Source organism: Papio anubis, chromosome 7, assembly GCF_008728515.1.
Source record: "Papio anubis isolate 15944 chromosome 7, Panubis1.0, whole genome shotgun sequence".
In the NCBI taxonomy this organism is placed as follows: Eukaryota; Metazoa; Chordata; class Mammalia; order Primates; family Cercopithecidae; genus Papio; species Papio anubis.
The window spans coordinates 147,983,466-148,127,644 of record NC_044982.1 but is presented as its reverse complement, the minus strand read 5'-3'; the positions used below and the strand labels follow the sequence as shown (position 1 = coordinate 148,127,644).

Genomic DNA, 144,179 nt, shown 5'->3' with positions numbered 1-144,179 from the left:
GCTCCATCACAGCAATCTGGATGTCTTTATCAGTTCATGGATTATTACTTGGAAATCTAAAAGAACTGGGCTTAGATGCATTAAAGATAGGCAGGTAAACCATTCCGGATGGATTCAGCAGTTGCAGTCCTAGAGGAGATGCCAGTGTAGGAGCACTGGGCCAGGAGGGGAACCCTGGGTGGTCACAATTCCTTCCTGCTCATCCTCTTTGTTCCTTTTTATGTAGGATTAGCCTTTGAGACTCCGACAGCTTCAAGGCTTTGAAGAACATGACACTGCCCCCAGCACATAGAGCTTCTTCCATTTACTCCCTCTTGGGCTTTGGGCAAGTCACTTAAGCTTTTTGAGCCTGTTTTTCCATCTTTAAAATGGAATTAAAATATTTACTTCTTATTTGATATTAAAAGCCTCTCAATGTTTTTTGAGATTGAAATAATAGATGATGGCTCAGCCTCTTTAAAGAGATGTGTGTTAAGTTTGCTTCACCACTGCCAATTGCTGCACAGAAGCTCAGGAATGTGTGGCATTATAGAAATGCTTCAGAAGCAATCCTTCTGGTTCTCAAGGATTCACAAATAAGACTCAACAGAGTAACTCTGCTTTATTTGCAACAGCCTCATTTCAAGTGATCCACTGACTTGAAGTATTTATACTTCTCCAAACAAGAGATGCGATTTGGTTTTTGCCTACTTGATGTGAAACATGCTGGGATGGCAGCATATTTGAGCCAATTTTGAGTTGGGGGCCTCTCTAATACATTTATAGCATATATAGGCCTAGATAGGATTACTTTGGTTTATGCCATGATTCCTGTTTCAATCAGCAATAGCAGGAATGGTTCCACCCAAATTCTAAGTTTGAGCCACTTTTTCTTGGGACTGTTACCATAATAGGTATTGAGAGGCTAAAAGATGTGTTAATGGATACAGTAGGGGCATCATACAGCATAGCTACATATATATGTAGACAAGCTCCACAAAACTGAAGCTTTTAATGGCCTAAAGACTAAACTGGGGTACTAAGGAATATCAGCCACTCTAGAGCAATGTGGTAGGCAGCCAGAATCTCAAAAGGCCCCAGTGTGGCCACATCAGTTCAGGATACTCACGTATGCCTAGAGAAGAGAGCACTGCTTTGAAGCATCCAGTCACAGTTACATGCGGACAACACCATTTGGCTCTGAAGGATCGTTGTCATTTATATACAATGCATGTGTATGATTACACATACTAATGAGAAGAGAGGGACAGCAGTTGAGTGTCCCAAGTATTTATCATGGTTAAAGTGTTTATTTGATGTCGCTTAAAATAACTGGCTTCTAGACATAAATAGCTCGGATGAAGATATAAGACTTGATAGCTGTTTTGGCTCTTTCCCCAAGTGATAAAGTTCATAGTGAAATGGCTCCAGCTGACTTTTTAGAGAAATACATAGCTGCATTTGTGCAAAACAGGAAGTTAACTAAGTTAACTGTAGAGCCTCTTAATTTATTTCTCTCACATCTTTAGAAAAAAGAACCTCACAAGCTGTAAAACTGTGGGAAACAAATATCCTTTTTGGAGTGATGTGGGATGAGATAAGATCCGGATCCTATGTCCCAGTAGTAAGGAAGCCAAGTTTTAGGGCAACTTTAATTGTGTTGTGAGTGTTGTGTTTGGTTTTTTTTCTCATGGCTATGGCTGTGTCCTTTGCAAAGAACACCCATGAGGGCTGGCCAGTGATCCAAAGAATCACATGTGTTGCCAGCTTCTTTTGTAGCAGCCTCCCAGCCCTTGCTATTTTCCAAGTGGCTAATCCCACAGATTTTAATGACCTCTTCCTTCCCCAAAATCAGTTTAACTTGAAAGAGCTCTTCAATAATGCTTGACAAATCAGAGATTTGGTGAAAAATCTGTGATTGTCAGAAATTGACTTTATCATGGAAAATTCTTATTGACAATCTTCTGGGGGTACATGATCCAAGAGGCAGTGCAGTTTTCTATCACCTCTGATATGAAGCAGCAAGAAGAGATTTGCTATTCCTGGCTCCTAGGTTCATAAGCTATTCCAAGGATTTTCTGCTTATCCTTCTTCTGAAATGATATGAATACTGTCCTTGGCTCATGAATCCATCGCATTGCTATGTGGTATAGCTTTCTTGGTGACTTAGAAAAATATGAGTCATGAGAACACTTCTAGAATAAATCATCTTGGTTTTGTCTTTCACTGAAGACAGTCAGCACTGGTCTAACAGGCTAGTAGTATGGTGGTAAAAATCTTGGTACCTATATTAGTCCATTTTTACACTCCTATGAAGAAACACCTGAGACTGGGTAATTTATAAAGGAAAGAGGTTTAATTGACTCAGTTCTGCATGGCTGGGGAGGCCTCAGGAAACTTACAATCACAGCAGAAGGCACCTCTTCACAGTGCAGCAGGAGAGAGAATGAGGGCCAAGGGAAGGAAGACCGTTATAAAACCATCAGATCTTGTGAGAGCTCACTATCTTGAGAACATCAAGGGGGAAACTGGCCCCATGATTCAATTATCTCTACATGGTCCCACCCTTGACATATGGGGATTATTACAATTCAAGGTGAGATTTGGGTGGGGACACAGAGCCAAACTCTATCAGTATCTGAAATTAGATAGCCCTGCATTTGAATTCAAGATCCTTACGTATTAACTGTGTAAATGTGGGCAAGTTTCTTCAACATCTTAAGCCTCATTTTTTGACATTTGAAAAATAGTACCTCCTTCATAGGGTTGTTGTAGCATTCACAAGCATTTAATTAATGGGAATTAATTACAACATGAGAATATATTTAAAAGAGAACACTCCAAGCAAATCATGCTTTGAAAATTAAGAAAGATGAGTTATTTTATTTAAGGTGTAATCCTGGGTCCTCTGAATCAAAAGATTAAAACATGATCTTGGATTGGGAGTAAAAATAAAGAAGTGATTGAATTTTTTTCTTTTGGACAAAAATGAATATTTTGCAGTTGAAAAAATATTTCATGAAGTAGATTGAAACTTCTCACAGTCGATGTGAGCCAGCTCAGCTGAATATCTGTTATTTGGGGCTGGACAGTGAGGGATGCCATACAAAGCTCTTCTGTGTCCAGACTGAGTAACAGCCATATGATACTCCCAGACATACCTTTTCAAGCCACATGACACATTACCATGCCAAGCACAGAGAGTCTGTATATTTCTCTTTCCTGTTATTACACATTCCATGCTGATTTCAATGTAGAATGAGCATTTGAATAACCTGTGTGCTGAAAATTGAACCTAGTGAGACAAACTCTTAGGGACTCACTTTTAATAACAGAATGAGATGAGAGAGAGAATCCAGGCCTATGCATTTCCCTCTACTCTAACTAGCAGTCCCAGAAACAAACACCAAGCACCCATTGTCAATGAAAATGTGCCTTGTAAAGAAGGCACAGCTATCCGAAGAACAACTAACTGTGTCTATAGGTAATAAGCAAATGGACTCGAATATATATTCGGAGTACAAATCTGGAACAGGCATGAAGAGCTGGAGAAGACAATTTGGTTGTGTTGAGGTTAGTAGTGTGAAAGAATCTACTGTTTTACAGCTTTTGATTCTGTAATGCAGGCTTTGCAAGTGAAGTAGAATGTTATTTGGATTTATTTTTTTATTTTTTTATTATTTTATTTATTTATTTTTTACACGGAGTCTTGCCCTGTCACCTATGCTGGAGGGCAATGGTGAGATCTCAGCTCACTGCAACCTCCACCTCCTGGGTTCAAACAATTCTCCTGCCTCAGCCTCCTGAGTAGCTGGGATTACAGGCGCCTGCCAGCACACCTAGCTAATTTTATTTATTTATTTATTTATTTTTTTGTATTTTTAGTAGAGACAGGGTTTTATCATGTTGACCAGGCTGGTCTCAGACTCCTGACCTCATGATCTGCCCACCTCAGCCTCCCAAAGTGTTGGGATTACAGGCGTGAGCCACTGTGCCTGGCCTATTTGGACCTTTAAGAGTGGGATCATCATGACTTGGTGGTGCAAGGAGGCAAATGATATCCTTGGGAGGTGCTGGCAGAATAAAATACCTTACAAGGCAACACCTTGAAGCTGGCAGAGAAGTGAAAAGAATCCATGCAGATGATGACACAGGCAGTCGTGGGAGTGAAAGGTGGAGGTAGCATGGAGGGGTAGAAGCGGGTGGAGGATGGAGAGGCAGGGCTTCATCACATGAATCAAGAGCCACAGAGGTGACAGCAGAAAACAATGATGTGCATATGGCATATGAAGTGTGCAGCATGTGGAATCTGAGGGAGAAAGGACAGAGCATGAGGGGAGTTTCAATGAAGGTGAGGAAGGATCTCTACAGTACTTCCCTGGTATCGAATTTCTTGTTTCATTGTATATATTGAAGGTGTCCAACATCATGTTGTGATATACACAGTTGAAGTGTTTACTACAGTCAAGCAAATTATCCTATCCATCATCTTCCATTGTTACTTTTTGAGGTGGGGTCACCTAAAAGCTATTATCTTAGCTGATTTCCGACATACTACACAATACAGTCAGCCTCCTGTATTTGCATGTTTCACATCTCTGGATTTAAGCAACTGCAGCTTGAAAATATTTGAAAAAACAAAAATAGCACAATAAACATAATACAACTAAACCAACACAGGGTGACAACTATTTACATAGCATTTATATTGTATTAGGTATTATACATAATCTAGAAATGATTTAATGTGTGCAGAAAGATATGCCTAGGTTATATGCAAATAGTATACCATTTTAAACCAGAGACTTGAGTATCCATTGATTTTGGTATTGGAGGCAGGGGCAAAGGTGGGAGGTTGCCTGGAACAATCGCCTGCAGATGCAGAGGGATGACTGTATATAAGCTGGCTTGGAAATTCACAACTTTGTAGGTCGTACACATGCTGATATTGTCTTTTCCTTGCCCTTTTTTATCCTAACAACATTCTTACCCCCTCCTCAGTTGTTTAATTCATCTGGTTTATTATGAACTACAGTCCTCATGCTGTACATGAGCTCCCTAGACTTAATCTCCCTCCCTGTTCTAGTTCTCTGTTGCTGTTTTTTCCCCAAGAGATGGGGTATTGCTGTGTTGCCCAGGCTGAAGTGCAATGGCACGATCATCATAGCTCCCTGCAGCCTTGAATGCCTAAGCTCCCAAGCAGTGGGGACTACAGGTGTATGCGCCACCCAGCCCCATTGATTTCTTTTTTTTTTTTTTTTCCATTTTTTTAAAGATACAGGGTTTTCTATGTTGCCCAGGCTGGTCTCCAGTGCCTGACCTCAAATAGTCCTCCTGCCTCATTCTCCTGAGTAGCTGGAATTACACGTGTGAGCCACTGCTTTTGGCTGTTTCTACATATTTGATGTTTGTTTTAGATTCCACAGTGAAATCATACACTATTTTTGTTTCTGTGCCTGACTTGTTTCACTTAGGCATAATGACTTCTAGATTCATCCATGTCACAAATCGCAGATTTCCTTCTTTTTAAAGACTGAATAATATTCCATTATATATATGTACCACAATTTCTTTATCCATTCATCCCTCAATGGACACTTAGATTGTTTCTATATCTTGGCTACTGTGAATAATGATGCAGTGAATGTGGGAGTGTAGATATCTCTACAGGGTACTGATTTCATTTCCTCTGGGTTGTAGTTTTTCAATTTTTAATGTTATATAAGATGGAATCTGTCAGGATATTGTCAAGAAACAGCACCCTAAAAATGAATAACATAAAAAGAGTTACATTAAGAAATTATGATCAAAGTTGTGGGCAGAGTGCAGGGAAGCCATAGGGAGCCTTCAGGGTGGGGAGCATTTTCACTGCCACCTGAAGGGAAAAGGGACGGAGGAGTTACTGGAGCCCTGGTGGAGAGCACCAGGTGGAGGGGCTGCTGGACAGGAGCTGCAGCAGGGTCCGCAGTCTCTCTCCTAGGACATGGGTAGGGGGACAAGTGTGCAGGGTTTATCTTTCCATTTTTCATAGACACAGAAACTCTCTGCATGTGGTACTATGTTGATTTCTACTACAAGGATTTCTTCCTTGATTTCAGTCTCCTCTTGGAGTTGAAGCAACAGAGAAGAAGAAAGACTTTTGTGGGATATTTTTTTCAACCTCTCTCTGCAGTCATCAAAGGAGAAATTGAACTACCACAGGTGCACGGTGATGTGTTTGGTGGTCAGGAGGGTGGTGAGACACGGAGATTCATTGAGCATTAGCAGATGACCCTGAAGCTTCTTACCACAGGACCATCTGCAGGTCTGCTTGATTTACAATCTCTTCCTTTGCTTGCTTTAAGAGTGTTGATTGAAACTACACATCCTGAAATACACCTGCCTGTTTTTGCTTTAAATAATCCACTATAAGAAACACCAACAACATAAGCATGACTCAAAAGAAGAAGAAACTCACACTGTCTCTTCCTTAGCCACAGGAGCTTGCCTTGGCTCTTTTTACTGAATCCTCTTCTTGGTGAATTCCAGAAGGAAGAGAGATAAGGAGGCAGCTCTCGCTATATCTCAGAAACCAAAAATAAAATTGAGACAAACAAAACCTTTCCATTTCATTTAGCCTGTGTTAGGGAAGGGGCGGGGGGGGGGGGGGGGGCGTTAATAAGTGTGATATTGAAATCAGGCAGATGTGGGCTTAATTGTTGGCTCTGTGTCTAGTTACATGATGTGGGCAAATTACTTGATCCTACTGAGAATCAGAACTTTCATCAATAAAACAGTTGTTTTGAGAAGTAAATATGACATTTAAAGTGCTTAGCATGCTATCTGGTACATACCAAGCAATTAATAAATATTATCTATTATTATTATTATAAATCATCTCCCGTATCAATGTCTGCTTAAGAAATATTTGTCTTTTTTAGGTTCAAAAGTTGTAAAACTTCTCTGTCCCTAATCCCAATACGAGTACTGGTGTTCTTTCCTGGTTCATTATGACCCCCGCCACCTCCCTTCCAGCCTCCCCTGCTCTATTCCCTCCTCCCAGGCATTCCTCACAGTGTTTGGACTTCTCTGAAAAATGGTTTCATGGCACCAATTACCTGCAAGCCAAACAGTAAGTCACTGCTATTTGGCTTGGCTATTTGCTTTACACCAACCTACTGCTGGTGGGCGCCTGTGCTTTTGAAAGAAAGATCTTTCCAAATGATAACAAACTTCCAATTACACATTTGGTGCCTTAAATTTATTAGGTCTACTGCAATGAACAAACTGTCCTTGTTACTTGTTTCCAAGAGCAACTCTGGTTTTAAACAAATCAAATTTCTGTCCATTTTTAATATTGGTTTTTCATTTTGGATTTAAGAGAAAAATGCATGAGCTCTTCTTTCCTAAGGAAGCTGTTTCTCCAATTATTATTCTGAGGGTTTTTTTTTTTTTGCTTTACCTTCAGTTTAGCTTAAGTGATATCAAAGGGGTTGACCTTTGACTCATTTGCTCTGTCTTCAGAAAAATTAATAATATATCCAATCAGACAATGGTCTGTTATGTCATCTTGGTGCAGGTACATATTTATTTGTAAAACAATTTTTTCCTTCATAAATATCATTTGTAAAATGTTAAAATTTGTTTTCAGTTCTGGATCTATATTCTTTCTTTAGTTCTGTAACTAATATTTAAAAAAAAAAGTTTTCAAATTTTTTGGCTCCATCTTTTTCTCCTTCAGAAAGCTTGATCCTTCCCTAACTTCCTAAAAAAAAGTCCTCGTCCTTCCTCTTCATCTGTAATGGGTGAGACAATGACAACAACAAAAAACAAAACCAAAACATCCAGATATCTGGGTCGACAAGAGAAGCATTCCCTTGCTTGTCCTTGATCTTATGGCATTTACTACCAGTCACTCAGACACAGTCCTTGGAGTGGCATGGGGCTTGGCACTCCATTCAGAACTGCTCAGCAATGCCTGGTATTCCTGTTAAGGAATGCTCTTGGCAAGGGGGAAGTGATTCTCTTCTCTTCCACTAAAGACTCATGAAAGGACTTTCAGATGTCTTTACCCTGACATGGGTCTTCAAAGAACAGACTTTCTTATCTTCCATACTTTTCTAAGTAATGGGCAACTGGGTCATTTCCTGCCATTACTTAGACACTTTTCGTTATTAGTTCATGTCTTCATAGAATCTGGCCAAGGTTGTTGAGAAATCCAGCTCTTCCTATTGAGGTGCCAGGAGACAAGAGCAAATGTTGCTCTTTCCCCTCTCTAAACATATACTTTTATTGCCCCAGCACCACCTAATTATCCAACTCCCTGATTTCCATCCCCAAGCACTCCCCTGTTATTCTTAATTTGGAAAATATATATATCTTGGTTGTAGGTTTTGACGGTGGGAGGAGGATAAAAAGTCTATATTGGGGACTTTTAGGGTTAGGGTGAAAGATGATGGGGCACTTTTCCATTTGAATTCCTACTTAGAAGTATGAAAGCAGAAATTAAATATTATTAACCACAGCAGCATGTTTATGTGCTCACTTCTTTCCTCCTTGAGACCTTCTTCATCATCCACAAGATGGGTAATTCAGGTCTGTGCCATTCAGGTTCTCTTTCATCAGCTCTGGTCTCTCCTGCTCCCTTTCTCAGACACTGTCTTAGTCTGTTTGTGCTGCTATCACAAAATACCAGAAACTGGGTAATTTATAAAGAACAAATTTATTTCTTATGGTTCTGGAGGCTGGGAAGTCCAAAATAAAGGTGCTGGCAGGTTGAGTCTGGGGAGGGCCTGGGCTTTGCTTCCAAAATGGCATCGTGTTGCTGCATCCTTCAGCAGGGACTAATGCTATGTCCTCACATGGCAGAAGGGACAGAAAGGGAGATGGGCCTAGCTAGTTTCCTTGAATCCTTTTATAGGGGCATTAATCCATTCACAAGGGTTCCACCCTCATAACCTAATCAGCTCCCAAAGGCCCTACATCTTAATATCATCACATTGGCAAATAACTTTTAACATGAATTTTGTGAGGATGCATTCAGACCATAGAAGATGCTCTTTGTTTCCCTTGAACATTACTGTTTCTTAAGGATTCGGCCTCAAATTCCTTCTCTGGATAGATCTCCTTGTGGAATTACCTATTCTGAAAATGCTCATGTTTCACTAATTTTCCTATGACTTTTACATCTGTATCTCTCATCTTGAATTCCAGTTCTACATTTTCAAATGACTCATACAGGGACAATGCACTGTCAGCAGAAACTCAACATTTGCAAGGCAGAACTCTTCAATTTTTCCTCATTTTAATCTCCTCCCATATCTTTTATTTGTCAAGGACACACTTTTAGGTGTCCAGATTCAAAATGTTAGAAACATCCTAAATAGCCTCTTTCCCTTAATCCCCACTTCCCCACTTAATCTTGTATATCATTATGATCGCTTGCATATATGTCCTTTTATTTTTAAAATGACTTTTGAAGTTTTTTTCCTATAAAAGCCATTTTTTCTGTACATTGCAGGAAACAAAGCTGAAAAATATAAGAAAGCATAAAGAATATATCATCTGTAATTGCACTGCACAAAGATAACTATCCATTTTCAGTCCTCATTTCCTGTGTGTTTATATAGTAAAAAGATGGAATCATAATGTTTGCAATTACTCTATTTCTTAATAAGAAATTGTAAACATTTCAAATGCTGCTAAATTTTTGTTTGCTGTATGTTCATAGATGTGTCACAATTTATGCAAATATCTAATGCTATGAATTTATTACCGTTATTTTCACTATTAAAATATTGGATATGTACCAACAAGACACACAGGAAAGAATTGACAGATTTTTCTCCATACACATTAAAACTTTTATATGGCCACTGATATGAATAAAATTAAAACAAAATGATAAACTGGGAGAAAATATAAATATGTATAACAGAAAAAGGCAATAAACACAATATATAAAGATATCAAGCCTAATATATAGAGTGCTTTAGATAAGTTTGAAAAAGAACAATCCAGTAGAAAAAGAGAAAAACACTATGACAACTCAAAAAGGGTAAACCAATGAACAAAAACATAGGTGGAAAATGGTTTCTCCTTAAAAAAAATTAATACTTTATGACATATTTTAAAATATAAAAAGTAATACACATTTATTTTAAAGTATTTAGTTAATACAGAGGGGTATAAAATCCATATGAAATTCAAACACCCAGAGATGATCACGGCAAATGTTTGGTTTAATGTCTTCTATATTTATCTAATTATCAAAGCAAGGGCTTTTATTTCCCCTCAAAACCATTCCTTTGCTTATTCAAAACATTTTCTGCAGTTACAACTATAGCAACAAAAGAGACTACGAAAGAAAGACTTGAAGAGAAGATTTAAAAATTGTAAGTTGATGATAATTGGGAGAAAATAAAGTAGCATTAATAAAATTATTTCGGGACAAAGTAGAATTTAGGGCAAGAAGTAAAGGCATTAAACAGAATCTAAAATTCTTTTGAAAACACAATCTGCATGATTTTATCTCTGATTTAAAAAATTACTTTCACGTATTCATCTCTCTTTGCTTACCCAACTTTATTCTTCACTATAATTGCTCCTATTTTTGAATTAAATCTTAATTCATCACATTGCATAGTAATTTTTGGAGCCTGTTTTTCAGAATAAGTACTTTCTGATGATTCTTCTCTTAGCATCTAAGACAAATAATGTCTTTGTTCCCTATCTTGCTAACTATTCTTTTTCCTCTGCCTCAGTTTTATCCTTCTCACCCAGCCTTTAAGTGCTGGTTTCTTGGAAGGTTAATCCCAGGTTTTATTCTCTTTCTATTCTAAACTTCTACCTAGGTGATTTGAACCCCAACTAGTTTTGTTTTTTTTTTTAAATATTGTTTCATTTTTCAAAACAAATTTACTTAAGTTTCGGGATATATGTGCAGAATGTGCACATGTTTGTTGCATAGGTATATCCGTGCTATGGTGGTTTGCTGCACCTATCAATCCGTCATCTAGGTTTTAAGCCCCTCATGAAAACTGACCACGTAATTGGAAGTAAAACACTCCCCGACTAGTTTTTAAGTAGGTGCAGATGTCTTTAAGTCAAGTTTTCTGAGTGACATATCTGATTTCTCTTAGAGTCTCAAAGGTACCTTGGGCTGCCTGTATCTGAAACTAAACATATGACCTTTGTTTCCAATCTGTTTTTGTTGTTGTTTGTAGAATTTTCTTCCTCAATGAACTGCACCATCTTCCACCCATTTACAAAAGTCAGGAACAATGGTGATCCTTAACACCTCTCTTTTCTCCCATGAATAATCCATTGCTGATCCCATTGATTTGACTTCTTAAACATTTCTGGAATCAATCAACTCCACCTCCATCATCACTCCAGGCCAACTGATCATTATCACCTGCTGGAATACTGAACTTTCCTAAATGGCCTTTTACTGAGTATGCCATCACCTGCCCTGATTCACAGTTAACCAGAGTGGTTTGTTTGTTTTGTTTTGCTTTGTTTTTTAAATCCCAATTGGATCATGTCACTGCAATTGTTTTTTCCTAGAATACAAAAGTACTTTTGATTTTATATTTGACCTTTTACTTATTCTGTGGTGTTGTCATATTCAAGGTCAAATGCCTTTTGTAGTTCTTTGGGGACTTGCCAGGTGGACAATCAAGTCTGTGAATAAAGAAAATTTAATTTTTTCCTTTGCAATTTGTATGCCTTTTATTTATTTTTTAATTTATGTTGTTGCAGTGGCTAGTACTGCACTAGCACAATGTCAAATACATGTCATAAGTACAGACATTCTTGCTTTTTTATTGATGTTGGGGGGAAATAATTTAGTGTTTCACCATTATGTCTGATATTAGCTACAGATTTTTGAAGCTGTCCTTAATCAGATGGAGCAATTTTCTTTCATCTAGTTTGGTAAGAGAATTTTTCATTTGTTTCTGTTTTTCTTAAATTATAGATGGGTGTTGAACTTTGCTTTTTCTGCATCTAAGGAGATCATATCATTTTTTTCAGGCTGTTGATATAAAAATTACATTACTTTTTTAGTTTCAGTACTTTTCATTTTGTTGATCATCTATGTTGTTTAGTTTCAAATTTATTTACTTTTGCTCATATTTTTATTTCCTTCAACTAATTTTGGGTTTGATTCATTCTTTTTTTAATTCCTTGAGATGTATCACTAAATTGTTTATTTGAAGCCTTTCTACTTTTTTGACATATATATTTATTGTCACAAACATCTCTTTTAGTACTGTGTTTGTTGTATCCCATAGATTCTGGTATGTTGTATTTCCATTTTAATCTGTTTTTAAAAATTCTAAAGTTTTGTTCTGAATTTATTCAGTGACCTAATGGTCATTCAAGAACATGTTGTTTAATTTCTACGTGCTTGTGTGTTTTCTGAGGTTTTCCTTATTATTAATTTCCAGTTTTATTCTATTGTGTTCAGAAAAGATATCTAATATGATTTCTATTTTTTTGAATTTGCTGAGACTTGTGTGGCTCAATATATTGTCTGTTCTGGAGAATTTTATATGTGCTGATGAAAAGAATGCATATTTTGCAGCAGGTGGATTAAATGTTCTATAAATGTCAGATCTATTTGGTCTAGTGTGCTGTTTAACGCTGATGTTTCTTTGTTGATTTCCTGTCTGGATGGTCTATCCATACTGCGAATAGGGTGTTGTAATCTCCTTCTATTATTGTATTGAAGTTTATCTCTCTTGTTAGATCTATTAATATTTGCTTTATATACCTGGGATCTCTAGTGTTGGGTGCACAGATATTTATTAATTATTACATATTCTTGCTAAATTGAACCCTTTATCATTATGTAGTGATCTTGTCTTTTTAGTCTTTAATTTGTAGTCCATTTCCTGATATAAGTATAGTTGTTCCTGTTCTTTTTTGGTTTCCAGCTCCATGGAAACTCCTTCATTTTCAGTCTGTGTCTCTTGAGGTAAAGTGGCTTTCTGATAGATAGCATATAGTTGGGTCTCATTTCTTTATCCATTCAGCAACTTTATGCCTTTTAATTGGATAACTGAGTTCATTTACATTCATTGTTATTGATAAGTAAGGACTTATTACTACCATTGTGTTGCTTGCTTTCTGGTTGTTTACTGAACTCCTCTGTTCCTTTCCTACTGTCTTCCTTTGTGGCTAGGTGATTTTTCTCTAGTAATATGTTTTAATCTGTTCCCTTTTATTTTTAGTGAATCCTTTATAGGCCTCCATTTCATTGTAGTCTCACCGTGAGGCTTACAAAAAACATCTTATAGATGCAACAAGTTGTTTTAAAGGGATGAAAACTTAACTTTGATCACAAAGGAAAGAACAGAAATAAACAAAACCTTTTTAAGATTTCTACTCTTTAATTCCATCTCCTTGCCCCCTCATTTTGGTTTCGTTTTCACAATTTATGTATTTTTATATTACCTTCTCTTAACAGGTTTCTGTAAGTATTGTCTTTGATAGACTTGTCTTTTGGACTTCATACTAGAGTTATGAGTGGATTGAACATCACAATTACAGTATTAGAGTAGTCTCAGTTTGTCCACATGCTTAATTTTCCCAGTGGATTTTTTGCATTTAAATGTCTTCTTTTTGCACATTGGTTGTTCTTCCTCTCAGATTAAAGAATTATTAGCATTTCCAGTGTGATGGGTCTGGTGGTAGTGAATTATCTCAGCTTTGGTTTGTCTGGAAGGACTTTATCATGCCTTCATATTTGAAGGATAACTTTGCTAGATACAATATTCTTGGATATTTAAAAAATGTTATCCCATTTCTTTCTGGCCTGTATAATTTCCATTGAGAAGTCTGTTGCCAGATGAATTCGAGCTCTTTAAAATGTTGTTCCGTTTTTATTGCTGCTTTTAGAATCCTCTTGTTGTCCTTGATGGTTGAGAGGTTGACGATTGTATGCTTCCGGGTAGTCTTATTTGGGTTGAATCTCTTTGGTATTCTCTGACCTTCCTGTACCTGGATATTTATCTCTTTTCAAGTTTTGGAAAATTTTCCGTTATTATTTCTCTTATTTTTTATTATTTCTGTTATTATTTCTTTCTACTCTTTGCTCTTCCTAAACTCCCTCTCAAATACCAAGAATTCTTGGATTTGGTCTTTTGAGATAATTATCTATATTTTCTAGGTGATCTTCATTTATTTTTATTCTCTTTTTCTTCTTTTTCCTCCAACGGTGTATTTTTAAATAGCTTATCTTGAAGCTCACTGATTCTTTCCTCTGCTTGATCCATTCTGCTGAGGGCCTCTAATGAATTCTTCAGTTCGGTAAATGTGTTTTTCAGTTCCAAGATTCTATTTGATTTTTAAAAATTTATTTCAGTATCTTTGTTAAATTTCTCTGATAAATTTCTGAATTGCTTTTTTCTGTTATCTTAAAGATTGCTGAGTTTCCTTAAAACTGCTGTTTTAAATTTTTGGTCGAGAGTTCACATATTGTCATCTCATTAGGGTTAGTCACTGGTTCCTTGCTTTATCCATTTGAGGGGGTCAGGTTTCCCTGTTTGCTACTGTTTCCTGTGGATATAGTACTATATACTTGCATTGAAGGATTATTTATTTCAGACTATTCTGTCTGGCTTACTTTGCCTTTTATTGGATATGTTTGCATAGAGATTCTTTGTAATTTGCCTGCTGATTTTCTGTCTTTTTAATTTTTCAACTAGATTGCTTCCTCCTTTTAGGCAGTAGCTGACACCCTAAGCCCAGATTTTCTTTGGTTCTAGTGAATTATCAGAGTATGGTCCATCCTGAATATGGAAGGTCTCAAAGGGAATATCCTGGTAGTATGAAAGGGCTTGGTGTAGGGTTTTGTGCCCAGAGACCTATGGAACGAATCTCCTACAACATACTGCTGCTGAATAGTCACTGTGATTTGGCATCTCCTTTGGCTGAGTTATGGAGAAGAATTCCCTGAACTGGGGATGGTAGTCCTCCCTGCTTTGTCTCTGGCTGTCCTCAGGGATATTTCTCCCTTCAGACACTTCTGCTGCTTCCCATGGGTTGATACAGGGACAGGTCTCCTTCTAGTAAACTCAGATGGTGAGGACTCTGGAAATTTTCCATGCACTTGGTGCTGGGCTGATTACCCGGAGGGGCATCATGGATATGGAAGTCTGATTCTCTTACTATCTATTTGGAGTTGTTTCACTTCTCTGTGACTTTAGGAACTATCTCATTCTCATATTTGAGTTTGGGATATTGCTGGTTATAATATCAGTGCTGTATATTTCTTTTTGTTCCTCTGTGGGGGAAGAGTAACACCAACTTGCTTTTATACTGTCATTTTGGAAATGGAAGGCTGTCTTTTCATTTTAAATCAGAAATTAGAAATTATTTACTATTTTTTCTTATGGTTTTTTATTTGACCTATGGGTTATTTCAAAACATGTTGTATAATTTCCAAATGTTAGGAATTTTCCAAATATCTATTAAATTATTCCAATATCTATTAAGCATCCATCATGCCAGAAAAATATTTTGTATTCTTTGTATCCTTTGAAACTAGTTTATGATTGGTTAAATTAGTCTCTATGGCCTATTTTGTTTAAATTATATTGTTTGGACTAGACCATATGGTCTATTTTGGTGAATGATCCCAGCACTCCTGAAAAGAATGTATATTCTGCCTCTTTGAGTGGTCTGCAGAGGTCAGTTAGGTCAAATTGGTTGCAACATTGTTCAGGTCTTCTATAATCCTTACTTTTTTTTTTTTTTTTTTTTGAGACAGAGTCTCGCTCTGTCACCCAGGCAGGAGTGCAGTGGTGCAATCTCGGCTCACTGCAAGCTCCACCTCCTGGGTTCACGCCATTCTCCTGCCTCAGCCTCCCAAGTAGTTGGGACTACAGGCGCCTGCCACTGCGTCCAGCTAATTTTTATTTTTTATTTTTAGTAGAGACGGGGTTTCACTGTGTTAGCCAGGAACTGATTTTTTTTTTCTACTGTTGTATCAAGAACAAAGAAAGGAATGATGAAATCTTGGTCCAACACCCACATGACTTTTTTTCTTAGGGATTTACGTAGATTATGTCTTGTTTTCCTTGAAAGAGAAGTTCTGAAGTGTTTTTTGGCCACCAAGCCTGGCTTTCAGGTATTCTGCCCCATTCCTAGTTTTTCTTATGAGCTCACAATGGAGATCCATGGGAAAAAAAGGTGGTGAATGCAGACATTCCTTTCATTAGTCCTCTCATTAATTCTAAACTGCCATGATAGAGTACATTTGCCTTTTAAGGTTTTATTACATTTGTCCTCTAAGGTTTTATTAAAATTTCTGTTTCTTTATTCTTACTTGTATGGCATTCATCTCCATAGGTATAAGAGTCCATATATTCCATTTCTCCTTACAGGAGATACTCATGACTCAGAATTTAGGTCACTAGTTGCCTTGCAAAGTGAGCCCTATAATAGGTTGAAGATAGTTTTAGATTTTATAGATTCCTCTTTTTCTTGTTGTTAGAACGAGATGAAACTCACCTACAGTTTTCTGGATCTTAAGTGAAAGTGGCATTCCAAGTTTAATGCTTCTTATATATAACTTTAGGCAGTCATTTGAATTCACTTACAAAGGTAACTGATTCCATCAGTTTCTGAGCTTTTTCTAGGTTTTGCTCTGTGAATTGGCTTGCTCTTCTGGTTTATGATTTAGCCTTAAGGTCTTCCATTTACCTTGTGTTTTCCATCTTCTAAAACTTAATTTTATCTCTTTTCTCTAATTCTTTCATCCTGGTAGATTTAAGGCTTCTTAAAACAGAAAAAGATAAAAGGCCATTATTTAAATTCGGTTCTGAAAAGTTTATATATATCACATTGATTGATTCAGCATCATATACTCTGTACCATTTCGAGCTGTCAGAATAAATCTCTAAGCTAGGATCTCTAGATCTTCCTCTTCTATTCACTTTGATTTTTAAATAATATTTTCATGCTCTAGAGCAATTATCTGTTTTATATTCTGCTTATAATTCTTCAATACAGATTCCATTTTTAAATTGCCCTCAACATTTTTTTTATTTTTTATTTTTTCTTGCGGGTGTGGGGGAACGGAGTCTCTTTCTGCTTGGTCACCCAGGTTGGAGTACAGTGGTGCGATCTGGCTCACTGCAACCTCCGCCTCTTGGGTTCAGGCGATTATCCCACCTCAGCCTCCTGAGTAGTAGGTGGGATTACAGGTGCGCACTACCATGCCTGGCTAATTTTCGTATTTTTAGTAGAGATGGGGTTTCACTATGTGACCAGGCTGGTCTCAAACGCCTCCCGTCAGGTGATCCTCCTGCCTCGGCCTGCTAAAGTGCTGGGATTACAGGCGTGAGCTACTGTGCCCAGCCAACAATGTTCTTAACAGAGAGTAATACAAAAAAATTGCAATACATAATGTTTATATTCTTCTTCGATGATTGAATAGCATCTTTAAGGTCTGAGTGGGATTCTGCATTTTCCAAATTTCACTTTTGATTCCTATAGATTTATTATTTCAATATTATTGAAATTTTCTCAAATAATACTGATTCCTTCTTTATCTTTGAAATAACTCAAGTTTCCTTTTACAATTTTTTAAAGTTTTCTTTATAATTTTTTTAGTATATACTATTCAATGTTTGAAACAAACACAAAAACAATGATATTTCAATAAAGCTATTATTAAAAATATGTTAAACAACCAAGATAATGTTTAGATAGGACACATAGATTATTTTACTGATATTTACATTGTATTAGAATGGAGTATTTGCTATTATCTGCCATCTTACCAGAAGTTTCCCAAAACAACAACTTTTAACAATTAAAATATTAAATTTGACTTTAAAAAATTTGTGTAAGGACACATTTGTAGGTTGTCAAAGGGAGTTTGAATTTACCTATCTAATGCAAAGATTTCTCCATTGGCTATGTATTTAAATTATACTATACAATAAAGATTTTAAATAAAAACATTATATTGTTTAAATAATATAAAATCAGAATTATACTCCTTTTTGCTTTTCAAAAAGCTTTTTGAACATCCATGAATTATTTTAGGAACATAATTTCTTTCATAAGAGGCTTAGTTTTAACATCTATAGCGTAGCTTGATGGCATCAGGAGAGGCCCATTTCTGATTCCTGTATCATCAGAGTCAAGTCATCACATAGCAGTGGAGGACTGGCTTAGATAATGAGTCTTGTGAATTTTGACAAGACAATGTCATACATCATTTCTTTTAGTAATGCCTGTATATTCCATCATTGATACTTTTATCCTTTTGAAGTTTTATTTCAAATCTTTCTAAATTTGGACAGTGTTGACAACAAATAAACAATATAATGACTTCGTTTAGAACCATCAGAATTAAATTTGGGATTTTAAAAATTGCAGGCAGAATTTATCTTCATAGCGTAGAGCACTGGCTTGGGGGAGAAGAGAGTCACTCTTGGTAAGAAACTGAGCACAGGCTGTGATTCGTATATCAGGTTGACACTGGCAATTATGGAACTGGACTCCGGCAATGACTTCAGCTGGAGAGGAGCAATTTTGTCTATATCACGTTTGTGACTCCAGCTTCCTCTCCGCTTAATTACCAGTGATGTACACCACTGAGCAGAGACGTCGTTGTGGAGCATGTGGCTCCCAGCTGGTGAATATAGTCTGAGATGATGCCTTTTATAAAAATGTCTGCTCTAGAAGGCAACACTTCTTGTGGTGTGGATGGGCTACAGGGGCGCTTTCAGGTTTTCTGGATGAGCTTTAAAGATGCTATGTTTGTAGTCTTTCAGAACAATGCAACAGTTCTCAACCTCAGCTGCACATTAGAATCTCCTAGGGAATTGTTCCCAAATCCTGACATGCAGGCTTCCAAGACCAATTAAATCAGAATCTCTTGAGGGTAGGATCCAGGCATCATAATCTTTTAATAATTCCTTAAATAATTACAATGTGTAGCCAAAATTGAGAACACTAATATGAAAATTAAGAAGCCTGGAAAAAGCTGAAAAATTTGGTTTCAGGTGGAGAATGGACAATAAAGTCACAATACATAAAGTGCTACAGTTAGACTGAAGATATCCAAGTGAGATATTTGCTTTCATTTAATACAATGTTTCTTAAATGTAATACCCTTTACTCTTAAATAAAATGAATTCTGCTAGACCTGAATATTCCCTTGACACAAATTATTTTTATTACATTATTACTTAAGCATATTCAAAATAAATATTGCAATAGATCCCTAATATTAAAAATAATTTATGTAACTATACAAAGAAATTTGGATTTAATACAAACAAAATAAAAAATCAATAAGAGTAAAATTAGCAACATTAATTAAAAATGACCATATAGCATTTTGCTGCAACACAACCACAGTGGTTTAACTTAAAAAGATGCAGTTTTAGTCATGGTCCTATCTGCAATGTATTTCTTAATTTTGATTTAAATAATGTTAATGTTGAGAATTCTTATTTGTATAAATATGTGATATTGAAATATACCCAATAGTTCCATAGATAGTTTTTTGGGTAAACAGAAATTGACCTTCTGATGGAAACTTACATTTGTTTTATCTGAGTTCCTTCTTCAGGAAACACATTCAGGCCTCTCAAAAAAAGTATCAAGAACTAAAACTCACCAGATCGTGCCTCCAGACAATCAGATGCCAGATCACTCATTCATCATGATTGCTTTCTTACCTCTCCCTTGTTTCTACTTTCTTACGCATTGCTACATTTCTTTCTTGCTATATAGACCCCTAATTTTACTTGGCCAGGGAGATGGATTTGAGACTGATCATCCATCTCCTCAGCTGCAGCACCCGATTAAAGCCTTTTGCCTTGGCAATAATCAAGTCTCAGAGACTGACTTTCAGTGCAGTGAGCAGCAGGTCCTAGACTGAACCCCTGGTGTTTTGGTAACAGTATAAATAGAAACTCATGATCCTAGCACCTTGATGACTCGAGAAAATCAGATGTCCTCATAATCTAAGTCTTTGTAAGGTAGCAATACCAGAATGACAATTTTAATGCTATATCACTTGAATACTTGGTGAAGCTGTCATTTGCCTGATGTTCAGATTAGCTTTAAGATGTAATTGAAATCTTCAGCAATGGAAATCTAGAGTAATTGTTGCTGGAATCTGGATTTTAAAATGTCTGCATTTTTTATTTTCCAGTACTATTAATGAACTGGGGCAGGGTGTAAACTACAAGGAAGGCATCCAAGTAATAAATCGAACAGGATATTGAATATGGTACTCAAGTGGCTCAGGTTATTTTGAGTTCAGCAAACCTATGATGGGTTTGTGTGTTTTGCTGTCGGTTGAAAGAAGGTCATCAATATATTCCTAAACATGTTTACCTTGTGATCTGAATGTTATTAAGAGGAAAACAGAAAATATTCTCATAGAAAACCTGTGAATTTTCCTTATCATTATATATAAGGATCACTGGGCATGTGTAAATCTTCGAGGGAAATGTTTTACGTAAGAGAGACTAATAAAGATATCTTAGCAGACTTGAGAGTGTTGCTGCTCATTTTCATCCCTGGTCACATAAGAGCCTGGCAGTCTGGCCGTGGTGGGCTCACATCATGCTTCTGGATATTCAGCATGAGCTCAGCAGTAGTCAGAATTCCTTTATGCATGTGGTGAAGGTAGAGCTCTTCCAAAGGTACTTTTTTGGGGAGAGGGGGCAGCTACTGCATCTACCCTAGTAATGGATGTGCGTCATCCCTTTCAGAGTCTAAGTTCAGGCCTATCTGATGTGGAAGCAGTGGAAGCAGAAATTTCTGGATTAAAAATGTCTAGGAAAAAACACAGAGTATGTGCTTGGGCATGCCATCATAATTTTAATTGAAACGCTGGTTGCAGGGTAAGAAGGCCAATTATTTGGTCACGCTTACACAGATATTTACAAGATTTTTAAAAAAAATTCTTGCATTGCTGTACAAATATGTGACATGATGGTATTACGTGGCTATATATATCTTGTAATTTCCAAGATGACCCCAGTTTTAATAATCTGCATCATTAAAATTCATAATATTCTGGAAATTTCATTATCTCATGCATAGTAACTGCATTAGTTGAATCTGTGTTTATTACAATAAAATTATACAGGTCACAAAATATCAGTAGCCCCCAAAGACGGGGAAACATAGGCATAACATAGGCAACATAACATGATGTTATGATGAGTCAGGAGCCTGCAGCTCAAGGGCCACTTTCTATTCAATGCAGCATACCATGATTTTCTGTGCATAAAGGTGTGCCATTCCTGACTGTTACAGCCACAAAACTAAGTTGATTACCAGTGAAAAAGACAGTGAGATTTCCAGGTGCTGTTGTACACAGTTGCTTTGCCCTACCTCCCAAGTTTCTAGCATTTTATAATTGAACTGCACATGACATTTATTTGACTGTTATAATGACTTTTAAGGATAGAAAAATTACCGATCCTTTGAGAGATTGAAACAAAACAAAAAACCTCCTCTACTGAAGAAATATGGCAAATCTAGGTACATATTTTGCATACAAATGACTTAATTACAATAGGAAAGTTTACATCCTTTCCATATAGGTCAAAAATAGTGGCAATGCAATTGCCACCATCTCTGTGGTTTCCTGTGTTTTACTAAAGACAGTCTGTTATCATGGATCTGGGGTAATAGGAGAGTAATTCAATATCATGATGTTAAACCCAATTCCATTTTAGGTTTTGGGCCCTACTTCTCAAGTAGTTTCATATATTTATGAATTGAGTTTTGATCATCTTAAAAATTGGAGCAAATATGAAATGTGCTAATTATAGACATGTTAAGAAATAAGGCATATAATATTACATGACTGGCAGAGATAAAAATACTATCATCCTCAATTTCTGTGAGGGTAGAGTAAAATTGATAGAGTGGGGTACATAGTCAAGAAGAATATAAATTGCTACAACCTCTTTGCAAGCAATTTCAAAATACGGGGAAGAGCCTCCACATTTTTATATCTTCCAAATCAATTCTTTTTCTGGAAATTATTCTGAAGAAATGACTAAATATGTGAACTAATACAGATATGTTCATGAACGTTCCTAGGTAACTTTTTTTTTAAACATTTTGACAAAGCTAGACATGATGTTCAATAAGTGGGGAACACAATTTAAATTTTACTAGGTTGAACCACATCAAACTGACATTTTTTGTTGATTACAAGATTAAATACTGGCAATTTCATATGGTTCAATCTAATATGATAAACATACAACAGATTATTATGTGGCCTCTAAGCAACATTTATACAGACCACTTTTAGTATTAGTAGATGTTTATAATTTAGTACAATATGGAGTACAAAATCATATTTTCAGCCTGCCTTCACACACACACACACGCACGCACACATGCACACACACCTTAGATGGCCTGAAGTTATCTTTGAGTTGTGGGATTTTTTTCCTTTAAATGTTCAACAACAGGATAGTATCACTTTTACAATCAGGAAAAGAGTTATACTTAAACAGAGACATAGTTATAAACTACCATTTTCCCAAACAAGGAATGAGTATCTGGCTCATCATCTTCAATCTCAAAGAACTTCCAAAGTTAACTAATTGTTGACTTTTTAGATCAAGTGCAAGAATAAAGACCTGAAACAAGTGTGATGTATGGAGAAATTTATTAGCATGTCTGAAAAAGAAGAAAATCACAGGTTTCCAGTGTTTTGAGGTCACAAAACTTAAAGTAGCATTTCTACTTCAATCTACCAAGGTGATAACCGAGACTGAGGCAGAGAATGTCATCATGTACACTACAGATAGTCTTAAAACACACAAAGCTTAGGTTAGAGAATGAGCTTCCTGCAATACTTATTCTAGAACCGCTTCTCAAGTTGATGAAATATATCTGGAGAGACGACCAGCCAAAGTTGTTTATTTTCTTTGATACTCAAAATGAATACAGTGGAAACTTAGTACCCAACCTTAATTGATAAGAAAAATAAATGGTAGTGAGGAAAGAAGGCTCACTAAATAAAGAGAAAAGACACCCATGTGTGGGAAATATTTAGTTGCCAGCCTTCATTTGATTTCTCCACTTTTCTCCTCCCAGGTACTTTAAAAAGTCAAGCATCACATCATTGTTAGGCGACTTATGTCTTTTGTTTCACATATTTCCTTTTTGTACATCACCTTTGCTCACCCAGGAAAGGCAAAGCCTAGTTTTTTGTTTGTTTGTTTGTTTTTGTTTGTTTGTTTGATGGAGTCTCACACTGTCACCCAGGCTGGACTGCCGTGGCATGATCTTGGCTCACTGCAACCTACACCTCCCGGGTTCAAGTGAGTCTCCAGCCTCCGCCTCCCAAGTAGCCGGAACTACAGGTGCCCGCCACCATGACCAGCTAATTCTCTCTCTCTCTTTTTTTTTTTTCTTTTGTATTTTTTGTAGAGACAGGGTTTCCGTACATTGGCCAGGCTGGTCTCGAACTCCTGACCTTGTGATCCGCCCACCTCAGCCTCTCAAAGTGTTGGGATTACAGGCGTGAGCCACCGCACCCAGCCAAGCCCAGCTGTTTATAACATTTTGACATTGTGTATTTCTGGATCCGATGGCCATACTCACTATTCTGATCATTTTTAAATGCCATTTAGGCATTTAGGTGTGTTTCTAGGAAACGTCATAAAAGATTTTAATTATCCAATTAAGATTTCTAAAACTTTTATGTAGGCAGACAAAGCTGCCAAAAAGATTTTCAAAATAAATCCTCTCTATTTTTGAGTTGGAAACGTAAATATTTTTGAACCTAGAATGCTGGAAGTTTAGAAGAGATTCTAAATAATGCTGAGTTTATAATCTGAGAAAAAGCATCAACCTAATTTCTTTAGGAGCTACCATCACTGACTTTTTGGCACATTGAGAGCTAACAGCAAAGGTTGTTTCTTGAAAGAAGATTTTTCACATTAGTGCAGCCTTAGAGAAAAATAATATTTATTTTCAATTTACTTGGCTTAAGGTTTCCTTCCTTTACTTTCAGCCTGTAAACATACCAGCACAATTTTCTCCTCCTGCAATGGGGGCTGGGGCATGTGAGGACAAGGTGTTTGTGTTGGACTTAAATATGGCCTTTTTGCTTAGTAGGTTAGAAAGCTGTGATAACAAGTCCAAAGTCAGAGGTCTAATTCCTACATGAAGCTTCAATCTTCTTGACTTTGAGGAAGACCCCAAAGGAAGTAAAAATTGCACAAATAACATTTCATTAGAGAAGGAAACTTTGCAAGTCCAAATTAAGGATGTTGCTTTGAGTGTGACATGGTGACAGGTAACAGAAAGACCCAAGTGGGCCAAAGGACAGTACAACGATGCCTGGCGGAGCATCGGGAAAGGAGGGTGGACCGCAGAGGCAAGGGGGAAGCGTTGTACAGACTGCATGATTTTTGTCTAAGGTCATTGCTATGGGCAGATCACAATAAACCCATTCCAGTTACTAAGGAAACAACTCAGAGGGTGGCAGGGCAGGGGTACCAGCTTGGGATCTTGTATTTATCTGTCATGGATTGTTGGGTAGCAAAACCAGAAATCAAACTCTCAAATATGTACCCCAGATTACAGCTATAATTTGGGGGAGAAAATAGTGTAGAATAAGGCCTCTGGGGTTAGAATCACAGTACAGTATCTGCTCTGTCTACCTCTGTGCATCCCTTTTTTCAGGAATGTCGTATACAACACAAAGCAGCTGTGGCGGCACTGCATCTACACACTTTATCCATCCCTGGTCTATGAGGACCAGTTACGCATGTCTTAAATCTTGTCAAGAGAGCACATTTTCTGCAATACTTACTAAAATTAAAAAGAAAAACCTCCTCCTATGATCATTTCACGGTCCTTTTCAACAGCCTTTAATAACTCTTATCTGATGAAGGTGGGAGTAGGGGAATCAAGAGAGGCAAGAGGGAAGTACCTTCTGGGGGACCTGTTCCCCACTTCCCTGGTGTCTGACTCTAGGAGTTGACTACATACCTGGAAGCGTGTGGGTTCGCCACTGTCTGAATCACTTCCCAGTCTTCAAGCACCAGTTTCTGGCTCAGTGATTCCCCAAGTCTGATTTTGACTCCCAGGATGTTAGAGCTCCCGCTTGAACCCAGCCCTGGACTGTACTTCCCTGAGTGGTTCAGCTGGACACTAGGCTCATCCCTAACATGTCACAGAACTCTCTACTGCAGAGGAATGCTTAGGCCTGCAAGGGGCGAGACTACGGCCTAAACTAAATTAGTTCCTGATGTTACCAGTACCCATACCTCCTACCCTTGGTCACCATGGCCCTTTGGCTATTTACAGGGATGTGCAGGGAAAATAAGGGTAGTAAGAAAATCATGCCTGCTAGGCTATGCATATCCCATCTTTAAGAGAGTACATTTTGTTAATACATAAATAAAAATTAATACTTTTTCCAATGGCTATTCATAATCCCTAACCACCCTAACTGCTCACACCTCATGATGGGGTGCAGGGGTGGGGCAAGGGAGACAGAAGTGTGCCTGTCTGAGGAAACCTGCCTCCTATATGGAGATGCTTCTTGGACATCTTTAATAAGATTATTTTGGTCTGGGGGGGCTCTTGGTATCCTGTGACACAAAGCAGGAATTCATGAACCCAGTGGTGGATATGTGCTTCCTTGACAGTTTGATGTCAAGGAAACTGCCTTTGCAGCCCGTCTGTCAAAAGATAGATAAACACCAACAATTTTATACATCTAACACATTACCTAGATGAAAACAAAGCATTTTACATCAAGAGGGTGTATAAGTTATCACCGGAAATACCTAATTCATATATTCAGAGAGTAGAATAGTGGTTACCAGGGGTTATAGTCTATCCTTAGCTGGGAGGATGGTTTGAACCCAGGAGATCAAGACTGCAGTGAGCTGTGATTGTGCCACTGTCCTCAGCCTGGATGACAGAATGAGACCCTTTCTCAAAAAAAAAAAAAAAAAAAAATAGTGTTCCTTTAAGTTAACCTCTTTTTATATGGCAGTGATTGTACAATACTATAAAATATATTTGAATTTGCTTTATTTGATGCATTTCTGAATATGATAAGCAAAGGGAATTTACATATGACATTTTGAACTAATTATGATTTAACTTGGGAAATATAGTCTTTGTCTTACAGAAATTATATGTATCTCCTCATGTCATGATAGAGATCACACTTAACATGGACTCTGAAGAGCTATCTGAATTTGTTCATTTTTGCTATAGTTGTGTAGGAGAATACAATTAATTGCACAAGGAAAGTACCCCAGAGTAGACTAAAGTCAAAAGTATATTAAAGTGCACCATATATGTAGTGTATTTCTCTAGAGTTCTCATAAATTTGGTGAGGCTTAATTGTGAGTTGCTCATAGTGTGAGTTCATTCTCTTAAGAATGGTGCAAGACTTGCTCAGTGCACTAGCTGAAAGAAACAACTTTTTTCTCCTCTCATTCTCTCAAAATGTGTGTGTTTGTGTGTGCATGGGTATGCTTGGTCTCTAGCTATTGGTATTAGAAAGTGTTGCTCACCTACTTGCAGACAAATGTTATTTTAAAATAGCAGCTAGAGATATAAATTAATTCAATAGGATTTCCTCTGGAAAGCCAATTAGAAATGATTTGAAGAAATTCACCTGGATGTAAAGTAATGCTTTATTTTTGTTTCTTTGTTTTCCACCCCTAGAGAGTAACACAGTAGATTCTTTGGAGTGTCCTGGTAGAGATGCAATACAGGCTGGAGCCCAAAAACTAGAGAAAGCAGTCCTGACACCCATAGATTTACATCAAGCCATTATTATGAATCAGAAAACAGAGATAAACAAAATTGTTCTAGAAGGGTATTTACCCAAAGTAATATAGACTTGTACATATATCTTCTGTGAATGTCTCCAAGTATGTGTTAGCTGAAAAATATAAATTTTACCAGGAATTTGTACAATTATTTCCATAATTGCCACCAAGGAATTTAAGCATCAGTTCGATAACTTAGCTATATATACTTCCATCTCTGCAAGTCCATGTTCTGTGAAACTTTCTTACAAAACAAAAAGGTATTTTTTTTAAGCTTTTGTTTTGTAATTTTGAAAACACTATTTTAGGACAAAAGACTGCTTGATTCAATCTAGATAAGCAAATACTCTAATTGATATAATTACCTACTAAACATAATATTTCTTATCCTATTTGTCCTCATTTTGAAAGAATGGAAGCCAGCATTTAAAAGCCAATGAAAACAGCAGAAATCAATGGAGTCATTCAGAAAGAACTTCTGGTAACTTCTAAAGGTGCAGCATTTTTAAAAAATTTAGTCTGCCTGTTATAAGCAATTTAAAATTTTCTTATTCTTCCTTATTTATGTAGACTCACAGCTTCTGACTAACCAATATTTTTTTAAAAAGCAAGAGTATATTTAATTAATGGACAGTTTAAATAAAAATATAGCTTCACGGTATATATTTATGAACCGCTGGATAGAAATGATATGGCTAGTTTAAGAAGAAAACATTTGTTTAGCAACTAAAGGTTTTCTTTTCTACTGTATAAACAGTTTATATCTTTTTCATTAAAACAATATTTAATATTTCTATTTTTGTGCATATTTATATGTGATACATATACACATTTAATCCATTAAAATAAATTTGCTAAATTACCTAATGCCATTAATACCAAGGTGTAGATCTTAGATCTCCTCTCCAAGGTCTAACAGATATGAGCTTCCTGATAAAAAGAAAAACAAAAAGCTCAAATAAAAAGGTCAACTGTCTTTACTCATGATATCTATTTTAATAAAACCCAATCATAAATATCTTTTCCAAATCTTGCAAAAGTTACGGATTAGATAGTGATTAGTTGTACTTGCACTGTGGGCTTGTCGATTAAGGTAGTGGATTCAAGCTTCCTGATGGAAACATCTTACCCTAATCCTCCCCAAACCAAACCTGAAGACACAATTCAAAACAAAGCGTCCAAAAAAAATTTTTTTTTCAGTTTTCATGGAATCTACTTCCATAACTGAAGCACTGCTGGCTAGCAACAACAGCAAAAACAAAAAGCAACAAGAAGCAAAAAGAAAATTATTATGGGGAGCAGAGTGCTACTAGCAGAGTGAAGCCCTTATGGCTAGAAGCAGAAACAAATAAAAACAACAACCTTAGAATTCTAAGACCCCAAATATGAGGGAAAAATTCAATGAATAAGTTTATCTTTTCCTTCTTCTAACTGGACCCAGTGAAAATAGCTACTGGGTGAAAATATGTGAAATGGAGTAAGTGGATGAAAAGATGATGCTCTCTGATGGACAAGAAGAATCCAGAGAGAAATACTGACCCAGACTAGATACTTCTATTTGGCATTATCTATCCAGCCAGCCAGCCAGCCATCTACCTACTGACCCATAGCTATCTAAATTAATATATATTTATATATTTTTACATATTAGTCTTTCCTATATATTTAATATAATTTATAATACAGGTATAATACTATATTACTACCTGATATATTACATTATATATAATACCTTATATAGTATAAGGTATGACTGTCTGTTTATGTATATGTATATGCAAGGAATCTAGGGAGCCTAATACCATATTCAGAAATCTATTCTATGCCATAGTTACCTCCATTGTCAGCCTATTTCTTACTGTGCATCAATCCCATGGGTCGATTTTATTTTCCATTTATTTATCTAAACATTTGGTGGTCTTTGAATCCTCTGTATACCACCACCCCACCCACACACATACAAGGAATAATATATAAGGAATTATATACAATAAAAATGAGGCATGCCTTGGAGATATTGTGGGTTTGGTTTCAGACCACTGCAATAAAGCAAATATTGCAATAAAGAAATCACATGAAGTTTTTGTTTCCCATTGCATATAAAGGTTATGTTTACTCTATACAGTAGCCTTTGAAGTGTACAATAGCATTAGGTCTAAGAAAGCCATGTACATATCTTAATTAAAATATTTTATTGCTAAAAATTGCTAACAATCATTTGAGTCTTCAGCAAGCTGTAATCTTTTTGCTGGTCAAGTGCCTTGCTTTGATGTTGAGGCCTGCTGACTGATCAGAGCGGTGATTGTTGAAGGTTGGGATGTCTGTGGCAATTTCTTAAAGTAAGACAATAATGTTTGCCACATCGATTGACTCTTTCTTTCATGAAACATTTCTCTGTAGCATACAATGCTATTTGATAGCATATCATCCATAGTAGAACTTCTTTCAAAATCAGAGCCAATATCCTCAATCCCTGCCACTGCTTTATCAATTTTCTAAATCCTTTGTTACCATTTCAGTAATGTTCACAGCATCTTCACCAGGAGTATATTCTATCTCAAGAAACCACTTTCTTTGCTCATCCATAAGAAGCAACTCAGATGTTTAAGTTTTATCATGAGATTGCAGCAATTCAGTCATATCTTCAGGCTTCACTTGTAATTATAGTTTTCTTGCTATTTCCATGACATCTGCCGTTACTTCCTCCACTGAAGTTGTGAGTCTCTCAAAGTCATCTGAGTGTTGGAATCAACTTCTTCCAAACTCCTGCTAATGTTGATATTTTGACCTCCTCCCATGAATCTCAAGTGTTCTTAATAACATCGAGAATGATGAAGGCCTTCCAGAAGGTTTTGAATTTATTTTGCCCAGATAATCAGATGAATCACTATCTGTGACGGTATGAAATGTATTTCTTAAATAATAAAACTTGAAAGTCCAAACTACTCCTTGATTCATGGGCTGCAGAATGGATGTTGTATTAGCAGTCATGAAAACAATGTTACTCGTCTTGTATGTTTCCATCAGAGCTCTTTGGTGATAGGTGCATTTTTAATGGGCAATAATATTTTGAAAGGAACAGTCTCAACAGTGAGCTTAAAATATTCAGTAAATCATGCTATAAGCAGATGTTCTATCCATAGGGCACAGAGTAGATCTGACATAAATCTTAAGGGTCCTAGGATTTTCAGAATGGCAAATGAGCACTGACTTCAACTGATAGTCACCTAACAGGAGAGTCAGTCTGTCCTTTGAAGCTTTGAAGCTTGGTATTGATTTCTCTCTCGCTATGAAATACTAGATGGCATCTTCTTCCAAAATAAGGCTGTTTTATCTACATTAAAATTTTGTTACTTAGTGTAGCCACCTTTATTAATTTTCTAGCTAGATCTGGATAACTTGCTGTATCTTCTACATCAGTACTTGCTACTTCACCTTGCGCATTTCCCGAATTTTAGGTTCAGGGGGTACATGTGCAGGTTAGTTATATGGTGAATTGCATGTTGTGGGAGTTTGGTGTACAGATTATTTTGTCACGCAAGTAATGCACCTGCCCAATAGGTAGTTTATTGATCCTCACTCTCCTGCCATTCTCCACCCTCAAGTAGGCCCCGGTGTCTATTATTCCCTTCTTTGTGTCCATGCGTACTCAATGTTTAGCTCCCATTTATAAGAGATAATATGTAGTATTTGGTTTTCTGTTCCTGCATTAATTTGCTTAGGACAATGGCCTCCAGTTCCATCCATGTTGCTGCAAAGCACATGATCTCATTCTTTTTTATGGCTGTGTTGTCCACAGTGGCTGAACTAATTTACATTCCCAGCAGTGGTGTGTAAGCGTTTCTTTTTCTCTGAAACCTTGCCAGTTTGTTATTTTTTGAATTTTTAACAGTAGCCATTCTTAGTGGTGTGGTGTTTCATTGTGGTTTCGATTTGCATTCCTCTAATGATTAGTGATGTTGAATATTGTTTCATATGTTTGTTGGCTATGTGTATGTCTTCTTGTGAGAAATGTCTACTTATGTCCTTTGCTTTTTTTTTTTTTTTTTTTTTTTTTTTCTTTGAGACGGAGTTTCGCTCTTGTTGCCCAGGCTGGAGGAGTGCAACGGTGCAATCTCAGCTCACCGCAACCTCCACCTCCTGGGTTCAAGCGATTCTCCTGCCTCAGCCTCCTGAGTAGCTGGGACTACAGGCATGCACCACCACACCTGGCTAATTTTTGTATTTTTAGTAGAGATGGGGTTTCTCCATGTTGGTCAGGCTGGTCTCAAACTCCCGACCTCAGGTGATCTGCCTGCCTTGGCCTACCAAAGTGCTAGGATTACAGGCATGAGCCACCACGCTCAGCCCCTTTGCCTATTTTTAATGGAATTGTTTGCTTTTTTCTTGCCAATATATGTCCCTTACAGATTCTGGGTGTTAGAGCTTTGTTGAATGCATAGTTTGCAAATATTTTCTACCATTCTTTAGGTTGCCTGTTTATTCTGCTGCTTTGAAGAAGCCCTTTAGTTTAGTTAGATCCCATTTGTCAATATTATTTTTGTTGCAATTGCTTTTGGAGTCTTTATCGTGAAATTTTTGTCAGGGTTTATGTCCAGAATGGTATTTCCTAGGTTTTTTTCGAGGGTTTTATAGTTTTAGTTTTTACATAGAAGTCTTGAATTCATCTTGAGTTGATTTTTGTGCATGATGGAATGAAGTGTCCAGTTTTCAATCTTCAAACATATGTCTAGCCAGTTATTCCAGCACCTTTTATGAATAGGGTGTCCTTTCCCCATTGCTTGTTTTTGTTGACTTTGTCAAAGATCAAATACCTGTAGGTGTGCACTTTATTTATGTGTTCTCCAACCTGTTCCGTTGGTCTGTGTTTGTTTTTGTATCAGTACCATGCTGTTTTGGTTACTGTAGCCTTGTAGCATGGTTTGAAGTGGGGTAATGATGCTTCCAGCTCTGCTCTTTTTGCTTAGAATTGTTTTGGTTATTCAGGCTCTATTTTGGTTCCATACACATTTTAAAATAGTTTTTTTTTTTTAATTCTGTTAAAAAAAATGTCATTGGTAGTGTGATAGGAATAGCATTGAATCTGTAAATTGCTTTGGGAAGTATGGCTTTTTAACAATATTGATCCTTCCTGTCCATGACTGTGGAATGTTTTCCATTTGTTTGTGTCACCTCTGATTTCTTTGAGCAGTATTTTGTAATTCTCATTGTAGAGATCTTTCACCTTTCTCGTTAGCCGTATTCCTAGGTATTTTATTCTTTCGTGGTTATTGGGAATGGAACTGTGTTCTTGATCTGGCTCTCAGCTTGGATGTTGTTGGTGTCTAGAAATGCTACTGATTTTTGTACGTTGACTTTGTATCCTGAAATGTTGGTGATGTTGTGTATCAGACCTAGGGGCCTTTGGGCAGAGACTAGGGATTTTCTCAGTGTAGAATCATATCATTTGTGAAATGAGAGAGTTTGATTTTTTTCTCCTCTTATTTGGATGCCTTTTATTTCTTTATTTTGCCTCATTGCTCTGGCTAGGACTTCTAGTGTTATGTTGGATAGGAATGGTGAGGGTGGGCATATTTGTCTTATTCTGGTTCTCAAGGGGAATGCTTTCAGTTTTTGCCCATTTAGTATGATGTTTGCTGTGGGTTTTTGATAGATGACTCTTATTATTTTGAGATATGTTCCTTTGATGCCTAGCTTACTGAGGGTTTTTAACATGAAGAATGTTGAATCTTATTAAAATAATTTTCTGCAGCTGTTGAGATGATCACGTGATTTTTACTTTTAGTTCTGTTTATATAATGAATCGCATTTATTGGCTTGTATATGTTGAATCAAACTTGCATTCCTGTAATAAAGCCTACTTGATCATGGTAGATTAGTGTTTTGATATGCTGCTGAGTTTGGCTTGTAAGTGTTTTGTCGAGGATTTTTGTATCCATTTTCATCAGCAATATGGGCCTGAAGTTTTTTGGTTGTGTCTGTGCCATGTTTTGGCATCAGAATTATGCTGGCATCATAGAATGAGTTAAGGAGGAGTCTTCCCTCCTCAATTATTTAGGATACTTTCAGTAGCATCAGTACCAGCTCTTCTTAATATATCTGGTAGAATTCATCTGGTCCAGGGCCTTTTCTGGTTGGTAGATTTTTTCATTTATTTATTACTGATTCAATTTCAGAACTCATTATTGGTCTGGTCATGGTTTCAATTTCTTCCTGGTTCAATCTTAGGAGGCTGTATGCTTCCAGGAATACACTCATTTTTTGTCTGCGTTTTCTAGTTTGTGTTCATAGAGGTGTTCATAATAGTTTCTGAGGGGTTCTTGCATTTCTATGGGGTTGGTGGTCATGTTCTCTTTGTCACTTCTGATTTTGTTGATTTGGATCTTCTCTCTTCTTTGTCAGCTACCAGTATATAAATCTTACTTATTCTTTAAAGAAGAAACTTTTGGTTTCATTTATCTTTTATATTATCTGTCTCCATTTCATTCAGTTCTGCTCTAATTTTGGTTATTTCTTTTCTTCAGATAGCTTTGGGGTTGGTTTGCTCTTGCTTTTCTAGTTCCTCCAGGTGTGATGTTAGATTGTTAATCCAAGATCTTTCTAACTTTTTGATTTGGCCTTTTAGTGCCGTAAACCTTCTTAACACTGCTTTAGCTGTGTTCCATAGATTCTGGTATGCTATATCTTTGTTTTCAGTAATTTGAAATAAATTCTTGATTTCCGTCTCAGTGTCATTATTTACCCCAAAGTCATTCAGGAGCAGATTGCTAAATTTCCATGGACTTTTATGGGTTTGAGAGATCTTCTTGATACTTATTTCTATTTTTATTGTGCTGTGGTCTGAGAGTGTGGTTGGTATGATTTTGTTTTGTTTTTAATTTGTTGAGAATTGCTTTATGGCCAAGCATGTGTCTGATTTTTAGAGTATGTGCCATGTACACATGAGAAGAATGTATATCCTGTTATTTTGGGGTGAAGTGTTCTGTAGATGTCTGTTAGAGCCATTTGATCAAGGGCCAACTTTTGGTCCTGAATATGTTTGTCAGTTTTCTGTCTCAATGATCTAATACTGGCAGTGGGGTGTTGAAGTCTCCCACTTTTATTGTATTGTTATCTAAGTATCTTTCTTTGTGGATCTCCAAGAACTTATTTTATGAATCTGGGTGCTCCAGTATTGGCTGCATATATATTCAAGATAGTTAGGACTTATTCTTGAAGTGAACCTTTTATCATTATGCAATTCCCTTCTTTGTACTTTTCTTTCATTGTTGGTTTAAAGTCTGGTTTGTCTGAAATAAGAATAGCAACCACCTGTCTTTTTTTTGTTTGTTTGTTTCTGTTTGCTTGATAGATTTTTGTCCATCTCTTTACTTTGATCCTATGGGTGTCATTGCATGTGAGAAGGGTCTCTTAAAGACAGCATACATTTGGATCTTGCTTCTTTATCCCACTTGCCATTCTGTGCCTTTTAAGTGATGGTGTTTAGCTCGTTTACATTCATGGTTAATATTGATACATGCCAATTTGATTCCATCATCGTATTGTTAGTTCTTATGTAGACTTGATTGTGTAGCTGCTTCTTAGGGTCAATGGTCTATGTACTCAAGTGTGTTTCTGTGGTAGCTGGTAACAGTGTTCCATTTCCTTGTTTAGCACTCCCTTAGGACCTCTTAAAGGTAGATCTGGTGGTAACCAATTCCCTTAGCATTTGCTTATCTGAAAAGGATTTAATTTCTCTGCTTATGAAGTTTAGTTTGGCTGGATATGAAACTCTTGGTATAATTTCTTTTGTTTAAGAATGTTGAATATAGGACTGCATTTCTTCTGGTTTGTAGGGTTTCTGCTGAAAGGTCCACTGTTATACTGATGGGGTTCTCTTTGTATGTGACCTGCTTCTGCTCTCTAGCTGCCTTTAATTTTTTTCTTTCACATTAACCTTGGAGAATCTGATGACTGTGTGTCTTGAGGATGGCCATCTTGTGTAGTATCTCGCAAGGGTTCTCTGAATTTTTTGAGTTTGAATGTTGATTTCTCTAGCAAGGTTGGGGAAATTTTTGTGGACAATGTTATCAAATATGTTTTCCAGTTGCTTGTTCTCTTTCCTTCTCTTGCAGAGATGTCAATGAGTCGTAGGTTTGGTATCTTTATACAATCTCATATTTCTTGAAGGTTTTTTTCATTTTTATTCATTTTTGTCTGATTGAGTTGATTTGAAGAACTGGTCTTTGAGCTCTGAGATTCTTTCCTCAGCTTTGTCTACTCTGCTGTCAGTACGTTGGATTGTAGTATGAAATTTTGTAGTTTTTCAGGTCTTATAGATCAATTTGGTTCTTTCTTTCTTTCTTTCCTTCTCCCTCCCTCCGTCCCTCCCTCCTTTCCTTCCTTCCTTCCTTCCTTCCTTCCTTCCTTCCTTCCTTCCTTCCTTCCTTCCCTCCCTCCCCCTTTCCTTCCTCCCCCTTTCCTTCCTCTGACAGAGTCTCACTCTGTCACCAGGCTGGATTACAGGCATGCGCCACCACACCCAGCTGTTTTTTGTATTTTTGGTAGAGACGATGAGACAAGGTTTCACCATGTTGGCCAGGATGGTCTCGATCTCCTGACCTGAAGATCCACCTGCCCCAGCCTCCCAAAGTGCCGAGATTACAGGTGTGAGCCACGGAGCCGCACCTGGTTCTTCCTTAAAATGGCTATTTGGTCTTTCAGCTCTTGTATCACTTCACTGGATTCCTTATATTCCTTGGATTAGGTTTCAACTTTCTCCTGAATCTTGATGATTTTCCTTGCCATCCATTTTCTCAATTCTATGTCTGTCATTTCAGCCATCTCATTCTAGCTAAAACCATTGCCAGGAAGCTAGTACAGTCATTTGGAGGTAAGAAGACACTCTGACTTTTTGAGTTGCTGGAGCTCTTGCACAGGTGATTCTTTCTCATCTCTATGGGCTAATGTTTTTTTACTCTTTGAAGTTGCTATCCTTTGGACAGGGCTTTTTTCTTTTATATTCTTTGATCCCTCGAGGGTTTGACTGTGGTATAAGTTGAGTTCAGTTGACTGGCTTCCTTTCTGGATGATTTCAGGGAGCCAAGACTCAGCTCAGCACTCCCAGGCTGCATGCTCTCACCCTAGGGGACTGGGACCAGACCCACTGCTTTGTTCTCTGGCCCCTCGTGGTTAAGCTCCTGCTGTGCTGGAGGAGCTGAGATATTTCCAGTCTGCTAGGAACAGCACTCCAGTCTCCAGTAAAGGGTGCCAGCAAAAGTGCTCCACTGGGGCAATGGGAGCAGGGTCCATGCTCACATATGTGTGCATGCACCAGGGGTAGTTGGGCAGTGAAGTCCATGAGCATATGCATGCTGGCAAAGTGGTGGAAAGAGGCTGTGGGCACCAGAAAAGCAGTGACAGGAGGCTGAGGATGGGTGCACACTGGTGGTAGCCCATCTGTAGAAGCTCTCTGATGTTAGGTGGGGTCTTCCAGTGAAGGAGCTATGGCAGCAGCTGCCACTAAGTGCCCTGATAGGGCATCTGTGACTGGGCTGCAGGTAGGTGCAGCCAGGAAGGGACACTGGGAGAAACCAGCAGACAGGGGGTTTATTCAGATCAGACAGGCCCCAACCCATGGGCAAGATCACCATGTTTTGTCCAGTTTCAACAGTCAGCAATGGCCAAGATCTATCTAGAGGAGCATGGCAAGCCTTGGAGGATGGGTTTCCCTGGCCATGCTCCACTACTGTCATACCCATGCCAAACCCTCTGGGTTCTACACGAGCTGGAGTCTTGTTCCTGTAACTCTCCAACCAGCTCTTCCTGCCAGTTCAAATGTCTATGGGGGTCCTTGGGTCTCCTGCAGCTAGGATTCCGGAGCTTGTGGTAAAACTGGGATACTCTATATCTATGTAACTCATCCATTCCCTGGGAACTATTCAATGCCAGAAACAAGTCCTGGTGCTCAGAAATGCTGTGCAGTTTTCCCAGGTTCCTCCGCACCTCAGCCTTGGGTCTACACCTTCCCTCCATCCTGTCTCAATGCCTTCCTTCTGAAGATCTGCTTGTAGTGTGCCAGTCTTCTTGATCATCTCACTGGGAGAAATTCTTCCTGACTGCATTTAGTTGGCTATTGTGGTTTTCTTCCTGCCTTCACTTTGCACTTTGCATTTTTATGTTACAAAGAGAGCTTCCTTCCTTAAACCTCATGAGTCAACCTCTGTTAGCTTCAGATGTTTCTTCCCCATCTTCCTCACCTCTCTCGGCCTTCATAGAATTGAATAAAGTTACAGCCTTACTCTGAACTAGCCTTTGGCTCAAGAGAATCTTGTCGCTGGTTTAATTTTCTATACAGACCACTCAGACCACTCAGTCTTTCTCTGTATCAGCAATAAGTCTGTTTCACTTTCTTATAATTCATGTGTTCACTGGAGTAGTGAACTTCCTTCAAGACTCCTCTTTGGCCTTCAAAACTCGGCTGTTTGGTACATGAAACCTAGCTTTCAGCCTATCTTGGCTTTCATCATGCCTTGCTCTCTAAGCTTAATCATTTTTTACTTTTGATTTACAGTGAGAGACTTACGATCTTCTTTATACTTGAACATTTAGAGGCCGTTGTAGGGGTATTATTTGGCCTAATTTCAATATTAATCCTTCTCTGGGAATAGGCAATCCTAAGAAGAGGAAGAAACATGGGGGAATGGCTGGTCGACGGAGTAGTTAGAACACAATACAACATTTATCAATTACATTTTTCGTTTTATATAGACACAATTTCTGGTGCTCCCAAACAATGACAATAATAATACCAGATAGCACTGATCACAGATTACCTTAAGAGACATAATGGCATTGGAAAACCTGGAAATATTGCAAGAATTTCCAAAATGTAACACAGAAACATGAAGTGAGCACACACTGTTGGAAAAATGGTGCCAATAGACTTCCTTCATACAGGGTTGCCACAAACTTTCAATTTGCAAAGCATGAAATCTGGGACCACAGTAATGCAAAGCACAGTAAAAGGAGGTACACTGTATATTATCTAATATTGCATTATATAGTATTATATAACCAAATATAGTAGAAAGTTATGATTATATTGTATAATATATGCTATTATATATCATATATATTATACCTTGTATATGTGTATGTGTAACTATTCATTGAATAAGAGCTACTGAAAATGAATAATTGGTAAAAGAAGTGAATGATACAACAGAAGATTTGAAGATAAAGTTAAATAAAAACTATAATCCAAAACCAAAAATTAGAAAATAATAGGAAAATCATTTTTAAATTGATACATAATGATTACACATATTTATGGGGGTACATGTGATATTTTGACACATGTATATAATGTGTAATGATAAAATCAGGGTAATAAAGACACGTATCACCTCAAACATTTATCATTTCCTTGTGTTGAGAATGATCTGTCATCTAACAGGAGTTTCACAAAGAGAATAGATGGAAGTCTCAATTAAATAATACAATTACTAGGACCAAAGGATAAAAGTCCCCAGATTGAAAGGCCCTGCTTAATGTTAAGAGGAAATTTTAAAAAGAGAAAATATGCACAGGACTGATGACACAGTAAGGAATATGCTAACACATGTGTGTTCATTGCCACACTGCTCACAAAAGCAAAGACATGGGATCAACATAAATGCCCATCAGTGATAGATTGGATAAGGGAAATGTGGTACATATACACCATAGAATATTGTGTAGCCATAAAAAAGCACAAGATCGTGTTTTTTGCAGGGACATGTATGGAGCTGGAGGCCATTATCCTTGGCAACCTAATGCAGGAACAGAAAACCAAATAACACATGTTCTCACTTATAAGCAGGAGCTAAATGATGAGAACACATGGACACATGGAGAACAACACACACTGGGGCCTGTTGGATGGCGGAGGGTGGGAGGATGGAGAGGATCAGGAAGAATGAGTACTAGGCTTAATACCTGGGTGATGAAATAATCTGTACAACAAACCCCCATGACACAAGTTTACCTATGGAACAAACCTGCACTTATATCCCTGAACTTAAAAGTAAAAAGAAAAGAAATATGCTAACAATAGATATAACTGTGGTAAAGAATAGATTTCTGAATACAGGAATAGGGGCCTCCCTGGATCTAATGTGCCTACTGCCACTTAGCCTGAATTGTACAGAAGGCAGTGAACCTGTGCTCCGGAGTTCATGAGCCTTGCCCTCGTCTGTGCAGTTTGTTGAGAACATTACATTCTAGGTTAGCTTTCACAACGGATTCAGGAAGCATCAGGGAACCTTGCTAACATGAGATTCTTTGTTTTGTAATTCTTTTTGTTTTTTGGAATTCATAGTGAAACAAGTGACAAATCTGACTTGTTATTTTTCCTAATCTTCAAAACTGCACAAAACCTTATAATTTGGACAAAACTTTATGAATCACAAACTTTAGAACATTAGCATAAAGATAATATTTTCTCTTTATATATGTGCATCGAGAGAAATAAAGAACATCATAGACAAAGGGTAAGAATCAGAATGGCATACAATTCTCTAAGCAGCACCAGAAACTAAGAGATAGTGAAGTAATGCTTTCAAAATATTGAGAGAAATTTGTTTCCATCCTTAGCCCCACTACTAATCAAATATTAGAAAAATTAATACATTTCCAATATGAACAATCTAAAAACATATTACCCTGTATCTTTTCTTAGGAAGAAGATATTCTTTACCAATATATGGTGTGAAAGCAAAAAAGATAGACATTTGATCTAAGAGTAGAAGCAAAGGAAGCTACTAGTGAAGTCAACTTCCAGGATCACAGTTGCTTGGTAAACCTAAAGAGTCACCATTCTAGAGAAAGAGGAGTTTCAGAGTTGTGATGGAGGTTGGGGATAAATTAATAGTAAGTCAATTTAAAAAACTATTAAAATAGAGACAGTGATTAACCTTAGAAGGGGAAAAAATGAGCAAAATGGGAAATGTAATTATAGTATACTATTTGACTCAGGTCGTGTGAAAAATATTTACGTGATCCTGTGAATGAAAGCTTTCAATATTGGTCTTGTCTCTTGAGTGCTTTAACCAAGTCATAATAGCAGTATTTAGCTCTGGTCAGTGACATGTTAATCAACATTGAGTAGGTTCCATTTGCTTCTCTGCACTCAGTGTGAGGCTCACCTAAAAAGATACATGCACTGTCATGCTGAGGTGTAGATAACATTTATTTAAATCCTCTTGCCTTGTCCATTGCCATCTCTTGGCCTCCTGACTACCCTTGCTTACTAGTCATATTCCTTAATTGCAAGGTGACTAATCAAAGCTGAAAGTGAGTGAGCTTCTGCATTGTCACAGTGGACATGGATGACTTGGGGAAACCAACTTCGACTTTGGCTCTACTACACTTCCTGGAGTTTTTCGTTCTTATTTCTCTTCCACCCATTTCCAAGCCTTGGTCTCAGTACATGCTCTCTGCTTCTGTTTTCTCTCCACTTTCATGAACAAAGGTTACATAATGATGCCCAGAGACACACATTTTGTTTGGCCTGAACAGAGTTTTAAGTTTTTCGTAAGCATTAAAAAAAAAGAGGGAATTTACATAAAATCTTAACTTTTGTTTTTACTTGAAAAACTGTCAGCTCAAACCCCATTGGTCTATGCATTTGGACATGGCCCCAGTGGACTGAAGCTGAGTAGTAATATAGCATCTGCTTTTGTATTTGCCACAGTCTCAATGCTCTGCACTTTTATCCCCAGCCTATTCCATTCATTTATGCAATTTCTCACCCTTGCAGGCATTTGGTTTAAAACCCCTGTTCCAGAGTCTGATTTCTGTATTACCACTGTACTGGTGCAGCTTTCTTAGAAGTTAATAATGGCTTCTTCTTGCTGTTATGAGTGATCTTTTTGCAGAAGTTAAGTCTTCTTATATTTCTGTGCTGGTTGAATTTACGGTTATTTAAATGAGAGTCCTGTTCTCTGAGAGGTAATATGACCCTGGGACAATCAACCCATGAATTTCTATGTTGAAGCAGTTCTGCTTGTACACCATTTTGCTTGCCTTTGAACTTGATCCAAGAATGTTAATTTTGCCATTTGTAAATGTTTGATTTTGTGGCTCTGTTTAAATAGTGGTTTGTGGCTATTCCTTGATTTCACTTTTCATTCTATCAAGGACCTGCACTTTTTACCAGTCCTTACAAGGATGTGGAGTGTGTGACAGAGGCACTGAGGTAGAGACTGGGAAGCATGAGTGTTGGTTTTCTCCTTTACTACTTAGTAGATGTGTGACTTGGGAAATACCACAACCCCTCTGAGATGTAGACTTTCTTCATGAGTTTAAGGTTTTATAATTTTCAGTGAAATTTTATGTACATTATCTAATTCGATGTTTATGTTTTACAAATGAGGAATGTTCTGAAAGAAAAGCAGGAATGACATAACAAAAAAAGAAAACTACAGATGAATATCTCTGATGAACATAGGTGCAAAAATCCTCAACAAAATACTAGCTAACTGAATCCAACAGCATATCAAAAAGATAATCCACCATGATCAAGTGAGTTTTATACCAGGGATGTAGGAATGGTTTAACATATGCAAGTCAATAAATGTGATACACCACATAAACAGAATTACAAACAAAAATCATGTGATCATCTCAGTAGATGCAGAAAAAAGCATTTGACAAAAATCTAGCATCCCATATGGCTAAAACCCTCAGCAAAATCAGAACTGAAGGGATATACTTTAAGGTAATAAAAGTCATCTATGACAAACCCATGGCCAACATTTTAATGAACAGGGAAAATTTGAAAGCATTTCCTCTGAGAACTAGAATAAGACAAGGATGCCTGCTTTCACCACTTCTATTCACCATGATACTGGAAGTTCTAGCCAGAGCAATCAGAAAAGACAAAGAAATAAAGGACAGCCAAATCAGTAAAGAGGAAGTCAAACTGTTGCTGTTTGCTGATGACATGATCGTATATCTCATATACCTAGAAAACCCTAAAGGCTCCTCGCTTTTACAAGTGATAAATGAATTCAGCAAAGTTTCAGGACACAAAATTCATGTACATGAATCAGTAGCTCTGCTATACACCAACAGTGACCAAGCTGAGAATCAAATCAATAGCTCAACCCCTTTTATAATAGTTGCAAAAAAAAAAAAGAAAAAAAAAAGTAGGAATATGCCTGACCAAAGAGGTGAAAGACCTCTACAAGGAAAACTACAAAACACTGCTGAAAGAAATCATGGATGACACCAACAAGTGAAAACACATCCCATATTCATGCTTGGGTTGAATCAATATTGTGAAAGTGACCATACTGTCAAAAGAAATCTACAAATTCAATGCCATTTCCATCAAAATGCCACCATCATTCTTCACGGAACTAGAAAAAACAAGTCTAAAATTCATATGGAACCAAAAAAGAGCCTGCATAGCCAAATCAAGACTAAGCAAAAAGAACAAATCTGGATTCATCAGGTCGCCTGACTTCAAACTATACTTGAAGGCCATAGTCACCAAAACAGCATGGTACTGGTATAAAAATAGGCATGTAGACCAATGGAGCAGAATAGAGAACCCAGAAAGAAAACCAAACACTTACAGGCAACTGATCTTTGACAAAGCAGACAAAAACATAAAGTGGGGGAAGGATACCCTATTCAACAAATGGTTTTGGGATAATTGGCAAGCCACATGTAGAGGAATGAAACTGGATCCTCATCTCTCACCTTATATAAAAATCAACTCAGGATGGATCAAAGACTTAAATCTAAGACCTGAAACCATAAAAATTCTAGATGATAACATTGGAAAAATCCTTGTAGATACTGGCTTAGGCAAAGCCTTTGTGACCAAGAACCCAAAAGCAAATGCCACAAAAACAAAGATAAATAGATGGAACTTAACTAAAAAGCTTCTGCACAGCAAAAGAAATAATCAGCAAACAGACAAGCCACAGAGTGGGAGAAAATCCTCACAATCTATACATCTGACAAAGAACTAATATCCAGAATCTACAAGGGACTCAAATCGGCAAGAAAAAAATAATCAAACAATCCCATCCAAAAGTGGGCTAAGGACATAAATAGACAATTCTCAAAAGAAGATATATAAATGGACAACAAACATATGAAAAAATGCTCAACATCACTAGTTACCAGGGAAATGCAAATCAAACCCAGGATGTGATACCCTCTCACTCCCAAAAGAATAGCCATAATCAAAAAATCAAAAAATAATAAGTGTTGGCATGGAAACGGGGAAAAGGGAACACTTTTACACTGTTGGTGGGAATGTTGTTATTGTTATTTTTATTAATATTTTTGAGACAGAGTCTCACTCTATCACCCAGGCTGGAGTGCAGTGGTGCAATGTTGGTTCACTGCAACCTCCGCCTCCTGGGTTCAAGTGATTCTCATGCCTTAGCCTCCCGAGTAGCTGGGATTACAGGCGTGCACCACCATGCCCATTTAATTTTTTTGTTTCTTTTTTTGTATTTTTAGTAGAGACAGGGTTTCACCATTTTGGCCAGGCTAGTCTTGAACTCCTGGCCTCAAATGATCCACCTGTCTTGGACTCCCAAAGTGTAGGGATTACAGACATGAGCCACCACACCTGGACTATTGGTGGGAATGTAAACTAGTACAACCACTATGGAAAACAGCATGGAGATTCCTTAAAGAACTAAAAGTAGGTCTACCATTTGATCCAGCAATCCTGCTCCTGGGTATCTACCCAGAGGAGGAGAAGTCATTATACGAAAAATATACTTGCATACACATTTACAGCAGTACAATTTGCAATTGCAAAAATATGGAACTAGCCCAAGTGCCCATCAATCAACAAGTGGATAAAGAATATATGGTATATATATATGTATGTGTGTGTACACACAAACACACACACACACAATAGAATACAACTCACCCATAAAAAGTAAAGAATGATGGCATTCACAACAACCTGGATGGAATTGGAGGCCATTATTTTAAGTGAAGTAACTCAGGAATGGAAAACCGAACATTGTATGTGCTAATTCATAAGCGGGAGCTAAGCTATGAGGAGGAAAGGCGTAAGAATGATCCAATGGACATTGGGGACTTGGGGAAAAAGTGGGAGGGGTTTAAGGAATAAAATACTACATATTGGGTACAGTGTACAGTGTTCGGGTGATGGGTGCACTAAAATCTCAGAAATCACCACTAAAGACTTATTAATGTAACCAAACACCACCTGTTCCCCAAAGACCTATTGAAATAAAAAAGATATACATAAAAAAGTAAATAAAAATTAATAAAACATAAATAGGCATACACTGATTTCTAAATCTCACATAATTCCCTTTCCTCTCCACTTCATTCCAAAATACCCCATAGATAACCCTTTTCTTTTGGTTCCTTGTTAAATTTCCAGTGTTTCCTTGTGCAAAAAATCAACAGAACAACATACGCACCTTGAAAGACAAATGAAATGATTTCCCTTGGATCATGGGACTGGTCCATGATGGGGTGAGGGCTGATAACTCGGTCATCTATTTTCTGTGAGTCCTTATTCCATCGTGCAAGGTATCACTCCCCAGCAAACTGCCTTCCTTGAGGTAAACCTTCTGCAATTCTCAGTTTAAAAAGCCAGTGATCTCTTTTGTGCCAGCCTTAACCTAACTCTCAAACGGCATTCACATTCTGAATAAGAAACATTGTGAGAAGTGGGCTTTTATTTATCAGACTTTGCTGCTTCTATTTTTCATGTTCAGTTTTATAGTCAGAACCTTTATTATTGTTCACTATGTCACCACTGGTTGAGCACCTAGTTAATAATAACACATGCATACATCTAATCTGTGAATTATATATATGCTGAGCATAAGCATTTATAATACAAACCTAGATGTTTTTGAGAAAGTAAGTAGCTTTACTAATAACTACTCTTGAACAACACACATAAATTTGGATAATGATTCCCCTCATTACAGAAAGCATTAGCACAGTGCCTGGCACATAGTAAGTGTTCAATAAATGGTAACTTAAAAGAAGCTTTATCAAAAGAGGTGAAAAGAGTTGACAGTTTACTGAAGAGTATACTTAAGAGCTATTCCTTTCAAAATTAACATGAAGCAATGGGCTTCTGGTGGGAAACATGTTGTCCTTCTTGTACTGTATGTGATGTGGAATGTGAAGTCTATTAGACTTGTCACCTAAGCAGCAAACTGGGAATGTGAGGAATTTTTGTAGAAAATCTTCCAGGTGAAGATATTTTCTAAGGAGATGAACTTGGGGGAGACCAAGGTCCAGGGCCACAGAAAAATCATCAATGGACAATTGGGAATATTGGAACTCATATCTGAAACAAAATACTAGAATTCAGAATTGACTTGTTTTTCAGGTTACCTGAAATATTTTTTTATTGTTTGGTCTTATTTCATGGAAGAAGTTGGGAATGTTTTAAAAGCACTTTGTTCCCGGTGACTTACCCAGGAATAGAAGATGTGCTCCCAATTTCTAATGCCATATCTCAAGGAACATATAACTTGCTTTCTTACTGGTGTTCTCTAGGATTATCTGTAATGCAAGACTACCTTTATAAGCTATCATTTTCCTGGGGAGCAGGCATGCTGAGAGATGATTCCTCTTACTCCCTTCCTTCCAGTGTGAGACTTTCCCCCATCTCTGAGGTCTGACTGCTAATGTTTCAGCACCAGCTGCAACCTAATCCTTCAGTGAGCACAGCTGAGCTCAGTTAATCTACTTTTTATAGCCTTTGCACCCTAGATATCAATCTCGTGGGTAGTTAACGCTCCCTGAGCCAGGCATGGATTCCAGAGCTCCTTATCACTGTCCCCATTGTACTCCTGTCCCCAAGCTGCAAGCAGCCCTGTGGGCACCACAGAGCTCCAAAAACATTTGTCCCCACAGCCGGCTGGCTTCCTCAGGCCAGTGCGCCTAATGAGCTGGCCGTTGCCCGTAAATCAAGTCAAGCATACACAGTTCAGCCTTTCATCAGGTGAGCCCTGTTCAGCAATGCCTTTGAAGGAGGGGCCCCTGTGGGCTGCAGAGGCCGTGTGCTGCCCAGATAAACACCCCATCTCAAAGATGTTGTTCTGTTTTGCAGACAGGCTTGTCGTTAGTGGGAGGAAGCATGCTGGGTTGCCAAGTACCAGGAGTGGACTGATGTGATTTGGGAGCCAAGGAAAAGAAACACACATGCTCACATGCATTCTCCCACAGAGCCTGACTGCAGACATGAGGAAAACAGAAGGCACAAAAGACTTACGTCCCATGCTCTCACCTGGGGATGTGTAGCACCAGGCAGTGAGCAGAGATGTGGCACATGCGGCTCTGATGGGATCTGTCATGAGGACCTTGAACAGTGTCTTAGATACACTGACTGCCAGCTTGGGGCCCAGCCTCCGGTGCCTTTCCACTGCCCTCTTGCTGAAGCCTTCCCAGGCTTCTCTATCTGCTTAATGTCTTCTGTGCCCTCCCCTGTAATTATAATCTACAATGATCTAATAACTTCCCATCAGAAAACAAGGAAGAAAAATAGCAAATGGCAAATTTTTATGCTTATATGACCCACCTACGGCAAACTATTTTTTTACATGGTTTGAAACTCTCTCCACTTAGTACTTAGCAAGTACTCAGTCAATTCCACATTGGTTTTTCAAAATTTCTTTATAATTATTTTGTTTTATTCATTTATTAATAATAATGATATTTAGTATTTACCAAGTACCCCACAGGCATCGGATGCTGTTCCAGGTGTTGGGGATAGAGTGCTGAGCTAGAGAGACAAAATCCTTCCATTCTATGGGAGAACAGACAATCAATGAGAAAGCACATGCAAGGCAATTTCTGATAGCGCTCTTGATACAACTCCAGATGGTAATTGGGAAATGATAAATAAAATTTAAATGGGAGGAGATAAAGAGGGTTGTTGGTGATGGCAGTGGTTTTTGATAAGGTATCTGGCAAATCACCCCTAGAGAGATTACGTTTAAGCTGACGATTATTTGATGTGAGGAAGCAAGACACCTGAAATAAGAGAAGTCCAGGCAGAAGAGAACCACATACCAAGGTCCCAAGGTGGGATGAAAAGGGGACCTTGAGGGACAGGGAGAAGAGCAGGGAGGAAAGATCACAGTGAGATCACAGTAAGGGAGCAGCCTGGCAGAGGAGACGGGGCTGGAGAGCAAGCAGGAGCCACGCCTCGCACGAGTGCTGGGAGGCAGAACCAGATACGGTCCCTGTCAACTGCTAAGGGAGGCTACTCCATGGAGCCAGCATTATGATCCTCCTTAGGGCTCAAAGTGGCCAGAGGATTTGCTGGAGTTCACACAGATGCTAAGTGACAGAACCCGGATTTGAAGCCAGGGCTCAATTCTGAACCTATGCTTTATCCACAAGAGTTTCCAGCTATCTTAGCCTTAGGGAGACGGTGATTTTGTTAGGGTGACACAATTTAATCATATGAATCATGAAAGCAAAAAATACAATTCATGCTTATTTGAATTATACAGTGCTAGTGGTGGCTACTCTACCATTTCAGGTTTTTTGTTTTGCTATTTTGTTTTTCTTTTAAGCAATTGGTAACAGACCCTCCTATACCTGGACAGCCTCATGTTAGATATGAAGATGTGGGCAAATGATGTCAGGTGGGTCATTGCACAAGTCAGTGCAGGAAAGCACAATATAATTTTAGGGCATAGCAAAGTCAGTCCTGTTCATCTAAATCAGTGTTGTTCAAACTTTAGCCATTTGTTAAGCAACTTGATGTTTTTGCCATATTCTTTATTAAAAATTTCTCTTTAAATGGACTCAACTTTTTACTTAAAATTGTCTACAAAGGAAACATTTTACACAATTGCTCAAGACAAGCTGGATCTCAGTGATAAGCATTTTTATTAACATCTTATGCATTTTCTATTGAAATTAGCTTCCTCCATGTCTCTCTTTTCATATCTATTTTTAACGACCCATCAACATCTCCCTTGGTTTCTCTATCTTTAAACTACAGTTATGTTTAGATATAGACGGGTGAAGGAAGACATAGATTAGAGGAGAAAATTATTCTACAACCACTCACACCCATGTCCCTACCTTTTTATTACCATTGTGGCCATCTTAATGTAAGTCCTAATCATATCTCACTCAGATTATTTCCAAAATCCTCAAATTGGATGTCTGACTATTGCTTTTCCTCCCTGAATCCAAACCATGGCTGCCAACACGGTAAAACTCCAAAAAGGCATTTTATTTTTAAAACTTGTCGTAATTTCCTTTTGCCCACTGAGTAGAGAATTGACTCACCCTTAGACATGCAAGCTCATCTACAGTATGCTCCAATCTACTTGTATTTCATGCTTTTACACTCTACTCCGTATACATTGGATGCTCTGGATCAAATGATCCTCATACTTTTCCATCTTAGATATTCGTTTAAAGATTGTTGTTGTTTTCATTTCTATAGTTCCCTCCTCATCATCACTAACTCACAATTTCACTTAAACATTCCAACTACTCTGTTTCATAATTCATTCACATGAATTCACACATAATCTCTGTGTTCTTTACCTCATATCAAATTTCACTAAGGTAAGTGTTACAAAGCAGATTTTTAAAATAAATGAGAGAAGGTCTGTTTGTAGACTCACTAGTTCTGCTGTCATGACTCTGGGGGGTATGTATTATCCAGCTCCGATTCCCTTGAAAGACCTGATGGAATATTTGTAACAAGAATTTGAATAGCTGTATTCTATTTTGTTTTTATTAGGAGAGAAGTCAAAGATTGACAGAGTAAAATTTCAGTTTGAGAAGCTGGAGAAAGTCACTGGCCTCATTACTAACTCTCCAGAGGAAAGGGAAGAAATGAATTTCACTGGCCTCTGTTCCACAGCTCCATTAATCACCTTTATTGTCAAATATCATTTCCTTTTGTCAAATTCACAGGGACTCTCATTAGAAACTTTTCTAATCAGAACTCCTTCCTTGAAATACTTCTTAAGACCCTGAAGTCTTCAATAGCAATAAGGAAATACATGTTTTACTACCTTGATCTTCATTCCTATGGAGAGACTCACACAAGTGATACACATTTCCTCATAAGGGAGAGAATTGCCTGTGTTTCTCTGAAGTGTGCCTTAGCCTGGATGCATGTGACTTTTAGTTGTCCTTGCCATGTGCCAGTGACACGGAGATGAGAAAACATTGGTGGCCATGGAGGCTGATATGAGAATGATATGGTGAAATGGATGCTTTTTGAATCACATTGTCAGAGGCTGCAATAAATTTGGCTTCTCTTAACAATCCTCTAGGGCTAAAACAGGGTGTTCAAGAAACATCAGGGTCACTTGCTGTATTAAAAAAGAATCATGCTAAACCTGCTGTCTAATAATTGTGGCGTGTGCGCATATATGTGTGTGTGTGTGTGTGTGTGTGTGTATATATATATATATATATTTTTTTTTTGAGACAAAGTCTCACTCTGTTGCCCAGGCTGGAGTGCAGTGGTGCAAACTCGGCTCACTGCAACCTCCGCCTCCTGGGTTCTAAGGGATTCTTGTGCCTCAACCTCCTGAATAGCTAGGATTACAGGTGCCTGATTGTGGCATATATTTACAGTTTATATTTAATAGCTTAATTCTTAACTATCAAAATGCCACAATGAATTGTGCTAGTCATTATGTGTAGAAATGCAAGGGTGCAGAATTATCATCATTGGAATCACCGATAAGGAAGATGTGCTGCATATGCCAAGTGTGGCACTAATACAGGGATGACTCCTTACCACTGTACCACTAGACACAGGCTCTTTTGGAATCGTAGAGAAAATGCGTGGAAAAAGGCTTGGGGAAAATGTTCTCTCGTTACAAAATCCACCACCTGGCTGACTGGAAAGTTATGGAAACCGTTGTAGCCCTTGGCCAGAGTTGGCATGAGACTTCTGTGACCTGTCCTTGTATTCTCTTAAGCCTGGTCCTTCTTTCTGTCAGAACTTCCCTTCCATTCAGTCATGGATGTTTGCTTTTCCCCTGACAAATGGCTTTTCTTTGCTGGAGCCAGGGACAATCACTGGTGCCTTCAGAGAGAGCCCCTTCTACCTCCTGCGTCATGGGCATGTGGTACCTCTGGTCCCTACCAGCTCCAGCAGTACTTGCTCAGGCCTTCTGGGCATCTCTGTCAAAGACCATTTGTGACAGGACTTGAGAAAAATAACAAAGCAGCTCTCCCCTCAAGCCCTCTAAGGGATATGAAAACCCGAGTGGGGACACATAGGCTCTTTGTGCCCTCAGGTACACAGTGTCAGCTCCCTTCTCTGGCTGGCAGGGCCAAGTGACAGAATACAATGAAATGCTCAATTGGGCTGTGCTGGGTGAGTCAGGACAGGGGATGCATTTTATTTAAAGAAAGTAACATTGTGCCTCCTGCCAAGGTGAGGTAATTTCCTTCCCTTTTCTATACTTCCTAGTGTTCCAGATTTATACATTTTTACAGTGTTTGCCAGAGCTCACCTGAAGAAAGCAATTTTCAAATAAAAAACTTAAAGAAATATTTTTGTTCAGGGCCCAGACCCATAAAGAATAACTACCATAGGCTTAAAAAATTCCAACTACATTTTACAACTAATTACTTAAATAAATCTAATAAACAGACCAGGTTTGTCTCACTGAAAAAAGACCGTAAGCATAAAACCCACCCTCAGGTTCGACAGATTGCATTAGAAAATGCCTCAGTCCACCCCATCATCCCATTGGCTTTATATTTAGTCAGTTATTTTGCCTCTGAAACAAAGAAGTTTGTGTAAATTTGAGTATATAGGTTTATTTATGAAACAATATAGTAATTTTCAAATACTAGAGAAACAATGGGTCTGTTTACAGAAAGTCAGAGATTTCTTTTTAATCATATATGAGCCAATAACTTTGATATGATTCTGAACATTCTCCTAAAAACCAACAAGGAAACAACCACCTTTCAGGTAAATTGCCTGTTCTGGCATACCAAACAGAACCAAATAACTCATGTCTGGGTTGGAAGAGTTAGTATTTCTCCCTAGAGTATTTCTCCCTAAAGTCATTAGTTAGTGACTTTGATTGCAAAGATGCAGCCCATATAGACAACAAAGAGGCAGACTGAAGTTACCGTATCTGTTGTGCACTGGGCCCCCTCATGGGCCATTCACATCACTCCCTTAGTCTTCTCTACAGCTCCATGGAAGAGCTCAGTTTACAGTTTAGGAAGCCAAAGCTGAATGAGATTAGGTAGCTCACCCAAGATTCCTAAAGCTAAAAAGTGATCCAAGATACATCCAGTGATATATTGTCTCCTTAACTGATCAATTTTTTAAAAGATTCAGTCCATTCAATTGCACATTCATTTTTGTATTCTCTGTGACCTAATACACAAATGATAGTCTTTTATAAAGGAATCACAGGGTTTTGAAAGTCATTCCTTTATCCACACATCCTTCAATGCTAGAATTAACGGCAAATTTGAACACCAATGTGCAGTAGTTAGTAAGCTGGTACAGAAGACAGAATGATTCTTTCTACACTGGGTGAATGATGTTGCTGTTCATTTTAAGGCAGTGGCCTCAATCTTTTAAATGTAAAGACCTCTTTACATTTCCCTTAAGATAACACTTGTTTAATATCTCTTGAGAACATACATATCCACCCAAACATGAGAACCATTTGAAATAAGCATTTTACTTCACTAACCCCATCTACAAATATTGGCAAAACTCTAACTCATATACTGGAGATGGAAGAGTGCCTAGAAGGATTCTAAAGACGCATGGCTGCCACAGCATTCTATCCCTAGGCATCCATGACCTCAGGCTGAGAAACACTTTCCAAGATCAGGAAAGAAGGAAAGAAGTGTATGGAAAAAGGAGGTGCTGATTTGCAACCCGCCCTGTAGAGCAGGAGCTCTGAGGAGATCGTAGCTCTACAAAGGAAAGGATGTAGTGGGCTTACTTGATGCTGACTTAGAGAAGTTATTTCATAGGCGGTTAATTTCCCCATGGCCTGTGTGAGTTTTCTGAGGCTGCTGCAAAAAATTATGACAAATTGGGTGGCTTGAAACAACAGAATGATTTCTGTTACCATTCAGTCCTAGAGGCCCATAATGTATGGGCAAAATTGCTCTTCCTCCAAAGACACCAGGAGAAAATCCTTCCTTGCCTCTTCCAGCTTCTGGTGGCTCTTGGAATTCCTTGGATTGCGCCTAATCATTCTGACCTCTGTTCCTCCTTCACATGACTTTCTCTTCCACCCCTGTGGCTTCTCTTCTGTGGCTTATAAGGACAATAAGGATACTCGCTATTGAATTTAGGTGGGCCAGGGAATCCAGGATGATCTCTTCTTGAGATCTTTAACTTAATCACATCTGCAAAGATCCCTCTTCCAATTAAGGTCATATTCATGGGTTCCAGTAGGTGAGATGTGGGCATTTTGCAGGGAGGGGAGGAAGGAGGAGGAGTGCAATTCCACTCACTATGCAGCCCAACAACTCACTGAATGCCCCTGGTTTCCTTCCTTACAAGGAAAATTACGGTGCAGAGAAAATTAGAAAGTGATGGTTTGGGATCAGGGTTGGTGAAAGGGGCTGAGTTCATGTGTCTGGTGACTGCTAAAGTATATTCGGTTCATCTGGCAGCTACCTTCTGAGGCCTATAGAAACATATCTGATGCAGAAACTAAAACATGAGATAATTTTAATTTTTTTCTGATTGTCATAGCAATGCATAGTCATAAATATATTATTGAGAATATCAAATACAACAAAAGGAAATGTGAAAAATGCAAGAAGCTATCTCCTCCATAATCCAGAAAGATATAACTTTTGGAATGTTTGCTAGCTCTTCTCTCCTTACCTTGTCTCTCCCTATTAATATTAGATTCCATCAGACTCCACTAATTTAACCAAGTTAAATTATTTAAATTCAGCTCCATTTTTAAATTTTAAATATGATATTGACACTTTTGATATACAATGCCACGTTATTAATGAAGGGTCAAGATTTATAAAGTTCAATTTTGAAATCAATACTTGTATTTTCGCTAAGATGAAATAATATTTTCCCATAAAACATTTTATACCATGATTATGTCTTTATTATAATCCTGTTCTCTGGTCAATTTTTGCTGTTTAAGACAAATTGATAATTAAATGGTGTGCCATAGATGAGAAATAAAGGAGGGGAGAAGTCATTTTACATGTCTGAAGATAAATCATTCACCTTAATGATCACAGCCACCACCACCATTTGTACCATCATCATCAACACCCTTCCCCCTTTCCTCTAATTGTTCTGATTTGCTGGGAAAGTAAATGCTTTATACAGTATATATAATCTCATTGAATACTACCACAGCCTCTAGAGCTAAGCAGAATCCTACAAAATAAAAATAAGCTTAAAAAGCATAAAGCAGGCCAGGCACGGTGGCTCACGCCTGTAATCCCAGCACTTTGGGAGGTTGAGGCGGGCAGATCACGAGGTCAGGGGATTGAGACCATCCTGGCTAACATGGTGAAACCCCATCTCTACTAATAATATGAAACGTTGGTGGCATGCGCCTGTAGTCCCAGCTACTTGGGAGGCTGGGGCAGGAGAATCACTTGAACCCAGGAGGTATAGTTTGCAGTAAGCCGAGGTTGCGCCACTGCGCTCCAGACTGGGAGAAAGAGCGAGACTCCATCTCGAAAAAAAAAAAAAAAAGCAGTTTGTTCCACACAACATAGTTGGTAAGTCACAGAGCTGGGAATAGAGCCCAGATCATATAACCTCAAAGGCATTAAGTTGTCTGACCTCTGGGAATAGTAGTTATTTTGATGCTCATTTTTTTCCAAGCAATGGATGCATACATTTTCTCATTTCTCACCTTATTCTCTTTCCATATTTAGATGCATATGTTCTGACCTTATACTTTATTATCTCATTTAAGTTTTTTTTGCTCAGTTTACAAAGTAAGTTTTCACATTGTTATCTTGACAAAAAGGAAGCAATTATTCCCCAGGCTCCTAATCATGGAGAGATTAGGGAGCAGTGAAACAATGAGATTGCCATTGGGCAGAGCAGTGTCAGACTAATAAAACTAACACTCCAGTATTGTTTCTCCTCCTTTTTCTTTCTATCCCCTGGTATTTCAAAAGAGTGGGAACTATGTACAACTAATCTCACATTAGGCCCTAGAAAAAAAGTGTCAAGTAATTGAGTATTGACTTTATGAAAATATTTGGTGAAAACATGTTATAAGGATTCACAAAATGCATTATATAAACATGCCATACTTTCAATTAAAATTAAATTTTATCCATGTGCTATTTCACTGTACACATAACTGACAACCTTTAAAAGTGAAAAATAATAATGCTTATGCTAGTATATTTTCCCAAAGAGTGTGTAGGCTATGTGTGTTTATGTTTAGTCTTTCTACTACATACACACATACATTTTTTTTTTATTAAATACTAGATTATGAACATTTCCTTAATCTGTTTTTTTAAATGTGTACATGGCTGAGTAACATTTCTTTTTATTATTACCATTCATTTTCCTTTAGGCTATTTCTTTTTTTCTATAACAATTCAGAAAAGGATTTTTTTTGTATAAATATTTGTCATTATCTCTGATTACTTCCCCAGCATAGATACTCCTAAATAGAATTATTGCATCAAAAGTTATAAACATTTTAATGCTCTTGATAAAAATCACATAGTTCGTTTTTGGAAATAGTTTACTAATTCACATTTGTACTAGCAATTCTTGTTTCTCATATCATTGCAAGAAAGGATTATTTTTTAAAATTATTTACTACTGTTATAGGAAGAAAATTATAATTCACTTTATTAGGTATTTTTTATTGCTATGGAAGGATAGTTTTTCAAGAAACTATGTCTTAGCCTTTACATATTCTCTTTTGTGATTTGTTCATACTCTGTTTTTCAATGGTTTTTCTCTGAAATTCCAGATGATTCTTTCACTTTCTGGATATGATGATAAAGAATGTCACCTCTATATTAGTAGCATATTTGGAATATACAGCAAACCTTTCTCAACAGTGATGCTGGTTATGGTAATTCTGCACCCTGGGCCCCTTTCAAGTAGAAGGTTCAAACTGCCATACACATACAACGGGAAGGCCCTGCCTGGGGGATGGGCTTGCTGGGTTAGTCTAGGTTACCCAGCGCTCCCCAGCTCCTTCTCATGTTTATGAGTCTGTCTTTTGCCACAGAGCCACAGGAAGGCCCTCTTTCGTTAAAGCCTGGAAGTGGCAGTAGTAGTGTATGATATTTCTTCCTAGTATAATAACCTCCATTTCTCAGGGATCAGCAAAGAAATGAACAAAGACTTGCTGTGGGCTTTAGGTACCCAACAAAGGGAGAACCTAAGACTGCATCTGGAAAAGAATAAGACCGGGAAAATAACAAAACCTTCCCAACAGATGATTTCATCCTGGAGTCCCAGAACATAAAGGCATAGAAACAGATCAGAGTATAAGGGAGTCGTAACTGGGGACCACCAAAGACGGGCTTCTCCTTGAGGGTGGATTAGGGAAAACCCAGGCGGAGAAATTCCCTTCATAGAGTCTGCTCCTTTTTTACAGGGGCTTGGTCTCTACTGAGCTAATAAAGGGCTCTTAGCAGGTCTGAACTGATCAGTAAATATGAGGACAATTGCTTGCAATGGTGACTTTGAGGCACTGTAAAATACGTGTTTTTTGAATCATTACAAATATATTTTATCACTATATGTTATGACACGTAAAGTTAAAACTGTTTTTATTTCTAATTCTATAAACATACATGGACCCTTGACAGCAGTATTTGATTGTCTACAGCTTACCAACCATGAGGGATAATAGATCTTATTGCGTAGCTTCTGTCTCTTAGATTTTTAATCACTTTAAGAGCAAAGGACTGATTTTTCCACTTCCTTTGACCTCCCAGCAGATGGTATTTGGAAATGGATTCTGACAGCTTGGAAAAGGTAATCTACCTCTGAAAGGTACAGCAGACCAGCTCACTAAGCAGGGTCTGACCTTTTGTTTCAATCCTGTGATGAGAGACTCAATCTTAAGTTGGTGTACCTTGAACTAAGCATACCTTTGGCACTAATCTTAGTAACAGCACTCGTCGTCAATCAAATTATTGTGTAGTTTAGTCGCTGATTTGGCATGTTAAATGAATAATCATGAACTGGCTTACCCTGGAGTCCATTGCAGGAGCTAAATCTTAACTTACTAATAACCTTAGGATCAAGCTCTTATTGCACAGAGATGCATGTCTACAGACAATACGTGATTCCAATATTCTTTGGTCTGGTGTGATATTTTTGATTGATCTTAACCCTTTGGCAAGAATGTTTTACACCTTCCCGTTTGTTTTCAATCTGTTGTAGGTACATAAGCTGTAGAACTCCCCAGCTACAGTCTAACTTCTTTGGTTAATTATGTTTCCTTTAAAACAAATCCAGGTACAATTTTTGGGGATTCACTTATCAAACTCTGTTATCAAAACCCTTTAGAACAATCTCTAGTGTGAATAACAAAGTTCTATGTTAAAAATACCAACTTTTGGCCAGGTACGGTGGTTCATGCCTGTAATCCCAGCACTTTGGGAGGCTGAGCAGGTGGATCACCTGAGCTCAGGAGTTTGAGACCAGCCTGGCCTACAAGTTGAAACCCCATCTCTATTTAAAAAAATATATATATATATATATATATGTGTGTGTGTGTGTATATATATTATATATATATATATATAAAATATATAAATACACACAATATATATAAAATATACACAAATATATATAAAACACAAATATATACAAAAATTAGCTGGGCATGGTGGCACAAGCCTGTAATCTGAGCTACTCAGGAAGCTGAGGCATGAGAAACGCTTGAACCTGGGAGGCGAAGGTTGCAGTGAGCCAAGATGGCACCACTGCACTCCAGCCTGGGTGACAGAGTGAGATTCCATATCAAAAAAAGAAAAAAATTAATTAAAAAAATAAACTTTTTGGCTGGACACGGTGACTCATGCCTGTAATCCCTGCACTTTGGGAAGCTGAGGTAGGAGATTGCTTGAGCCTAGGAGTTCAAGACCAGCCTGAGCAATGTAGTATGCCCAAAGTATTTATTTTGCCTACTCAATATATTTAATTTGCATTTTCCAATATTTTGTTTCTTTTTATTTCTGAGTAGCATTCTATCATATGGATATACCACTGTTCATTTATTCATCACCCACTGAAGGACATTTGATTTGCCATTAAATATAATACTAAGCTTTCTCTCTATACTATAATTCTCCAGAAATGCCTTTTTCTGAAAGGGAACTATTACGAGACAAAAAAAGATTTTTAGGAAAGCGTTAGTAAATGCCATGTCTGTCTCTCCAATAAATAAATAAATAAATAAAATAGCCAGACATGGTGGTACATGAGAGCTACTTGGGACGCTGAGCTGGGAGGATTATAGCCCAGGAATCCAAGGTTACAGTGAGCTATGATCACACCAGTGCACTTCAGCCTGGGTGACAGAGCAAGACACTGTCTCCAAAAAGAAAAAAAAAAAAAAAGGTAACTTTTAAAAAGCAATAATAATTTTGCAAGAAATTATTTGCTTTAAGGATTATTAAAATGTGTTTTTCTCAACTCTTAAAAGTCAAAGTACTTTTGACAGTGAGTTTGTACCTAAAACACAGAAAAATAGCCTTATATCATAGTAAGTTGGGTTTGAGTTGGAAAAAGGGAAGTACTTTCTGGAGCATCCTTAGCATTCTCAGACCTTTTAAGCACTTCCCCAAAAATATGCTTAAGAATTGGCTCATGATATTTCCTTCAGTACCCATGAAAATATTTTGATGGAAATTTTACTACATGGCATTTACTACACTTGCCTAAAAATTTTATTTTGTCTCACAATATTTCCCTTTCAGAAATAGGCATTTCTGGGACATTTCACAAAACTATACCTAGTTCAGTATAGAGAAGAAACTCAGTATTATATTTAATGATAAATCAAATGTCCTTCAACAGGTGATGAATAAATGAACAGTGGTATATCCATATGATAGAATGCTACTCAGCAATAAAAAGAAATATTGGAAAACGCAAATAAAATATAATCAGTAGACAAAATAAATACTTTGGGTTTAATTTGAAACTAAGCAGAAAAACTCCACTCACCTTATTATAACTGAACAATTATGCACATGATGGTATTTATAAACGGGATTCTAGTTCAGGTTCAATTACAGTAGGTAATTTTGTTAATTTGGTTTACAAATTCCAAAGAAAATTTTTACATTTTATTATTCATACATTTATGTCCTTATAATGCATATCTATGTGGCATTAAAATTGGCTGGAAGTCAGGAATCCTGTCAAAATCAATCACTTTTTTAAAAACTTCATGCTGAACAGTTAGGATGATAGAGAAAAGTCTATCGCTCTAGCCTGGAGGACATTATGTTTAGTGCAATAAGTCAGGCATAGAAAGATAAATACCATATGTTCTTACTCATATGTAGAAACTTTAAAAAAATGGAGCTCATAGAAGTAGACAGTAGGACTGTGGTTATGGGAGGCTGGGAAGGATAGGAGGGAGGACCAGATAGGGACAGGTTGGTAAATGGATACAAATTACAGCTAGATGGGAGAAATAAATTCTAGTGTTTTATGGCACTGCAGGGTAAATATGGTTAACCATTGTTTATTATATATTTTCAAAAAGCTAGAATAGAGGATTTTGAATATTCACAATAAAAAAGAATACATGTTGGAGATGATGAATATACTACTTTGATTTAATCATTACACATTGTATACATGTACCAAAATATCACTCTCTGTCCCTTAAATATACAAAATGATTATACATTAACCAAAAATAAAAGAAAAATGTCATTGAATTGAATAAATTAATTTAAAAGTTTTAAATATATCTAGAATGTGAAATTAAACCATCCAAAATTAAGAGCATAAAATAGTCTGCCGTTTTGAAATAGTCTGTTGTTTTGGAATAATTAAGGAAAATAATTTTTTTTAAAGAATGTACCCCAAGAGCCGAGCAATGCCTACCATAGACTAGCCATTCAATAACTATTTGTTTAATCCATTTGCCATTGTTTATGGCAGTGTAGCTAAGATTCTTATTTTTAAAATACTTTCAAACTAATAAAGTTACATAAATACATACATATGTTTTGTAGAAAACTATCAACTCTTTTTATAAACTCTCCGAGATTACATAGTAAAAGCTTCCTTACTCTTCCACATTGGAAAAGAGAAAATTCTGTTTTATTACTTGTAAAATATTATAACTTAAATTTTAACCTGATATCAGCTAGTGACCCTTTTTATCATTTACTTTTTAGAGTTCTTCTCACATTTTCTCAAAACCATACCTAGTTCAGGAGAGAGAAACTTGATACCAATAGTTTTATGGTAGGGCTGTCTAACTTAGGTAGACTTCAAAGTGCTATCAGGGAAAGTAATGTGAAACATAATCAAAATTTGTATTACAAATTAAACTCAAACAAACATAATTTAAGGGTGAAATTTGGCAAGGCATGATGGCTTATGCCTGTAATCCCAGCACGTTGGGTAGCCAAGGAGAGAAGATCCCTTGAGGCCAGGAGTTTGAGACCAGCCCAAGCAAGATAGCAAGACCCTGTCTCTACTAAAAATAATTTTTTAAAAAGAGTGAAATTGTACTGACATAGCCATTGAACAACACTGTGGGAAATCCTATGGCACAGAAATTAACCTGGTGCACCCTTATGCACCGTATGAAACATATAGTGTTGTAGGTTCTTATATTATGCATGAAATTGTGTAATGTAGGCTCTGGTAAGTTAAAGATGTGTACCATAACCTCTAAGGCAATGGCCAAAATAAAAGTTGTAGCCAAAGCCAACAATGGAAGGAAATAGAGTTATAAAACTATTCAATTAATCCAAAAGAAGATAGAAAACAAACAGCAAGATGGTAAATTAAATCCAACTTTCTCAATAATCACATTAAATGCAAATGGTTTAAACACTCCTATGGAAAGACAGCAACTGTCATGATGGAGTGGAAAAAAAAAAAGACACAACTATATGTTGCCTATAAGAAACCGACTATAAATGTAAAGATTGATAGGTTTAAAGTAAAAGGATGAAGGAACATCTAGAACTCATAGGCTAGTGGAATAAAAAATGTGATAGCCACTCTGAAAATAGTTTGGTAATTTATCATAATGTTAAATGTACAGTTACCATATGACCCTTTAATTGCACTCCTAGGTATTTATCCAAGAAAAATAAAAACTTCCATTCACAAAAAATTGTAAGTAAGTGTTTATAGCAATTACAGAAAATTATACACAATTGCTTTAAACTGGACACAAATCAAATGTCCTTCAGGAGGTGACGGATAAATGAACAGTGGCATATCCATATGATAGAATGCTACTCAGCAATAAAAAACAATAAAATACTGGAAAATGCAAATGAAGTCTAAATAAAATACTTTTAAATATCTATTGAAATTGCTGAAATTAAAGACTGACCATATGAAACTTTGATGACATCAAGAACCAAATAAAATACCGGTTAGATCATAAAATGGCCAAACTCTTTGCCAACATAGTTTTACTATTTCTTAAAAAGTTAAGCATACAGTTGTCATATGACCTGGTTATTTCACTCCTAGGAAATTACTCAAGAGCAATGGTCCACAAAAAGCTTGTACATGACTGTGATAGTTTCACAGGTGTATAATACGTCAAAATGTATCACATTGTACTTGTGAAAATGTACAGTTAATTATACGTAAAGTATGCCTCAAAGTTTTAAAAATTAAAGATGTCATAAAACCTTGAAAAAGTATCTTTTTCAAGTGAAATACAACTAACACAGTCTTAGAAGGTAATTTTAGTAATCTAAGCCTTCATCTTAAGAACTTAAAGAACAACAAATTAAAAACAAAGTAAATGTGGAAGAGAGGAAATAAAGATGAACAGAAATTAAAGAACTACATACAATAGAGAATATCAACAAAGGAAAAATATTTATCTTGCAAAGCCTTGTAAAACTAATAAACTCACAGTGAAATCGATTTAAGAAAATGAAAAGGGAGTATGCATGTTAATTACCAACATCAGGAGTGAAAAAGGAGACATTACAATAATCCGGTGGTATGCTGTAGCAGGCTTATATTGCTTCATGAGAGCTAATTGCTAAGTTTTCAGGAATTTGCAAGTCAATTTTTAAACACAGTCATTATTAAAATTAAACTATATATACTTTCAATTAAATAAGTTAAGAACAAAGCCACTTTCTAATTACCACCGTCGATAGTATCTGTGTTCTTGTGGGTATTTGTATCAATTGCATCTGTATGATGGAAATACTATACAATGGAGTGCTACTGCACGTCTCTTACCAGCTCCGTATTAAATAATGTCATTGGTACCTTGAAACTGGCCACAGTAGGAGTATTTATACTATGGAAGTTGGCAAATGCCTCAAAATCTGGGCTTGATTTATTGTTTTCTTGACTGTCTAGATGATGAAAAATATATAAAATGTTAATGCAAAGTAATCTCAAAAGTGTGTCAAGTCTTTAGCCATTTACATTGTAAATAGCATAAACATTTGAAGAAAGTCTTCAGATATTTGAAAATTAATATCCAATTCAGCAAAAAAGTTTTTCATGTCATGAAGAACAAGTGAAGTTCCTACTTTATATACATATATGCATTATCCACTATTATGATGCATAATAGTGAGGCTGAAGATTCAGTTTAATGAATGAACATTCATTAATGATTCATTAAATTAAATTCATTCATGATTCATTTTAAAAATTTAATGAAAGTGAGAAATTATTTAATAGACAATGTATCAGATTTAATAAAACTTTTTTTTTGGAAATGATACAGCAAATTAGGATGCACCTCCATTGTCAAAATAAGGTTGCTGTGCAACCATAGATTGGCTATGGATAAAAAAATTTGGCAAAAATAATGGGCCAGGTGCAGTGGCTCACACCTGTAATCCCAGCACTTTGGGAGTCCGAAGCGGATCATCACCTGAGGTCAGGAGTTCGCGACCAGCCTGGCCAACATGGTGAAACCCTGTCTCTACTAAAAATACAAAAAAAATTAGCCGGGCATGGTGGTAGGTGCCTGTAATCCCAGCTACTCAGGAGGCTGAGGCAGGAGAATTGCTTGAACCCAGGAGGTGGAGGTTGCAGTGAGCCGAGATCATGCCATTGCACTCCAGCCTGGGCAACAAGAGTGAAATTCTGTCTCAAAAAAAAAATAAATAAAAAAGAATTTGGCAAAAATAAAAAAAAAAAAAACAGTGAGCTCAAATGTTAAATTTGCAATAAAGATTTGCAATAAAGATTATTATGTAGTTTATTTCATTCTTACTTGTAAATTACATTATAGATGCCTTATATCAGTATAATTTATAATAAACTTATACATACACAAATGGATACATTATATGCTGCTGGTTATTAATACATTTACCATCATGCCACTGCAATAATTCTACAGATGTTAAATATAATAAGACTTTTTTCTAATACATATAAAAATGTAAGTGAAATTGATAACTTCCTAGAAAATCACAAATTGTCAAAACTGACACAAAAAGAAATAGATGTGAGTAGATTTTTATTAAAGTAACTTAAAAATCCTAACTAAAAACTTTCTGACAAAGAAAATTCTATATTCATCAGTGATTTCTACCAAATTTTATGGAATCTATAACACCAATCTCATATTAATTCTTTCAGCATATATATTATGTAATACATATATACAATATATATCATATATAGAACTTTCTACCTTATTTCAATAAATATAGGAAAAGTGATAAAATTCAACATCCATTTATGATAAAATACTATTAGCAAATTAGAAATAGGAGGAAACATCCTTAATCTAACAAACGTTATCTACAGAAAATCTATATGAAACATGGTCTATAATTGTAAGGTTTTAAGCCTTTTTTTTACTATGATCAGAAACAAAGTTGCTTATTTATCACTACTGTCATTCAACATCATGCTATAGATTCTATCCAGAGCAATAATATTAAAAAATAAATATATAAATGTTAGAAAAACATCATGTTTCACAGATGTCAGAAATTTAGAAATTTTAAAATAATATACAGAAAAGCAAATTTATAATGGATTTAACAGAATTGTTGGATATAATTCAACGTACAAAAATCAATTATATTCATACTAGTAACCATCAGTTAGAAATTAAATTTTTAAAATGTCATTTACCATAGCATCAAAAAGCAATAAACAGAAAACAATCCAACAAAGATGTGAAAGACCCCTAAACACACAAGCTGATTGTATAATTATATGAAAATACAAAAAAAAAAAAAAAAAAAAACCAAGAATTACCAAAATGCTTATTTCCTAATGTCTGAGATCAGAAACCGGCTCTAGATTACTTCTGTCCTACTCTATTGGCCAAATAAGCCACAGAGCCTGCCTAGATTAAGGAGAAAGGATATAGATTACTGTATCTTGACAGGAATCATGTCAAATAACTTGTGACAGACCTCTTTAATCTTCCAACCTGGAGTACCTCAGAATTTCCCTCTGCTCTCCTGTCTCATCTCCAGCCTTCAGTGATTTCCATGCAGTCAGTGAAGGTCCATGAGAAACACTCAGCAGATGAGTGCGGAAATCATTTCTTGGGGCTCCTTGTGATTCTAATCTGCCATGCCAGCCCTCACTTGGCATTAAAAGTTCTCAAAAAGTTTGGCTAATGTCTTCTTACTGGTCTGTACAACCAGTAAGTTATATCAGTTATTCCTTCTCTGGCAGCTTCACTAGGGATGAAAACAGTCACGTTCCTTGTCTCCTAGGAAGAGCTTGTCACTTTTGGAATTTAGTTCATTTAGATTTATTTGCATCCTTGGCTTTCTGATGATTTTTTTTAAAGCTATGATTTCGTAGCTTATCGGGCTTGTTCTCATTGTTGGTAGGGTAACTGACAATTCCCAGTGATTTTTCATGTACTAACAGAAACAAAACATTCCTGTAAAATTATTGATTTGTGTTTATACTTTCTATATTTTTCTTTTTCCTGTTTTTCTCTATAAGTTTTTAAGGCCATACATTTTCTTCACAGTATGAGATAAAAAGGTATCTCCTAACAGTTATTGTATTCTCACTATTTTTTTCTTTTATATTAGAATATCAGTACAGATTAGGAGGCCTGATTCCTTTAACTAATTCACTGGACCTTCTCCAACATTTTAATTTATTCTTTTTTAAGCTTACAAAACACACCATATTTTTTTCCTGAAATTTTGTTTCTTCTAAGTAGCTATATAACTGATGCTGATTTGAAGTTTTTCTTTAAAAGAAGATTGAAATTTATTGGTAGTTTTATTCTGAATCAAAAATCATATTTTAATTCATTTCCTTGTGATACATTTTTTCTTATCTCTTTCCTGTGAATTGTTTACTTATCTCATTTATAATCATAAAAATTAGAATGCTTACAGGAGCAGGGCCATATAGAAGTTAGAGTAGGTATAAAATAGCAAGTATGTATTTTCATATCACTGTTTATATGTTGTAAAATACTGGTAGAATATTTTCTAGAGTTCTCAATGCTTCCATTCACCAGTGAATATCTATAGAAAACATTTGCATGATTAACACATGTATTAGAATGTGATTTCATTTTCTTCTTAATTATGGAAAGATGATTAAGAATTATTTCTACTTATTTTCTCTCTTCCAATTTGCTTGAAGTAACTCTAGGGTTCGAAGTGACTTCTGATCCATTATTAAAAACTAGGATAACATTTCTGTACTTACGAATTTTCAATTTAAGAAAGCAGATTTTTAATGTGATTTATTATTTTAAAAGTAAGAGAGTAGTTTATTCCTATAATCTCTTACAAAAATAACCTATTACAATACAAAAATACCTCAAAAATAATACCCTCTAATTTATTTTCTCTTTGCCACAAAGGGGTTCCTCTCTATATGCTAATGTTTCCAAAGAAAACTTCTCCATCGGTGACCAAAGAGAGAAACACAAAGTCATGTGAACATCTAATTCAGTGCTGAAGAAACAATAGAAAACATCACCTCTTACCTAATGAGTGATGATGGTATTTTTACCTTTAATACTACAAATGATGTCGAAGAATTAGAAGCAGACCAAGTTCTTGTTTTTCACAGAATTCTCTTTCAAAAAAGAGCTCCTAGCATCTTCCATTTCAAACAGGCGCCAAATGCACAGCATTATTATTTTGTCCTAAGCTGAATGGGAATATTTGGTAACTGTCCCATGTTGATGTTTGAAGGGAAGTTATGCTAGTGGAAGAATCCAAGGGATATAAAGTTTGTCTTCACTGGCACTATTTTTGCAATTCTGTTTTTCAGTAAGGACTGTTGTCTGTGAGAAGCTCTTGCAAATTACTGAATTAATTTTGTTGTATAAGTGGCTACTAGAATCAGCCATACACTTTTCCTAAAAATCTTCCTTTAGGATAAGGACGTGTGTACATGTAATGTATGTGTGTATGTGTGTGTGTGACACTGAGAGGCATCAAGTTACGGAAAGGGTTGAGATGGTAAGGAGTGGCTAAGAAGAAGAAATAGAATAGGATATCATAGTTTTTTAGTGGCATTATACGTGTGTCTGGTATTTAATTCTCAGTCCCAAATTCTACTTTCAAGTACAGCAGAAGGCTTACATCAAATGTGAACTCTCTGCTTTTGGCCATTGCCCACTCTCATGTCCGAATTTCAAAAACACACTTATATTCCACACTCATCTTAGGGTTCAACTGCATACCACTCAAAATTATTTCTGATATATTTTTTTAAATGTGTTTTAAGACTGCAGTTTTCCCTCAGAGACTCCTAATCTTAGGGGCGGTCCTTGCTTTTGTGTGTGCGTGCCATGATTCCATGATAAAAGAAAGAAATAGAAAGACTAAACACAGCCAAGGCTGGACCTAGACGCGTGGGTGCCTCCAGACTAATAATTTGGTATCACTTCAAAACGAATTTTAAAATACTTATTTAACATTTACTTAAAGATGTAGGGGGACTCTGATTTTATATTAGTAAAAAGGTATATAGAAAGAGATTTATGTATTAATTCACTTTGTTGCCCTCAAAATAATCAAAAGTCTGAAAAAAAAAAAAAAGCAGACAAACGTTTCCTGCTTTCCTATATATCTTATTCTCTCCTCTGTTATTTTAGGATTATCCAAACCAGACAATTTCTTGGCAAGCTTATTAAAGATTTAGATAATGAAAGAAATTCCTCAATTCCATGAACAGCATTGTGCTGTTCAATTTTTTGGTCTCCGAGTTTCAGCTGCCAGCTACTGCTGTCTTTTGGCTGACCACAACTGCACGTGTGTGTTGCAAAAGTATTCAACGGAGGCATATCCTTGTGGATGAGGATTCTTTACATTTCCATCTGAAGCACTGTCTGCTTCAGCTGAACTTGGACAATTTGCATTTCTGTCATTACATAAAAAGTCACTTGAGAAAATCTCACTCAGCAAGCGTCCCATTTCTAATGTATTCTACAGATATTTTAATGTCCCCGTATCAGTGCTTCGGGTAACAGTCTAGATGGCCTACGCCTCGTCGGATTTTGCATCTGGCATTTAGCAACTCTTCTTCCTGGTGACTTTTTCCAAAAGCCAGTCGTCTGACTGTTATAGTCTAAACTTAATTTGCCTTTTTAAAATGTGACTTTTTATTTTACTTTCTTAGTAGTTTTTAATACAGGAAAAGCAAAGGAAAGCATTATAAAAAGCATCAGTTTTGGGAGGTCGAGGTGGGCGGATCATAAGGGCAGGAGATCAAGACCATCCTGGCTAACACGGTGAAACCCCTTCTCTACTAAAAATACAAAATAGCCAGGCACGGTGGCGGGCGCTTGTGGTCCCAGCTACTCCAGAATGGTGTGAACCTGGGAGGCGGAGCTTGCAGTGAGCCAAGCTCGCGCCACTGCACTCCAGCCTGGGTGACAGAGCAAGACTCCATCTCAAAAAACAACAACAACAACAACAACAACAAAAGCATACATTTAGGAATCAGATGTAGCAACAAATGTTGAATTTGCCAATCTCTACCCTGTGAGTCTTGACAAATCATTTTAGCCTCCCTGCTTTCAGCTGTTATCATTTGTAAAATAGACATAATAATACTAGCCTTGCGAATTTGTTGGGAAGCTTACCAACACTTAATCTCCATGATGTTCTTTGTGAATGAGAGCGAATTTCATTGCTAGCAGGTACTATGACATTTTTAGTTCACTTTTTGACAAGCACAAATTATGTAAAAAATGGCTTAACATCATTAAAAACCCAACCACCTAAAATTGGAAAATAATCGTTTATCTATTTATTCATATGTTCAACAAAAATACGTTAGGCTCTATTAGGTGCCACTTATATTTAATTTTTACCAAAATTTAGATTTTAAAAAACATTCCTAAATATAACATGATAAAGTTCTGAAAGTTTGTGTGTTTGTGTGTGCGCACCCATGTGTGGACATAGTATGTACTCAGGACTATAAAGAAAGATGTGAAATTGTAAGTAAACACCCTCCTGTCTTCTACTTGGCTGACCTTTAAAGGTGACTATTATTTATACTTTTTTGTTCATTCAAAATTTTTCATGCATGTCACTTCATTCATTGAGCTAAGTACTGAGTACCTGTTATGTGCCAGACACTCTTACAGTTTCTTGGGATGGATTAAGGAAATAAAAAGAACAAAATATCTTTCTCATCTTCCTTCTCTCCTTAGGCTGTGTGTGTGTGTGTCTGTAAAACATTTTCCCTTTGTTTATTGAGATCTAATTTATATGTAGTGAAATCTGCATACCAAAAATTTAAAGAGTCATAATAAATACAAACATCTGTAGGCCCCTGCAAAATAAATTAAGTTATGGAATATTTCCACCCCAGAAAGTTCGTTCATGCCCCTTCCCAGTCAATCCCTGCTCCAACCTCACATCGCAGGCCATGACCTTTCTGATTTCTAATACCAAATCCTTATTTGTTGCACGCTTTAATGTAAACGGAATCATACGGTGTCTTATGTTTGGCTTCGTCTACTTAGCAAAACATTTTTGAAATGCACTTATTTTATTGCATGCATCCGTGACTCATTCGTTTCCACTATTCCTTAATGTAAGTATACCAACATTCGTTTTCTTCTTGTTGGATATTTGAATTGTTTCCAGTCAAATTATTATGAATAACATGAATGTGAACATATCTATAAAAGTATTTTTGTGGATTTTTGTCTCTTTCTCCTTGAAGTGAAATCCCTGGGTCATAAAATAGATGTAAGTTTAACTACCAGCCTTCTAAAATACCTGAGCCACTTTACACTCCTGCAGTGTCTGAGAAATCCCATTACTACACATCTTCAACATATAGACCTCCTGTGTATGAAGTCATATATCATTTTAGTTTTAATTTGCATTTTTGTTATGATTAATGATTTGGGTCACCTTTTTATGTGGATAGAGGCAATTGTACATTCTTTTGTTAAGTGCTTGTTTAAATATTTTGCCAACTTTTTAATCAGGCTGTTTATCTTTTCATTATTAAGTTGTAAGAGTTCTTTATGTTTTCTGGATACAAATCATTTTTTCAGAGATATGTATTATTAATATTTTCCCATAGGCTCTGGCTTCCCTTTTCATTTTCTTAATATTGTCTTTTTTAAACAGATGTTTTTAATTTTAAGGAAGTGTAGTATAATTTATCTTTTTTTTCTTTTCTAGTAAGAGCTTTTTCTATCCTGCCTGAAAATCTTTGCCTCCCCAGACATTGCAAGGATAGTCTCCTCTGTTTTCTTCCAGAAGTTTTAGCTTTTATAATTATGTTTATGATTCATCTCAAATCAAGTTTTAAATGTGGTATGAGATAGTGGTCAAGGTTCATTTTAAAAATATGGATATCCAGTTGTGCCAATATGATGTTTTCAAAATACTTTCCTTTTGTTTTAATTTGCTTTGGTGACCAGATGTTTGTCATTCTCCTTCTAGACTTTTTATTTTATTCCATTGATTTGTACATTTATTCTTAAGTTAATACCACATTGTCATGATCCCTGTAACTTTACCATAAATCTTAAAGTCAGGTAGTATAAATGCTCCAATTTTGTTCTTTTTGAAGATTGTTTTGTTATTATAATGCCTTTTGAAATTCTGTATGTATTGAGAATCAGTCTGTCAAAATTTCTTTTCAAAAGCCTGCTGGAATAGTGTCCACTCTACAGCTTTTGCACACTTATTGTTAAATTTATGCTTGAGTATCATGTACTTACTGATTCTATTGGAGATGCTATTGTTACTATTTTATTTTTTTCAACTGTTCACTGCTCACTTGTTGAAATATAATATATTTTTATATATTAACCTTGCTTCCTGTGACCATGCTAAAATCACTTAATGGGTTTAGGAATTTTGTTGTAGTTTCCTTAGGATATTTTTTTTTAATGTAATCGTTATCTCATCTACAAATGAAGATAATATTCTTTCTTACTTCCCATTCATACTATGTATTTATTTATTTAGCCTGGCTGTGCTGGCCAGAAACTCTACCACAATGTGGAATAGCAGTGGTGAGAATGGATATGTTTGTGTTGTTTCCGGTTTTAGGTGGAAAGTACTCAGTTCATTACTATTTAATATATTTTCCATAGGTTTTAAAAAATTAATAGACTATTTTTTGAGCAGTTTTAGGTTTACAGAAATATTGAACATCAAGTACAGAGGTTTCCTGTATGCTCCCTTTCCCCACTCCCAATTTCTTCTTTGATTAATGCCTTGCATTAGTGTGGAATATTTGTTACAATTGAGAAACAATTATTGACACATTCTGTCTTGGTCCATTGAGGTTGCTGTAAGATAATAAATGCTACAGATTGGATAGCTTTTAAACGAACAAAAATTTCTTTTCCACAGGGCTGAAGGCTGGGAAGTCCAAGATCAACATGTGAGCAGATTTGGTGTCTGGTGGGGGCCCATTTTCTGGTTCATAAATAGCTCCCTCTTGCTGTGTCCTCACATGGTGGAAGGGTCAAACAAGACCTCTCAGGCCTCTTTTGTAAGGGCACTAAGTCATTCATAAGGACTTCACCTTCAGAACCTAATCCCCTTCCAAAGGCCCCTCCTCCTAGTACCATCTCATTGGGAATTAGATTTCAACTTAAGAATGTTGGGTGAGACACAAACATTCAGACCATAGCACATTCTTATGAACTAAAGTCCAAAATTTATATGAGAGTTCACTCTTTGTACATGTATACAGTTGTAGGGATTTTGACAAATGTCTAAGTCATGTATCCACCATTACAGTATCATACAGGACAGTTTCACTGTCCTAAACATCTTCTGTGCTGTGCTGTAGACTTTTTGTAGGTGATTGAACTTCCTTACCCTTGAACAGGTTGAAGAAGTTCCCTTTATTTCTAGTTTGCTGAGGATTTTTACCATGAATGAGTGTTGAATTTCCTTAAATTATTGTTCTGCATTTATTAAAATAACTATATGGTGGTTTCTTTTGGTCTTCATTTTGTTAGCATAGTAGTTTACATTGATTGATTTTCAAACAGTAAACCAATACGGCATTCCAGGTAAACCTGACTTGGTCATGATGCATTATGATTTGTATATACTACTGAATTTAGTTTTCTAACATCTAATTAAGAATTTTTATGATTCTTGCATGAAGAATATTTTTCTATAGTTTTCTTAGGTTTTCTCTGGATTTGATATTGGGGTAATACCTCATAAAATGAGTTTGGAAGTATTTCCTCCTCTACTATTTTCTGAAAGAGTTTGTGTAGGGTTGGTTATTGACACAATTCATAATCCCTTATTTTAAAAATACCTTTATGATCTCTCTGATGTTTCTCTTTTCATATACATTCTAAATATCTTTCCACTTTTTTACTTTCAAATGTCTCTGTTTTAATATGTTTGGGTCATGCTTGTTTTTTGTTTTTTGTTTTTTTTTTTTTTTTGAGACAGAGTCTCATTCTGTTGCCTAGGCTGGAGTGCAATGGTGAGATCTCAGCTCACTGCAGCCTCCGCCTCCTGAGTTCAAGCGATTCTCCTGCCTTGGCCTCTCAAGTAGCTGGGACAACAGGCACGCGCCACCATGCCCAGCTAATTTTTGTACTTTTAGTAGAGATGGGGTTTCTGAGTTTCTCATCTCCATCTGAGACCACCTCAGCCTGGGTTTCATTGTGCATATTATTATCAGCATTTTGGTCAAAGTCGTTCAACAAGCCTCTAGGGAGTTCCAAACTTTCCCACCTTTTCCTGTCTTCCTCTGAGTCCCCCAAACTGTTCCAACCTCTGCCTGTTACCCAGTTCCAAAGTCGCTTCCACATTTTTGGGTATCTTTTCAGCAGCAACCCACTCCTGATGCCAATTTACTGTATTTGTCTGTTCTCACGCTGCTGATAAAGACATACTTGAGACCGGGCAATTTACAAAGGAAAGAGGTTTAATGGAGAACTCACAGTTCCACATGGTTGGGGAAGCCTCACAATCATGGCAGAAGGCAGGGAGGAGCAAGTCACATCTTATGTGGATGGCAGTAGGCATAAAGAGTTTTGAGCAGGAAAACTCCCCCTTATAATAACCATCACATCTCATGAGGCCTACTTATTATCATAAGAAGAGCAGGAGAAAGACTTACCCCCATGATTCAAGTAACTCCCACTGGGTCCCTCCCACAACAGGTGGGAATTCAAGATGAGATTGGGGTGGGGACACAGCCAAACCATATCAGCTAGTTATGAATGTTTTCAGTTATTTATCGAAAAATGTTTTTATTTTACCTTCATTTTTTTCAGGCTATAAAATTTTAGCCTATGAAATTCTTGGTTGAAAAGCTGTTTTTACTCCCAGAACTTAAAAGATGCCTTTCCATTTTCTTCCAGCTTACATTGTTTGTGATGAGGAGACAGTGCTTATTCTTATTGTTCTTCTGTATGTGTTCTCTATTTCCTTGGCTGCTCTGAAAATTTTCTCTAGCATTTTAGTCATTATTTTTCATACTTTTGTTTTCTTTGCTTTGATCTGTCACTCCTTTCCGTCTTGGACTCCAATTGCACATATGTTAGAATGCTCAATATTGTCTCACAGTCACTGTGTCTCTATTATTTTTTCAGTCTTCCTTCCTTTTGTATATTTTATTTTGCATATTGTTTATTAAACAATTTTCAAAGGCTTTACTTTCTTTTGGAGTGTTCAATCTTTTTTTAGTGTATTTACTGTACTTTTCAGATATTGTATGTTTGGGCGCTATTTTTTTTTTTTTTTTTATATAACCTTTTCTCCTCTCTTTTGCGATTTCCATGTAGTCTCTCATTAGATCCATATTTTCCTTTCTTTTCCTTTTAAAAGTCATTTCTCCTAAATTATACATCTGTATTATCATTGGGCCTGTTTCCATTTACTATTTTTTCTTCATTATAAATAATATTTCCTTCATTTTTACATGCCTAACATTTTATTTTAGCATATGTTGGATAGTAAGGATTTTATTTTAAAGTAATTTTAACTTTTAGATTCAGTTGGTACATGTGCAGGTTTGTCACATGGGTTACATGGGCATATTGCATAAAGGTGGGGATTGGGCTTCTAATGTACCCATCACCAAAATATTGTACATTGTACCCAATAGCTAATTCTTCAACCTGCAAGCTCCTTTAACCCTTTTGAAATCCCCAGTGCCTATTATTTCCATCTTCACGCCCATGTGTACCCATTATTCAGCTCCCACCTGTAAGTGAGAATAGGTGATATTTGATTTTCTGCTTCTGAGTTATTTCACTTAGGTTAATGGCCTCCAACTCCATCTATGTTGCTGCAAAACACATGATATCATTTCTTATGGTTGCATAGTATTCCATAGTGTATATATACTACAGTTTCTTTATCCAATCAACCATTTGTGGATACTTAGGTTGGTTCCATGACTTTGCTATTGTGATATTTTGATAGCTGTAGGTCTGTGATAAACATGAATGCAGGTGTCTTTTCCATGTAACGATTTATTTTCCCTTGGGTAGATACCCAATAGCAGAATTGCTGGGTGGAATGGTTTTTGATAAAGTTAGCAAAAATAAACAATAAAGAATAGGACACCCTACTCAGTAAATGGTGCTAGGGAAACTGACTAGTCATATGCAGAAGAATAAAACTGGACCCCTATCTCTCACTATATATAAACATTAACTCAAGATGGATTAAAGACCTAAATGGAAGACCTAAAACTATAAAAATCCTAAAAGGAAACCTAGGAAAAACACTTCTGAACATTGGCCTAGGCAAAGAATTTATGATGAAAATCCCAAAAGCAAATGTAACAAAAAATAGACAAATAGGACTTAAAAAGCTTCTGCTCCACAAAATAAATAATCAAAAGAATAAACAGACAACCTGCAGAATGGGATAAAATATTTGCAAATTATACCTTCATCAAAGAACTAATATCCAGAAACTACAAGGAACTCAAACAATTCAACAAGTAAAAAAACAAACCAAAAAAAATTAAAAAGTAGGCAAAGGACATGAACAGCTATTTCTTAAAACATACAACATCACTAATCATCAGATAAATGCAAATTAAAACTACACTGAGATATCATCTTACACCTGTCAGAATGACTATTATTAAAAAGTCAAAAAATCACAATGTTGGCATGGATGTGGAGAAAAGGGAATGCTTATACACTGTTGATGAGAATTTGAAGTAGTTCAACGTCTATGGTAAAACAGAATGGAGGTATCTCAAAGAACTAAAAATAGAACTACTATTTGACCAAGGATGATATTTTTTTCTTGAAGACAGTTTTTTTTTTTTTCTTTTGAACAGTGCTTTGTTTTATTTTAGAAATTAGTTGATTTATTGGAGAATCAGCTTAATCTAAGCAAAGTTGGTTTGGAGTTTTGGTGAGGTTACTCTAAGATTACCTTTACGCTGGGATACAGTAGCACTTTTCTATGGTATGTAGTTTTTGAGGTCTTAACTAAACGCTCAGAGTATTTAGAAAGGTCTCTACACTTAACTGGTTGGAACTCCACCATATTTCAGCATGTATAATCTCCAGAATCTCCTTCCAGCTCACAATCCTTCAGTAGCTGTTATCCCAAATTTTTTTTCAGGGTTTCACACTTTACATGCACAGCTAATATTCAAGGGGATATATCATGTATAGCTTCCTTCTCTCCAGTACTGTGCCCTTCAAATTACACCTTCTCTAGAAGCCCTGAATTTTGATCTTTCACTTACAGAGATTGTTGCTCTCTGTTTGGTCTCTACTTTACTGCACCATAGTTGGTAAGGTTTTTTGAAGTAGAAAACTGTGGCAGATTTGAAGCTCATTCACGTGTTTCCCTTTTCTCCAAGATCAGAGACAACTCTCTCTTGTCTAGTGTCAAATTCCTAAACAGAGTTGCTTAAAAGTATTTTGTTTACTTTTTTAGTTATTTGAGGCAAAGTAAGTCTGACCCATTACTTTTATGTTTATGGTTCGAAATGGAAGTTCTTACAAAGAATTTTTAAAAATATAAATGATATCCCAAAAGTTTGCTCCGATTTTTTAAAAAATAATACATTTTAGAAACATTTCCATATCAGTATATATGGATCTGTCTCATTTTCAAAAAATAGTTGCATTATATATCATAGAATGCCTTTACTGTATTTTATCTAAACATCCCCATTAATAGATATTTAGTTATTTTATCTATTACAGACAATACTGCAAAAAAAACATACCAGTAGACTACATTTATGGTAGTGGAGTTGATAGATCAAAAGAAGAAATATTTGATATTTTGATAGCTAGTAACAAAGTACCCTGAGGGCCATTTTATATTCCTGCCAATAGTGTAAGACAGTTTGTGTTTTTCATACTCTCTCCCACACAGGTATTAAATGACAATAATTTAAAAGAAGAAGTAAACTTACGTACATTCATTTGTGTTAATGGAAATTTCCCAGTGATTTTATAAGCTGATATTTTATGCTGAGTCCTTTTTCCTCAGTGACATTTTGCAATGTCTGAGGCATAGGAATTAGTAAAAAATTACTGAATTACTTTGAATGGACATAGTAAATTTTTATGCTTTAAAAAATGGCAAGATAGTACAGTTACATTATTAGAAATATTGAAAAAATAAAGAGCTCTGGCACTAAAATGGTTAATCAAAGTTAAGAGACGTCCATTACTGACAAGAGTAGCTCTAGTTGGAGTTCCATGGAGGAAATGTCAGACCAGCTTGCTGAGGTTTTATACATCTAAACCCTGCTCTATATTTAACCACTTTCCCCTGATTATTTACTCCTCTCTATTCCAGCAGTCTAAAATCTTGAGAGGCATGTTTTCACAACTGGTTGGAAATGAGAGTTAGGTGGGTTAGATCAAACACTTCTTCCCTGTGATCTAGGGAAGGAAATTGAGACCTTTTCAAAACATACTCACTAGATTAGCCTTATAGTTTGGGGCTTGTTCTAGCATCCTATATAGACTCTTTTATGTCCATTCAGAGCCTTCGAGAAATTAAGTACAGAAATAGAAATAGACATGGAGGGTCACAGAATCCAAATAATTTCTGCAAATAACTCTAACACACCTGGCATCAACATTGCCCTTTAGTTACCACAAAATCTAAAAAAAGTAATTTATAAGCATCATTACTGCAAACAAATATCAAAAAGAAAAATACTCATGGAGAACATGAATAAAATGCATACATCATTTGGGCAAGTCATCACACTTTTCTGGGTCTTTCTTTTACTTCTTTATGTATAATTTTAAGATCACCATTTTTTTTGTTGTTGTTAACTACAGAGAAGGGGTAAACTTTGAACTAAGCCTTAGGGATTGAGAGAAATTGCTAAACTAGAAAGGAAAGCTATGCCAGGCAGGAAAGAACATCCCTTTTAGGAGGATCCCCTTTACTCTTGGAGACAGGCTTAGGCTCTCCTACCCTGGGCTTCTGCTGTACTACGTATTTATTTCTGATATCAATATTTATTTGATTGCATATGTGATATGGCTTGGTTGTGTCCCCACCCAAATCTCATCTTGAATTGTAGTTTTCATAATCCCCATGTGTCCTGGGAGGGACCAGGTGGGAGGTAATTAAATGATGGGAGTTGTTACCCTCAGCCTGTTCCTGTGATAGTGTATGAGCTCTCATGAGATCTGATGGTTTTATAAGGGGCTTCCCCCTTCGCTGGGCACTCATTCTCTCTCCTGCTGCCTTGTGAAGAAGGATGTTGTATTAATCTGTTCTCACACTACTGATAAAGACACACCCGAGACTGGGTAATTTATAAAGAAAAGGAGATGTAATGGAATCACATTTCCACATAGCTGGGGAGGCCTTACAATCATGGCAGAAAAGGAAGGAGTAGCAAAGGCATGTCTTACATGGTGGCAAGCAAAAGAGCATGTGCAAGGGAACCAAACTGCCCTTTATAAAACCATCAGATTTTGTGACACTTATTCACTTTCACAAGAACAGGATGGGAAAAACCTGCCCTCATGATTCAATTACCTCCGACCAGGTCCCTCCCGTGGGGATTATGAAAACACTGTTCAAGATGAGATTTGGGTGGGTACAGAGCCAAATCATATCAGACATGTTTGCTTCCTCTTCTGCCATTATTGTAAGTTTCCTGAGGCCTCCCCAGCCATGCAGAACTGTGAGTCTATTAAACCTCTTTCCTTTATAAATTATCCAATCTTGGGTATTTCTTCACAGCAGCATGAGAGCAGACTAATACAATATGTTTAACCCCAAATGTCTAACCCTAGGCCAGACACAGATGGTCAGTCACCATACACTTGATGAATAAAGAGACATAACAGAATGGTGAGATAGAAGAGTGTGCCTCATGAAGGCCAAATCCTCTATTGATTTGGCACAGTGCTAGGTGGTATGGGGCCAACATCCAGTATTTCAGAGAAGATCAAAAAGTTTATGTTCTATGTATAGGAACATCGTTAAACACATGGTAAAATCAATAGCACACTCAGTGCTCTAAGGTAGAACTGTCCCCTAACTATAGAATTGTCCCTCAATTCTAAGGTAGAATTATCTCTAGCAATAGGCATTGGGAAGGGAAGAATTGGTTTGCAAAAATTTCAGAAGGCTTTATGGAAAAGAGAAGCTGGCAAATGGGCCCTGAAGGATAGATAAGGTTTGTGTGGGAGAAGGAGAAAGGAAGGCCTCCACGAAGGGTGATCAGGAGTCAAGGAAAGGAACTGTATGGAACATGTAGTGACAAGCAGCATTTTATGCTTGATGAATAAAATGAGCCATGTGAGGGAATAAAGGCGAACAAGGTAGGACAGATGCAGGGAAAAACTACAAAAATCAGACAAAAGCATTTGTACTTAACGAAGCAAATATGTGAAGCATTCCAAGTTCTGAAAGAGGAAAGTGACATGATGACAGTAATGTTTAAGAATGCCTGGTATAAGTTTAGCAGTAGCAGCCAAGAGATTTTGAGCAACTTGATGTCAGGTGTTGAGTCTTATTTAATCTGTGGTGTATATTCTGTGACTAGCATAGTGTCTGACACATAGCACATTCTTAATCAAGTTTTAAGTTATCCTCCTGCCCATAATTTCCTTATCAGCTAAAACAGGAATAAGAAGGATATAGCAGTAATCCAGGCATAAGCTGATGACAACCATGAATATGGTGGTTTCAGTATAAATAGATAAAAAGGGCAAATCTCAAGGACATTTCAAGGAAAGAAATAACAAACCCTCTTTCCAGGTTGGAAATTGTGAGTGAAAAGTTCCAAAGTGATTTCTTCAGGATGTATTGCCTGAAGAAATAATTGTAGCTCTATATAAAATGGGGGTACTTGTGAAGGATCTTGACTGAAAGCTTGAGAGACATGAAGAGTTTGGGTGATGGAAATGCTGAAATTGGTGAGACAACCAGATGTCAAATTTAAAGTCTCTTATTTAGAAGTTTAGCATTTGGAAGTTTGGAATATATGTGAGAAGTCAAGACTGAAGATCATTTCTATTTCTATGAGTGAGGATGGGAAAAAAAAAAAAAGAAGTAACATGGGGCTTTGAGGAAAATAATGCCTTGACTGAAGTGCTTGAGATAAGAATCAAAGCCTGGAGATACCGGCCACAGAGCAAATGCAACTGGAGTCCTCATTGGAGAAATGTTCATTTATGTGGTTATTCAGCCATTGTGAACACTTAATGGCTGATACCGATTTGTGTCCAACAGGAATTGGTGTGATAACTAAGACTGGAGAGGACTTGTGTTATCAGAGGTCAACTAGATTCTCCTTCATTGAGTTTCCAGAAAATGGACACTTATTACAACAGAAAACTTAGTGGCAAAGCTCTTGTATGTTTCATGGGTTTTACTGACCTTTTCATGCCACCAAAAAGAGACCTATACATTTTTCCTTTGTTCAGAGACATGTATGTTAAAACTTCTGCTGGGAGGCCACTTCTTTTGTCTGGAAATGTATGAATGAAAAGGGCAGATTGGAGTTTTCTAGAAAAAAACATTGGAATGTTTTGGGTCATACCTGCTCTCATGATGTTTCCTAATGTCCTTGGCTTCATTAGTCATACCTCCAAAACAATGTTTTAAGCCCATTTGAAATGTTCCTGGGGGTAGAAAAGATTGATAATTCGGTTTTCTTTCAAAAAAACATTTATCTATTTTAGAAATCTTTCTTTCCAACATGTCATAGCACACCACATCTGGCCTTTCACATAAAAGATACCATAATGCCTCTTATACAACTTTTGGCTGCAAGAGAATGATCAAAATGGAAATTAGCTGCTGCTTTAGAAACAAATAGGGTATTTACATGTAAGCCAGGATAATTTTCAGAAATGTTTGCAAATGCCCATGGCTAACAGAAAACAAGAAAAAAATAACTGAAGCTTTCCATAGAGGCGTGACTTTCAAACATTTCTGAGAGTAACCCGAGTAAGACATGCATTTTATAGTATTGTCCAACTCTCTGTGTCTCTGTGCACACGTTCATGTGTCACACACACATACACACGGACACACACACACAACTAAGACAGTTTGACAAAACAATACTTATCTTTGCTACTTGGGAATGCACTATTCTGTATTATCCCACTCCATCCGATAAAAATAATGCTGATTGTGATTATCAAAATGATTCTATATCTGTAGGCTGAAAAACATTACTAAATCATTTATATAGGCCTATAAGAACAAATATATTTTTTTAAGCTTGGAAATAGGCCATATGTTTTCATCTTGGGGCACTTTACAGATCATTTTTATCTCCTCATCCCAAATTGACCATTAGCCTTACTTACTGGGAAAATAGGCACTTGGCTATAGGCAGTTTCATTGCCATGCCCACCTTCAAGGAGGGACTCTTTCTTCCAGGTCCCTTATAGCACCCACCACTTCTCTGTCCTTGATTCCCTCTCTCTGCCACGGTAAATTAAGGAGCAACTCTACTCACCTATCCCACACAAACCTTATTACACATCATGGAACTATGTTCCCCCAAAGATTCTGTGCCAAATGATGGACTGGTATTTATTTTGCCCATTTGCCCACCTCTTAGTCAAATAGCTCTAGTGACTCAAGAGGCAGAGGAATCTAAGAAAGACAGGATGGGTGCAGTGACCCCAGGATTTCTTTTCTTTTTTCTAATTTTAAAAACTGTTTAAAGCACAATATGCATACAGAAAAGTGTCCAAATCATTCAGTAATTAATGCAAAGTGAATAAATCTATGTAATGACCACCCAGATCATGAAAGAATCCCTCCTGCTCAGGATCCCACTCTGTGTCTCTTCCCAATCATTACCCATTTCCTACCCGCTAAACAGATCTATGGTGAGTTCTAATGCTTACTGTAATTGGAACTTAATATAAATGGAAGTATGCAACATGTATTATGTTACCAGGTTTTTGCTCAAAAGCATGTATAAGATTCATCCATGTTTGTGCTTGTTACTTTAGCTTTTACATTTTCATTGAGTGGAGTATTTCATCATATTAATATGCCACAATTTATTGGTCAATTTTATTTTTGAGGGACATTTGGGTCATTTCAGTTTAGAGTTAATATTAAGAAGGATGTCATGCTCATTCTTTCTTAACACAATTTTTTAATGCACATGTATGCATTTTTGGGGGGTATATATATTGAAGAATGAAATTGTTGGATTGTTAAAATAATGGTTTTTTTTTTTTGAGACAGAGTCTCACTCCATCCCCCAGGCTGGAGTGCAGTGGCACAGTCTCAGCTCACTGCAACCTCTGCCTCCCAAGTTCAAACGATTCTCATGCCTCAGCCTCCCAAGTAGCTGGAATTACAGGTGCCTGCCACCACGCCTGGCTAATTTTTTTTGTATTTTTAGTAGAGACAGGGTTTTGTCATGTTGGCCAGGCTGGTCTTGAACTCCTGTCCTTAGGTGATCCATCTGCCTCAGCGTCCCGAAGTGCTGGGATTACAGGTGTGAGCCACCGTGCCCAACCTGTTAAAGTAATTTAAAGTGAGGAAGTTTACTATATGTAAGTGCTTCTGATCCTTTTGTTAATTTAAGTCCTAAATTACTGAATTCATGTGTTTCTAAAAAATAAACTAAATAAAACATTTAAAAATTATAATTTAAAGACATGGCAGTTGACCCAGGCAACCAGAATTCTTAAGCAATAACTGAAATAGCAAAACACAAAAAGACACCTAATTAAAATCTGGTTTTAAGCTATCACTGACATAACCTTAAAATACAGTCATCAAATAAAAATCAAAATAAAATAAAAATGAACCTATAAGTTTCTTAAATTCTAAAGTAGTGATTTCAAGTAGTAACTTCAAATTGTTTCATAATTTTTCAGAACTGTCTCTTATAATTCAGGTGAACTTTGTTGCATTCATTATTTGGTATAAACTTCTTGAACTTTCACTTCTATATAAGTTGAGCATTATTTATGTATCTTTTTAAATAGTAATGACTGCTTTTATTTTTGAATATAATTTTCAAAGCTTGACCAGTTATTTTATATCACAATTATGATTAAGCATGTGTTTTAAAACTTGGTGGTTTTAACTCAATTGTAGATCATTTCATTTTTATATTAAAATCTGTGTATTCATAGGTTATTATGCAGCAAGTCTGCTTCTTGGGAAACAGCTTCTCACAGCTTCTAATGAAGAAGCAGCAAAATAAAACCTAGAGTCAATCTTGCTTTTGTTTAAGTTTTCTGCAGGGAAGAAAAATGATTTTCTATAGAACTAAGAATTTCTCTCAGATTTGAAAATAACATTTTGTTGCTGGACTAGGAATAAACTTTGTGGATTTAATTCTCACTTATATCTTGTGGTGAAAATCACATGTGAATAGGACTTGAGGTTCTAACATGAAACTCTTAATGACATGTGTAAAAGCTATTTGAGAAAAAAGGTTCATACCAAACCATGTCTCAATTTTATTACCAAGCAGCCTAGCCACCTTGCTCATGAACTAGATGGGATTTACTAAGATCAAGCTCATTTATTTAATATTTACTTCAAAACTAGCAGCATCTTCATACTGTCTTTTAAAAGTTTCCATTTATATTTTAGATTCAGGAGAACATGTACAGATTTGTTACAGGATATATTGCATGGTGCTAAGGTTTAGGTTTCTGTTAACCTCATCATCCAGGTAGGGAACATAGTGCCCAACAGAAACTTTTTCAGCCTTTGCCTTCCTCTCTCCCTTCTTTCAAAGTCCTCATTGTCTATTGTTGCCATCTTTATGTCTGTGTGAATCCAAGATTTAGCTTCCACTTTTAAGTGAGAGCATGTAATATTTGCTTTTCTGTGTCTGCATTAGTCAACATAGCATAACTGCCTCCAGCCATGCCCATGTTGCTGTAAAGCACATGGTTTTGTTCTTTTTGTGGCCGTGTAGTATTCCATGGTGTTTATATATACCATATTTTCTTGATCCAATCCATCATTGATGGGCACCTAGGTTGATTTCGCATCTTTGCTATTGTAAATAGCGCTGCAATGAACATAGGAGTGCACGTTATCTTTTTGGAAGAATGATTTATTTTCCTTTGGGTATATACTCAGTAATGGGATTGCTGGGTCGAATGGTAGTTCTATTTTTAGTTCTTTAAGAGCTCTTCAAACTGCTTTCCACAGTGGCTGAACTAATTTACATTCCCCTAAACAGTATATAAGCATTCCCTTTTCTCTACAACCTTGCCAACGTCTATTATTTTTAACTTTTCTCTAATAGCCATTCTGAGTGGCTTGAGACAGTACCTCAGTTGAGTTTTAATTTGCATTTCTCTGATGATTAGTGATGTTGAGCATTTTTCATGTATTTGTTAGTGGTTTGTATGTCTTCTTTTGGGAAGTCTCTGTTCATGTCCTTTGCCTACTTTTTAATGGGATTGTTTGTTTTTTTCTTGTTGACTCATTTAAGTTCCTTATAGATTTTGGGTATTTGTTGGATGCAGAGTTTGCAGATACTTTCTCCCATTCTGTAGGATGTCTGTTTACTCATTGAGAGTTTCTTTTACTTTGTGGGAGCTCTTTAGTTTAATTAAATCTCATTTGTCTATTTTTGATTTGTTGCATTTGCTTTTGGGATCTTCATCATACATTCTTTGCCTAAGACAATGTCTAGAAGAGTATTCCCTAGACTTTCTTCTGTAATTTTTATAGTTTGACACCATACATTTAAGTTTTTAATCCATATTGAATTAATCTGTGTATTTGATGAGAAATAGGAGCTATTTTTATTCTTCTGCCTATGGTTAGCCAGCTTTCCCAGGACCATTTATTAAATAGGGTGTCCTTCCCCATTGTTTATTTTTGTCAACTTTGTTGATGATGAGTTGTTTGTAGGTATGCAGCTTTATTTCAGGGTTTCTATTCTGTTTCATTGGTCTATGTGTCTATTTTTGAACCAGTACCATGTTGCTTTGGTCACTGTAGCCTCATAGTATAGTTTGAAGACATGTAATGTGAGGTCTGAAGCTTTGTTCTTTTTGTCTAGGATTGGCCTTGGCCATCTGCGCTCTTTTTGGCTTCCATATGAATTTTAGAATAGGTTTTTCTAATTCTGTGAAAAAGTGATGTTCACAATTTGATAGAAAGTGTGTTGAAACTATAGATCACTTTGGGCAATATGGCCATTTTAACAATATGGATTCTATTAAGCCATGAGCATGGAATGATTTTCCATTTATTTGTGTCATCTATACATTCTTTAAGTATTCTTTTGTAGTAGTTCTCCTTGTAGAGATCCTTCATCTTCTTTATTAGATGTATTACTAGGTATTTTATTTTTGTGGACATTGTGAATGGGATTGCATTCTCGATTTGGCTGTCAGCTTGAATGTTATTGATGTATAGAAATGCTGCTGATTTTTATACATTTCTTTTGTATCCTGAGACTTTGCTGAAGTCATTAACTAGCTCTAGCAGTCTTTTGGAGGAATCTTTAGGGTTTTCCAGGTATAGGATCATATTATCAGTGAAGAGAGATAATCTGACTTATTTTTTTATTTGGATGCCTTTTATTTATTTCTCTTGCCTAATTGCTCTGGCTAGGATTTCTAGTACTATAGTGAATAGGAGTGGGGAGAGTGGACATCTTTATCTTGTTCCAGTTTCATAGGGGAAATACTTCCAGCTTGTGCCCATTCTGTACGATATTGGCTGTAGGGTTGATGTAGATGGCTGTTATTATTTTGAGAGATATCCTTGAATGCCTAGTTTGTCAAGGATTTTTAATCATGAAGGGATGTTGTATTTTACTGAATGCTTTTTCTGTATCTATTGAGATGATCACATAATTTTTGCTTTTTAAATTCTGTTTATGTGGTGTATCACATTAATTGATTGGCATATGTTTAACCATCCTTGCATCCCAGGAATAAAGCCTACTTGATCATAGTGAATTATCTTTTTGATGTGCTGCTAGATTCTGTCTGCTAGTATTTTGTTGGGGATTTTTGCATCTTTGTATATCAGGGATATTGGCCTGTAGTTTTCATTTTCGGTTGTGTCTTTGCCAGAATTTTGGTATCAAGATGACACTGGTTTCATAGAATGAGTTGGGGAAAAGTCTGTCCTCCTAGATTTTTTGGAATAGTTCCAGTAGGATTGGTACCAGCTCTTTTTGTAGAATTTGACCCATCTCTTCCAGGGCTTTGATTAGCAGTTTTTTTCTTTTTTTAAATTACTGTTTCAATTTTTTTTTACTCCTTATTGGTCTGTTCAGGATTTCTCTTCCTTCCTGGTTCAATCTTGGGAGTTGGTGTGTTTGCAGGAATTTATTCATTTTCTCTAGATTTCCTATTTTATGTGCATAGAAATGCACATAGCAGTCTCTGAGCATCTTTTCTACATTTGTGAGATTGGTTGGATGTCACCGTTGTTACCTTTGTGCTTATTTGGATCTTCTCTCTCTTTTCTTTTTCTTTTCTTTTTTTTTCTTTTTGTTAATCAAGCTAGTGGTCTATATATCTTGTCCTTTCAAAGAACAAACTTCATTTTATTGATTCTTTTTGTTTGTGTTTTTGGGGTCTCAATTTCATAAAGTTCTGCTCTGATTTTAGTTATGTCTTTTCTTCTGCTAGCTTTGGGTTTAGATGTTTCTTTTGGGTCTAGATGCGTTAGGTGTGAAATTAAATTGTTAATTTAAGATCTTTCTATCTTATTGATGTAGGTGTTTAGTGCTATAAACTTTCCTCTTAACACTGCTTTTCCCATATCCCAGAGGTTTTGGTATGTTGTGTATTTTCTTTTCCTTTTTTTTTTTTTTTTTTTCTGAGACGGAGTCTTGCTCTGTCTCCCAGGCTGGAGTGCAGTGGCGCAATATTGGCTCACTGCAAGCTCCACCCGCTGGGTTCACACCCTTCTCCTGCCTCAGCCTCCCAAGTAGCTGGGACTACAGGCGCCCACCACCATGTGCAGCTAATTTTTTGTACTTTTAGTAGAGATGTGGTTTCACCCTGTTAGCCCAGGATGTTCTTGATCTCCTGACCTCATGATCCGCCCACTTCGGCCTCCCAAAGTGCTGGGATTACAGGCGTGAACCACCGCGCCTGGCCATGCCTGTATTTTCATTTGTTTCAAAGAACTTTTTTATTTCTGCCTTAATTTTATTGTTTTCTCAAAAGTCATTCAGAAGTTGTTTAATTTTCGTACATTTATGTCGTTTTGAGTTCCTCTTGGTATTGATTTCTATTTTTATTCCAGTATGGTCTGAGGAGATGCTTGGTGTAATTTTGATTTGTTTGACTTTATTCAGACTTGCTGTATGGTCAAGGATGTGGTCAATGTTTGAGTACGTTGCATGTGCAGATAAGAAGAATGTATATTCTGGTTTTTGAACATAGTATTCTGTAGATGTCTATTAGCTTCGATTGGTCAAGTATTAAAGTCCAGAGTTTGTGAGTTTTCTGTCTTAATGATGTGTTTGATGTTGTCAGTGTTGTCTGGATGTCTCCCATTATTATTGTGTGGCTACCAGAGTCTTTTCTTAAGTTTAGAAGTAATTTTTTAATAAATCTGGATGTTCCAATGTTGGATGCATATTTATTTAAAATAGTTAAGTCTTTTTGTTGAATTGAAACTTTTATCACTATGTAATGTCCTTCTCTGTCCTTTTTTACTGTTGTTGGTTTAAAGTCTATTTTATCTGATACAAGAATAGTGAATCCCGCTCTTTTGGTTTTCCATTTGCTTGATGGATCTTTCTCCTCCTTGCTTTTCTTGACCTTATGGGTGTTTTTTTCATGTGAGATGGGTCTCCTGCAGATAGCAGAAGTCTGGGCTTTGTTTTTCTTTAATCCAGTTTATCACTCTAAGGGGGCATTTAGGCTGTTTAACATTCAATGTTAATTTTGACACGTGAGGTTTTATCCCTGTCATAGTGTTAACTGGTTGCTTTGTAGTCTTGGTTTTGTAGTTGCTCTATAGAGTCTGTAGGTGTGTGCTTTTGTGGTAGCAATTATTCTTTCATTTCCATATTTAGAACTCACTTAAGCATCTCTTGTGGGGCTGGTCTGGTGGTGACAAATACCCTTGCTGATTGCTTATCTGGAACTTTATGAAGCTTACTTTGGAAGGATATGAAATTCTTGAATGGCATTTCTTTTCTTTAAGAATTCTAAAAATAAGCCTTCAATGTCTTCTGGTTCGTAAGATTTCTGCTGAAAAGTCCACTGTTAGTCTGATGGGTTTCTTTTTAGGTAATATGACCCTTTTCTCTAGCTGCCTTTACAATTTTTTGTTTTGTGTTGACTTTGAATAGTCTGATGACCATGTACCTTGAAGATTGTCATCTTGTATAGTATCTCACAGGAGTTCTCATATCTACATGCTAAACTTTCTAGCAAGATTGAGGAAATTTCCCTGAATTATATTCTCAAATATGTTTTCCAAGTTGCTTACTTTCTGTTCTTCTCTCTCAGGAATGCCAATACATCATATATTGGGTGACTTTACATAACTTGATATTTCTCAAAAGCTTTATTGATTTTGTTGTAATTCTTTTTTTCTTATTTTTCGCCTGACTGGGTGGGTTTGAAGAATCAGTCTTCAAGCTCTGAAATTCTTTATTCTGCTTGGTCTAGTCTGTTGTTAAGGCTACAGTTGTATTTTGAAACTCCTGTAGTGAACATTTCAATTCCAGAAGCTTTGTTAGGCCTTTTATCTTATTTTTAACATATCTATGTTGTCTTTCAAATCTTGAATCATTTTGTTTTGTGTTAGATTTCAACTTTTGCTTGGATCTCACTGAGTTTCTTTTCCATCAATATTATGAATTCTATATATGTCATTTCAGACATTACTTTCTGGTTAGAATCCGTTGTTGTTTGGGAGCTAGTGAGATCCTCTGGAAGTGGCAAAACACTCTAGCTTTTTGTATTGCCAGAGTTCTTATGCTGATTTCTTCTCATTTGAGAGAGCTGATTCTTCCTTAAAAAAATGCTAATGTTTGTATGGGGCTTTTTTATTTTTTAATTGTTTTTTCCCAATGACTGTAGTATATCTTGTATACGGCCTATTGGATTTGTTTCTGGATGCTTTCAGGGTGCCAAGACTCTGTATGTATGGGTTCCTTGGTTGCAAACAAGTTCATGTAGTGGCTTTCTCTGTGTTTACTTACGGCAGTGATGTAATTTTCTTTAGCAATGGAGTTCAGGCTGCAGTCCATTAGGTGGCAGTTAAGAGTAAGAGCCAGCCAATAAGGGCAGGGCAAAGGGAATGGAGAAGCATGAAAAGAACCCTCCCCCAGTGTACATTCACCTTCAATGGGGTTGGAGCCACTGTATAAGCTTAAGAAGCAGTTTCTTTCACCCCACACTCCCTGTGCCCTTGTAAGAGCCACTGTTGAGCCTGCAACAGTACACAGAGGAGAAGACCAGGGAGTGAGAGATGGCTGCGTCTTCACATCTGTTCCTGGGTTATGGTGGTGCCGCCTTCAGCAGCTGGTGCTATACTTGCATTTCCTTGGACACAAGGGGGGCTTTGGCAGGCTTCACTCCCCTCTCCCTTAGGAGCAGACTATGCTGAGGGTTAGATCTCCAGTGCTGGGTGTTTTTAATAGTAAAAGTTCCCTGGTTATAGCCTTTGTAGGATGACTTATCCAAGTGCTGGTTTCAGTAGTGATGTACTAGGCATGTGAGCAGGCTCACTACCTCCCGTGGGGTTGGGTGACTGTGGTCACAGGAGATGTATCTTGTTCCCTAGTGCTGTGTGCTTGTGACAGATTTCCTATTATGTTTTGTTGTTCAACCTCCAGACCAGTAGGTGGCTCTTATGGGTGAGAGCCAGCTACTGCCAATGTGGAAGGGCATATACTTAATCCTTGTTTAATAGGAGAAGCTCTCTGTTGGCTCAGGCAATGGGTTGATCTGTGAAGTGCAGTGGTCTGAGCTCCCTGTTCATCCCTGGAAGGTGGCAGGGGGCAGGGAACCAAGATGAGCCAGCCCTGCTAGGAATCCTCCCAATGGTAGGCACAAGTGCCAGTGCTGAGGGAGAATCCAGTGGGTGGCCACCAAGTGCCTACAGGTTTGCCTAGGTATGGACCTGGGAACCCTCCTCAATCCCAAGTTCTCTGCATAGGGAGGAAGGGAGGCCTAAACTCCTAACCAAGTACTACAAGTGCCTGGAGATCTTCCTGGACAGAGAGTGGAGAGGGCACTTCTGCACCACAATCTATGCAAGGAAGGGTGGGGCAGCTCAGGCAGCTAATTCAGGCAAGCAAGTGCACTGAATGCCTGGAGATGTGCCTGGGAGTGGAGTGGGGAGGACCCTAGTGCCCCACAGTCTACACATAAGATGGGTGAAGTGGCTAAGGCTGCTAATCCAGGGCATGCTAGAAGGGGGCATATTGAAGCTAATTTTAACAGGTATGGAATTTCTTGTGGAGGAGGACAGAACATTTCTGGAAATAGATAGTGGTAGTGGTTGCACAACGTGGAAAATATGCTAAAGACTACTGAATATATACTTTAAAATGGTGATTTTTGAGTTTATTCAAACTTTAATAAATTCAGTGTATCTCAATAAAAATACTATCAATCAAAAAAGGTAAATAAATTCTAGTTTATCTAACTTCTGCCTTATCACAATAGCTGTTATGTGACTAGATATTTCTAAAGGTCTTAAAATGATTTGTTATTTATGTAGATTAAATTTATAAATATGTGTGTGTGTGTGTGTGTGTATATATATATGTATTTGCTATTCTGTAATTTGCCAAGCTCTTCCCTGTTATATGTCTTATAAGAAATTTAAAGTTAGACAACTTCATGTAAAGGAGATTTTACTGTTATGAGTAACTAATATACTTTAAGCAGTGGGTGAGGGTGCGTGTATCCATGCATATGCTAACGTGTGTGTAGTAGTATTTTCACTACTTGGCATGCACCTAAAAATATGTATTTGCAATATCATATTTTTACTGTTATTTACTGAATACCTGGTGCTTGCACAACCTGTCCTAAGTACTCAAGAAACATAAATTGTGATCTCTGTTGTAAAGAGCCAGCCAGTTCATCTGGGAGACAAAACATGACATGTTTCCTTCTCTCAGTAGCCAATTGAGAACTGAGATGTTTCCTTCTCTCAGTAGCCAATTGAGAGAAGGAAAACCCAGGGCCAAGCCAAGTAGGAGGTGCAATAGTGACCATTATAAGCATTCGGAAAAAGGGAAATAAAGTCTCCTGGAGAAGATGGGTCTTTGGATGTGGAAGAGGGAGATATCTGAGAAAAAGAGAAGAGAAAGACTTAGGAGCTGGAAAGCCATGGGAAGTTTGCTTAGCACCTGGCCTCTGTGGAGGTCAAAGCAGTTTCCTCCCACCTTCATTTTTCTGCAGTCTGCTAGGGTCTTGGAGCATTTATACTGAGTAAAGATACCTTGTTTCAGAGAGAGGACAATCAAGGCACTGAGATTTTTAAAGGAGAGTTCAGATAAAAGTAAATTAAGCTATCATATATTGAAGAGATTTTCAAAAGAAGGATCTGTGGCTTCCCTGGAATATTCTCTTGCCTCCCAGAAGTTCCAGCCAGCTTCTGGTAAGATAGATCACTGAAAATAAAATATAAGTTGTTTCTAAAGCATCAAATTCCAATTAGAACATGTCCAAACTACAATATTAGGAAGATAGAGGGCTTTTGTAGCCTGTAGATTTTTCTTTCCAGTGCATTGAGAGAAACTGGAGTTTTAAACAAATTCAAATGAAACCTAATTTAGCAAACTAAATAATAATTCAGAACAGTATATCTGTTAGGATGTGTTTTGCTTTCTCAAAAAAATGGAAAGGTGTACATCAGAGAAGTGAATCTAAATGTAGAAATTAAAAACTTATTTGTACTTGGGTATAGAAGAGTGGCAGTTTTATTTTTATTTTTGTTTATTTTTGAGATGGAGTTTCACTCTTGTCACCCAGGCTGGAGTACAATGGCACGATCTCGGCTCTCTGCAACCTCCTCTTCCCAGATTCAAGTGATTCTCCTGCCTCAGCCTCCTGAGCAGCTGGGATTACAGGTGCCTGCCACCATGCCCAGCTAATTTTTTGTATTTCCAGTAGAGACAGGGTTTTGCTATGTTGGGCAGGCTGGTCTCGAACTTCTGACCTCGTGATCCACCTGCCTCAGCCTCCCAAAGTAATACAGCTGGGATTACAGGCATCAGCCACGATGCCCGGTCAAAGAGTGGTGGTTTTATCTATGTGGTAGCTGCAGTACAGAGGTAATTGGTTTAGGAGTACAAAAACTAAACTAAATGGTTATCACTCTATATCTGTTTACCACTTGTCTTTTACTTGGCTATATCACTTGCCTCAGTTAAACCAACAGTGCAACCCACTATGTGTGAAGGATTATTCTGGACACAGAAGGGGAGACACATGGATAAGGCATACTTCATAATGTCAAGCTGCTTACTCCACAGATACACATTTTCCATAGTTTGTTCCATGGAACACTGTCTTGCAAGTTACTCCACAAAGAAGAGTTTGATATCTAAACTGATCTGGGAATCCCCTATATCCCAGAGCTTCGTCTTGAAGATTGACAGTTCTTACGAGCATAATAAAGGCACCAACACACATACACGTACACACGAGAGAACAGACATGCTTAACTCAGAACTCCCTGTACATTTCTCCTTTAAGAGCCTAAAGCTAGTCACCTGCAGTACACACTAAGAAAAGTTAAGATCAGTACTGTCCAAAAAAACTTTCTGCAGTGTTGGAAATGTTTTATACCTGTGCTATGCAATATGGTAGCTAGTAGCCACATGCAGTCACAGAGCACTTTAAATACGGCCGGTATGATTGGGGAACATCATCTTTAACTTTATTAATTGTAATTAATTTAAATTTAAACAGCCACACATGGCCAATGGCTACCATATTGGGCTGTGCAGTTCTAGATTATTGAATATAATTCTTTTAGAGAGTCTTTTAATATACATTTAAATTGTAAAGTATTTGGCATGGGGAGAAAAGTGGGACAATTTAGGAAGTTTTGAGAGAATTATCAAAAGTTCAACTGATGCTATTATTTTTGAAAGTTCTAGCACCTGAAAATGCCTTTCCAAAATCTTTGGAAATCTTTTAATTTCAAAAAGTGGATCTGTCTCAACACTTGTATAACTCTTAAACATAATTGCACTTCCATTGCTCTGGGTAAATTAGGTATCCTGCTCCAAGCCTTCAGGCTATGATGCAGACACCAAGCTATACTCAGATGAGACTCACATCTGACAGTCCAGGGGACCCCTGGACATACTGCCAGGCAAAGGCATTGTTAAATGACTTGATATACAGTAATTCTAAAATATTCATTATCAAAGGTTTCTTTCCTCAAAGTTTCTGTTTTACTTTTATATTTATTTTGGCTAAAACTATGTCTTTCTGGTTTTTATGTTATGACTAACATTAACCCAGCTAAATATTTTGAGGTTAAATAGAATCAGTGGTGATCCTGGGAAGGCTGTACAAATGGCAGTTTTTATTTTTCTTGTTCCTTTTCTTATGATGTTTGGCTTTTGATGTCTTCAGAAAGCTTCAGAACACCTCCAAATTTTTCACATATTGACTCATTTTTAACTTTGTCTGCAGATGGAGGGAGGCGTCGGGGGCTCCCTTCAAGGGCTTTGTGCTTTTGTAGCTCCAGCTTCACTTACTGTTCACAGAGCCTTTCCGTTTGTCCTGCAGATAGAAAAGGTCCTGGAACAAGGGCCATACCAAGAGAGAAAACAGTGGCGTCTCCAATCCTAATAATGGCTAAGCTCCCATCTCTTCCACTAAAAGTGTCTCAGGAAGTGCTAGCCGTATGGCGAAGAAGGTGGGTATTTCTATATGAATCAATTGCCTTGAATAACCTCGAGAGAGGAGCTGCAGACTTTCTCCATTCCATAAATGTATAGAAATTATGATCAATAGAAATGGAGAAGAACTGTAGCCTTCAGTGAAAAACCTTCTGAAAGACTACGTATTCATTAGACATCCTTTTGTTTACTTTGTGGTTTAGGTAAGTAAGGTCAACTTAACTTCAGAAATAACACTAACCCTTGCAAGGCTGAATCAAAATTGATGGTAGGCAACCACAAACGAAAAGCCTGATTTGCTTTCACCAGGTTTAGCTGGCTAGACCCTGGTATTCCCAGGAATAACTAAAATGTTTCATTGCCTTGTAGGCAAACTTGTAGCTCCTCTGGTTGGATCACAAAATGGATCCATATACGAATTCAATTAGATATTACTGCTGATAATTGTTGGCAAGATTTTCTTCATTTTCCTCCTAATAAGAACATGCTTACTATTGCTTAAATTAGAATCTGGCTGTATTGTTGGGGAGAAGCAGCAAAAACTGAATAGGTCAGCTTAGTTTGGAGTCTGAGTCAGGATTTTCACTCATACTCATATACTTACTAGAAATAAAATCAAGTCTCAGTCCATTAACTGCCTGTAAAATCTTACATTAGAAAGTAGGGTGGTGTGTATTGTATATGCACTGCTAAATGTTGCTTTATTTATGTAAGCCTTAGCATAGGAAGGTACCCCTTGAGGAGAAGTAAAGATGAATTTCAGGGCGCTACCAAAATAATAGTTCATAGCATCATTATCATTTTCTTAAATCCTTGGAAATCTTTCCTGTAGCAACTCTCATGGCTGCTACCTATGATCAGGATTTAGGTAACTGGTTTCTCATCCTCCTCTGAACTTAAGAAAAACCATTCTAGGTCAGCTACATAGTCCAAATGGTCAATACTTTATTTGGCATTTCTCAGACTGTGAAATCTAGGGATGGGTGTTGCTTGCTAACAGTCTTAAAACATTAAGTGTGTTGTCCAAATCCCTCAGCAGTCTGGTAAGGTGTACCATCTGTGAATTCAGCTCCACTTTTATGTCACCCTGTGCTGTGGTCAGAATGTTTCCCCCAAAGTTCATATAATAAAATCTTATCACCCAAGGTGACGGTATTAAAAGGTAGGGTCTTTGGAGAGTTATCAGATCATGATGGTACAGCCCTCATTATTAGGATTACTGCCCTATAAAAGAGGCCTAAAGAAGCTTGTTTGGCCCTTCCACCATGTGAGGACACAGCTCAAAGGCACCATCTATGAACCAGATATCAAGCCCTCTCTAGACAACGAATCTGCCAGTGTCTTTATCTTAGACTTTCTAGCCTCCAAAATTGGGAGAACAAAAATCCTGTTTATGAGCTACCTAATTTATAGTATCTTGAAGTTGTGGACCAATGTCTTTCCAATGTTTTTGACCATGATCCAGAGTAAAAAAATCACAATCCCATAGTTCCACACAAATAAAAAAAAAAAGTTTCATGAAAAAAAAGTTATTCTACCTACATGTGAGTCACTAGATATTTTCTATGCTATGCTATGCTATGCTATGCATGCTATTCCATACTATATTTCACTTTTAAATGCTTGTCTCTACTCACACAATGGTTTTCAAATTCACTAATGGGTTGGGATTTACAGTTTGAAAAACACTGTAGTATGGATTTTTGTTTTCTTTTGTTTTGTTTTTGAGATGGAGTCTCGCTCTGTCTCCCAGGCTGGAGTGCAGTGACGCAATCTTGGCTCACTGCAAGCTCCACCTCCTGGGTTCACACCATTCTCCTGCCTCAGCTTCCCTAGTGGCTGGGACTACAAGTGCCCGCTACCATGCCCGGCTAATTTTTTGTATTTTTAGTAGAGACGGGGTTTCACCGTGTTAGCCAGGATGGTATCCATCTCCTGACCTCATGATCCGTCCCCCTCTGCCTCCCAAAGTGCTGGGATTACAGGCATGAGCCACCATGCCTGGCCTGTAGTATATATTTTTAAGTACATGTCTATGTATAGGAGACATATCTGAATTTGAGGTATAGGCGTAGGTTAAAAATCAGTATATAGGTAGTAAGTGGACAAAATGGGCTAGGGAGAAACTATAAAGTGAGAAGAGTAGAAGGCCAACAGTGTAGTTCTGGGGAAATGACATGGAAGAAGCTCATGCCAGAGGACAGCATGCTATAGAAGCAATTGAATAGATTGTTTTGACAAAGAAGGAATAATGTTCAATGCTGCTAGGTGGTCAAAATAATCAATGCGGTTTCCATTAGATTAAGGACGTCTAAGTCACTGATCACCTTTGTGAAAAAAATGTCAGGGTGTGAAGGGGAAATACTAGATTTCTGTAGGTTGAAGAAAGAGTAGGAAGTGAGGAAATAGGAATTAAGATGAACAACTCCTTCAAGAAACTTGTCTCTGAAATAAAGGACTTATTTGTCATAATGCCCTATTTCAAAGTCAGGACTAGCTGGGGCTAGCTCTAGGATTACAGGATTAAATGAGTAAATCCACATTTGCTTGATGCATTCTCTCTTGTGTGGTTCTGTGGCCTTTCATTCTCTGTGTGTTTGTGTATGAACATACACACACACACACATCTATATATTAATATAGAAACTATACATATGTAGATGACCTATCTATCTAGCCCCTCTACTCTGAAGAGAACATATTTAGAAGAGTATATCAGCAAAGTTTCTAGGTTGATCCATATGCAGATGCCCTAAAGTGTCCCTGGGATACCCCTAGCTACCACAGAATACAGGAGCTTTTGCTGGAGAATGCCCTAATATAAGACATATAATACCATCACGGGCTGCCAGTCTTCCTTCTGGTATGATTCAAAGTGTAGGCTATAGATTTAATTTCTTTCAATGGCAGAAAAGTTATTCAAAGCTTTATTTGAACATGCCTTGGGTTTCAGCTTTAGGAGGTGCAGAGTAAGAAAGTGATTATATTTCAGTTTCAGTATAATCTAGTTATCAACTATGTCAAGACACATAATTGCTCTATATTTGAATTACTGCCAATGATTAGCAATAACCTACAATCTCCTTGACATTTCTGTCAAATATATTCTATGGTATCTAAATAAAACCTACCAACCTTAAGAAATATAGGTCAAGAAAATTGTATAATAAGGTCTCAATGATAAGATTATTTGCTCTAGAATCCAGCAGCCAGCTGGACAGAGTACATATGTTAAACTCTTTTCTCCCGTTGGCCTTTGGTTAAAGATGGAGTGTTTTGTTTATTAAATACTTTGGGTTTTAAGGAGAACTATATTGATTCTAAACTAAAAATTGTTATAAATCCTGATCTTCATTTTACATTGCTTAATTAATAGTGTGAGGGATTTAAGAGACCTAGGTGGTTGTTGCTATTGAAAGTACTCTGACCATTTCCTAATTTCTTCTTTTTTGATTCTTTTCAAAATATTCATACTTTTTTGTTATGGAAAGGTATTTTTTGTTTGGAATGGAAAGGTATTTTATACACAAAAAAGGCACTATGTCAGACAAAGGGTCTGGTGCCTCAGCTTCTCAGCTCTTCCTAGAAATCTAAGATTGTTTTTTTCCTAGGACTAGTGTCACACAGTCAAAAATGCTTCCATCTACTGGTGAAACTCAGGAATACACTAACGTTCCCCTGGCTGAAATGGCTAGTTGAGGACACAAAGCAACCCAAAACGAGAGGAGCTTGGCCACGGAGCTCAGAAATTCAAAATAGTCGGTTCTTGCTGATGGTGAAGGTAAGTTCCAATCAACAGGCAGGCTATTCAGAGAGATGAAAGGAGGAGCGGGGGTAAGATTAGAACTCAGATTCCCCAAAGCTCTGTTCATGTGTTCTTTCAGGACCTTAAACCAGGAAATGGAATGGCTCAAGAGGTCAACTCACTCTTTGCCTACAGTCCCCTAGTTGGGTCAGTTGCTCCCTCACAGTCAGTCGCTCCCTCACAGTCAGTCACTTTAATTCTTTCCCGTGGGTGAAAATATATGACGGCTTCCCTTTCTAACAGTCACAGGGGGTTGACTTGCCATGGTGAGCAGTTGCCAGATAGGACAATGGAATTCGTCTCATTCCTGTGATGACTTTAGATATGAAATGCCAGGCTGCTTGGCCTAGGGGAAGGTGCTGTAAGTTACAGGCACCGAAGCCAACTCTCCCAGCCCCCTCTGCTCCCTTTGACAGTCTCTCTCCTGGGCTGTTTGATCTGGCTGAATTAATTCATAGCTGCCAGTTATGAGGACTTTATCTGCATTGTTAGCATTCCTTCTAACCTGCAGCCTCTGTTCATTTAATGGTTATCTGATGGGGATTGATATTAAGTGAAGAGGAATGTTCAAATCACGCTGGCTTTGGCAAATGGGAACTAACGTAACAGAATTTCAGTTTAGAGTTTAGGAGGGAAATATTTGCTCACTAATATGAAATTTTTGTTAGCAGGATTGTGGAATGGAAGGGAAAATTCCAGAAAAATATTCTGGCAAAGGGGACTTGAATGAATGGTTCTCCATGTCCTTTATTTATTTGGCCAAAAGATGAGGGGAAAAAAAGCGAAAAAAAAAAAAAAGAGGCAAAGAATAGGTAATATAGGAATAAACTTCTCCGAGCCATTTTTGGCCATTTTAGGCAAATATTCTCTACTTAGTCTCATTATTAAACTCAGTTGTACGACGTATTTGCATTAAACTAATTTTAGTAAGCAATATTAAGAGTTTTTAGAAGACTTAGCTTTCAAAGAGGAGTTTTCTTTATGGACGTATTTTTAAAGAGATTTCTTGAATTCATAGCTTTCTCTCCAGAATCTCCAGCAGATGAGAGGGCCTCTGAAACAATCGTATGAAAAGGAACAAAGCTCACACAGAGAATTTATCAATCTAGCGAATGCAGTTATGACTGCAGCTGATTTTCTTCAAAATGACATATTGCATGAGCACATAGACTCAAAAGCATCCTTTTCTGCTGAGGGCCTACAGCAGGCTCACAGGCAGTAAGTAAGACAAAAAAGAAACTCAGGAGGAACAATGCGATTCCCAAGGGCAAAGCTCCTAAGCATCCTTCAGAGAGAGAGGTCAATTTCACAATAACTCAAAATATATTTATATCGCACTAAGCTGACAGCTCTGAGGCATTTACACTTTATCTTTTTACGGGGCATGTAACTGTGGAAAGGCTTAAGTTTCCCTGCCTTAAATACGTTTCCAACATACTTGCGCTACACTGACCATGATAATTAATGCCCATTTTAAAGTCAATCTAATCTATGTAACTGAAAAATTATGGTGGTTCTTTCAGTGTCTTATGAAAAATGGGAAAGGGACAGGGCCGAGTTAGTGCTTTTTTTCTGGTCTTTGAAGGCAGAGAGAACTTGAGAAGTCAATTACTACTGAGGAGAGTGAAAGCCTAGAGACTGATGAAAGAGCTCAGTACCCAATAGCCTTCCTTGAAGCTTCACTGAGCATTAGTGTGTCGGTGGGCTGGCCTGAACCATGAGTGTCATTTGAGCAAGAGAAAAACTCTAATAATCAAACAGCAAGAGAGGAAAGGACATGAACCTTGGCCATGGCTGCCAGCTTTACCACTGAGGATACCCCTCCCTTTCCCTGCGTTTCCACCTGCCTGGGGCCTCTCTGCATGTAACTTGAATTGCTCTCCCTATCATGTTCTTCTTTGGTTCATGCCTTTTGTCAGAGTTGCAAAGACTTTCTGATGAAGACATGCTCACCAATGGAGAGAAGTCATTCCCAGGTCCGTGCAACAGGGAGAACTGAGCAGGAGGGCAGGGCTGGCTGGCGAGCTAAATGTTGTCATAGATGTGGGGCTGGAGAGGCTGAGCACTCCATCAGTAGCTGGAACATTTGCTTTCTAACTACAGACTTTTAGAGAGCAGAAACCTCTTTCAAAGTTGGTGTCAGACAAGTGAGCAGTCCCTAGGGGACGCCTTTGGCAGCACCTTTAGATGAGATTGGATTTGCTTATTTACCTATCTCAGAACCCTCTGGACTGGGGCCTCCTTTATGGCAGAGAAGCAGAGAACTTGTTCTATTTGATTTAAGGTCCCCATTTGCCAGGGAAACAAGAAATCCAATCTCAGTCACAGTTTGGCCCTTCATTCCCAGAGCTGCCTTGAAATTTAAGGGCTTAAGTAGTGCTCTGAAAATAGAGAAAGAGCTCCTAGCCCTCCAAACAAGATGATTGCTATGTAAATGGTCTTTGTCCAAACCCTATGGTCTATTTAGAGTGGGTATGTTCATTTGATGAGGTGACATAGTGTACTGGTTAAGAGGATGACTTCTGTGGCCAAATGAACCAAGCATGAAATCGACACTTTCTAGCTGTGTGGGAAAATTCCCCAGCCTCTCTGTGCCTCAGTTTCCTCTTGTATAAAACAATACCCCTCTCACAGGGCTGTTGTGTGGATTAAGAGTATTAAAGCATGCACAAGGACTACAACAGTATCCAGAACACTGTAAGAACCCTGTCAATGCCACTGCCTCTTGCTGTCTGAGCATCTTTAGGTGTGCTCTGAAAGCTGTGCCTCCTGGTGTTGCCCTCCTGGCTTCCATGTGCCATTCCTTTGGAACCCCTGCCATCCCTCAAAGCACTTCATATGTACACCATAGGAACAGGAAGAATGTACCAATCCTGTCATGCTATAGCTGACGGCCACCTTCCTATCAACTCCCCTAAAGTCCACAGCTCCCCCAGATTGAAGACACACACCAGCCCTTTTTCCTCTGGGAAGGCCAGTACTCCCTCTCTACTCTCAGTAGCAGCCTCTGTCATTTGTCCTTTACTTGCCAAACAAAAGCCACAAAAGCCTATTCATGTATTTGTTGGAGGTGGGGGATTGGCTTCAGGAAACCTTGCATCACTATATTTATTAAAGATTGCAGAGCCCAAATGCAGATAAAGTTTCTCAGAGTAGGAGAAGGAAAAACACTACTTTTCCTTCTGAGTCTTCTATGGTAGTGAAGGAAATTACAGGCTAAGATGAGAGTATTTTGCTCCACCATGTTTTTGTTTATTATCTGTCTTTCCCACTAGATTGCAAGCTCCAGAAAGTCAGTGAATTTAGCTGCAGAACTTCTGCATTTCACATTTATTAAATTTAAATTAATTAATAAATCTGAATAGGGATTTTATTTATTAGGTGTGAAAGTTTATGCTTTTTACTTTATCACCCTTTCCTTTGGAACACATAAATAGGCAAAGGTGTGCTGATCAATGTTTAATAACCAGCTCTTCATGGAGATGGGGAAGTCCTGATCTGCAGAACTTGCCAATTTCTTTGGTGTAAATATTCCTGTTATAGGTGATTTCAAGTGAGTAGCTTACAAAATTCCTGGAGATTTAATAATTGGCTTTAACATGCAGTTACAGAATAGCTCCAGCCTACCACTAAAAATAGGTATTAAATTTATTTTATATATTATAGGGAAGATCCAGTATTCTTTAACATAAATTGAAACTATAATACAAATTCAATGGCTAGTCTTCTAATTTTATGACTACATATATACACAAATAAATGAATAGGTATGCAGAAACAAGTTAATGTAGCAGGCCTCAGATTGATACACCCCCCGCCGCCAAGAAAAAAAAATAAAAGCCTACAAGGTTGGCCCATGACTGGCTTTGGGGAGCTTGCATTCTAGAAGGTTTCCCACTATTCCCAAAACTCCACGTGGAATCTCTTCTCTATATTCTCACAGAACATTAATATACTTTTATTATGGAACTTAATACATTACAGGTCCCCTTAGCAATCCCCATTTTCACCCCCAATTCCAGGACAATGAGCTTCCCAAGGGCAGGAGCCATTGCTGTTCTTTTTGTGATTACAGTGGGAAATAGAAGGTCCAGCACTTACTAGGGCATTGGGTTCTCTAAATAGATTGTATTCCATGGGGCAGAGACATTTTAGGTCATGAGAGAGGTTGACTATGGTGTGAAAAATGAAAGACTATTTAGATGGAGGGCCAATTCTGAAACTTTGTTGACAGTGAAGACAGAAACAGATATCCCTGTCCCTTCTCCTGTCTCTTATCCATACTGCGTTTTGGTGAATGGGTTATGGGTCATCTATGTGCCCTTTCCTCCTTGTGTTTCCAGTGTCTACTGTGCTATGGATATCTGAAGGGCCTCCGATGTGCTTGGTCTTTCATAGCACCCCAGGTGGCTGCTCAACTTTCCCAATTCCCATCATATGGAAGGCAGATGAGTAGAAAGTTTGGGACATAAACAATACTAATTAAAAGTCATTGGAGAAAGGGTTCCTTCATTAGGAGATGACATCAAGGAATCAAATCAATAGGGAAGACATGAAGTCTCTAATTCTCTGAAATTTCAGACTTCCCCTTGTTGGGTATTGTTTTCCCATGTTTCATTAAAACTGGTTTCAACACTTTTCGGTAACATGGAATTATTTGAAGGCTTGTCTTCCATTTTCACTCAGTCAGGCATGCTTAGCATTTTACTAGTAGACTGAAGGAATGCAAGTCACCCAAACAGGACAGATGACTGGAACAATTTGAAATCATGCCTAGTCTTTTTTTTTTCCTCTCTCTTAGCTCATATACAGAAATGTTGGAAGCTTATTCACTTCTGGTAAGAACAATTAACAGCAAGGATGAGAGAAATAAAGCATTTAGATGATTAATATAAAATGGTATCAAAACAATGGGTTACTCATTGCATTTTTTCATTTCCCAATGATGAAAAGCCACTTCTGTTCCTCTGGGTTTGGACTGAACATAATATAAGCACAAATGAATTGAGTGGGATATAGTTTTATGACCTTTATTATTTGGCCCAAGTTCACAGCAATGTCTGAAGAGAATGCCAGGAAATCTCTGTTTAGACTAATTTGCAGAAGGAACTACGGATAGGGAATGATAGCTGTGTATTTCTTTATTGAATTCATCTCTTGGACATAAACATACTGTCTATTAACCTACTTACATGTTTAATTAAATACATTTTCCATCAGATTAAAATTGAGAACAGGAAACTACCTCTCAATGGATTATGGGGAGTGTCAACTATGTGCCAGACCCTGTGCTAGAAACCCTGGTTGCACAGTGGTTAACGGAAGAGATTTGGTCCTTGCCCTTGTGAAGCTTATAGTTTTGTGGGAGAGAGAAATTAAACAAGGAAACAATTAAATGAATAATCACAGATTATGATGTACAATAAAGGCAGTGGGTGCCAGGAAGGAGAACTTACATTTGGTGATGAGAGACCACCTCTCTGAAGAAGGTACATTTAATCTGAGACCTTAAGGATAAGGAAGAGTCAGCTGGGAATAACAGGTGTCTATTTGTGGAAATAAACAAGGAGGGGACATGTTCACAGGCAGAGTGAAGAGAGGGTATGTGTGTTTTAGGCAAGAAATACCTTGCAGAGATGTGGAACTGAAAGACCATCAATATGGTTGGAGCATACTGAAGAAGGTGAGAATGGTATATGACATCCACTAGAGTAGCTAGCCCAGTCCCATCGGCACACTAGGGTCCAATACATTTTTGTCGATAATGAATAAAGTTCCTAAAAAAATTTTGAGGTTAACTTGTGCCCCAAGTTATGATCTCATCTCCAGTCATTCTAACATCTCTTCCAGGAATAGAAACTACTGGGGAGAGGGCACACAGCCTCCTGGGATAGACATACACTAATATGGACACTGAATTTAATGCAACAAATACAATACTGACAGTGAGTTGCAAATTTGCCTATTGGATTAAGAAGCTTAACTCAATGGAGCTTAATTGGGACAGATTAGTTGGTGATAGTTGGTAGCGGGAAGCTGGAGTGTTTAGCCAAGAACTACAAAAATCTTAACACTCTTTTTGCTATGGCGTCATCAATAACTGTGTCCCTCAGCTTCAATCCAAAGCAAATGGAGTTGATGGGGTGGCAAAAGTTATTTTGTAATCTATCACTATGGACCTAAATCACTGATAGTTTCCTGTCATATAAACTTTAAACCAGGAAAAATGAATCCAACTCATTATCAGTGCCACCAGTACATCCAGATTGCATTTCAGCTACACACAAAATGAAGAATGGGTAGACTACCAAGGAAACAAGTAGCATAGGGTATAGTGCCACAATTCAGTTTCAAATGAAATTCATATATAATTGAGTCAAGTTCTGAACTTATTTCCAACTCTCCCAGACTGGAAGTACTCTAGTCAAGAATATATGACCAGCAAAAAAATCCATTAACAGATTATTTACCTTCTTGAGCACTCTTTTATCATCCTGGAGATTTGCTGGAATGAGTTGACTCAATGTAAATTAGAAACATGGATTAAATATCTCAAAGTCACCAGATGTGATGGAGATTTTGACAAACTAAAAGATCACTGAAAGGCATTTGGAAATGTTTTCATAATCCAAGAACCACGAGGTTGGACCATCTCTAAAAATGAAGTTACGACCTTGTAAACGTTATAATAAGTCTCATATTTTTATGTTTAATAACAAGTTCTGTCATCACTGTTCATAATATATAATTATTTGGGTGTAAGATTGAACATGCAGATGTAAAAATGGTGGAAGGGTGTCCAATGGAGTAATACTTTTCTAACAGAATATCCTAAGATTCCATGGATAATGGTAAATCTAGAAGTCAGTTAGTGTCATACCTGACAGGGTTCTCATTAGCAAAACCAGAATTTGCTCTAGTTAGTTTAAACAGAAAAGAACTTTGCCAAAGGAGATTAGGATGCTCACCAGTTTTCTTAGAGAGCCAGAGAACCAAAGTAGGGGCTACACAACTGGGAATGGTACACAAACCACACATCAAGGGCTGCTGCAGCCCAGACCTCCCAGATTTCAGTGAAGATGCTGGTGACTACAAGACACAAAGTTTTTCATTCTTTGCATCAAAAGGCTGGTACCTCTTCTGCCTTGCTTACTGAAAGACAGACTCTACATACTCTCTTTTCACATGAATCAATTGCAAAAGACTTTCATGAATGTATCCAATTGGCAGACTCAATTTACTACATCCCTTGTGCTGCACCTAGAAGGGAATCTAGGGGAGAGAGTCTGGCTCTTCTTGGAAAGAAGGAATATACAAGGTGGGAATTTCTCCATTAATAGCAATGTTGTTCATAAGATGCTAGATGGCCACAACAAGGAGAATATTCTTTACAATTGATATTTTGTAATAATACAAGATTATAAAGGACACTTCACAATCTTGTTTTGCTATGCAACTAATGATATAGTTATTTTATATATGCTTATATTTTTCTTCGTGGCTATTTTTATAACTCATGGTAGAGACTCTCACTTAGCAGTCCAACACATTTCCTATGTGAAACCCAAGTGAAAATCAGAAAGTAAGCACTCCTAAAAATGGGGGTGATGTGGGGTTAAGCATACCTGAAGCATACATATGATGTACATGAATGTACGTTAGGCATTCTACTCACAGCCCATTGATGCTTTTTCTTTTGAGAATTTATTCTGTGTTATGCTCCCTCACTAGGAGCAAAGTTTAAAGAATAGTTCAATAGACAACCATACACTTTTCACATAGATCAATCTCTCTTGCTTCAAAGAGTCCAGGCCAGTTGTTTTTCAGAATATCCCACATTTTGAATTTATTTGGTTTCTTCATGACTAGATTTAAAATAATTTGGAGGAAATATTATATAGATGATGATGTAGTCTCAGCCATTTCTAAAATAAGGCGAACAATATTAATTGTCCCTTTACTAATAATATTAAGTTGAAACATTTGGCAAGTTGGTAGACTTGAAATTTCCTCTTGGGGTGGAACCAAGATGGCTGAATAGAGGCAGCTCCACTCTGCAGCTCCCACAAAGAAGGGCAAAACTGAGTGAACTCTGCATCTTCAATTGAGACCAAAGTTCTTTTATAGGAACTGACTAGGTGGTTGGCATGACCCACAGAGAGTCGAGCAAAACCCCACCTGGGGGCTGCACGCAGCAAAGGCAACTCCCTCCCCCAGCCAAGGGAGATGGTGAGGGATTGTGCTTCCCCTCCCTGAAGACCAGGGCTTTCCAAGGGATCCTTGCAACCTGTGGATTGGGAGGTCCCCTCTTGAGCCCACACTACCAGAGCCTTGGGTTCAAAGCATAAGGCTGTGGAGAATCATGGCAGCTGCTCTGGTGGGCTGTTCCTGTGGGCAGCCACTTTGAGCAGGCACTGACACAGGAGTATCTGCATACTCTGGCTCTGGGAACTCCCATGAGGCAAGAGATCCATCCATTCTTGTGGGGAGGGGACTGAAGCCAGGGAGACAAGCGGCATTGCTCCCGTGGAACTCCACAAGCTAAAAACCATTGGCTTGGCATCACTGTCTGTCAGCGCAGTGGGCTAGAAACTGCCTAAGAAGACCAAGTTCCCCAGGGGATAGGCAGCCACTGTTACTGCAGCTCCAGTCACCACTTTCCCTTGCCATCAGCCCCAGCCAGATGGGGCAGGACCCAGATCCAGTCCTCCTCACTGGGTGGGGCCTCCCTGTGGGAATCTCTGCATCTCCAGCCAGGAAGTTTATGGACAGAACACTGATAACCAGCAGAGGAGCTCCTAGGAGGAGGAGTGGTTGCAGTATCCTGGATCAGTGATCTTAGTCTTTTCTGCCTGCTCCTCTGGAGAGTCAGGGCAGCCCAGACAAGGGGGATTCCCCCCAGCACAGCACACCTGCCCTCCCAAGGGGCAGACAGACTGCTTATTTAAGCAGGTCTTTGACCCTGCTCCTCTTTGACCCTGCTCGCCCTGACTGAGTGAGACCTCCCAACAGGAGTCTCCAGACACCTCATACAGGAACATTCCGGCTGGCAACAGGCCAGTGCCCCTCTGGGACAGAGCTCCCAGAGAAAGGGGCAGGCTGCCATCTTTGCTGGTCTGCAGTCTCCACTGGTGATATCTCTAGGGACGAGAGACCCAAGTGAATAGGGGCTGGAGTGGACCCCAAGCAAACCACAGCAGCCCTACAGAAGAGGGACCTGGCTGCTAAAATAAAAACAGCAATGATATCCACAAAAAAGACACCACAAAAACCCCATCCAAAAGTCAGTAGCCTCAAAGATCAAAGGTAGATAAACCCATGAAGCTGACGAAGAATCAATGCAAAACACAAAAATGCTGAAAACTCAAAAAGCCAGAGTGCCTCCTCTCCTCCAACACATCACAACACATCTCTAGCAAGGGCACAGAACTGGGCTAAGGCTGAGACAGATGAACTGACAGAAGTAGGCTTCAGAAGATTGGTAATAACGAACTTTGCTGAACTAAAGGATTATGTTCTAACTCATTCACTACAAAGAAGCTAAGAACCATGATAAAACATTACAGGAGCTATTAACCAGAATTATCAGTGTAGAGAGGAAAATAAATGATCTAATGGAGCAGAAAAACACAGCATGAGAATTTCATAATGCAAACACAGGTATCAATAGCCAAATAGATCAAGCAGAAGAAAGGATATCAGAGCTTGAAGACAATCTTGCTGAAATAAGACAGGCAGACAAGATTAGAGAAAAAAGAATGAAAAGGAACAAACAAAACCTCTTAGAACTATGGGACTGTGTTAAAAGACTGAACCTAAGACTGATAGGGGTACCTGAAAAAGATGGGGAGAACAGAATCAAGTTGGAAAACAAGCTTTGGGATATCATCCGGGAGAACTTCCCCAACCTAGCAAGACAGGCCAACATTCAAATTCAAGAAATCCAGATAACCCCAGTAAGATACTCCATGAGAAGATCAACTCCCAGACACATAACTGTCAGATTCTCCAAAGTGAAAATGAGGGAAAAAGATGTGTGGGACAGCCAGAGAAAAGGGCCAGGTCACCTAAAAAGGAAAGCCCATCAGAAAAACAACAGATCTCTCAGCAGAAACCTTACAAGCCAGAAGAGACTGGGGGCTAATTTTCAACAGTCTTAAAGAATTTCCAACCTAGAATTTCATATCTAGCCAAACTAAATTTCATAAGTGAAAGAGAAATAAATTTTTTTTTTCAGATAAGCAAATGCTGACGGAATTCATCACCACCAGACCTGCCTTGCAAGAGCTCCTGAAGGGAGCACCAAATATGGACAGGAAAAACTGTTACCAGCCACTACAAAAGACACACTGAAATACACAGACCAATGACACTATGGAGCAAATACATAAACAAGTCCGTAAAATACCCAACTAGCATCACAATGTCAAGATCAAATTTACACATAACAATGTTAACCTTAAATGTAAATGAACTAAATGTCCCAATTAAAAGACATAGAGTGGCAAACTGGATAAAGAATCAAAATCCATCATTGTGCTGTATTCAAGAGACCCATCTCACATGCAAAGACACACATAGACTCAAAAGGATGGAGGAAAGTTTACCAAGCAAATGAAAAACAGAAAAAAGCAGGAGGTGCAATTTTAGTTTCTTACAAAATAGACTGAAAACCAACAAAGATCAAAAAAAGACAAAGACATTATATATTGGTAAAAGGGTCAATTCAACAAGAAGAGCTAACTATCCTTAATATATATGCACTCAAGACAGGAGCACCCAGATTCATAAAACAAGTCCTTAGGGACCCACAAAAGACTTAGACTCCCACACAATAATACTGGGAGACTTTAACACCCCACTGTCAATATTAGATCATCGAGACAGAAAATATAACAAAAATATAACAAGACTTGAACTCAGCTCTGGATCAAGTGGATCTAACAGATACCTACAGATCTTTCCACCCCAAAACAATCAAATATACATTTTTCTTGGCACCACAAGGCACTTACTCTAAAATTCATCACAGAATTGGAAATAAATCACTCCTCAGCAAATGAAAAATAACTGAAATAATAACAGTCTCTCAGACCACAGCACAATCAAATTAGGACTCAAAACCATACAATTACATGGAAATTGAACAACCTGCTCCTAAATGACTCCCGGTTAAATAATGAAATCAAGGCAGAAATCTAGAAGTTATTTGAAACCAATGAAAACAAAGAGACAATGTACCAGATTCCCTGGGACACAGCTAAAGCAATGTTAAGACGAAAAAACTAGAAAGATCTCAAATTGACACACACGGCATCACGACTAAACTAGAGAACCAATAGCAAACAAACCCCAAAGCTAGCAGAAGACAAGAAATAACCAAGATCAGAGTGGAACTGAAGGAGACAGACACATGAAAAACCCTTCAAAAATCAATGAATCAATGAAAAAATAAAATAGACCACTAGCTAGACTAATAAAGAAGAGAGAAGAATCAAATAGATGCTATAAAAATGATAAAGGGGCTATCACCACTGACTTCACAGAAATGCAACCATCAGAGAATACTATACACAGCTCTATGCAAATAAATTAGAAAGTCTAGTAGAAATGGATAAATTCCTGGACACATTCACCCTCCCAAGACAGAACCAGGAAGAAGTTGAATCCCTAAATAGATCAAAAACAAGTTCTGAAATTGTGGCAGTAATAAACAGCCTACCAACCAAAAAACGCCCAAGACCAGATGGATTTATAGCTGAACTCTACCAGAAATACAAAGAGGGGCTGATACCATTTCTTCTGAAACTATTACAGACACTTGAAAAGGAGGGACTCCTCCCTAACTCATTCTATGAGGCTGGCATTATCCTGATACCAAAACCTGGCAGAGATAAAACAAAAAAGAAAACTTCAGGCCTATATCACTGATGAACATCAATGCAAAAATTCAAATTCTCAATACTGGCAAATTGAATCCAGTAGCACATCAAAAAGCTTATCCACCATAATTAAGTTGGCTTCATTCCCAGGATGCAAGGCTAGTTCAACATATGCAAATCAATAAACGTAATGCATCACATAAACAAATCTAAAGACAAAAACCACATGATTATCTCAATAGATGCAGAAAAGGCTTTCAATAAAATTCACCATTCCTTCATTTTAAAAACTGTCAATAAACTAGGTATTGAAGGAAGATACCTAAAATAATAGCCATTTATATTGAATGGGAAAAAGCTGGAAGCATTCTCCTTGAAAACTGGCACAAGAAAAGGATGCCCTCTCTCACCACTCCTATTCAACACAGTATTGGAAGTTCTGGCCAGGGCAATCAGGCAAGAGAAAGAAAGAAAGGGAATTCAAATAGGAATGGGAAAAGTCATATTGTTTTTGTTTGCAGATAACATGATCCCGTATCTAGAAAACCTCTTTGTCTCAGCACAAAAGCTTCTTAAACTTATAAGCAATTTCAGCAAAGTCTCAGGATACAAAATTAATGTGCAGAAGTAACAAGCATTCCTATACACCAACAAGAGGCAAGCAGAGAGCCAAATGATGAATGAACTCCCATTCACAATTGCTACAAAGAGAATAAAATACCTAGGAACACAGCTAACAAGGGTAGTGATCAACCTGACCTCTTCAAGGAAAACTATAAACCACTGCTCAAGGAAACTGGAGAGGATACACACAAATGGAAAAATATTCCATGCTCATAAATAGGAATAATTAATATCATGAAAATAGCCATATTGCCAAAAGTAATTTATAGATTCAATGATATTACCATTAAACTACCATTGGCATTCTTCACAAAATTAGAAAAAAACCAATGTTTTAAAACTCATATGGCACCAAAAAAGAGCCCGTATAACCAAGACAATCTTAAGCAAAAAGACTAAAGCTGGAGGCATCACACTACCAGACTTTTTGTTATAAGGCTACAATAACAAAAACAGCATGGTGCTGGTACAAAAAGAGACACACAGACCAATGGAACAGTATAGAGAACTCAAATAAGATTGCACATCTACAACCATCTGATTTTTGACAAACCAGAGAAAAGCAATGGGGAAAGAATTCCCTATTTAATAAATGGTGCTGGGAGAACTGGCTATTCATTTGCAGAAAATTGAAACTGGACCCCTTCCTCACACTTTATACAAAAATTAACTCAAGGTGGATTAAAGGCTGAAATGTAAAATCCAAAACTATAAAAACACTAGAAGAAAATCTAGGCAATACCATTCAGGACATTGGTACAGGCAAAGATTTCATGATGAAATTGCTAAAAGCAATTGCAACAAAAGCAAAAATTGACAAATGAGGTCTAATCAAAGAGCTTCTGCACAGAAAAAAAAAACTGATCACAGTGGACAGGCAACCTACAGAGTGGGAGAAAATTTTTACAATCTGTCCATCCAACAAAGGTCTAATATACAGAATCTTCAAGGAACTCAAACAAATTTACAAAAAAAAAAAAACATTAAAAACTGGGCAAATGACATGAACAGACACTTCTAAAAAGCAGACATTTATGCAGACAACAAACATGAAAAAAAGCTCAACATCACTGATCATTAGAGAAATACAAACCAGAACCACAATGAGATACCATCTCACGCCAGTCACAATGGCCAGTATTAAAAAGTCAAGAAACAACAGATGCTGGCAAGGTTGTGGAGAATTAGGAACGCTTTTACACCATTGACGGGAATGTAAAATTAGTTCAACCATTGTGGAGGACACTGTGGTGATTCCTCAAAGATCTAAAACCAGAAATACCATTTGACCCAGAATCCCATACTGGATATGTACCCAAAGGAATATAAATCATTCTGTTCCAAAGATACACGCACATGTATGTTCGTTGCAGCACTATTCACAATAGCAAAGACATGGCATCAACCTAAATGCCCATCAGCAATAGACTAGATAAAGAAAATATGGTACATATACGCCATGGAATATTATGCAGCCATAAAAAGGAATGAGATCATGTCCTTTGTAGGGACATCGATGGAAGATGGAAGCCATTATCCTCAGCAAACTAACACAGGAACAGAAAACCAAACACCACATATTCTCACTTATAAGTAGGAGCTGAACAATGAGAACACATGGACACAGGGAGAGGAGCAACACACACTGGGACCTGTCGGGGTGAGGTGGGGTCAGGGAGGGAGAACATTAGGAAAAATAGCTAATGCATGCTGGGCATAATACCTAGGTGATGGGTTGATTGGTGCAGCAGACCATCATGGCATACATTTACCTATGTAACAAATCTGCACATCCGCACATATGCCCTGGAACTAAAAATAAAAACAACAAAAAAATTTCCTTATAAAGTTGTCTTTCCTACTATGTAATTGATAACTAATAATCTGCGACTGAGTGGATATCCTGTTTCTTGACAATATTTTAACCAATGATTTTAGCTTCCATGGATGATTCTTTTTTTTTTAATTTATTTATTATTATTATACTTTAAGTTCTAGGGTACATGTACATAACGTGCAGGTTTGTTACATATATATGTATACTTGTGCCATGTTGGTGTGCTGCACCCATCATCTCGTCAGCACCCATCAACTCGTCATTTACATCAGGTATAACTCCCAATGCAACCCCTCCCCCCAGGATGATTCTTTACATAATCAATTATGACTACAATAATTGGAAAATGAAGATTTTCATATTCTATCATATCTTATACATTATTAGTTGGCACTGTTCTATAAATAAGGGTTTTATTTCCCATTTCTTATATCCACTCATTCATTTGTACATTTGTTCTTATTTATTGGATAAGTATCAACTTATGAATTCACTTTTTTTTCAATATGTTATATTACTGAAATATTTCACTTTCGTGCTCAAAATTATCTAAATTTGGTCAGTGAAAAGCTCTTTTGAGCTGATTACTGTGTCATTTTGACATAGCCCCATCAGATTTTGAGCACTCCTTTAATTTGTGGCACAACACCAAAACTTTGTGGTCAAAAATACCACCAACTTTTCCTGCTGTAATCCTAGAATTAGCATTTCTCCAAGAATCATTAGTTCCTTTTATAAAAAAATGAAATAGTGTTTAGATGTCAGGACCTAAATACTAGCTATGCTTCTTTCTATTGGATATCACTACCTTAAGTCCCTTGCAGTTGACAGAGCTGGCAAATAACTACATCTACCACTACATCTAATCTATCTACATCTGTGTGTCTATATTTTCTATAATCCAATCAAACACTACAGAGTTTTTCCTTTTCTACAGAGATTCTATATTTTTAACTTTCTTTTCCCACAGAAAGAACTCATTCTTTTGTTCAGTCTTCTTATGCACATAAAATTGTTTTAGAATCATTTTAGAAACTCAGATAAACTCATTACATATAATTTATAGCATTATGCTAAATTTCTACATGTTCCTAGGACTATTTAGGGACATTAAATTTTGTTCTATTTGGTCTGTCTTTCATGTGCCAGTGAAATTATTTTAAGTATAGAGGTGTTGTAGTAAATTTAAAACTACTAAAACTATTATATATAAATGTTTTATTTAATATTCAATTAGTAATTATAATTAAATGTTTTAAATATGTTTAAATATCTAAAGATTTTTAAATAAATTTAAAATTATTAAAATGAAAAATTTGTTCAAGTCTACTTGCATCCTTCACAGGTGTGTGTTTTCACAGTTTCCTCAGGAAGGCTTGTCTTTCCTATGTTCTGTTTTTATTGATGTTGTAAGTATGGGGTTGCCTTCCATTATACCTCCCAACTGGTTATTGTTTGTAAATGTGATTTTTTTATGTTGGTTACATTTTATGTTACTTTACTAAATTATTTTTCTTGAGTTTTTTTATCATTTTCTTGAATTGTTCATGTATGATATCATATGATCTGAAAATGGAAGCAATTTTGTTTATTTTTAAATTCTATTTCTCTGTCTTCTTTTGCCAAATCACATTGGTAAATATCTCTATTACTATGTTGAATAGTAGTGGATAGTGGCCATCCTTGTCTTGTTTCCGGTTTTAGTGGAAAGTTTCCAGTATTTCCCCACTAAGTAGGTGAGACGCTGAGTTGAGGACTAATCATGTTAAGGAAGCATTTCTTACTGCTTCTTTTTCCACAGATGTTGACAAAGTGGTAGAAAGAATTCTCTAATCATGTTAACACTTCCTTAGCATGATTAGAGAATTCTTTGAGCCACTTTGTCAGTATCTGTGGAAATTATTATGTTTCTCCTCTTTGTATCTATTAATATGCTGAATTATCTTAGAATAAATCCTGTTTGGTTATAGTGTATCATTTTCTTAATATAATGTTGAATTCTCTTTGCTAATGTGTTTTCTAATTCTAGTGGTTGTCTCACTGATAATTTTTGTATACATATTCATGAATAATGGGTATTAAAAGTTTAGTTATCAAGATTAAACCTAATTTATAAAAAAAAAAATTTGGAAATAGCTTGCCATTTTTCTCCCTCCAAAAAATTCATACTGCATCTAGTATTTGTAGGTTTGATAAACAAACAGATACTAACCCTGATCACTTGTTTTCTGATTCCACAGCAGGTTAGAAATATCAAATTATAGTTTGAGAAGCTATTAGAGGTAGGCTTATTGACTAAAGTGACAGGTGACTCAGTACATGAAAGTGTTAGTTTACTTAATGTGGGAGAAAAATTATACTACACCCATCCATGGGCCCATCCTTATCTTATAAAATAATGCCAAAATAAACAATTACCATGTCTTTTTATGAAAAATAGAAATGTATATTATGTGTTTGGAAGTGTCAATTTCAAATGGTTACAATTAAAATATCTCAGTATTTTAAAAGATCTATTCCTAACAGTCTGGAAAACATACCTATTTAGAGTAAGGGTTCACCAAGGTTGACACATCATATAGCAAGCAGAGATAATCAATGTGCATGCTGTTACCAGTGGAGCTGATTATATGGACTAGTAAAGTACAGAGAGGGAAAGTTGCACAGTGGGAAAAGCACTGGCTCATATTTTTGTTGTTTATATTCTTCTTCATTAATTATTTCATTATTATTTTTCCATCTGGCATCTTTTCCTTTTGCCTGAAGAAGACCCTTTATTATTTCCTTTAGGGCTATTTCACTAATGATAGACTATCTGAGGTTTTGTTTGGCAAGGTTTTATTGCCTTTCCTTTTAAAGCGTGTATTCAATGGGGATAGAAGTGTATGCTAGGTTGGTGATTATTTTCTTTAAACACTTTGAGGAAATTCTCCCATTGGCTTACTGACTCCCATCTTTGCTATTAATAAGTCAGCTGTCAGACTTAAATTGTCTTCTGTTTTGAATGTTTTTATTTTGTATTATATACTTATGTGATGTTTTCTTTATACAATTTTTACCTGCTTGATATTTGTAAAGCTACCTAAATTTGTTGCTTGGTATCTTTCATTGCTTTGAAAATTATTAGCGATTATCTCTTCAAACATAGATTTGCCCTATTTTAAAATCTTTTCTCCTTTTGAAACTTCAATAACCCTGTCTCCCATATTTATCTTAGTATTTTCTGCATTTTACACTTCTCCCCTTCTTTCCATGTATCAGCATAGGCAGAATAATTTAATTTCTCTAAAGAAGGGTGTCACAACCCAGGGTTGGATGGAGGAATTATATCCTGAACATCACTACCCCTGTTGCATCATTCTTGGTTGAGTGACTATCTCAGACTTGCACCCTCAAAGCCAGCCTTGACTCATCTCTTACCCAGGGTCCCTCACATGTAATCATTCTCCACATCCTGATTTCATTACTACACAAACTTTCCTACCTTCTTTTTTGATCCTGATTCTTATTTTCTCTTGCCTGTACTATGTTAACAGACTCCAATCTTGTATTTTCATCCACACTGCCTTACTAATTCTAATATGTAACTTCTATATCATTCTATAGGCAAATTGATTTTAAGTCAGAAATAATCACTTATACTTTTTAAAGACATAAGTTCACACCAAGCCAATAATTCAAAGTTGTTATTCTATTCCGTACCCAATTCCTCTCAACACATCCCAGGTTTTAGCTAAATTAAATGTTTTCTTCTTTTTGTTTGTTTGTTTTTTTTTGAGATGGAGCCTTGCTCTGTCTGCCAGGCTGGAGTGCAGTGGCCAGATCTCAGCTCACTGCAAGCTCTGCCTCCTGGGTTTAGGCCATTCTCCTGCCTCAGCCTCCCGAGTAGCTGGGACTACAGACACCCGCCACCTCGCCCAGCTAGTTTTTTTGTATTTTTTAGTAGAGATGGGGTTTCACCGTGTTAGCCAGGATGGTCTCAATCTCCTGACCTCGTGATCCGCCCATCTCGGCCTCCCAAAGTGCTGGGATTACAGGCTTGAGCCACCGCACCCGGCCCTAAATGTTTTGCTTCTTAAGCATACTTTCTGCTTTCCCTGAATTTATTCTGCTGCTTCTCTCTGGGCTGCCATGGGTTAATTTTACCTATTACTTCACTGCCCAGAAAACTTTCTTGACTTCTTACAGTTTAATGAATCCCAGCTCTCCAGTCAGGTTCTCCAGAGCAGTCTAGCATAACTGCTTAGCCCTTTGTCCTTTTATTTTCCTACATGTTCCCTACATCACCTTCTACCTCTAGAATGCTTCTACCTCTCATCATCTGTGCACCTATTTTAACGACAGTCTTTTTCCTTGAATGCTTTTCTACCACATTTGTTGTGGGAAAGAGAGTTTCTGGTGTGCCAGTTGAGTTGGTATCCCCTGTGTGAGACACCCATGGGAAGCCATGGGCAGCCTCTGAGGAGAAAAGTCTCCTTATTGCCTTCATGTCTTTATGCCCCAAGAGCATAACCACTCAGTGGCATTCCACAGGTTGCTCAGGAAGATAACACTCCCTTGAAGCACTGGAGTATAATCAAACATCTTGGCTCCTCCTGAAACCTGCTCCCACCCATTTCAGTCCCGATAAGTTAAAGATCTTAAGTAGTTTAGACACACGCCTTTGCTCAAGGAAATTCACAGAAAATGCCACTGCTATACATCTACAAGTTCTCCTTCACTGATTAATCCTTTTCCTCATCCCTTCCTCACCCTTCCATCTGCTCTAAGAACAAAGATCTTGTAAACCAATAAATTGGGTGGAGGCCAAGAGCTCGGGCCATGAGCAAGCCTCTGACACTCTGGTCCCCTGGACCCACCTTTTAAACACTTATTCTGTCTCTTTCTGATTCTTGTCTCTGCCGGACTCAGGGTACCCGCTGGGTGGTGTGGGGCTGGTTTCCTCAACATTTGTCTACTAAAATTATATTCACTTCTAAGGTCCACTTCAAATCTTTCTCTCTCTCCCCCTGCCCCCTACCCTGCACCTCTTGCCAACAGTGTTTTTACTGAAATCCAACTAGTTATAACTCATCATGTACTTTATTAAATGTTCCTGGTACTTCCTCTGCATCAAATGTTCATGGTACCATATTGCACTCAGTTATTTCAGTATTTAAAATTAGGATTGCCAAAAGGTAACAGTAGGTTAATATTTTTGAGGTTTATTTTTCTCTCAGGTAAAAATCTAGAAGTAGTCAGTGCAAAACTAGATATTGCGCTTAGTTTCTCAGAGCTCTTAGAGACTAGGATTCCTTGCATCCATGCCTGTCATCCTCTTATCAGATGATAAGGTGTAAGATGGCAGCTAGAGCTCTGATCACTATGCACAAATTTTAGGCAGCAGAAGGGGGGAAGATATAACACAATAAGGTGACAAGAATGCAATCCAAATGTATTTTTAAAATAAATTATGTAAAAGTATAACATATAAGAAAATGCACACATTTTAAATCCACAATTAGATTACAGATACCAGCAATAATCAAGACCCAGAAAATTCTCATGAATCCAGAAAAGCTTTTTTGGTTATTTTGTGGTCAATTATCCCCAACCATAGCTCATACTAATAGACAAAATAAGGGGAAAACATAAAATAATCTCAATATATACTTTCAAATAATTTGACAAAATGTAATGTTCTTCTTGAATAAAATTCTTACCAAACTAGGGAGAGAAGGAAATGTCTTCAACTTAATGAAGGGCATCTGCTGCCCAGGGACCACACTGCTGCCCTCCAGCTCCACGGGAAGCCCATGGCAAAATTTCATGTGTTCCTTGTATACAAGCGATATCCCAGATTATAATTCTCTGCTAAAATTTAAGAATTTAAAAAACCCTTTTCTAATAATGGCCACTACTATTTCTCCCTTACCCCTAATGTGGCTCTCTCCATATCCAATTTAAGTAGAACAGTAACCTCTGAAGGGAGACAAACTAAAGAGCCCATGAATTAGTTGAGGAGCAATTAAAAGCTGGCCATATAGAACCATCAAACAGCCCTTGGAATTCGCTTATTTTTGTCATTCCCCAAAAGTCTGGTAAATGGACACTTTTGCATAACTTATATGCTATTAATGCAAATTTGCAACCTATGGGGCCCATTCAATGGGCCCTTCCCTCCCCTGCAGTGATTCCTTAAGATGATCTATAATTATTATTGACTTAGAAGACTGTTTTTATACTATTCCCCTAGCAGAACAGGACAAAAAATTTGCATTTACAATACCAGCTATCAATAATGAGAGGCCAACTTGCTGATTTCATTGCAAAGTGCTTCCTCAAGGGATGCTAAACAGTCCTACCATGTGTCAGTATCACGCAAATCAAGCTTTGCCCCCCAGTAGAAAAGAAATTCCTGATTGCAAGATTATTCATTTTATGGATATTTTATTAGCAGCCCCAAAGGAGCCAGTACTTGTAAATGTATATACCTCTGTTGTGAAGAATACATACCTAAGAGGTTTAATCATAGCATCTGAAAAACTACAGATGTCTTCTCTTTGGAAATATCTTGGGTACATACTAACTTCCCAGTCAGTAAGAACTCAAAAGGTCAAATTAAATACTAGCAATTTACATACCTTACATGATAATCAAAAATTATTGGGCAATATTAACTGGCTTTGCCCCATCTTGGGCGTATCTACTGATAAGTTGCAAAATCTGTTCTCTACCTTAAGGGGCAATATAGCCCTGGATTCTCCCAGGTATTTGACTGCTGCAGCAAAAAGGGAAATTGAAGAAATAGAGCAAGCTATTTCCCAAAGGCAAATGGATTGCGTGGACACCCAATATTCTGTCCAGTTGTTTATTTTTCCCACTAAATATTCCCCTAGAGGGTTAATAGGACAGATGGCCCCAGGACTGCACTTTTTAGAATGGGTTTTTTGCTCACATACTGGGACTAAAACACTCTCTCCCTATATCTAGCTACTTAGTAAAGTCATCTATTCAGGCTGCAGATGATGCAATCAGTTGCTAGGTTATGGCCTTGATGTCATAAGAATTCCTTTGAGCAAAAGGCAATTTGAAGCAGTATTGCCCCTGTCTTTAGATCTTCAGATACCACTCACTGATGACACAGGCGATTTAGAACATACCCTCCCTGCTGACAAACTGCTTCAGTTCTTATCTCGTACTCCTATAATTATGCCTACAAAAGTAGTTCTCTCCCCCATACCTAATGCTTTAACACTGTTACTGATGCACGGGTAAACATGGAAAAGTGGCCGTCTGGTGAAGACCACGTAATTCCCTCACTTGATCTGAGTTTACTAGCACTCAAAGAGCTGAGGTAGGAGCCTTAATATTGGCTTTGGAGACTTTTTCTGCTCAGCTCATCAATATTGTTAGTGACTCTGCTTACTCTGTTTGTTTGTTTGTTTGTTTTGAGACAGTCTCACTCTGTTGCCCAGGCTGGAGTGCAGTGGCACAATCTCGGCTCACTGCAACCTCTGCCACCCAGGTTCAAGCGATTCTCCTGCCTCAGCCTCCTAAGTACATGCGATTTCAGGCGCCTGCCACTGCATCTGGCTAGTTTTTGTATTTTTATTAGAGATCGGGTTTCACTATCTTGGCCAGGCTGGTCTTGAACTCCTGACCTCATGATCTACCCAACTCGGCCTCCCAAAGTGCTGGGATTACAGGCATGAGCCACCACGCCTGGCCTTACTCTGTTTATTTATTGCAGAACGTTGAGACAGCACTAATTAAGTCTACTCTGGAGCCAGCCCCACATGCTCTTTTTCTCTGACTTCAGCAATTGCTAGATCAACATACACATCCTATTTTTATCACACATATTTGAGCCTACAGCTCACTGCCTGACCCATTGGCTTACAGCAAGGATCAAGCAGACCTGCAGGTTATGACATCACTGCTTGACCAAGCCACCCAGTTGCATCAACTTTTCCACCAAAATTGGAGAAACTTAACTATAACAATTTCAACTTTCCCAAAGACTATACTTTCAGGGATCATTTCTATAGTTTGCTACTAGAGAAGTTTCTCTGAATGTGTAGAGCACCGCTTAATTTTTTAAATTTAGATAATAAATTCCAATCAGCTGTAGAAAAGCACTTTGCTAAAACCTCTCAAGACATAAAACCTGCAGTTTTATGGTAAGATGTAAACAGTAATGAATGGTGTGGTCCAAATGATTTGCTAACATGGGAAAGAGGATATGCTTGTGTTCATACCCCCTCAGGTCCTCTTTGGATTCCAGCACGATGCATCAAACCATATTATGACATGGCTAGGACCCAACCCAGTACCAGAAATGAAGAAAATGACCCTACAGGACTCGCAGCCCCAGACAGTGCAGCTTCTGTGGATGACACAGGCCCCAGACAGAATGTTGAAGAAGACAACTCAGAAGGCAAAGCAAATCCTGCTTCAAACACTAACACCATTCACTCCAAATAATTTATTCCTTTTTATTCTCTCATTCTGCCTACAACCAGTACCTGCTACACTCTATTGGGCTCATCTCTTAAATCTGCCTTTCTTCTGCCCTGTTGCTTTGACAAACACCCCCTTTCCCAGCTTCTAACAATGCGACTACTTAACTGAGAGGGATTAACATACCCGCAATGGGGTTCCTTAGTAACAGCACACATCAAACTAGATTGCCAAGTAACAATACAGGTCACTCCTTGATTGGCAAAGAATGTTGCTGATTATACTCATGTTTGTCTTATGTTATTTACTAATTCTAGGATGCAAAGCTGGAAAACGGGCAGTGACCACCACGCCTGACAGACCTGTTGCTGCACACATCTGTACTCTCCAACAAAACCTGATGCTAAAAACAGAAAAGGGGGAGATGTCAGTCAGGGTGGTGGGAAAAATTGTCAGAGGAAATTAAAGGAAGGAGAAGCAAACCTCCTTTGAAGGCAGGAAGGTTTTGTAACAGCCTCAGAAGAGAGTTATGGCTGAAAACAGCCTAATCCTCTTACAGTGAGCTAATAGCTTAGAGTAGGTACAAAGGAATGTAACGGAGTTTATCTAAAGAGCTTGTTTACTCATGTGGTCCTAAGACCAACTTCTATCATTTGTAGGACTGCTTTCTCTGGGGAGGGCGACCACATTAACTATCCACAAGTGTGTTGACTCAAAGCCATTGTCATTAAATCTGTGCTGAATAAATGCCCTCAGGGCCAGCTAGTCAGGGCATGCGGCTGCTACAACTCTTTCTGTGAGTGGCCTGGCCCCCTAGCTGCTCTTTCACTGAATACCGGTGTTTGAGTACATTATTCATCCATCATGCAGCCTGGGTCTGCGGGTCAGACCTCAGCATTTACTACAAAAAAATTTTATGCACCTTTTTTTCCCAACTCCTTTCAGAAAACAATCTTGCATGTGTTGATTGTTTGATATTGTCCCACAGGTCCCTGAGTCTATTTTTTCTTCTTTTCCTTCTTGTGCTTCAATTTCGTTTCAATTGCTGTGTCTTCATTTTTACTAATCTTTTCTTCTGCAGTATCAATCTACTATTAATCCTATTAAGAAAAATTTTATTTCAGATATTGTATTTTTATTTCTGGAAAGTATTCTTATTGATTTCTTTATTATGATTATGACTATTTTGTCCTTTAGGAAATATTGATCACATTTATAAAAGTTGATTTTAAATTATTCTCTTATAATTCCATTATTTCTGTCACTTCTGATTCTGCTTCTTATTGTCTTCTGTTTTGAGGTAATAATATGGTGTTTCTTTGCTTGTCTACTGAATTTTTATTGAATAACATACATTTTATAATAGTGGTTTATTATTATTTTTCTCTAAGGAGGGCTAAGGTTTGTCTTGTTAGGCAATTAAGTTATTTGCAAATCACATTAATGCATTCAAAACTTGTTTTTAAGCTTTGTTAGGGTTGTCCAAAGTAGCCCTAACTCTAGGGCTAATTAAGCAAAACTATCAATGCATGATTCTCTAGGTTCTTTACTGACTTCCCTGAGGCTAAATGGGTTTCTCCGCTCTGCTGGAAGGGATTTGAGTATCTCTTAACCTTGCTTAAACTCTAGGAGTTGTTCAGGTTACAGTTCCCATAGTTTTTTTCCTCAGCAGTTACTATTTGTGCAACTTTGTGGAGTTTTGTTGCATCCATGCATAGTTAAGGGGGCCTTTATGCATATTTCTCTGCAGAAATTGTTACTCTCCATTAATTTGCCCGTAAATTCTGGCTGCCTCAGCCTCCCACAAATTCAATATTTGTCTTTTCAGCTTAGCGACATTTCTTTTGCATTGCTTGGGATCTTCCTGCCTTTGCCATCTTCCAGAAATTGTCTACAGGCAGAAAGCAAGGACAACAGTAGGCTTCACCTCTGTTTCCCTTTTCTCAGTGATCACAGTCCCACTCTGCCTGTTCTATCAATGTCTGAAAGATTTGTTTTATGTATTTTGCCTAATTTTCTAGTTATTTGTCCTAAGTAGGCTGGTTTTGTACCAGAAGTAGAAATCAACTAAAGATGAATTTTGGGCAAGAGTTCTGGAATATGCCTCACTGGCCACAGCTGAAGCTACCTTTACCTACAAAGGAGACTGGAAATGTGGCTTCTTCTGGGAAAACAAAACAAGGGAGAACAGATTTTTTGAAAGAGTGAGCATGATATGCCATCGTTGGATAGTTGTTAGCTCACTTACCAGCTTAGCAGCTCCTTGAATGGAGGGTCAGAGCTTTCCTCATTTCAGTAGCCTATGAAGAGCCTGGTGCTCATAAAGTTCTTAGGAAAATAACATTGAAAAGACCATGATCCTGAGTACTGAACTCATAATTATCCAAACTACCAAAGAGAAAATTAGGCATGAAGAAAGGAGACAATGTATGGTGGGGTGAAAGTGGCAGAGCGAGTTGGAGACAAGTTTGGAAATTGGAAATTATCTTGGAGCTCCAAATGCACTGGCTCGTAGATTATTTTAAAACTCTGTTGAGGAATTCGGGACTACAGAGCCCTGTTGTTCTCCTCATCTACAGTGTCCTTTTCCAGTCACCCATGTCACGGTTTTTAAAGCTCAGATCTTAGATCATAAGCGAGCTACTAGATGGAGACTTCTCTGATGTCCTACTTGTGGCACAGTTTTTCTACAGCATGGTTTCTGTCAAGTTTTCAAAGCATATAATGATTCATTCTGCTGATTTCTACCCTCAAGAAAGTGGAATCTATTTGGAGTTTCAAAATAAAAACAAAGTTATCTTTTATTTCTGTTACTTTTTTACGTCCCTCACAATGCCTGCCACGGTGAACACAAAGCATATTAAACAAGATCACTGTTCCTTGATCTGGTGTCAAGCAGCTGTTTGGTGTCAAGTTGCTTGTGTGTCGATTGAGAACTAACAAAAGAACAAGCATCCTGGTATCACTTGCCCTTCGACCACCAGTAGTCATAGGGCTTGCTTTACTCAAGGAGGAAGTCCTTAACAACACAGTCTACCCAGGCAAACACAACAACCATTCACCTTTTCGTTTTATTTTTTCCTTAACCTATCACCATGAAACAAAATATATTGTATTTATTTTCCTTATTGCCTGTCTCTCCTATTTAAATAATGGCTGAGATTTTTGTTCTGTTTCTTCACTGCTATATTCCTAGCACATCAACATTTGCCAAGGGAAAGAACAGGAGATGAAAACAAAGGAAGTTAAATGAGACCGAGGCCAAGGACGAAACTGAGATGGGGTCTGAAAGTGTGCTGGGACATTGGCTACCCTTGAAATTGTAAAGGGTTTCATACTTGATAATGAAAGGATTTGGGTAGCTCTCTAAGGGCCACGTAAAAGAAAGGGCTAAATATAAAAGGGTGAGTGAAGGAGAGGTTTTCCTCTATTCCACTCGTACAATTCAGCCAATTCATACTCTGAGTTTGTAGGAGAATCTTTCACTAGTCAAAATAGAAAATGACCAAATCACAGAAAATGTTATGAAGACAAGAATGAATTTATAATTTAAAACAAGAAAACAGAAATGAAATGCTGTAATTTTTATGCAGTTTCCAATCAATGAATGTATTTGTCTTTTATACATAAAGCGAATTTCTAGTTGCTACGAGTCCTATAAAAACAATATCTTTAACGACCAGTTCCTGCCCCTGTTTTTTCCTGTCTTATGATTTGAAAATGGATGTTTTATTTTCTTCTTTTCATATTTAGTCTGGGTTCCCTTCCTCATTCCTTGGGGTTTTTTTTTTTTCACTCCAAGGGGTTTATTATTGCATTTAAGAAGCCATAAGCAAGGGAAGTTTGTGAGGCCAACTGTAGCAGAAGCACAGCTCTCATCTTACCATCGTAACCACTCTGAATTGCTGGGTGGCACCAGAAAGCTCACTGGCACCTTGGCATATGGCAGTGGGAACCTGGTAATTTGGGTAGATTAAAAGTGGGTATGGAATTGCCATTAAGCTGTCATCCAGGTCTTATGTGTGTGTTTGTGGAGTGTAGGGGGCAGGAAATGGGAAGGAAACAAGAGAAAATGAGAGAAGAGGAGAGTATTAAATCCTAGATCTGCTACCTTCATATTTTGATTATGAACGTGTAGAGGTCAGTGCTTCAACTCTGTGCACTTTATCTTTCCACGGATCTCAATATTTTGTTAGTAGCTCTTTTGCTGGAGTCTGCCAAGCTGACTGTTTAACTGGCTTTGCCTACCCTACCCTACTTTTTTATCAGAGGAATACTCCATCAGAAATGGTGGGATTCACATTCCACAATATATGCTGCTTTTAAGCAACCATACACAAGTAAAGTAATAGGCAAAGGAGAAATGAAGATTGGGGTCAGGAAGCTTTCTCCCAACACTGTCCTCAGATACAGATTCATATCAGGTGCCAAATCTTGCAGCCAGATCTCAGGGCAAGTGAACTCATTTACCCATTCAAATGTTGCCTGTGAATTCAAAAGCTGAAATTTATAGAGCCTAGTGAGCTGAAAATTATAGGGCACTGTGCCACATGGGAAACCTAGTTTCATGTTTATTTTGAGATTTGGGATTTCAAGTTTAGTTAAGAATGAAAGATTCTTTACAAGGACCTAGTGACTTGTTCTTCTCAAGCCCTTGATAACAAACTTTTGGTTGGTAAACCCACCAATCTTTTAAGACATAGATTAGAAACTCATGACCCAGGTAGATGGGGTGTCAGCAACAACATCCATTCACCCAGCTCCTCCCAAGAAGTAGAGGCAGGAATATCTCTTCGCAAGGCATACATCAATGCCGAAAGCAAAGAACCCTAGATTGCATAAAGTTCCACCTCAATGCCCTCCTGTTACCTGCCTTATCTCTCTGGGATAGGGCAGAGAAGGAGCACTCTTTCCTTGTCCCTTCTGACCTTAGCTATGGAACCTCTGCTGTCTTTTCCTGACATTCTTCTTCCATCTGTATCCCTTACTGCATTTTTGCACTGCAGTTCAATGGCTCCATTGCGCCCGCAATAACACATCCACTTCTTTCAATTGCTTCTCTTGCATTGGAAAAGAGGAAAAGGCTCCATCTAATCTAGGTTAGGTTATAAAAACATTTTAGCACCGAAAATAAATTATCTAAATGTGTTGGGGTACATTCCACCTCATAGTTAAATGCTAAGGATTGCATGATGTGGATGTAAAATGTGGATGGTCAGGGAGGTTAAGAAAATAATCTCAAAGGACAGGGCCACGGGAGAGAGGATGGTGATGGTTACCATAAATGGGTCGGTGGTTCTGTGTGGCACCTGCTATCCTATGCTATCAATGTGCAGCCCCACAACAGATGAGATCCTTCAGCCAGGCTTGTGTCAAGCATGCTCTCTGGATACAACAGGACATGTCGCTTCTATTAATAAACCCAAGCCTCAGTATCCATCCACATTTGCAAAATGAGAATGATTATCCTTTTCTTTCTCCTCCTCCTCTGCTTCTCTTCTGCTTTTTGTCAGAGCTATTTCTGCACTGTTCACTTCATGGGTTAATGAGCAGATCAAGAACTGATAGTCAAGATGATAATAATAACAACAGCTGTCATTTATTGTGTGCCTTCCGTGTGCTAAACACAAATATTCCCACTTCAATCCACAAACAACCTTAGGATAAGAGAGCATCATTTTCTCCATTTTTGCATAAGAAAACTGAGAATGAGAAAGGTTAAGAAACAATCAAGGAAATAAAGCTAGCAGTGATGAGCATCTCTGAAGGCCCTTCCTTCTCTAAATTACATTGTCTTTTAATCTGTAAAGCATAGTTGGTTTGGTAATGGTTATAGTTACTAAAGACTTTTGCAACTACCATCCTGCAGTTGTAAATTCTCTTTGATGTCCTAAGAAATATGTACCAGAATATCTGGCAAAAGGCACCTAACAAGTTAGGTGTGTAACACCTCCCATGACAGGACAATGGGTGCCTTTGAAAGGTATCTGTGGATTTCTTCTTTTGGCTTGCTTGACTTCCAAATTAGCAGTGGGATTGAAGGAGAAAAGAGGGTCCTGAATAATAATTGTCAATTCTCCTATATTAACACTTTCTAGACATGCCATCTCTCTGATGGCAACTGTTTTGCTTAAATAGTATATAAAGTTTATATATATAGCACTTCAAAGTTTACAAAGGCATTTCATATAAATGTCTCCATTTAAACATCTATCCAACTTGTAAGATAAGTATTATTCTTACCATTCTACAAATGAGAAAACTAATTTGTTCTGGGGCAATAAGTTGTATCCCAAAAGTCTGTAAATGTTTCCCAATTTAGAAAGATCTACCATAATTAGGGTGACTCATTATTATAATTAGGGTGTCCCAGTTTGGCTGGTTCTACCTATGCAATTCTCTCTCAGAAGTGTCCTAGTTTGAGGGATATGGTCAGCCTGCCCAAAAGCACAGAATTAAATGCAGAATTTCACTTATAACACGATGAGTTACACATTGGGCCATCAGGGACACAACTGTGCCTGTTTTGCATAAGAGTGATTCCTTAAGTGAGGTACATATTTTGAGCATCAATACATTTTTTTCACACTCTCTACCTGGATAAGTGAAAGCTTCTCTCTTGTTCAACCAGTGTTTGATCCCAAGCACATTAGAATCACCTGGTGAGCCTTTTAAACTTAGGCTTCTTGTATCCCATCTATGGTCAATTAAACTTGAATTTCTGTGGGTGGATGGTGGGAAAGATATTTTTCAAAAGCTCTCCAGACAGAGCTTTTGACAGTCCAGCCAGAAGTGATGACTGGCAGCATATAAATAAACACTAGGTGATAATGGTGCCATATATTAGACCTGGAAAGGGTATTGCAAAGGAGAGATCGTATTTGGTGTGGGGAATGTTGCCAAGGAGGCCGATATATTCTGAGATGGCTCACGGACAGTATGGTGGCTCCACAGAGTGGAGGGGAAATATATTGGTTGCTGCCTGCTCGAATTTTATTTATTTATTTATTTATTTATTTATTTATGAGACGGAGTCTCTCTGTGTTGCCCAGGCTGGAGTGCAGTGGCATGATCTTGGCTCACTACAACCTCCGCCTCCCGGGTTCACGCCATTCTCCTGCCTCAGCCTCCCAAGTAGCTGGGACTACAGGCTCCCGCCACCACGCCCGGCTAATTTTTTTGTATTTTTAGTGGAGATGGGGTTTCACCATGTTAGCCAGGATGGTCTCGATCCCCTGACCTCGTGATCCGCCCACCTTGACCTCCCAAAGTGCTGGGATTACAGGCGTGAGCCACTGCGCCCAGCCTGCCTGCTCTAAATTTCGAAACTCCTGTGTTTATCTTGACCTAATGAAGTGTGCTGTTGTTCAAAATATACTGTGTTCTATTGAACTGATATTGAGTCTGGTCTCCCATTCCAATATTTTTTTCTCTGTAACTTTATTTGGATCTGTTGCAACTTCTTGCTCAGTGTGTGTGTGTGTGTATGTGTGTATCAGGGAGTTACAATGAGGGTATACTTAGAATTGTTGGCTAAAAAGGTTGTGTATAAAAATAAAATGTATCTGTGAGCATCATGTTTTCTAAGAGATAAAACCTTTTATTATGTTACTTGTTTCAGAATACGCTTTCTGAGAAAATAGAAAAGAAGTATCTCATTTTGCAGAGAAAGACCTGGAGTCGCAGAGATGTGAGGTGGTCAGCTGAGAGCCATGCCATGAATCCACACAGCCCCTGAGTTAGTGGTGAATATTTCTAATCATTCATATAATGCTGTGAAAATTCAGGCATGGTGAAAAAGAAGTTTCACTGTTTTTCCAATTTATGAAAGTATTTTTAGAGTATTATTAAATCTATTTTATGGTTATTTATTGCAATAAATGTTTATTTTCCTTTGAAATGCACTTAATCATACCTTAATCTCCTTGCTATAATTTTTCCATGGAAAGAAAATAACATTTCAGTTAATGTAATTTCAATATGCTGGGATCTCAGTCTCCTGTTTCAGGTGCCCTGGGATGCAGGAGACCAGGCCAGGGACATGTTCCTTCCTGGTACAGATCACCACAGTTTAGAATTGTCGAATTCTTTGCTGAAAACTCCAAGTAACTTAAATTCTTTCCTCTTAGGTTTTTTTTTTTTTTCCCCTGGGCAAATGCTTTTTAGTCAATCCTAGGATTCTAAGAGGTCATTTTTCAAGTTTCCTTAAGCTGTAACCCTCTCCAAACCCCACTTTTAACTCTAATTCTTCAATCTCTCATCCCTCTTCCCTGATGATTTGGCATGTTTTTCTCTGGGGAGAGGACACACATACAGAAATGAGCAAAGAGCTTTAAATACTAGCTGCCCAAGAGATGCTTAGCCTCCTGTTCCAGCCACTGGAGCTAAGGGGTGGAGGAACGTGATGTCACAGGCAGGGATGCTCACTAGTCTTCAAGCAGTCCCCTAAGGTAAGGCTGGAGGAAGGAGGTGGCAAAGAGGGCTCCTGAGTTCCTTCATTTGATGGCACTGATCATATAGGTACAGGTGGAGCAGTAAGCTCAGAGCCATTCCTTAGACCTAGAGTCTGGCCTTTTCACCTATATAAAATAACACTATGTAATATTATTTCAAGTAGAGGTAGGAAAATAACCCTTAGGAATTAGCACCCTGAACCTGGTGGGCCAGCAGAAATAAAAGTTAATTCCAAACACAGACCTTAACTACCACAATTCTGCCCATGTTTCCCTCCAGGGATCTTTGATCTCAGGCTGAAAGGAGGAAGAAGAGCTTTTCTAGTAGATGCCTGTCACAGAGATCTGACGAGGTCAATGTAAATGAGTCCGCAGAAGCTCGATAGCCTATAGAAGTCCTTGAAAATCCCGAATGGCACGAGAGGTTGAAAAACTAGTTCAGATGCTGATATCTTCAAGAAGTTAAATATAACCTAAAGAAATTATTTGTCACAGAAGAAAATTGGTTTTAAAAATTGTAAAGGGGAGGAGAGTGGAGATTCAAGCCTAGAGAGAAGATTGAAAAAGAAGAAAGTAATCCTGAAGTCAACTGTAAAATGTTTCCTGTGTCTCACCTGGTAAATCCACATGGACTTCCTGAAAGAGGAAGGCTGGACAGTTACTTCTGAGTTGCCTTTCAAATGATAAGGAGGGTCCTTGAGTAAACAGGAAATGAAAGACTCTAGAGAGCAGCTGAGGAAGGATGCAGATGTGAAAAGGAGAGAGGAGCCATCGGCACCCCAGATTTAATTTGATGGAGAATTTTCTCTATTTGATTCTGTGTGTGCCTGTCTTTATTAGACTGCTTGCCTTTCAAGGCCTGGGACTATGCCTCATTCACCTTCATATTCTAATATAATGCAAGCTTAGGAAATTATTGTTTAAATACATACATTGAGACATAAATGGATGGGAGTAAGAATGAAGGCATAAGCGGTGGTGTTTAACAGCAGCCTTGACTGTGAGCTTAAGACTGTTTTTTGTGACCTGTCATCTTCCTTTGCGCAACAACACAGCTCACGATGATGTTCCAGAGCATTTTGCCACCAGAAAATGAGGCTTGCTTTTGGTCTTTTGAAGGAAGACTGTAGTGAACAGTTAAATTGACTTTAAATTTAGCAGCATTGGGCAAGAATAGAAATGTTCTAATCCTGTCTCCTCCTACGGAATGTGAATTGTGGTCAAAGTAATATGTTTTTGCCTTCTGTGATTGAGATCAAATTTCATAGGCCAGACAGGGCGTAGGGAGCCAGGCTGCACAGCCACTCTCCCTGGTAAACAGTGTCACACCTCCCTTGGACAGCCCAGGGTACCATGTGTGCCCTGGCGTTAGAGACACCTCACCAGGGCTTGTCTGCTCTCCCTGCCTTGTTTCTCAGCCCAGTGTTCATGTGGAGTGTGGCTTCCTCTTCTTAGAACTGGGAAAGGCAACGCTGTGCAGGTGTGAGAGGTACATACACATGTGCCCAGAAGATGCTGCCCCAGAAAAACAATACGCAGGGCCCGTATTTGACTCAGAGCTTAAGGTCTTTTCGTTAGAAAATAAGATCACTAGCTCTAAAATTGCCACTGGGAAAGACTGGGTTGGCTTAGCAGGGCAGTGCTAGCTGATGGGCAGCTGTGTTCTATAAAGTAGATGAGGGAAGATGACAGAATGGCATGTCTATGGGCAGAAAGCAGAAGGGAAATCGGCCTCCCTTCATAGGCCACTAAGGACAGGGTTATCTAGTGGCCTGCTGGATTTGACACTATCTGCCTGCCACCTCTGAGCTCAGCATTGTTGCTTTGACATACGTGGGTCATTCTATCCATTAAGCTTCAGCAATTCCATATCACACATGCTTATTGGCACAGAATCTTAAGTCAGGGAGCAAAGAGATTTTACTTTGGAAGGAAATACTATGGATTCTTCAGTCATTCAGAGACCTCTCCTCCTCCCTTATGAGTGCTCCCAATGTAAAGGTATAATGACTGGCTAATTAAATGCTTTGGGAATATAGGAATGAGGATACATATCTAGAAAAGTGGGTTTTAGAAGAAGAAAAGAGAGGATAATAAAAACAAGAAGTTTAAGAAAGTGCAAAAATAAAATTTAACTTATGTATATCAATTGTGATGAACTGGAATTATGCATTCCATGGAACAAGTCTACACAATCAGAGAAGAATTCTTCACTAATTTCCCCTTTATTTATCTATGTCATAACCCATATTAGGGAAGAAACAACCTCTACTTTTTAAAAGTCACAAATATTAAGCCTATAAAAATATCAATATCTTATCAAAGTTTAGCTCAAATGTATACAGGAAAACAAAGGTTCATTCCAGCCCACCTAGCTTGTTTTGATGGTTTATTAAGTAGTATTTAAGCAAATTGAGTCTTACATTATCTGGCCAGAAGTTTTTTTTCTTGCCTCTGTATTATTAAACAACACTTACTGAGAATGTTCATCAGATGTCCAGATTAATCTTGACAGTGAAGAATACATGAACTCTATATGCAGTCTTAAAAAGGAGTTAATATAATATGCTAGTTTTCTCTTTTGTGTCCACTCCTCAAAAGTTTTGATTGTTATTAGGTTAGGCTCATCCTTTATTAGTTGCCTTTTGTTAAGATTTCTTAGTTTGCAAAAATTATTGGATTCGTATTGATTTAACTGAAGGAGCATTTGAAAACTATCTCTCATAGTTCATCATGAGAACTGAATCGTTCCTCCTCTTTTTGAGTTTCTTCTCTTTACTACATATTTTTCCCCAACCAGTTATTTTTGTTGTTGTTATTTGCTTCTTAATAATTCTGTGAGGCTTATTTTTAGAATATTTTATAAATCTGTCTATCTTTAAGAATGGCAAACTATGAAAATTGATGCATTTAATATTTGCTAACACATTTCTATTCCATTGTCAGTGAAAAGACTGTGCTTGCTTGGATCAAGTATTAGCCAAAATTTGGAACTCTCAGAAAGCTATTTATTTATTCCAGAACAAAGCATTTGGTTTGTACTACCATCAAAATATTCTAAGTGGCTAGTTACACTGGTAAAAAAATAACATCTCTTTTGTTCAGGCCTTCAGAATTTTAACATCACACAAAATCAGTAAAGCTCTTAAATGTAAATCTATGAAGATGAGACACACTGATTTCTTGCCTGTTTTTACTGAGGTGAGTGAAAAAAGCTTTGCACCCCAAACAGAATTTTATTTTCTCTGTCAATAAGAACAATATACTTCCATGGATAAGTGTGTCATCTATGGAAGCATTTCAGATGTCTGTGTTGCAGATGCAGAAGGTATCTCTTGGGATTTCCCTGCACTACATCACATACTAGACTATCTATTGTAAGAAAAGATGGTTGGGTCAATTACAGGAGTTGTCCTTGGAAGCAATTCCAAGTGCTCCAGAAACTTACATCTATAGGTCCGACTTAATGTAATCCATAATTGTCCCATGCTATTTTTTTTAAATGTGGCTGATATACATACTCCTAGAAAAAGGTCACATAATTAGAATTATTTAAGTATTTAATTTACAGGGAAATCTGGGGTTCAAAGTAGTCAGGAGATGCTGCCTAAGGCCATTCTACTAAGTATGATAACGGTTTGTAAAATCACCATCAGCTACATCATCATTTGAAAACAGATTTAAGAAATATATATACATGTATATACCGAAAGCACTCCACTAAAGGAAAGCAGACCAAGACTAGTAATATTAATCCCCTGTCATCCAGTTGGCTGGCCTACCTGCTACAGAAGCTGAGGCTCGGCCTGCCAATGGGCTTCAGCCTGTGGGGATCTGTGACTGTACCATGACTCACTGGCCCTGCAAAAGCCAAACTGGCTCCTTCGTCTTTGTCCAGAGTCCTCATTTCAAGGTCTTGGCCTCTCTTGGTTCTTTACCAAGGTAAAAGGCAGCAATAAGCATGAAGAGTCACACAAAAAAACACCAAGCTATAACCATCTATTTAATATCGAAATTAAAGACTCACTAAAAAATTCAGTATTTAAGCAATTTGGGGGAAAATTGGCAGGAGAAGGTACATGACCAAAGAAAGGTGTTTTCAAATAGAAGTTATAGAGTTTATTTTAATATGATCTCAATGATCTTCACATAATTTAACAGGATGTTTTATTCTAATTAGTTTAATTGAGCTCTATTTTTTAGCAGTTTCTTAAAACTGAGAATTAACGAGCAAGAAAATAAAGTCTGCTCAAGTCTTTGGAACTTAGGCAATTCTTTCTTTCAAACTAGACAGAAAAAATTGTTTACAACAATATAAATGAGGATTTGGGGAATCTTTTTGTCTTCCTATGTTCCTTTATAACGGAAGTCTCTAACCCCCAGGCCGTACCGGTCTGTGGCCTGTCAGGAACTAGGCTGCACAGCAGCAGGGAGCAGCAGGGCAGGCATGTCAGTGAACCTTCATCTATATTTACAGCCACCCCACATCACTCACATTACTGCCTGAGCTCTGCCTCTTGTCAGGTCAGCAGCAGCATTAGACTCTCACAGAAGCATGAACCCTATTGTGAACTGTGCATGTGAGGGATCTAGGTTATGGGTTCCTTCTGAAAATCTAATGCCTGATGATCTGTCACCGTGTATCATCACCCCTCAATGGGACCATCTAGTCACAGGAAAACAAGCTCAGGGCTCCCACTGATCCTATATTATGGTGAATTGTATAATTATTTCATTATATGTGACAATGTAATAATAATAGAAATAAAGTATACAGTTAATGTGCTTGAATTATCCTGAAACCATCCCTGGCTGCCCTGGAAAAATTGTCTTCTGCGAAACTGGTCTCTGGTGCCAAAAGTTTGGGGATCACTGCTTTATAAGACCTTTTGCTTACAAGAAGAGCCCAGTAAGTGTCTTTTTTGTGGACATTAAAAAAGTTTTATTTGTAGAAAATACTTTGTGTGAAGCGTAAGGAGAAATCTCTATTCTCTCAAGAGCTTATTGGGGAAATAGACATGTGTAGTAATAAGGAGTTAATATCAGCAGGGGTCAGAGCAGGAGTGGAAAGGAGGGTTCTATATGAGTTTGTCTAGAACCAACTTGCAGAATGATCCACTTTCCAAATGACCATTTCAAAAGTAAATAGAATTTACTTTTTTTCTAACTTTCACAGTTAGTTAGTTTTATTTTACCTTCTTCACTGTCATTTTAGGAATGTTTTATTTCTCTTTCCCAACTCTCTGTTGTAGCTGAATAATGAGGTGGAGAGAGACAGAAGTAAAATTGAAGGGCGTATGAGTGTAAAGTTTTGAATATAAGTAATTGACATTAATAACTTCTTCATTAAGTTGTTCATATTTTTAGAACCTATATTCCCAAGAATTTTCATGTTCAAGAACATGTTCCAAAAATATACTCTTAGTGAATATGTCATGGGTATACTTGTCAAATAAAGATAAATCCTGGGGGCCATGCTCCAAATTAAGTCAATCAGAGTTCTTCTCTGGGAAAGATGCACAGATAGCTTCTGAGCTGAGAGACTGTAAATCTGGGATTGACAAAAGCCATTTCTCCTTTATGTCTAGAGACTAAAGCCAAACAGAAATAGATGGAAATGGATAAGGGATGGTGAGAGAGAGTCCTTAGGGAAATGAATTTGAGATCCTGGTTCTAGTAGTTAGTATTTACTTTGATCCTTTGAGTTGATAAGTTCTGGGAAGGGTCTGAGATTTTTACTTTGCTTGCAAACTAACAAGTGAACTTGCCACAGTTTCATGGATGCTGGTTGAAGACATGAAACTTGGCTCAGAGACAAAGGTTGTTATTACAACAATAGCAGTAGCCAGGGTGCCAGTGCCTCCAGTCCCATTTCCCAAATGGTGATGTAAAGAGGACCAAGAGACACTTGGACTCACAGTGAGTTTCATTACTGAGGAGGAACCCTGAGTTTAGGAAATCCAGATTTTTATAATGGGCAGTAATCCTGCCCATTATAAGCCTTTCTCTACTCAAGTGACTGTTTACTACATGAACAGTCATTGCCTCTACTCACAAAAAATTCAGAAACCTGAGAGAACCACGAAGCATTGTCTCAGATCAGAGCTGTGGCTATATTCTTTTCAGTTTGGCAGGTAGATCTTCCTTAAGCTGGCTGAGCTGTGTTTATGTCACTGCCATCAAGAATCCTAACCAACACATGCTGTGGCATTAGGTCTTCCCTTTGGAGTGCTTCCTCATTATGAAAGCAGAGTGATATAGGTTCATTGTAGAGTTTTTTTGGGGAAAAAGTATATGACAAGCAATCGCTTTTAACTTATGTGGGGGAAAGTACCTGTGTCTAAGTTTCCGATCTCTTCTTGCCTCACAGCACCTGACGACACTCCTCATAATCCTTTTCAGATGGAATGACAAAATACATATTTTAGGTTATATATTGTAAGAGGTAACAGCTTTTGTTCTCAGCTGACCAGTTTTTATAAACAGAAGATTAAGAAATTGCTGATAGTGTTAGCTAGGATCCCCTGCCCTCAACTTCCAACTGACTTGCCTTCCTTCTTATGAGTTTCTACTCATAAGACCTTGCCCTAAGTTTACTGCTAAATAATATCAATAATATATCATCTGTCACGATTTAAGACAAATATCCTGCCAAAGTGTTTATACTAATACGAAATGCTCTAAGAAATTCTATAAGAAATTCACAAAGCTCTTAGGAAGGAATCACAAAAAGTGATTATGGAACTAATGATGGAACTTGAGATATCATGAGAAGTGCCAGGGAGATACTTAAGAATTAGAGAAAGCTGCTAAGCGTTACCTACATCATACCATATCAGGTGGTTGCTTTAAAGCCATCAGAAATGGTTAATCCCTTAGGGAAAAGAGGTCCTACTTCTGTTCCTGGTGACTACACCATGTGCTCTTGAGTCTCTGATCGTATCTATATTTCATGTGTCTAACACAGTAGCTGACACACAAAGTGTTCTCAGTAACCATGTGTTTAATCAATGAATTAAGACTCTGCAAACAAACGTCCTAAAATAATGTGATCACTCACCCACCTTCTCAGGAAACTGCACAAATTCACATGGACAACCACTCACAAATAAAATCATCAGGCTTGAATTATTGTTCATGCAAATGGTCATTTAAAGGAAAAAAAGGCTAAAAAAGAATTTGCTTACAGCGAGACTTTTCTCACTTCCAGTAGGATTTCCTAGCAACAAACAGGGGTCCCTTTCCCTTCATTTGTGTGTGGTTGTGCACGCTGTGTTTGCAGTGATAGGGAGGCGGGGGATTGGAAAGTGTGGCTCATCCTCTCTCTAGAGGCAGCTGCTTTCTCCATTAGCGGCTGGTGGCAGACTTCTTCATATCCCTCTGCAGTGGAAGGGCAAGCTGCTGGAATGTCAAGCCCAGACTTAGTCTGAGAAAATAAACTCCCATCTAAGGACAGATGTGAGGTTACTAGTCCTTAACTGCCCTGGAAACATCATTTCACTCTGTGTTTGCCTTTGTATTGGAAAATGTGGGGAATATATATGTCAACTGTTGTTTGTTGTGGGCATTTTTCTTCCTCTTCTCTACTGAAACCAAGTGTAGCCAGGTCAAAGAGAGAAAGCTACCAGTGAATTCTATAGATAATTCATTAAAAGTGTGATTTTAACTATACTGTGGATAATAACAGTCAGGTTTTTCACTGTGAGAAAAGGAAATTAAAATTAGGAAAGGAGTAAGGCTAGAATAAATCCTATGGTACTGGATTGAACTTGAAGGTCTCAGTATGAATTCTTGATTTTATATATGGAAACAGATATACTTATAGTTATTGATACAACTATATAGTATTTTTTCTAGATATGTTTATTAAGATAGCCTAGCAGCAAAAATCAGCATGCCTAATGCCCATATTTTTGTTTCTATACATCATTTCTCAATAAAAAGAACCAGAGGTCCTTGGAGAAATGTTTGATTCCAGGGTTGTGACATGGAAAGTATATCATGAGCCTGGAACAATGTATTGTGTCAGAAATAAGGACGAACTGAAAGGATAATGGGGAAATGTCAGAAGAACCTAGAAGCCGATTTGCAGGGGCTCTCACTGGCCAAATCTGGGACAATCTGAGCAATAAAATGAGACACACACAGAGAAACAATCTTGAGAGAAAGAAAAAAGAGAGAAAATATTAAAACAAGTGTGGTAAAATGTTAACATGTGAGCAATCTGGTTGAAGGGTGTATGGAAATTTTTGGCATTATTTTTGCAATTTTTTTCAGCATGAAATGATTTCAAAATAAAAAATTAAACACATGTAAAAACAGTGGTGGGAGAGGGAGATAAATGAAACAAGATGGACAAAATATTGATAATTAGGGTATGAAGCATTTGGGAAGTTATTCTATTATATTCTCTACTATTATGTATGATTGAGTCTTGTTCCTAATGAAAAGTAAAAGTAATTTTTTAAAACACTCATGCAATTTTAGTTTAAGAAGATCTCTTATTTCTAGCCTTATGGCATAACCAGCCCTTGTGCATGATTCATGGCAGTCACAACAACCTGTTTTCTCTGCTTCTTAAGTTGTCCTTCCACTGCAGTCTATCCCATCATTACCAACCAGAAAACTAGTACCTTTGTCCTTAAAAAGTATACATAAAACACATACCTTTTAATGTTTGATCCCTTCTCTAGCTCATAAATCTTTTACTCACTTCCCATGCTGACAAGAGAAACTTTGAGCTTTCATTTCTAAGCTATTATTAGGTTCTGACCTATTTTTGCAACCTCATCTTCCAAATTCCTGACATGAATATTATTCTTCATTGAACAGTTTTTTCTTTGTCCTGTCCCAAAGGTTATTTGGGTATTCTCACCTCTTCACCTCTGTGTTAGCTGGTCTGAAAATATGTCTATAACCCTCCTTTAAAATAAAATCTTTACTATCCTTTCTGATGGCTGGTAGGAATGATGGGGTTAGGGGTTGTTTCAAAGGGTTGGGCTATAATCATTCCCCCTCCAGAACTGGCTGTTTCTTTTGCAGAATTTCAGCCTGGGAATGGGCTCTTGAGGCTGCTAGAGTTCCTGGTAGGAAGTAAACTAGACTGGCTGGTGGCTGTATATATTTTCTCATCACTAATGTGTGTGTGTGTGTGTGGTGAGTCTTCAGGAAATTTCACTAACTCGAAACATCTCATATATTCTTCCCCTATTCCCTTAATCTTTACTAAACATTGGTCTGGTTCTCCCAATTCTTTTCAAAGAGTCTTAGACATATTATGTCATTGGTTAGATTGCCATTGTCAGCATGTAAATTTGTGGGGAGGACGCCCTCTCCCTCCTTTATCTAATATCCTATGATGCATTCCTTACATCTTTGGCAATAATCAGAATTATATAGAAGTTTATGTTTGATACCCAAATCATCTATTGTAGTGATTTTCACATGTCTCAGAGCAAGTGTTTACACAAATAGGTGTTTAAATATTTACTAACTGATCTGCAGAAATGAGATTGTTTATTCATAAATGCTCTGATCACATTGCCCTAATGCAAGAGAACTTGGACAACTTGAAAGTAATTAAGTAAAAGGAAAAATATAGAAACCTGGTTAGAAACTCATTTATCTCTTTCCACATTGTTGACAACTTGCAAATGCCTGAACATCATGCTTTTTACAGGATCTCAATACTTACTTTCCAGTCACCTCTATATTTCAGTTACTGTTAAACCATGTCCAAAGTATGTGGATTCTACAGCTGGGTTTTAATAACTTTAAACTCCTCCACCTCCCATTCCATGATACATTTTGTAGGTAAGCTTACCCAACTGCCAACTGGTCAATCTCTTTACATGCTTAGCCTATCACCCATGGTCACCTTTTAAGAGCTTCATGGAAGTCTTCTAAATTCTGATCATCATTTGTTTTGAATTCTTATGGAACACTTATTCTCTCATAAAGACAATGGTCTTGTTCTATTCCAGTCTCTTATGCTACATTATCTTAGAATGCCACAGTGATAATAACGAGTACTCATATATGCTTGCTATGTGCCACAACCTATTCTAAATGCTTTACTTGAATCAATGCATTTAAGTCCATTTTCATTTTCTTAGTCTTTCATCTGACTATCCTCTGAGATAAAACTCCTCAGAAATATTTTGGCCAGTCCTGTGACACTCATTTGCCAGAAAGCACAAGCTAGAATTGGAAATATAAAGAGCCAAGTCTGTGGTTTGGTATGGCAGTCACTGGCGATTAAAAAAAGAAAAAAAAATTAAAGAAATGCTATTTCTATCATAAAAAACAATCTTTTCTAAAGTTCCAAAGAGAAAAACAATTATGACACTCCCAAATACTTTGGTGGTTGGAAAGTAGAAAGTAGAAAATGGCTTTTAAAAAATGGGCAAAATACATCTTGCAGCCATATTACCAGTGGCTTTCAATGGAAAGAATGACAGGCCAACCTGGATACAGGGCTAGCATTTCATCTCAAAACCCTTTTCAATTCTGTGGTCACAAAACAGTTCCAGAAAAAGCATCCTCAGAACCTGGTCTAATGCTAAATAAATACTGCACATTTTATGGTTTCAGATCTAGGGCCCGGGAAACACAAGATTAAGCAATGGCAGAAATCTTGTGGGCTGGAAGCTCTGGATTCATTAACTGCACATGCCAGGCCATAGCTCCCAGTGTCCGCCATTAAAAGACATGATTAATGGTAGGTAGAGTCCTCTTAGAACTGCTCTCCTCTGTAGCCTCTCAAGGCTCTCTTTCCCAATCATCGAGGCCTTTGTCTTTATTTTCTCCCTACAGCTCCTGGCCTGTATCCACTTCCTCCACGTCCTTCATATCCTAAAAAAGGTGGGATTGAGTCCTCTGCTTTCTTAGCAAATATACAAATTCCACACAAGTATGGAAACCTTCATTGATAATTTCTACTAACCGTCCTATGCAAGTGACTTTCAAATCATCATTTCAACCCCAAATTCTCTCACAAGCTCTAGTCCTATTGTCTAAAAGAAATTGGACCTTTGCTCTTGAATTGCATTAAATCACCCTAAGTCATGAAAACAGTGGGTACCATTTCTTCTACCATGAAGCAGGAATTATACTAAGCACTTTGTTTTTCTTCTCATGACTGCTTTTGTTTCATTAATGGATGTTTTCACTACAAGGGCATACTTGACTTTTAAATGTGAGAAAGTTATATGAAAAAAACCGAATGTTCATTTGAAAATTTGCTCTGTTCCACAAACTACTTTGACATTAAAAGATCTTTATACACTGTCACTAATCATAGAAACCTAACATGATTATTAACTCATTTGCCTGTTGTCAGTGCTATGACTTATCTGAGCCCTGGTGACAGTCCAGCTCTTGTTGTCTCTCTGAGACTGGGGTTTCTGCAAGTGGTAAAATGGAAAGAAGAAGTTTCTCTCCAGAAGTCTGGAAGCAAAGGAGGTAGCATGTTGGGAAACTAGACATTTCTAGGGGTAGGAGTTATGGTACTATGGGGAATAGGAGATTTTTCATTGTCTTCTCCAGGAATCATCCATCAGGATGAGGTAGTCCTGGCTGGCAGTGTTTGTTACCTTGAGGGTAGCCAGTGTTAGCAGAACCACTGGCCTCTTCAGGGTTGTGTCTAGTAATCATGATATGAAATTCTGCCCTGTTTTGAAGGAGAGGCGCTTATCTTGGCCAGCTGTCTGCCTTCCTCAGGTGAATATGAAGTCCATGGTCTTTGTTTTAGGTTCTTCTATAGAGGGAGGAAGCTGGCCTCATCGGTCAGAGTCTGCTGTCTCTCACCTAAACAAAAGAACCCAGGAAAGCCCCATCCCTGCTCATTCAGTACACCATGTCCCTTTATTTTCTTTTCCACCCAAAAAGCCACTGTCAGCCCACATGGCTAGATTATCAACACTGTTTCATAGCTAGTCTTCCTAACCTCAACCTCCTCCCCATTCTACATCACTTTATATGCCAAAGTCAGATATCTCTCTTTTCTTCACTCCAGTTCACATCCTAAAATTTTTCAAAGGCTTCTCATTCAGAAAAGCACAAATTCTTAATCTAGCATCATTTTTAATCTTCTCCAAAGCACTCTATTTAAACAATTATTTTCCTACCTTTGTTTTAGCCACAGTGGTGAACTCATTACCTTCAGATATGCAATGTCCTCCCTGCCTCCCCTACTGCCTACTTGAGGTGCTAGTGAGAATGAAAGAATGTGCAGGAAAACACCTAGCATGTTCTGCCATACTGAGCCCTGTGAAATGGGTAATTCACTTGAACTTCACACCTCATGCAATGAGGGTGAGGCTCAGTTATTCAACAAGACTTTAGAGTGGAGCCTGGTAGCATGCACCTGTAGTCCCAGCTGCTCAGGAGGCTGAAGCAGATTGCTTGAGATCAGGAGTTTGAAGCAGCCTGGGTGATATAGCAAGACCCCATCTCAAAAAACAAAAATTTAAAAAATTGCATAAGCCTTCAGGATGGCCATTTTCTTTGCATAACCATCTTGAGTCTCCCCACCTCTGCACTGGGGAGAGATGAGAGCTGATTAAACTGCTCACCAAGCTTCTTCTTTGCCATTTTAGCTGGTCCATTCTATTGTCAAATGTAGATGATCTATAGCATCAAATTCTCAGAGCTGCACCCATCACATGTAAGGGTGCAATTGTATCCTTCAGACTTGAGTTTTCCCACCAGGACTTAGAGATGAGGAAAAGTTTGGTTGCTTTTATTTAGTATTAAGAATTCTCATTTGCACTTGTGCTTTGAAATGACTTGCAGGACCTTCTGGTGCAGACCCAGTGGCTCATGGGCATCCTAATCATGGGCTGTTTCTAGTCTCTGTTCCTGTATCCTTAGGCACATAGATACAGAGCCAGCCCCATCCTAAATCCTGGATGTTCAATACTGGCCTTTTCACTATCTTCGCTAGATGGATTTTGATCCAAATATGCTGCAAGAGCAGTTATTTTCCTTAAATTGCACAGTAGATACAGGGGCCAAATGAGGAGAACAGATCACTATAAATCTTGTTCATTACGTTGAGCTTCTCCCTCCTGTGGTTCATGATGAATTCCAAGGCCCAACTAGTTGATAGAGTTTCAAGAAAAATCATGCACTGGTATTTTTATTCATGGAAAATAGACACCCCAGGCTGGTCTGAAATTACAAAGTCCTTTGTCTGAAGCTATGCTAGATTTGAGTAAAGGGACCACTGGTCCGCCACCCCAGGCCCAATTTGCTTTCACCTCTAGCCCTTGTAGGAATGGCCTTCAGCATCTCTCAAGAGTCTAGTTTAGATAGTAAGAATTGTAAGCAAGGCTGTGGTTTCATAGGACATTAGAACTGGAAGGAATTATAAAATTTACCTTACCATGTATGGCATTGTTCAGCTGTATATTCCAATTGTTATGATTAATATTACACAGGAGGGAAATGGAGGTTCAGGCCGCCAATTCTGAGTACTCAAGGTGTTTTAGGAACTGTAGTCAAACATTTGCATTCATTCTCTCCTTAGAGCCTAATTATCCTATGAGAATGAGAGATGGGGAAACTAAGAGATTAGGTAAAATTACCCAGAGGTTACAGCTCTTGTATGTGATAGCACCCAGATTTGCATCTGTTCTCTTTTCCAGCCACTCCTTGAAAGTGGTGGCACTAGTGGATTGCAGGGCTGGGCCTCTCACACTGGTCTTCTCCTTCCAAGTTCAGGGTTTGCTCCACTGAAGAGGTCAACCATGTCTGTTATTCCAAACTTCAAAATATACCCAAAGAGTGACACATATGTAAATGCATGAGGCACCTTCTACACCTCTTCTGACACCTTTCTGGTCTCTTCATCTAAAAATATTTAGTGGGTTCAACTGCCAAATCCTTGTTACACAGTGACTGGCTATAGGCTGTTTATCACAAATTCATGCCTAATTTACTAAGTGCGTATATATCCCCACGGTTACTCAGGTGCATACTAGGAAAGAGAGCCTCTTGCTTGATGTTGCTATTTTCATATAATGAGCTTTTCCCCTTAGAACAGATCTATTTGGATCAGGCAGCAGAAAGTGAAGGAAGTAAAAGCCCCGCAGGGTGGAAAGCCCTACCAGGCTCTGGGGCAAGACTAAAAGGGAGCCAAGAGTTGTTTTCAGCTTCCTTAGGTTTCTCCTTTATCAGATAACAAGCTACTTCTCACACACTTCAAGTCAGAAGTGCTGCTAATTCCTCTCCAAATCAATACAAAACTATAAATAACTGATAACAGCTTTATGTGTATTTCTCCTAAATATCATGGACTCCATCCAGAGTCAGAGAATTTGTAGTTCAAAATCCTTAGTCCACCATTTACTATTTTCAAGACTCAGTATCTTCATTCTAGAAGTGGGGATAGTATCTCCCTAAAAAGTGGTGAGAATTAAATGAGTAGCAAGTAAAAATTCTAACAGACTTAGAATAGGTGCTGGCACAAAGTAAATATTCAAATGTTACTTCCCTCCAACCCCACTTTTATTCCTGTCTCAGAGATATTTACATAGTACAGACAGTCCCTAACTTATGATGGCTCGACCTGGGATTTTTCAACTTAACCATAGTGCAAAAGTCATACCCATTCACTAGGCTTCTCGACTTATGTGGGGTTACCTCTGGAGAGACTTATACATTGAAAATATCATAATGGTTTTATCAGGACATAACCCCACTGTAAGTCAAGGAGCACCCGTAGTCATAATCTTAAGCAACAGAAGTAAAGCTCTGATGGTTGGTTTCAGTAGTCATTTATGTGGGGAGCCACAATACTCCTGCAATCCTACAGCACAGATGTTTACTTCCTCTATGCACACATAAGACCAGCCAGGCTGTCACTCTTAGCGCTGCACCAGGCTTTCTGTACCTTATTCCTCTTCCTCATGTGTGGGTTGCCCTACACTCACCTGAGAATGAGATAGTGAGAAGAAAGAGAGCCAGGCCAACCTCTCTCCTTAGATCCATGTAGTGGCAAAAGGATCACGTAACACCCCAATGCTCTAGACAACCAAGAGAAGATCATCTTTAGGTTCCCTTCCCAGTATGCTTGCCTCTCTGGATGACCACGTATGACATGTACAGGCCTCTTTTAACCAGGGAAAGATCATGAGCAGAAACAGAAGCAAGCAGTCAGTACTCACAGCACATCACAAAGCACATTTAACATGTTTCTGCTTTTGATTTTTAAGAACTGGGGAGAAAAGAAATTTTACTTCTTTTATTCTGTTCCATTACAATAACTACTTTGCTAACATACTTTTAGAAGTTTCATTTGAAGTCCAGGATACTTCCTGAATGATGAGAATCCAGATATATTGTGCTTGGTTTTCTAAAATTCACCCAGAATAGGATTAGTGGGTCACAAATACCTAGAGGTGATGCTGTGGTAAGTTAAAAAAAAAAAAAAAAAACTTGGGGAGGGAAGCAAGTGCCACCGTCACAGGTGAAGTTTGTTTATGCTTTGAATATCACAAACTTTCAATAAACTTGAGCCCATAATGGGGTTTAAAGTAAATTCAAGTCAACGTGCAGAATCAACCAACAGAAAGAATAGAAGCAGCTTCAATACAGTGCTGAGTTAGCAGGATTTGGAAATTTCTTGTCAGTTACAATTTTTCAACACAAACATCCCATCCCAGCTGTTTATTTACAAGTGTTTTTGAGGTGACACAGATAAAAGGGTCAGCGGGAAAAGGCTGGAGGGGTAAGTAATCTCGAATTCCTTAAATAATTTCTTCTTCCCATAAGAAACAGTTGACTAGGAGAAATAGTGTTTTCTATCACAACTGCAGGTAAAATTGGATCTCATTCATTGCAGGTAGTTCCAATCCAGGACAAAAATCCAACACAGAAACAGTTTCAAAAGGTACATTACTGGGTCTGACATAAGTCTGGCCTTGTGGCCTGACCTCACCAATCTGGCCATACACAACTCTTTTGTTCTTTATAGTAGCTGCCAAAGAAATGTGAGGTTAGCGAGGTTACCTCTTAAAAGAAAAGTGAGTCTCATGCCAATATCTGCCACTATATAGGTATCTGTTAGCTAGATGTTTATTATGAACAAATAAAGAATTCATAAACCTGTTCTGGAAGCTTGCCAACCTTAAAAAAAAAAATAGGGGAAACCTCATCTCTTCCCTCAAAGTAGCTACTTCTCTAACTCTTTCCATGATTCCTATGTCTGAGGTCAGCAAGGAGAGGACCATGCAGCTTCACAAGCCTACAGTTTCCCTTTGACTCCTTGAAAGTGAATGACAGCATCCAGCTAAAAGACAGAGAACTGACTTACCCCGTTACCAGAAGGAAGAATGCAGAAGAGAACAACAGAATACCTGCTCTGGGAAAAGATACACACAGGGAAATGGTGTTTTAGCAGGGACATGCAAGAAAAGAGAAAAAAAGGCAAAGCAAGGAAGTACTTCACATGGCAACTAGCCTACTAAACGTTTCCTTTTATCGGCCGGGTGCAGTGGCTCACACCTGTCATCCCGGCACTTTGGGAGGCCGAGGCAGGCGATCATCTGAGGATGGGAGTTTGAGACCAGCCTGACCAACATGGAGAAACTGTGTCTCTACTAAAAATACAAAAATTAGCCGGGCATGGTGGTGCATGTCTGTAATCCCAGCTACTCGGGAGACTGAGGCAGGAGAATCACTTGAACCCAGGAGGCGGAGGTTGTGGTGAGCTGAGATCGGGCCACTGTACTCCAGCCTGGGCAACAAGAGCGAAACTCCGTCTCAAACAAACAAACAAAAAACAAAAACATTTCCCTTTATCATATTGTTTTCATTTTTTATGTTTTATATCCTGGTTCCATCAGTTGGAGCAGCTTTTAAGTCCAGCCATGTACTAATTCCCTGGGAAACTGTCAAAAATATCAGTGCCCACACGCACTTTCAGAGATTATGAGTTACTTGGTGTGGGTGAGGGTAGGATCTGAGCATCAGTCTCTTTTAGAAACTCTCCAGGTGATGCTTATGTGGAGCCACAGTAGAGAAGCACAGAGCTAGGTGATGGCTCCATTAGCGTGAGGAAATTGCTCTGTTTCATGGGAAAAGACCGGAATGCCTGTCCTTCTGAAGCCTTTCTAGAGTTTCTTTCTGATGCTGTTTTCTCAGCTATTTATAAATATTCCCAAATATGCAACGCCTGCACTCTTGTATGTTTACAGGTTACTTTCCAAGACCCTAGAGAAGAGAGAGGCCCTAGCCAACTTTACAATGATGTCTGCCATCAGTGCTTCCTTTTCCACTTCCCTGTTTGTGCAATATATGTCTATTGGCCTTTCTAACAGGACTGCATTTCTGAGGTGCATTAAAGAAAGGCATCAATGACTAGTCTGGCATATTATTCTGAAAAAAATTTTCTAGTTCTAGAGGAGAACGCATTATGTTCTTCCTCTACTTGTTAAGTA

General features: G+C 37.7%; 1 long non-coding RNA gene and 1 pseudogene across 2 annotated transcripts; one reads left to right on the top strand and one right to left on the bottom strand.

Moving 5' to 3' along the window:
• Positions 1 to 25,963: 25,963 nt before the first annotated feature.
• Positions 25,964 to 143,242, bottom strand: LOC103885753. 2 transcript variants are annotated; one of them, XR_004185200.1, is made up of 5 exons: positions 136,559 to 143,242; positions 133,070 to 133,129; positions 78,418 to 78,499; positions 27,641 to 27,707; positions 25,964 to 26,890 (listed from the first exon to the last, which is right to left on the bottom strand). It is a non-coding gene; the product is annotated as an uncharacterized LOC103885753 (long non-coding RNA). The 2 variants fall into 2 exon arrangements; XR_649033.4 differs by lacking the exons at positions 25,964 to 26,890; positions 27,641 to 27,707; positions 78,418 to 78,499 and adding an exon at positions 96,453 to 96,551.
• On the top strand, positions 117,840 to 117,925 carry LOC116276296 (annotated as a pseudogene).
• Positions 143,243 to 144,179: the final 937 nt, after the last annotated feature.